The 144,179-nt window shown below is 37.8% G+C and overlaps 1 pseudogene; it reads left to right on the forward strand.

The window, feature by feature from the left end:
* Positions 1–17,892: 17,892 nt before the first annotated feature.
* On the forward strand, positions 17,893–110,701 carry LOC113922297 (annotated as a pseudogene).
* Positions 110,702–144,179: the final 33,478 nt, after the last annotated feature.

Here is a 144,179-nt window from a genome sequence, read left to right on the forward strand (position 1 = left end):
CAGCCATTAGGTGTCCAGGCTACACTAAGTGCTTGGTACATCATCTCCCTTCCTCCTCACAAAAACCCTGCCAAGTGCAGAGTAGTCTCTTCATTTTATAGGAAAGGTAAAATTAGCTCAAAGACCCTAATTTTTCAAGGTCACATAGCAAATTGGTGATGGACCCAGGATTCAAACTCCAATCAGTTTTATTATGAAGTTTACGATGAGCATGGACATAACAGCCGCAAAAGTTAACACACCTGGCTAAAAATAATTTTAGTGGGAGTTGTCCATTTGACTTATTATTCATAACTAACTGCCTGGAACCCAGGTCCAAAGGGACAAGAAAAGCATGAATTTCATTTAACCATTTGTCCTGTGAATGTCAAACCCCCTCTGTCAACAACCCTTACCATCCTAAGTGACAACAACAGACAGCTGTGTAATCAGGAGCACTCTTAGAATAAAGGTATTCCTTGCTTTCCTGCAGGCTCTTGATCTAACTCAAAACCACTTTTGGTAAGCCAAAAAAAGGTGGAACAAAATATAAATGATACATATAGCAAGAACCCAGGAAAGCTTTCTCTCCCGGGAAAATTATAGCAGTCATCCCAATAAAAATTCAGTTCCATAATCCCAAAGACTCCTACTCTATTAGTCTTTACATCTTTCATATATGAACAGTTTACCAAAAAGGAAATAAACATGGCTTTTAAATATCTGAACACATGTTCCTCCTCACTCATAGAGAAAGGTAAATTAAAAACACACAACACAGTCAATTTCAACCATAGAATTTTGGCAAAGTTTTAGGGGGAAATCACTCTCATGTCTCAATGGGGGGAACATAAATTTGTATGTCTCTTAGGGAGGGCAATTTTGCAGCACCAAATTTACAATCCATGTACCATTTGACCATGCAATCCACTCCTAAGAATGTATCCTACAGATTTGCTTACACAAGTACAAAATGACCTATTTATAAAGTTATTTATTGCAGTATTGCTTTTAATAGCAAAAGACATGAATCAATAGGGAACCATCAGTAGAAGAGTGTTCCAAAATCAGGGTTCAGCCATGTAATGGAGCACCATACACCAAAGAAGGAATGACAAGCTTTCACATACAGAGATGGAACAGATGCTGAGATCTATTGTAAAGGGAAATATGCAAGGTGAAGGACAGTGAGTGTTGGATATTACTGTGTCTAAAAAGTTAGGAAGAAAAATTAAAAATATATATGTACTTATACATGAATAAAACAAATTTGTAAAGATATACAAGTAAGTACCAACATTCACTGCCCTTCAGGAAGGGCAGTGGGTGTCTAAGGAACAGAGAGGAAAAGGAGACTCATTTAATGCCCCTTGTACCTTTTGAATTTTTTACCATATGACTACATCTCCTATTCAAAACTTTTTTCTAAAAATAAAATAAAAATAAATTATTTATTTCCCACAGTAGATGAAGCGCAGAATAGACCAAGAGTAGGAGGAGATACATATTCTCTTTATATATCTCTGAATTGTTTGTTATAAACATGTATACTAATTAATTTTAACAACTCCAACAAAGATTAAAAAGATACATTTTCTTTCATCATTTTTAACAAAATATTTTTTGACGATGAACAGAATAACAACTATTGTGCTCCTAAGTGTTCCAAAAAGCTGTTATGGCTATATCTCCTTTTTCCTTAATAATCAGTTTCCCTTATTTTCCATTTAATAAAAGGTGTTTTGTTTTTGTTGTTTTTTTTTTTCCTAGAGCAACATACAATCCAGCTCAACATCTCCTTAGAGAGACAGTGATGCTTGAGTCCAAACTTGAGATGTTTCTAGAGGTTTCAATGTGCCTGACTGCAGCTCTTCTCTGCATAGCATAGCATTCTGAAATCTGGTCATCCCTGGCCATGCTCTGATCAGTCTCCTCCTTAGAAAATACATCATCGAAAAGTCTACATTTTCACTTTCATTTGTGAACATGGCCCTAGAAAGCTTTCTGATTCTTTAAATGTTTTCAAATGTTAATTGAAGAGCAGAGCAGCTGTACCAAGTCATAAGCAGCATATCTCCAAGACACTCACTCTGTTCTTTATGAAGTGACATTTCCTACAATCCTAGGAAAATATGAATAGATAGGAACTAAATGGCTACTCAATCAACAAGCAAATAACCCTTTTTTGATATGTGATTATAGTGTACATGAAACATAAGAAGTTTCCCACTAGACATGAACCTGGTAAAATAAAACTGTGAGTTAGTGGCCAGTAACATCACTAGCTAGGTTCCATGGAACAGTATACAAGATAGTCAAAGAAGCTTCAGTTTCTGTTAATGTATGAATACATAAAATAGAACCAAACCTACACATGATCATGTTTTGGCCCCATACATGGACTAACTATTCTTTAAATAAAATACTAGGGGCTAGTGAGTAGACAAGAGAACAGGACAGAAAGCCTATTAAAAAATGCCTCTTGATGGATGCCTAGGTGGCTCAGTCAGTTAAGCATCTGCCTTTGGCTCAGGTCATGATCCCAGGGTTCTGGAATGGAGTACCGCACAAGGCTCCTTGCTCAGCAGGGAGCCTGCTTCTCCCTCTGCCTGCCGCTCCCCCTGCTTGCGCTTGCTCTCTCTCTCTCTGATAAATAGATAAAATCTTAAAAAAGAAGAAGAAGAAGAAAATGCCTCCTGAGCATTAACTACTTGGAACTAGGAAGAGTAATAAAATGATAAAACCACTTCCCAGGGTTTGTAGTACAACTTCAACACCACTTCCCAGGGTTTGTAGTACAACTTCAACTGCAGCTAGTTGGTGCAACTGGAATCCTGGTTACCCCCAACACTGGTATTGCAACCCCATTCAACTATCCAAATGGCTAGTATGAAAACATTATTTAAAAAAAAATTTTTTTAAGTGTGTCCCATAGACCAGCAGTCTCAGCATGCTTGGGAGCATGTTAGAAATGTAGAGTCCCAGGACCCCCTCAGACTATGCAATTAGAATCTGCATTTTAACAAGGTCCCAAGGAAGTGACTCACATACACATAAAGTTTGAGAAGCACTGGTATAAGAGCATGACCACAAAAGGCACTACAGATCTACACTGAAATCATAGCTCTGGCACTTAGTTTTGTGAATGAGCAAATTAGGTAGCCCTTTGAAGTTCCAATTTCCTCATTTTAAAAATGGAAACGATAATAGCTGGCGTATATGTTTGTTGTGACAATTAAGTAAGAGCATATATGGAAAAGGCCAAGCAGAGTACTAGGCACCAAGTAAGAATTCCATGAAATATCAACACTCTTCCTCTACTCTGCTTCCCATTTTAAAAAGAAAGAAAAAAATTTAAATAATAAAAAAATAAAGAGACCATACAAAGACCACAACATTTAGAAATTCTTAAATCACCCTACAATAATACTGAGAACTAAGTTAGGACTTCAGTTCACATCTGAGCCAAGAGTCTTTGACTGATTCTATTAATAGACTGAAGTTCACGCTCTTACATAGTCATCACTGATATAATACAGGTTGCATTTTAATATATATGGAATCGATAATAATATGTCAACATTACTGTTATAAAAATATTAAAATTCCATGTCCTGCTGAGTCATTTTTATGTAAAAAAGAAGTCATATGTAAACATCCAGAAGCAAATTTTTACATGTATATTTGTTCCTTTTATCTCCCAAATCACACAGTCAATTGCAAATGTTGCAGTTACTCTAAGTATCTATAAGTTACTACCTTAGAGTGACTTTAAATAAATAATAACATTAACATGATAACAAACTAATTGTGTTTTATATGTACTCTTGTGCCAGGAACTGTGCTAAACTATTTACATATTTGCAGCAAAACTGTGTAAAGAGAAACACTACAGGAGATTGTTTCATTATAAGAAGCATCTTAAAAGAAATTTTCTTAAAAGAAAATGCCAAGCTATTAGAGCTGGAAAATGTCTTTCTTTATGGTGATACAAGGGAGAAAAATTATTTTCCCTCTACCCTTCTGGGTTCTTAGCTGAGACCTCTATAATAAAAGACAGATTAACAAGAGAAAAACAAACGGCAGTTGATTAACATGTATATCACGGGTATACATTGGAGATACCCCTGCAAAAATGAGTAACTCCCCGAGGTGGTGTAGAGTTCAGGGTTAAATACCATCTTAATAGAGAAAGGGGAGGGGCTGGTAGTCCTCTTAGAAGAGAGTAAATGATTTTTAGAAAGATAAGTGGGGCCCAGAGAAGAATAAATGGAAGGTATGGTAGTTTGTGACAGTTTGTTTGGCTGTAGTGTCGACTTCTAGCCTTCTCCCTTGTGATAGGAGTTGATCCTCCCTGGTTGACAAAACTCCAGAAGGAGATCTAAGACAACTGGGTTTCTTTTGGAGGACCTGCCTTTTGGCAGATAAGAGGAGCTCGGAGAAAGTCTCTCCCTGCATTTGCTGCTTTCAACCGCCTATTGCTCAAAATTATCAATGTATCAAAGTGGCATATTTTGAAGTGGCCTGTCCTAAACTGCTACAGTCATATTTTGGGGGTGGCATATTCTGCTTCCCTTCAGTGAAAACACTACCAGCACAAGTAACCAGCCAGCTCTCTTCCTATCTATCCCTTCCTCAATCCCATCCTGGAGACGGCACCGAAATAAGAGGGAGGGCAACGTCCTTGGTAAATTAATGCAATGACAAAGTGGCCAGGTTGAGGTTAGGGAAGAAACAACAAAGTCTCTTCCCCAACAAAAAAGAGAGTTTAGTACTGCTAGCCAGCAGATTGGAGGGTGGGAGGGAAACTTTTAGGAGTTGCCCATTGTTTTCCCTGCAAGAACAGAAGTGGGCCACTGCCTGCCCAGTCACTACTGAAAGGATTAACATAGCAACCAGACCAGCAGCAAGCAGTAGGCAGGGACTGTGAAGTAGCATTGATCATTCAAGCAACCAGGTAAGAGCAATGATCAATAAATTTGCCAGGCCAGGAGGCTTTCTCCTGCATGCCCCACCCCCTCAACCAGAGGCCCCCGGTAACTACAACTGACCAAGTTATTTCTTAAGAAAGATAAATGCCAGGGCACAGGCTCTTGATTTTGAGGTAATTCTGCCTCAACTTGCAGGCATATATACACAAACTAAAGTTAGTCTTGAGCCCTTGCCCCAATACTCACATCACCATAAGAGGTCAATACCTGTAAGGAATAGAAGCTCCAAATAAAATTATGGATCCATCTTAGAAGAATAACAGCTATGAGAAAAAAAACAACAAAGTAGACAACTCACGCCAGAGAAAGCACGATGAATAGACAAGACCAAAGAATAATTTTAAATGACCTCATTAAGGAGTCTTATCCTCTCAGAAACTGATAGATCAGACTCCAAAATAACCAACTGCATGGAAGAGCTAAATAACACATTGTTCATTCTGAATTTATTGACACATAAAAATTTACATCACCAAAATAATACACATCCTTTTAAAACACATGTGGATATTTACAAAATTAACTATGTACCTAATCACAAAGGAAGTTTCAAAAAATTCCACAGGATCAACATCATGGACACTGTTCTATAATCATGATATAATAAAATTTAAAATCAATCCAAAAGGATAGACTTTTAAATCTCATATGTCCAAAAACAAAATATCATACTTATTAAACAATCATTATATTTAAGAGGAAATTATAAGGAGAATTATAAAACATTTGAACTAAACAGTGATAAAACATCAAAAATTTGGTATGCAACTAAAGGAGTGCTTAAAAGGAAAGTTGTAGCCTTAAATACACTTGTCAGAAACCAAGAAAGCATGTGAGCAAATGAGCAAAGCACTCAATTCAAAATAAAATCAGAAAAAGAGCCGTAAGTAAACACAAAGAGTCAAGTAGAAAGGAACAAACAAAGATAAGGATAAAATCAATGAAACAGATCATAAAAAAAAGTAATGAAGTTTAATAAAATTCATTGAAAAGACTAATAAAATCAATAAAGTTCTGATAAAACTAGGAAAAAAGAAAATAAGCAAAATGCAGAATGAATGGGGGAAAATAACTCAGACACAATAGATTATTTTGAAAAATTCAACCTTAGAATTAATACAATAATGAATTGAGAAAACCCAGATGAAAGAGGTAATTGCTGGGAAATTATGAAATGCCAAAGTGGCACTAGAACTATAGAAACCTTGACTTAAAGTTCAAAGAAGCTTACTTTACACAACACTAAACAGAGATTGTGACAGATTAAGACATTTGCAATGTCAAAATCAATGTGGAAATGCTATTTAGAACACACCAGGAACTAGAACAAAACAGCAAGAAAAAGACAAGAAACCCAGTAGAAAAAATGGGCAGAGAAAATGAATTGTTGGTAATTCACAAAAGAAAAATCAAATGGCTCACAATGCTTGACCTTACTAGGAATAAGAAAAATACAAATGAAAACAATTTTTTACCCTCACAACACTTTATATTCCTCAGATTGTTAAAAAGAGAAAGTCATAATTGCCAAATATGGACACACATGTGGGGGAATGGGGACCCTCGTGTGCTGCTGCTGGGGTTGGAAGTTGGGAGGGGCGTAGATTGGTGAAGTTATTACAGGGAACAAAATTTGCAACCCCAAAATGTGTCTCTTTGGCATGTGGATTATTTTAAGCTGAGTATTTTTAAGAAACAGAAGGCTCAGAAGAAACTTCAATCTCCCCGCCAACTGCCTGAAAGAATTTAGGTAGAGGGCCTGCTCCAGGAAGGGAGCTATCATCATAGATAACAACAGTATATATGAACTAGCGGTGGTAAAAAGGGAGAAATTTAGCAGAGTCTGTTTGTAAAAATTCCTCTGTCCCATTGTTTTTATATGGTCTGGCAAACATTTGTTTATCAAACATTTACTCCTTTTCATCTTTTGTGAATTGTCTTCCTTCCCTACCCCCTTCTCCTTAGCTCTGGAAGGCATATGAGCCTCAATAACCTGACTGCCCATGAGCCTCAAATTCTTTTGGAGCCCCCAAACATACATAATCAAAATAGATTTTCTCCTGTTAATCTGTCTCACGTCAATTTAATTCTTAGACCAGCCAAAAGAACCTTGAAGTACAGAGAACATTTGCTTTTCTCTCCATCACTATTCTGGAAAAGAATTTGGTAAGGCTTTCTGAAATTAAACATGTATAACCAAATATCCAGCAATACATATACCCTCAAAGAAACCCAGACATAGTTCTACATGTGAAAGAGGTACATGTACAAGAATCCTCAAGGCAGCCTCTTTGTGGAAGTGGGTTGTTGGATATCACTGTCATGTCCATCTTTAGCAATATGGATAAGTAACACATGGTGGATGAATACCATGAAGTGACAAACAAATACATACGGTAACATGGCCTGATAACAAAAATATATTGTTGAAAGAAATATGTAAGAAATAAAACTGTCTCTATAGTATAACAGTATTTAAGTAAATTTTACAACACATATTCACAAAAATAAATACTATGTAGTTTTCAGTGTATATACATAGCTAAGTATAAATGCATATGTCATTTATGCACTTATATATCAAACACAGTACACTGGGTGCCTTTAGCAGGAAGGAAAGGAGATGAAGATGAGGAGCAATAAAGTGGAAGACATGTAAGAGTGTGGAGAAAGATGGCAACGTTATAAAAGGCAATCGGGTTTCCTGATCAAGAGTATTTTACTCTCTGCAGATGATCCCGGGGTTTCCAATTAGGCAAGACAAGAAGACTCTTTGTATGCTAATAAGATGACTCTTGGCTGAGCCTTTAGTTAGCTTCAGGGTGGCAGCTGGTCACCAAAAACACCAAACCATCACTAGAGAGTTGGAACTTTAAGCCCACTCATCCCTCCACCCACTGCTGCAGAGAAGGAAAGAGTTAGAGATTGAGTTCAATCACCAATGGTCAATGACTTAGTCAATTGTATCTACATAATGAAACCTCCATAAAAACCCCTAAATGATGGGGTTTGGAGAGCTTCCAGGTTGTTGAACTCACTGATGTGCTGGGAAGGTGGTTCACCCAAAGAGAGTATGGAAATGCCACCCACCTCACCCTCATACCTTGCCCTATGCATGTCTTCCATTTGGTCGTTCCTGAGTTGCATCCTTTATATTAAACCAGTAAACATAAGGAAACGTAAGGAAATTATTTTCATGAGTTCCATAAGTTGTTTTAGCAAATTATCAAGCAAAGCTCCAGTGTATAGCTGGTTGGTCAGGAGTATTGGTCGGCCCAGGACTTGCAGCTGGCATCTAAAGTGGGGGCAGTCTTATAGGACTGAGGGATCTGACACTAACTCCAAGTAAATAGTGTCAAAACTGACATCCAGTTGATGTCAGAGAATTGGAGAAGCGGTGTCAGAGGGAATCACAGAACCAGCCAGATCAGTAATGGTGGCTTAGGGAGGGAAGGATTTGCCAACTTCCTGTGATAATCACCAAATAAAAGTAGTTTGATGTTATTTTATGTCAATCAAATGTATTAATCAAACTTTGGGCTATAAAGCAATGGTATAAAGATCTCTACCAGTCCCAAATATGTAACACAAAAGCATAGCACACATTAACGTAAGGATAATCTTAAAATTCTAATTCCCTTCCTTTTGTGGCAGCAACAAGAGGCATGAAAGTTATTTATTAAGTAAAATATACTAACCAAATTAATTTGCACTGTCTGGGATAGGATTTTCTTCTGATCAGAAAGTTCACTGACACACTGTTCTACCTGCATACTTTTCTACTGGATATAGAAATAACAAATATTAGCAGGTCTAATGCTGATAGAGTAGTTTGTTTTTCCAGTCAAGCTTCTTTCATAATAGCAAAATGGCCTCTCCACATCTCAGTTCAGAAAACCTGGCCTTGGCCCAGATTTGTAGCATTTATTTAATGACCAGGAAGGCGGAAGCCTGCTTATCCAACAATGAACATTTTGTGGGCTGCCATTATAACTACAAAGAGGCTTTATCCACCTAGAAGTAATGTCCTCTTGGTAACTCCAAGGGAATTCAGTCATAAAGAAAAGAAAACAAATATTTTATGCAAGGTATGACATGCAAGCCATAAGTACAGGTGTGCAAAATGCAGCTTTCTTTATTATTCCATAATAATTTAATTCCTAGCTTGGGCTCCAATGCTCCAAAGTCAACTTGGGGTTGTGTCTGAATTCTGGGGGTCTCACAGTCTCTTCAATAAATGGTGCTGGGAAAATTGGACAGCTATATACAGAAGAATGAAACTTGACCATTCTCTAACACCATACACAAAGATAAACTCAAAATGGATGAAAGGTCTCAATGTGAGACAGGAATCCATCAAAATCTTAGAGGAGAACATAGGTGGTAATCTCTTTGACATCGGCCACAGCAACTTCTTTCAAGACACGTCTCCAAAGGCAAGGGAAACAAAAGGGAAAATGAACTTTTGGGACTTCATCAAGATAAAAAGCTTCTGCACAGCAAAGGAAACAGTCAACAAAACAAAGAGGCAACCCATGGAATGGGAGAAGATATTTGCAAATGCCACTACAGATAAAGGGCTGGTATCCAAGATCTAGAAAGAACTTCTCAAACTCAACACTCAAAAAACAAATAATCAAGGGGCGCCTGGGTGGCTCGATCATTAAGCATCTGCCTTTGGCTCAGGTCATGATCCCAGAGTCCTGGGATCGATCAGGCTCCCTGGTTCGCGGGAAGCCTGCTTCTCCTTCTCCCACTCCCCCTGCTTGTGTTCCCTCATTCGTTGTGTCTCTCTCTGTCAAATAAATAAATAAAATCTTTAAAAATAAGAATAATAATTAATTCAAAAAATGGGCAGAAGACATGATCAGACACTTTTCAAAAGAAGACATACAAATGGCTAACAGACACATGAAAAAATGTTCATCATCATTAGCCATCAGGGAAATTCAAATCAAAACCACATTGACATACCACCTTACACCAGTTAGAATGGCAAAGATTGACAAGGCAAGAAACAACAAATGTTGGAGAGGTTGTGGAGAAAGGGGAAACCCTCTTACACTGTTGGTGGGAATGCAAATTGGTACAGTCACTTTGGAAAACAGTGTGGAAGGTCCTCAAAAAATTAAAAATAGAGCTACCCTGTGACCCAGCAATTGCACTACTGGGTATTTGCCCCAAAGATACAGATGTAGTGAAAAGAAGGGCCATATGCACCCCAATGTTCATAACAACGATGTCCACAGTAGCCAAACTGTGGAAAGAGCCGAGATGCCCTTCAACGGACGAATGGATAAAGAAGATGTGGTCCAAGGGCTGCCAGATACACCTGCTGCATAAGATCATGAAGGAAATCTGGCCAGTGGCCTTCAGTTAAATGTACAAGTATCTTTCTCTCTACCTTTATGAAAGGTAGAATGAACATGAAATGAACTCTAGCAAGGCCACATATATTGACAACACTTGATTAACTTGTGTTCTTTCTTTTCCCACCAGATCATACAATACAGACTCCCTAGATTCTTTTGGTAATTTGTTTGTGACAGTTAAACATAGGAGTATATAAGTCACCCTCAGTTTGTTTCCTGAGATTAAGATAAACTGAGGGTTGCTGGAGTGATGGGGGGTGGGAGGGATGGAGTGGCTGGGTGATAGACATTGGGGAAGGTATATGTTATGGTGAGCGCTGTGAATTGTGTAAGACTGATGAATCACCGATCTGTACCCCTGAAACAAATAACACATTAAATGTTAAAAAAGAGAGAGAGAGAAAGAGAAGATAGTAGGAAGGGAAAAATGAAAGGGGGGAAATCGGAGGGGGAGACAAGCCATGAGAGACGATGGACTCTGGAAAACAAACTGAGGGTTCTAGAGGGGAGGGGGTGGGGGGATGGGTTAGCCTGGTGATGGGTATTAAAGAGGGCACATATTGAATGGAGCACTGGGTGTTATACGCAAACAATCATGGAACACTACATCAAAAACGAATGATGTAATGTATGGTGATTAACATAACATAATAAAATAGAAAAAAACAAACAAAAAAAAGAAGATGTGGTCCGTATATACAATGGACTATTACTCAGCCATCAGAAAGGATGAATATCCAACTTTTGCATCAACATGGATGGAACTGGAGGAGATTATACTAAGTGAAATAAGTCGAGCAGAAAAAGTCAATTATCATATGGTTTCACTTATTTGTGGAACATAAGGAATAGCGTGGAGGACATTAGGAGAAGGAAGGGGAAAATGAGGGGGGCGGAATCGGAGGGGGAGACAAACGATGAGAGACTGATGGACTCTGAGAAACAAACTGAGGGTTTTAGAGGGGTGGGAGGTGGGGGATGGGTTAGCCCTGGGATGGGTATTAAGGAGGGCATGTATTGCATGGAGCACTGGGTGTTATATGCAAACAATGAATCATGGAACACTACATCAAAAACTAATGATGTACTGTATGGTGACTAACATAACATAATAAAAAAATAAAATTTAAAAAAAATCAATTCTGGGGGTCTCAGACAAGAGTTAGGCATTAAGAGGTGGTATGTGACCCTCAGCATTACTTGTCCTCCAGTGCGTATTCTGAGACTCCAGAGTCCCAGCAGATTGATGGGATTACTGGTTTATCAGTGCATGCTGGTTGTGCTGAGGAATCTGTTATACTGGTCCACACAGCTCCTGCAGACCCAGCTGTGTGCATTACTGCTTCCATGCCACTCTGGAAGGCACAGAACCACTCTGCTGAAGCCCAGTGCCACTGACCAAAGACATGCTCTCTTCTCCAGAACCCTAATCCAGAAAATAGGCCGCAAAGCTATCATCTTTGGGACACTGTGTAACTGTTCTGCTGACTTCTCCTTCCCTCCTCTTTTCTCTTCTCCCCATCAGTCTAAGAGAATGTCTTCTACTTGAGGGTCAAAGAAGCTTGCACTCCTTCTCGGTGCTTCTTGTCAACATTCTATCCATGCCCAAAACCCAAATTTGTCTCCACTATCCTGAGAAAGGGAAGCCAGGAAGAGCACTTTTACTCTTCTTTCCAAACTGTCATGCTTTTCTTTCTAACCTGTCATGAACATGGAGGAAATAGGCCCAGAGGATCCTACCTGAAGGAAGCAGGGAGAGTATCAGCCAGGCAAAAGGGGGAAAGGAAAAAAGGTGATTTCCAGGAAAATAAATACAAACCCCCCCTCTCAAAAATGCTATTCCACAACATTATTACCATCTCTTCCTAGACAATTCACTACGTTCTATATCTAAAATACCACCATGCTCAAATAAGCCCTTAACAGACAATGACGACCAAGAAGAAGGGCAGGCATGTCACAGAACATTGAATTTAAGTCAACGATGAAACACTGATAAGGATTAGGTATAAAATTATTTGCATTCCAAGCCACATCACTGGGAGATGATTTACACTCTAAAGTGTATACTTGCTAGTACTAGATTCTGCTGTCAATACCCAGAGTGAAATTGCTGCTTTTCAAATTTGGAAGGTGCTGCAACCTACGAATGGGACCTTATTTGGAAAAGGGACCTTTGCAGATATAATTAAGTTAAGGATCTCAACATGAGATCATCCTGGACTTAGAGTGGGCCCTGAATCCAGAGAAGGACAGAGGGAGATTGGACACACAGAGATGGAAAGAAGAAGGCCACGTAGAGTCTGAGGCAGAGTTATGCTGCCATAAACCGCGGATTACTTGGGACTACCCAAAGCTGGAAGAGGTAAGGAAGGAATCTCCTCTAGAGAGTTTTGAGGGAACATGGCCCTGCCAACACCTTGATTACAGATTCCTGGAAGAGAAAAAAATGTTGCTGTTTTAAGCCACAAAATGTGTGGTAATTTGTTATGGCAGCCCTAGGAAACTAATACAGGAGCTATCATGGTATCCAGGCAAAAGATGCTAGTGGCCCAGACAAGGATGATAGTAGCGCAGATGATGAAACTGGTCTTCTGGGCTTACAATTTGAGGGTGGAGATAAAAATTAATAGTTTCCTAGAACTGATAGGACTTGCTACTCTACTATCAGCCAAAAGAGGAGAGAGGCCCTCTTCCCACATTCATCAGCCAAAATCAAGTGTCATTCTGACTAAGCCATTCTAGTCATAAGCCTTCCCTGGGTCAGACAGATGCCATGCACAAAAGGGCACAGGCCTGAGTTGTAAACCTAGAGTGGACACAGTGTCCTACAGCTTTTTCATCTTTCCTAAACAAACCCAAATTTATCTCAACCATCCGTCCCTCTTGAAGGGAGCCCACAATGTTGCATCAGGGAAAACTGACCCCATCTCCAGGTCTGGGATAGATCAAAGTCAGTCCCAGCTGAAGTTCTCATTAATGTGCTTTAGAAATGAACACTTGGACTGCTGAGTCACTGACCTCCTCAGCAGTCACAGTGGCTAGGTGACCTGACTCAGTCACAGCCCCCCAGGATCAGTCACTTCTAGCTCCAAGCCTTCTAGCCCCATTCTTGCCCTAGGATACCATCAAATATTTTCATTTCAAATGTGTGCCATGATATGAAAAAAAAAATGGGGCTGCTGATAATCCCCTACTCTGCCACTGATTTATTTAAGAGCCCAAATCTAAGCCAATGAATTTATAAACTCATGGCATTCCCTGGGGAACCTGGCCTGGGGTGAACTTGTCATCAAAGGAACATCTCTATCTCTCTGACTCTCTCTCGCTTTCTCTCTCTCTGAACATGAACATGGAAATGTGCTCCTACTTCTACTTACGGCCATCTTGTGACTCATGGCAGCCAACTAGAGATAAGCACAGACACATGGAGAATGATACAGAAATAGACCTGGAGGCTTGATCATACCATGCCTTCAGCCCATTCTTCCTCTCTGGACTTTCAACTACGGAAACTTACAAATTTCCTTATTTTAAACTTGTTTGAATTAGGGTTTTGGTTACCTGTATCTCTGTGCATCCTGACAAATCTAGTACCTTTCCCAAAAACCACAGAGGCAGGAGACAGAGTTCACTCTAACTGGCTTAGCTAATCAGGGGTCACTTCTGGAACAGGGAGGAAGTCAACCTCATCTAAGTCACATGGCTAAAATATCCAATCATAATGTGGATGAAATTGTATAATTTTTAAATGATACATTATTTTCCACATTTTTCAACCAGTGAAGGAAAACATGGGCCTAGAAGAAATACTTATTACGACATACTTGAAAAATATTTGGAGTAAGAGAGTTAACGCTATTTTATTCTTGAAATTTTATTCTCTAATGAACTGGTCTAGTTGGTCTCTTTAAAGATTACAGCATCAGATCCATCAAAAAATAATATACAGAGTGAGTGCCTTTATTTTTATAGGTATAACAATTGTTTCTCTGGCTATTAACCTGGGAAAGGACATTCAAGGCAGTAAAACAACTGTTTAATGGCAGAACAAACCAACCAACAAGTACTGAGCCACCAGCGGCATCTTTGATATAATCCAACTTGGCCTCCATCCTCAAGCCACTTGTCCCCACTCAGGCATAGAATGAGGGATAAGGGCCTACTACTCAAAAACAACATAGACACCATGCTGCTCTGGGAAGGAAGATGGAGCAGAAGCCACAGACTAGCTGTTCACAGACAAATTCAGCCCACAGACATGTCTTGTTTAACGTGTATAGTGTAGATCATTAAAATTTCATCCTTGTAAGGAGACCATTCTTAAACTGGCCAATTTAGTTTTTCCTCTTTCAGGGGTGCCAAACTACAGCTTTCATATTTACTTCTTTATTTGATTTTGACCTGAAATCCTGTAAACAATCTAAGGCAGTGCTCATCACCCTTCTGAAAACTGAGAACATGGGACAGAGTAGTCAAGTGGCTAATGCGTGGTCCTAGTTCTCAGGAGGAGAGGCCAAAACAGAAGTGAGCTCTGCAGAATCCTATTGCATTGCTCTGCTCACTGGATCATGCCATGAATATTCACTCCACCCCCCCACCCCCACACCCCCACTTAGGTAGAACCTACTGCACTGCCATTATTACTCTTACTTAAGTGGTGCTGCGTAAGGACAAAGGACATAAAATTGTGATTTTTTTAAAAGCAAAGACTAACGAAAGTTCATGCTATTTCTGAAATGCTCTTGATCCAATAATAAAACACTAAAGTACATGGATGAGCCATCCTTAATACGTGAAAATAATGTTCCAGAAACATTTGATGAGGACAAGTGCGTTAAGTTACATTTTTATTAGTGGTGTCAAATTTGCCTTGATTTAGCATTCTTTTCCACCTTATCAGAGGCAATGGCATGGAAGAATTTAGGGGCACAGTTTAAGGTGAAAACAGACAATATTACCCCTTTATCATAACGGTTTGAGAGACATGACCAATCACCAATGTGGCATGAAGCAAGTTTCTGAGCAAAGATGAGTTAGAAAGGGAATAAACATTAATAATATGTATTTAGGATTGGGGGAAAAGTAAAAGAAAATAAAAAACACAGTCATTCACATCAACATTTGTTCAGAATGCTGAGGCAATCACTAACTGACCACCGATGGTTGCATGGACCACAGAAAGAAGACAGGCTACTGAGAGAGGTCAGAATGTATTATATCTCAGTAACACTGTCATTTTGTACTGAGTGGAGGGCATTGGCTAAAAAAGACTACTAGGTTAAAGATTAATTCTAATACAAAAAAAAATTTCCACAGAATTAACAAACTATCCAGTTTTAGCTATGATTTCTAAGACAGTTTCCTTCTGTGACTCCACATTCAAAGATCCATAAAGCAGCCTTTTTTGGATTTATTTCACATTCCTCTAGCAGATCCCACAGTGTTCAAAGGAGCGACAGCCAGAATTGGCACAGTGGTTTCCGGTATTTTCCTTGTATCTGAGGAGAAACAGGTTGTAAAGGACTAATCAAATGCTGTCCTCGAAAGAGCAAGAGACAGAGATGCGGGGAAGGAAGGCACTTCCTGCCAGTCTCCACTCCCCCTCCACCGGCCCTCATGCACCTGCAGTGACCTCCAAACCCCAGAGGCTGGAATCAACATGGAGAGAATCCAATTAATATTTGTGAGTAGACAAAGTAAAATCTTCATAAAATATAAGAGCAACCTGAATTCATGCTTTTTAGTGGGGAAAAAATCATTAGGATAATTGACTAATATATGACAAGCTGCAGCTGGTTTGCCTCCTGCTGAATCCTGGGTTTACCCCGTGCAGAGAAAACCCCAAGAACTTGTTCAAATATGTCACTCATCCCTCTTGTGACAGCTTTCACTAAATAGTTGGGGTAGAGAGGCTCTGAATGGTGCTTTTATTTTTTCCATCAAGTCACTCTGCATTTGCAAAATAGAGTTACTTTCGAATGAGTGGATTTTAACTTTTTACTAAAAGTCATAGGGAACTATAGTCTGGGGAAAATGTGACATCCCTAGAATTAAGTCTAGCAACAGAAGGGGTATCATCCAACCCTTTCACACCTGTTTAGAGACACTGTGATCCCCTGAGAATAGAAAGACCAGGAATACGGAGGCAAGCTCAGGGTTCCCCCATAACCATGGCTGAAAACCAACAGGGCATGGAGGCCTGATGGAGAAGGCAAGGCTCTCATGGCTTTGAAAGGCATAGAGTTGACCATGTACATTAGGAGGATGAAGAAAAGGGAAGAGAGAAGAATAACTCCAGGGAATTGAGGGCGCCATTGTGAGGCCAGCTAAAATACCAAAGACTGTCCATGTTCCACTGAGACCTAAAATTTGGAGGTTAAATGTATTTGTGGAGGAAGAGTACAAAAATAATAACTCCACTGTGCATGACTAGTAATGAGAGACCTAAGTGTGGAAGTAAGCCCAGAGTGCCAACAATCCAGTGTGTCCCCACACACTGAACTGGAAGAACTAAGCTGGGAGCATCCTTACAGCAGGGAACACTTTTATTTTTTTAATTTGCAATCCATCACAGACGATACTTTGGTAAAATAAATTTAAAATGAATTATTAGAAAAACAATTATGTGCTTAGATGCTGTGGCAATAGCAGATTGCTGTAAGACTGTGAAATGCTTACTCTTGATTTCTCTACTGATCTCATCTCAGCCCAGGAACACGGAGTTCAAAGGTGGGCACTGGTCTGTGGACCACTTTGAATAGCACTGGCTTACTCCACAGAGACTGGTCACAAAGGATTACACGTGCAAGGCATCCTTCCACTTGGCAGACGTCAGCTTCCAAGCAATGGCTTTTCAAAGGCCGAAATTGTGGGTCCCCGTTCCTGATAAAAGCCTGGGTACTGGCAACAGAAATATAGCTCTAAAGTTGGGGAGGGTGGTGGCACAGAAGATAAAGGCAGGTAGGAATTTGTTTAAACAGAATGATACACAAAATCTAGTCAAGTGTCCCCAAAATAGTCAAGCTCCCACAAGGAGCTGAGGAGAGCAGGCACGAAGCATAAATCCTAGGTGAGTAAAGAGAAGAGTGCCCTTAATGGCAATTGCAGGGGCGGGAGGAAGGTGGCCACTGAACAGGCCTCGGTGGCCGTTGTGTCTAGTTCCCACCAGAAAGCCACGATGTGAGCCCTCCTGGCTCAGAGCAGGGTAGCACTGCTCGAGGCTCTGTAGAAATGAGGATGCCACCATCAATACCTGCCAGGAGGCTTAAAAGAAGGCTGCGCTCATCACGAGAAGTTACCCATCATTGCCCTGTATCTATTTTCCTGATATCTGGAGTCACATGCTGTCTCTTAATTTTACTTATGTGTTTTGGAAGCTTCGCAGCTTCTCTGTTTATTAAATCTTCTTTCTGCTTCTTCCCAGAAGCTCCTCTTTAAAAACACATAAACAGTTCAATGTGAAAATTAGCTGTGGTTGATTTATAATTCATTCTGGAAGAGCAGCTTTTAAAAAGACAGAGGGAATTAAGCAGAGAGTTAGGCTTGAGATGTACGTGCCTCCCTGGGCTTTTGAATTAGATGTGTTTAATGGGAATGCGGACACTAGGGCTGGGGTAGTGGATAAAATCTATTGGGCCTGCTGGTACTAAACATTCCAGCTGTGAGTGGAATTCATTTTGGAATACACAAAGCGAATGAGCCTGGACAGGCTTTGAAGCTCTGTTTAAAAAGACCTGGCCTCTCCCTACCTTCACCGGTCCACCAGGTTGTCTCTTCTGTGGAAACACTGATCTTTCTTAAAGAGAAGCTCAAATCCCGAAGCCCTTCATTATAGCCAGAGGTGAAAAGTAATTTTGAAATGTTCATTGCAGTCCCTACTGAGGACCCACACTTCTTCCAAACCTTGACAGTGGGGTTCTCCACCTGGTTAGCAGGGGAGGCTCCTGCAGCCCCACAGGAGGAAGCACTAGCCCCAGGTGGAGAGCTAAGACATCGAAAGACTCCCAGAATTCAAAGATTTTGAGCGACGGAGGAAGTCTGCATTGTTCCTTCATCTACATTGTTTTAAGTGGTGTTAGCAAAACTAAGAAAGCACACGGAGAGCAAGTTTGAGCAGAACTTTGTTAGGAAAAGAGGAATCAGGCTACAGACAAGAAGGTGAGAGGAATGTCACAAAAAGTGACTTTAAAGAATCTGTTTCAGCAATTCACCTTTGATTAGAGTAAAAACACTTCCAACTGCTATGCATGAGGCAGTTCCTGACAAATATATCTATTTTATTTTTTAAAGGTTCAAGATTATTTTAGAAGACAAATCAGTGTCTACAAGAAAAAGAAGGAAAAAAAAAACCCTGCTTCTATAATAAGGCCCTGCTTTCATATCTTTAGTTCAGAAGAATAACCCCAAAGGATGGTACTCATGGTTCATGCAGTCCAGGATTGTGAGTTTGATAATGACCCCCAGGGACATGCCTGAAAGAGCTTGGATGTGCTATTGAGGTCACCCTGAAAGGGCAGACTGGTCCCAGCTTCTCCAAGGAAACTGTCATTGGGAAAAGTACACACACCCTATTGGAGTCCATACCATCTCTTGGTGATTCACATATTTAAAAGACTGTTTTCTGCTCTGAGTAGTAATTTTGATTCTTACCTTTACTTTTTTAATGTTTTGAAAAACAAGTCTTTTTTTACCTTATACATACATCCCTTTCCAGAATTTATCAATTTAAACCATGTCTCTTTCAAACCTTCAACTCTCTAGGATTTAAAAAAAAAAAAGTGTTTTTAATTTCTCTACACATAGCATCTATCTTCTCATTTAGTTGCCCTTTTACAACACTTTTCTAGTTACGGTACTCAGAAATTAAATATACGGTTTAACACTGTGACCTCCCTCTATTAGCTGTATCATTTGACACAGTTCTCATTTTACAGAGTTGAGAACTCGCTCACACTGCACCAGGTCCTCACATCCTATAAGCAATCTACTGCCCCTCCTGAATGCTTCACACATACACACACACACACACCTGACTGCCCTGGAGTAGGCACTTTCCCACACAGTATCTCTGTTAATCCAGAAACATCATTGTCAGGCATATTTTACCATCCTCATTTTACCATAATCAGTTTATTTCTTTATAATTTTATCAACATTGAATGCATCCCTAAACAACATAATAAGTTTTGCCTGTTTTTGAAATTTGCATACATGGAACCATATGATATGATTTTATGTCTTGCTTTTCTTACTAAATGTGTGTATATGTTCCTCCCCATGGCTGTCGTTCATTCACTGACACTTTTATGTGATATTCTCCTCTATGCAGGCTGATATTCAGGAACTTGTCTTTCCATTGCAGGCATCTTCAGTCAATGTCATTCTGATTGACCAGCTTGATTCGTTAGTGCCAAAGTTAGAACAGTTTGAACATCACTCTGATTGTACGTCTAAATCGCAATGGATTTATTCCACTCTACTGTTGAAAAACATCTATCCCTCAATTTTATATGCACATTTACTATGATTTCTTTCTGTGATAAAAAGAGGCTTAAAAGGAAATACCTACTTCATCACAGAACTCCTTTTCCTACTTATATTTAACAACCCCCTTTTCTACCTATATAACATTTACATATGCTGAAGTTCACCAGTTTGAAGTATCTATAGAATTGTGCAGCCAACACCACTAATTCCAGAACATTTTTATCATTTCTAAGAGAAGTCTTATATGCATTAACATTCACTCCTCACTCTCTCTTTCCCACCCTAGGCAATCAGAAATCTAATTTCTGTCTCTATGGATTTGCCTATCTGAACATTTCATATAAATGGGATCATAAAACATGTAGCCTTTTGTGACTGGATTCTTTCATTTAGCATAATATTTCAATGTTCATCCATGTCGTAGCATGTGTTAGTACTTCATTCCTTTTTATGACTAAATACTATTCCATTGTGTGGGTGGATATACTACATTTTATTTATACATTCATCAATTGATAAACATTTGAGTTGTTTCTGCTTTTTGGATATTATAAATAATGCTGCAATGAACATTCACACACAAGTTTTTGTGTAGACATACATTTTCATTTCCCTTGGATAGATATCTAGCAGAATGGTTGGGTCATATAGTAACTCTATATTTAGCATTTTGAGGAATTTCCAATTGTTTATCAAAGTCAGTGTACCATTTTACATGACCAACAATAATATACAAGGGTTTCAATTTCTCCACATACTTGCCAACATTTGTTATTTTCTGTCTTTTTTATTATGAACATTTTAGTGGATGTGAAGCAGTATCTCACTGTGATTTTGAAATCTGCATTTCCCTAATGATTAATGATGTCAAGCATCATTTTGTGAGCCTATTAGCCACTTGCACATCTTTGGAGAAATGTCTATTCAAATCATTTACTCATTTTTAACTTGGTCTATTACTCTTTTTATTATTAAGTTATAAGAGTCCTTTACATATTCTGTATAAAAGTCCTATCAGATATATGATTTGCAAATATTTTCTTCCATTATGTGTATTTCTTAATGTCTTCTCATTTTCTCAATGACATTCTTTGAAGCACAAGGTTTTCGACTTTGATGAAGTCCAAATTAGCAATCTTCTCTTATATCACTTGTGTTTTTGGTGTTATTCTTTAATGAATTATTACCTAAATTAAGATTATGAAGATTTACTACTGTGTTTTGTCTAAGAGTTTTATCATTTTAGCTCTTACTTTTAGGTTTATGACTTATTTTGAATTAATTTTCAGTATGGTGTGAGGCAGAGGTCCAAATTCATTATCCTGCACGTAGATATCCAATTTCCCCAGCATCATTTGTTGAGAAGACTTTTCTTTCCCCATTGAATTGTATTGGCCTTTCTATAGTACTATGTAATGGTAAAGTTAAAGTCAATTAAAAAAATATTGTTTATGCACATGGTTTGTTGTATAGGCCAACTATAAAAATAGAAAAATTTTAACGAATACATGTGTGTATTAAATGTTTTAATAAAGAAAATACACACATAGATACATACTATGTAAACTAAGACAATGATGGAAGAGTATTGGCTAGAATTGTTATTTCCTGTGGTTGGAGTGAATAGAAAAGCTTTGAGAAATGGCCTGAAATCCTAAAAGAAAATTCTTTTGTCAAAGTGAGAGGACCAGATTACAGAGAAAATGGAAGACCCAAAAATAAATGGGGGAAGACAAGACTCCCATCTTTGGTGAGAGTTTGACAGTTAGAGTTGATAGACCAAGATCTATTATTTCCTAAGTCACACTGCACTCAATTGAGGGGGACAAACTTTAAGTATGCCAACCCAAATGGATCAGGCTCACTGATAATGCTCCACTGGTGCTCCTGAAGCATGTGCCTACTGATCCACTCACTTACCACTGAACCCAGAAAGACTCTACAGGTTTGTAATATTAACTATCAAAATCTGAATCCTTCAAGCTACAAATCAGCTAAAACAGGCATAAGCTCCCACCCTTTCACAACTTCCTTTTCTCCTATTAATTCTCTGAATGAACAGAAGTGGGAAGAGGAATTGGTGATCTTTTAAAGACTTTTTTTGTCTTTGTTCATTAAGTAGCCTTGATACAAAACTCTCAGTTAAAAATAAAAATAAGAACTTTAGAATTTTTGAAACCAAAATGCAAAATAACTTCTAAGATCATTATCTCACACTTGTCTGCATTAAAATTCATCTGTCTCTTGTAGACCCATTTGAACAACCCTGTAAGATCTCTCTGTCACCTGTCTCCACCTGCTTGGCTCTTCTAGTTCTACAATTTTTGTAAACATGAAGACTTCATGACTTTAGAATCCCAGGAAAGATTTTCACTAACAATTGCCCTACCAATAATAATAAGACAAACTGATTGGAGCCTGGATAGAGGAGGAGAAAACTATAAAATTACTTTGGGGAACAGTTGGTAACATTTTTAATATAGATTGTCTACTAGATAATTTTATTGTATCAATCTTAAATTTCTTGATGGGATAATTATGTTGTACTAATGTAGGAAAATATCTTTGTTCTTAGGAGATAAATACTAAAGTATTTAAGAGTGAAGTGTCAGGATGCCTATAAACTTGAAAATAGTTCTAAAAAAATAAATCACACACACACAAAGTATGGCAAATGTGCAAAATCTTTTATTTGAAATTGACATTGTTGTAGATATAAATGGCTGAACATCAATAATGGTTCAACCATTATTGTATATATGGTTCAACCTCATAGACTAAAAGCATATGACTGAATCTAAATCAGGGTTTCTCAACATTAGGACTGTTGACATTTTTTTTAATTCTTTATTGTAGAAGGCTATCTATGAATTGTAGGATAGTTAGCAGCTATCTGGCCTCTTCCTACCAGATGCCAATAACATCCTCAACTGTGCAACCATAAATGTCTCAAGACATTGCCAAATTTCCCCTGGGGGCAAAATCTCTCCCAGTTGAGAACCCCTAATCTAGAGAAATACATGAAAGGGTGTGTAATAAAGTTACCTTTCTTTCAACTTCTCTGTAAAGTTTTTCAAAATAAAAAGTTAGACAAATAATAATATGATAATATAGTATGTGATTTATATTAATAATATTACTGAGTGATGATAGAGTCTCTAAGGACAGAAATGAGAGCTGAACTGGCAGAACTTAAAAATGCTATCAATGAGATCCAATCTAATCTAGATACTCTAAAAGCTAGGGTAAATGAGGCAGAAAAACGAATTAGTGATCTAGAAGACAAACTCATAGAAAAGAAGGAAAAGAAGGAAAATGAGGAGGCCTGGGAGAAACAGTTTAAAGTCCATGAAAACAGAATGAGAGAAATAAGTGATGCCATGAAACATTCCAATGTCAGAATTACTGGGATCCCTGAGGGAGTGGAGAGACAGAGAGGACTAGAAGAGAATTTGAGGAAATTGTAGCTGAGAACTTCACTAATCTGGGGAATGAAACAAAAATTCGTGTCCTAGAGGCAGAGAGGACCCCTCCCAAGATCAAGGAGAACAGATCAACACCCCAGCATGTAATAGTAAAACTCGCAAATCTTAGAGAAACCATCTTAAGGGCAGTTAAGGGGAAGAGATTCCTTATGTACAGAGGGAGGAAAATCAAAATAATGTCAGACCTGTCCACAGAGACCTGGCAAGCCAGAAAGGGCTGGCAAGACATATTCAGAGTACTAAATGAAAAGAATATGCAGCCAAGAATACTTTATCTGGCAAGGTTGTCATTTAGAATGGATGGAGAGATGCAGAGCTTCCAGGACTAGCAGAAATTAAAAGGATATGTGACCATTAAGCCCGCCCTGCAAGAAATATTAAAGGGGGCTCTATAAAAGAAGAAAGACCCCAAGACTGATATAAAACAGAAATTTACAGAGAGAATCTATAGAAACAAGGACTTCACAGGCAATATGATGACAATAAATTCATAACTTTCAATAATCACTCTCAACATGAACAGGCTAAATGTTCCGATAAAACGGCACAGGGTAGCAGATTGGATAAAAAGACAGGACCCATCCATATGCTGTCTACAAGAGACTCATTTTGAACCTAAATATACATCCAGACTGAAAGTGAAGGGATGGAGATCCATCTTCCATGAGAATGGATCTCAGAGGAAAGCTGGAGTAGCAATTCTCATATCAGACAAATTAGATTTTAAGCTAAAGACTGTAGTTAGAGACACAGAAGGACACTATATCATTCTTAAAGGGTATATCCAACAAAAAGTTCTAAAAATTGTAAATATCTATGCCCCCAACATGGGAGCAGCCAACTACATAAGCCAACTGTTAACCAAAATAAAGAGTCATACTGATAATAATACGTTAATTGTAGGAGACCTCAATACTCCACTCAGCAATAGACAGATCATCTAAGCAGAAAATCAACAAAGAATTTGAATGACACACTGGACCAGATGGACTTCATAGATATATACAGAACATTCCATCCTGTAACAACAGAATATTCATTCTTCTCCCATGCACAGGGAACTTTCTCCAGAACAGACCATGTTCTGGGTCACAAATCAGGTCTCAACTAATACCAAAAGATTGAGATTATTCCCTGCATATTATCAGACCATAATGCTTTAAAACTGGAACTCAATCACAAGAAAAAAATTTGGCAGAAATTCAAACACTTGGAAGCTGAAGACCATCCTGCTCAAGAATATTTGGGTCAACCAGGAAATCAAAGAAGAACTTAAACAATTCATGGAAACCAATGAAAACGAAAACACATCGGTCCAAAACCTATGGGATACTGCAAAGGCGGTCCTAAGAGGAAAATACATAGCCATTCGAGCCTCACTCAAAAAAAATAGAAAAATCCCGAATTCACCAACTAACTTTACACCTTAAATAACTGGAGAAAAAGCAACAAATGATGCCTAAGCCATGCATTAGAAGAGAAATAATTAAGATTAGAGCAGAGATCAATGAATTAGAAACCAGAAATACAGTAGAGCAGATCAACGAAACTAGAAGCTGGTTCTTTGAAATACTTAATAAGATTGATAAACCACTGGCCAGATTTATCCAAAGGAAAAGAAAAAGGACCCAAATTTATAAAATTATGAATGTAAGGGGAGAAATCATGACTAACACCAAGGAAATAGAAACAATTATTAGAAATTATTATCAACAACTATATGCCAATAAATTAAGCAACCTGTAAGAAATGGATGCCTACCAAGACTGAAACAGGAAGAAATTGACAACCTGAATAGACCAATAACCAGGAACAAGACTGAAGCAGGGATCAAAAACCTCCCAAAAAACAAGAGTCCAGGGCCTGACGGATTCCCTGGGGAATTCTACCAAACATTCAAAGAAGAAATAATACCTATTCTCCTGAAGCTGTTTCAAAAAATAGAAACAGAAGGAAAGCTTCCACACTCATTCTATGAGGCCAGCATTACCTTGATCCCCAAACCAGGCAAAGACCCCATTAAAAAGGAGAATTTCAGACCGATATCCTGATGAATAAGGATGCCAAAATTCTCAACAAGATCCTAGCTAACAGGATCCAACAGTACATTAAAGAATCATCCACCACGACCAAGTGGGATTTATCCCCATGACGCAAGGGTGGTTCAACATTCACAAATCAATCAACCTGATAGAACACATTAATAAAGGAGAGAGAAGGACCATATGGTCCTCACAATTGATGCAGAAAAAGCATTTGACAAAATACAGCATTCTTTCCTGATTAAAACTCTTCAGAGTATAGGGCTAGAGGAAATATCCCTCAATTTCATAAAATCCATTTATGAAAAACCCACAGCGAATATCATTCTTAATGGGGAAAAGCTGAGAGCCTTTCCCTTAAGATCAGGAACACAACAAGGATGCCCACTCTCGCCACTATTGTTCAACATAGTACTAGAAGTCCTAGCAACAGCAATCAGAAAACAAAAAGAAATAAAATGTATTCAAATTGGCAAAGAAGAAGTCAAATTCTGTCTCTTTGCAGATGATATGATACTTTATGTGGAAAACCCAAAAGACTCCACCCCCAAATTACTAGAACTCATACAGCAAGTCAGTAAGGTGGCAGGATAAAAAAATCAAAGCACAGAAATCAGTTGCTTTTTTATACGCTATCAATGTAACTGTAGAAAGAGAAATTAGAGAATCAATTCCATTTACAATAGCACCAAAAACCATAAGATACCTGGGAATAAACTTAACCAAAGAGGTAAAGGATCTAGGAACTATAGAACACTCATGAAAGAAATTGAAGAAGACACAAAAAAATGGAAAAACATTCCATACTCGTGTATAGGAAGAATAAACATTGTTAAAATGTCTATGCTGTCCAGAGCAATCTATACTTTCAACGTCGTCCCAATCAAAATACCAATGGCATTTTTCAAAATGCTGGAACAAAGAATCCTAAAATTTGTATGGAATCAGAAAAGACCCCAAATGGCCAAGGAAATGTTGAAAAAGAAAAACAAAGCTGGGGACATCACGTTGCCTGATTTCAAGCTATATTACAAATCTGTGATCACCAAGACAGCATGGTACTGACACAAAAACAGACACATAGACCAATGGAACAGAATAGAGAGCCCAGGTATGGACCCCCAACTCTATGGTCAACTAATCTTTGACAAAGCAGGAAAAAAAATATGCAATGGAAAAAAGACAGTCTCTTCAATAAATGGTGCTGGGAAAATTGGACAGCTATATACAGAAAAATGAAACTCAAACATTCTCTTACACCATACACAAAGATAAACTCAAAATGGATGAAAGACCTCAATGTGAGACAGGAATCCATCAAAATCCTAGAGGAGAACATAGGCAGTAACCTCTTCGACATTGGCCACAGCAACTTCTTTCAAGACACGTCTCCAAAGGCAAGGGAATCAAAAGTGAAAATGAACTTTTGGACTTCATCAAGATAAAAAGCTTCTGCACAGCAAAGGAAACAGTCAACAAAACAAAGAGGCAACCCATGGAATGGGAGAAGATTTTTTGCAAATGACACTACAGACAAACGGCTGAATTCCAAGATCTAGAAAGAATTTCTCAAACTCAACTCTCAAAAAAAACAAATAAGTCAAAAAAATGGGCAGAACAGATGAACAGATAATTCTTCAAAGAAGACATACAAATGGCTAACAGACACATGAAAAAATGTTCATCATCATTAGCCATCAGGGAAATTCAAATCAAAACCACATTTACATACCACCTTACACCAGTTAGAATGGCATGGCAAGAAACAACAAATGTTGGAGAGGTTGTGGAGAAAGGGGCACCCTCTTACACTGTTGGTGGGAATGCAAGTTGGTACAGCCACTTTGGAAAACAGTGTGGAGGTGCCTCAAAAATTTAAAAATAGAGCTACCCTATGACCCAGCAATTGCACTACTGGGTATTTACCCCAAAGATACAGATGTAGTGAAAATAAGGGCCACATGCACCCCAATGTTCATAACAGCAATATCCATAATAGCCAAACTGTGGAAAGAGCTAAGATGTCCTTCAATAAAAGAATGGATAAAGAAGAGGGAGCAAGATGGCGGAGGAGTAGGAGACCTGGATTTCGTCTGGTCTCAGGAATTCAGCTGAATAGGGACCAAACCATTCTGAACACTTACGAACTCAACAGGAGACTGAAGAGGAGAGTAGCAACAACTCTCTGAACAGAGAAGCGACCACTTTCTGGAAGGTAGGACGTGTGGAGAAGTGAATCCAAGGCGATATTCGGGAGGATAGACGGCGGGGGAAGGGGCCTCCGTCGGCCACTTCTGGCAAGTGATAGAGCCGCAGAGCACAAAATCAGACCTTTTAGAAGTTGGCTCCGCTGAGGGACGTCGCTCTAGTGGCTAAATGGGGGGGGTGGAATCCTCCCGGGACAGTGTGGTCTCAGGACCCTTGGGGACACAGAAAGACCGGGGGTGCCTGAGTGCAGCAGAGCTCCCAGGTATCAGAGCGGGGAAGCCGGCTGCAGAGACAGAGCCGAGGCGTGGGCTCTCAGCTCGGGGTTGCCATAAACTGTGATCCGCGGCCCAATCGGGCCACTGCTCCTCCAGCAGGGACCCAACAAGTGGCAGAGCCGGGGAGACTCCCCTTCCTCCCCTGGGAGGAGTGGCGCGGGAGCGCACCGCAGGGATCTGCTGGGTTTGGAGACTCCACACAGGGTCGGGTGCCAGAGATAGAAACGCTCGGTCACAGGCCAGGTGAGCACGGAGTGCGGCCGGAGACCAGGGAGACAGGAGTGACTGCTTTTCTCTGGGGCGCACTGAGGAGTGGGGCCCCGACATCTCAGCTCCGCCAGGTGGAGATTGGGAGGCCACCACTTTCGCCCTGGTCCTCCAAAGCTGTACCAAGAGCTTGCAGGGAAAAAAATCTCCTGAGAGCAAACCCCAGCAGCTTGCTTAGCCCGGATTGACAAGGGCGGGGCAATTCAGCCTCCGGCAAAGACATTTGGGAACCATGGCAACAGGCCCCTCCCACAGGATATCAGCACGAACAGCCAGCAAGCCAAAACCAAGTTTATCGATCAAGGAGAACGGGAGAACTACAGTGCTAGGGGAATACTGCACATAGAATTCATGGCTTTTTTTTTACCATGATTCATTAGTTCATCAAAGTTAATTTTTTTAACTGTTTTTTTAATTTTTCTTTTTCCCTTTTTCAACCAACATCTTATCAATCCCTTTTTTAAAAAAAAAACATTTTTTACTTTTCATTTTTAGAGTCATATTTTATCCCTTCATAATAGTTACCCTTATTTTTGGCATATATATATAAGTTGTTCTCTCTTTAAAATTTTGAGATACAGTTTCTTCTAACAGATCAAAATATACCCTAAATCACTAGTGTATGGCTTTGGTCTAGTCTCCTGCCTGATCAAATTCTCTCCCTTTTTTTTCTTTCTTTCTTTTTTCAAACAACTTCTTATCAATTCCTTTTATAAAATCTTTTATAATTTTCATCTTTACAGTCATCTTCCATCCCTTCATTGTATCAACGCTTATTTTGTACATATATGTCTTTCTTCCTTTAAAATTTTAGGATGCACTTTTTTCTAACAGACCAAAATATGCCCAAAATCTAGTGTGTGGCACTGATCTATGCACTAGCCTGATCATATTTGATCATATTCTGCTTTTTTTGTATTGATGTGTTTTTGTTTTTATCTTTTTTTTCCCTTTTTTTTCTCTTTCTTTTTTCTTTCTTTCCCTTTCTTTTCCCCGGGTTTCAGGACTTTTCTGATTTGTATACGTATATTTGCTGGGGACGTTGTTAACCTGTTAGCATTTTGTTCTCTCATTCATCTATTCTCCTCTGGACAAAATGACAAGACGAAAAAAATCACCTCAGCAAAAAAAACAAGAGGTAGTACCGTCAACCAGGGACCTACTCAATACGGACATTAGTATGATGTCGGACCTAGAGTTCAGAAGCATGACTTTAAAGACACTAGCTGGGCTTGAAAAAAGCGTGGAACTTATTAGGGAAACCCTTTCTGGAGAAATAAAAGAACTAAAATCTAATCAAGTCGAATGCAAAAAGGCTATTAATGAGGTGCACTCAAAAAGGGGGGCACTAACTGCTAAGATAAATGAGGCAGAAGAGAGAATCAACGATGTAGAAGACCAAATGATGGAAAATAAAGAGGCTGAGAAAAAGAGAGATAAACTACAGGATCACGACGGCAGAATTCGAGAGGTAAGCGATACGATAAGACGAAACAACATTAGAATAATTGGGATCCCAGAAGAAGAAGAAAGAGAGAGAGGGGCAGAAGGTATATTGGAGCAAATAATAGCAGAGAACTTCCCTAATGTGGGGAAGGAAACAGGCATTAAAATCCAGGAGACACAGAGAACCCCTCTCAAAATCAATAATAATAGATCAACACCCCGACATCTAATAGTAAAACTTACGAGTCTCAGAGAGAAAGAGAAAATCCTGAAAGCAGCTCGGGAAAAGAGATATGTAACCTACAATGGTAGAAATATTAGATTGGCAACAGACCTATCCACAGAGACCTGGCAGGCCAGAAAGGACTGGCAAGATATCTTCAGAGCAATAAACGAGAAAAATATGCAGCCAAGAATACTATATCCAGCTAGGCTGTCATTGAAAATAGAAGGAGAGATAAAAAGCTTCCAGGACAAACAAAAACTAAAGGAATTTGCAAACACGAAACCAGCCCTACAAGAAATATTGAAAGGGGTCCTCTAAGCAAAGAGAGAGCCTAAAAGCAGCATAGATCAGGAATGAACACAGACAATATACAGTAACAGTCACCTTACAGGCAATACAATGGCACTAAATTCATATCTTTCAATAGTCACCCTGAATGTAAATGGGCTAAATGACCCAATCAAAAGACACAGGCTATCAGATTGGATTAAAAAACAAGACCCATCAATATGCTGTCTGCAAGAGACTCCTTTTAGACCCAAAGACACCCCCATATTGAAAGTGAGGGGCTGGAAAACCATTTACCATGCTAATGGACACCAAAAGAAAGCTGGGGTGGCAATCCTTATATCAGACAAATTAGATTTTAAACCAAAGACTGTCATAAGAGATGAGGAAGGACACTATATCCTACTTAAAGGGTCTATCCAACAAGAAGATCTAACAATTCTAAATATTTATGCCCCTAACATGGGAGCAGCCAATTATATAAGCCCATTAATAACAAAAGCAAAGAAACACATTGACAACAATACAATAATAGTGGGGGACTTTAACACCCCCATGACTGAAATGGACAGATCATCTAAGGAAAAGATCAACAAGGAAATAAAGACTTTAAATGACACCCTGGAACAAATGGACTTCACAGACATATTCAGAACATTCCATCCCAAAGCAACAGAATATACATTCTTCTCTAGTGCCCATGGAACATTCTCCAGAACTGATCACATCCTAGGTCACAAATCAGGTCTCAACCAGTACCAAAAGATTGGGATCATTGCCTGCATATTTTCAGACCACAATGCTTTGAAACTAGAACTCAATCACAAGAGGAAAGTCAGAAAGAACTCAAATACATGGAGGCTAAAGAGCATCCTACTAAAGAATGAATGGGTCAACCAGGAAATTAAAGAAAAATTAAAAAAATCCATGGAAACCAATGAAAATGAAAACACAACTGTTCAAAATCTTTGGGATACAGCAAAGGCAGTCCTGAGAGGAAAGTATATAGCAATACAAGCCTTTCTCAAGAAACAAGAAAGGTCTCAAATATACAACCTAACCCTACACCTAAAGGAGCTGGAGAAAGAACAGCAAATAAAGCCTAAACCCAGCAGGAGAAGAGAAATAATAAAGATCAGAGCAGAAATCAATGAAATAGAAACCAAAAGAACAGTAGAACAGATCAACGAAACTAGGAGTTGGTTCTTTGAAAGAATTAACAAGATTGATAAACCCCTGGCCAGACTTATCAAAAAGAAAAGAGAAATGACCCAAATCAACAAAATCACGAATGAAAGAGGAGAGATCACAACCAACACCAAAGAAATACAAACAATTATAAGAACATATTATGAGCAACTCTATGCCAGCAAATTAGATAACCTGGAAGAAATGGGTGCATTCCTAGAGATATATCAACTACCAAAATTGAACCAGGAAGAAATAGAAAACCTGAACAGACCTATAACCACTAAGGAAATTGAAGCAGTCATCAAAAATCTCCCAACAAACAAGAGCCCAGGGCCAGATGGCTTTCCAGGGGAATTCTATCAGACATTTAAAGAAGAATTAATACCTATTCTCATGAAACTGTTCCAAAAAATAGAAATGGAAGGAAAATTTCCAAACTCATTTTATGAGGCCATTACCTTGATCCCCAAACCAGACAAAGACCCCATCAAAAAGGAGAATTACAGACCAATATCCTTGATGAACATGGATGCAAAAATTCTCACCAAAATACTAGCCAATAGGATCCAACAGTACATTAAAAGGATTATTCACCATGACCAACTGGGATTTATCCCTGGGCTGCAAGGTTGGTTCAACATCCGCAAATCAATCAACGTGATACAATACATTAACAAAAGAAAGAACAAGAATCATATGATCCTCTCAATAGATGCAGAAAAAGCATTTGACAAAGTACAGCATCCTTTCTTGATTAAAACTCTTCAGAGTATAGGGATAGAGGCTACATACCTCAATATCATAAAAGCCATCTATGAAAAACCCAGAGCGAATATCATTCTCAATGGGGAAAAGCCAGCTTTTCCCCTAAGGTCAGGAATGCGGCAAGGATGTGCACTATCACCACTGCTATTCAACATAGTATTAGAAGTCCTAGCCACAGCAATCAGACAACAAAAAGAAATCAAAGGCATCCAAATCGGCAAAGAGGAAGTCAAACTCTCACTCTTTGCAGATGATATGATACTGTATGTGGAAAACCCAAAAGACTCCACCCCAAAACTGCTAGAACTCATACAGGAATTCAGCAAAGTAGCAGGATATAAAATCAATGCACAGAAATCAGTGGTATTCCTATACACCAACGACAAGACAGAAGAGAGACAAATCAAGGAGTCGATCCCATTTACAATTGCACCCAAAACTGTAAGATACCTTTGAATAAATTTAACCAAAGAGGCAAAGGATCTGTACTCAGAAAACTATAATACTCATGAAAGAAATTGAAGAAGACACAAAGAAATGGAAAAACGTTCCATGCTCATGGATTGGAAGAACAAACATTGTGAAGATGTCAATGCTACCTAGAGCAATCTACACATTCAGTGCAATCCCCATCAAAATACCATCCACTTTTTTCAAAGAAATGGAACAAATAATCCTAAAATTTGTATGGAACCAGAAGAGACCCCAAATAGCCCCAGAGGAATATTGAAAAAGAAAAGCAAAGCTGGCAGCATCACAATTCCAGACTTCCAGCTCTATTACAAAGCTGTCATCATCAAGACAGTATGGTACTGGCACAAAAACAGACACATAGATCAATGGAATAGAATAGAGAGCCCAGAAATGGACCCTCAACTCTATGGTCAACTCATCTTCGACAAAGCAGGAAAGAATGTCCAGTGGAAAAAAGACAGTCTCTTCAACAAATGGAGTTGGGAAAACTGGACAGCCACATGCAGAAGAATGAAACTGGACCATTTCCTTACACCACACACAAAAATAGACTCCAAATGGTTGAAAGACCTAAACGTGAGACAGGAGTCCATCAAAATCCTAAAGGAGAACACAGGTAGCAACCTCTTCGACCTCAGCCACAGCAACTTCTTCCTAGAAACGTCGCCAAAGGCAAGGGAAGCCAGGGCAAAAACGAACTATTGGGATTTCATCAAGATAAAAACTTTTGCACGGCAAAAGAAACAGTCCGCAAAACCAAAAGACAACCGACAGAATGGGAGAAGATATTTGCAAATGACGTATCAGATAAAGGGCCAGTATCCAAATCTATAAAGAACTTATCAAACTCAACACCCAAAGAACAAATGATCCAATCAAGAAACGGGCAGAAGACATGAACAGACATTTTTCCAAAGAAGACATCCAAATGGCCAACAGACACATGAAAAAGTGCTCAACATCGCTCAGCATCAGGGAAATCCAAATCAAAACCTCAATGAGATACCACCTCACACCAGTCAGAATGGCTAAAATTAACAAGTCAGGAAATGACAGATATTGGCGGGGATGCGGAGAAAGGGGAACCCTCCTACACTGTTGGTGGGAATGCAAGCTGGTGCAGCCACTCTGGAAAACAGTATGGAGGTTCCTCAAAAAGTTGGATATAGAGCTACCATACGATCCAGCAATTGCACTACTGGGTATTTACCCCAAAGATACAAATGTAGGGATCCGAAGGGGTACATGCACCCCAATGTTTATAGCAGCAATGTCCACAATAGCCAAACTGTGGAAAGAGCCAAGATGTCCATTGAAAGATGAATGGATAAAGAAGATGTGGCATATATATACAATGGAATATTATGCAGCCATCAAAAGGAATGAGATCTTGCCATTTGCAACGATGTGGATGGAACTGGAGGGTGTTATGCTGAGTGAAATAAGTCAATCAGAGAAAGACATGTATCATATGACCTCACTGATATGAGGAATTCTTAATCTCAGGAAACAAACTGAGGGTTGCTGGAGTGATGGGGGGTGGGAGGGATGCGGTGGCTGGGTGATAGACATTGGGAAGTGTATGTGCTATGGTGAGCACTGTGAATTGTGCAAGACTGTTGAATCACAGATCTGTACTTCTGAAACAAATAATGCAACATATGTTAAGAAAAAAGAAGAAGAGAATGGTGGGAGGGAAAGAATGAAGGGGAGTAAGTCGGAGGGGGAGACGAACCATGAGAGACAATGGACTCTGAGAAACAAACTGAGGGTTCTAGAGGGGAGGAGCGTAGGGGGATGGGTTAGCCTGGTGATGGGTATTAAAGAGGGCACATTCTGCATGGAGCACTGGGTGTTATGCACAAACAATGAATCATGGAACACTACACCAAAAACTAATGGTGTAATATATGGTGATTAACATAACAATAAAAAATTTAAAAAAAAGAATGGATAAAGAAGATGTGGTCCATATATACAATGGAATATTACTCAGTCATCAGAAAGGATGAATATCCAACTTTTGCATCAACGTGGATGGGACTGGACGAGATTATGCAAAGTGAAATAAGTCAAGCAGAGAAAGTCAATTATCATATGGTTTCACTTATTTGTGGAACATAAGGAATAGCGTGGAGGACATTAGGAGAAGGAAGGGCAAAATGAAGGGGGGGAAATCGGAGGGGGAGATGAACCATGAGAGACTATGGACTCTGAGAAGCAAACTGAGGGTTCTAGAGGGGAGGGGGTGGAGGAATGGTTTAGCCCAGTGATGGGTATTAAGGAGGGCATGCATTGCATGGAGCACTGGGTGTTATACGCAAACAATGAATCATGGAACACTACATGAAAAACTAATGATGTACTGTATGGTGAATAACATAACATAAATTAAAATAATAAAATAATAAAATTTTTTTTTATGTGACCAAAGTCACATCTTTGGGTGAAAGAAATACCTTCAATCTTGGACCTCAACTTTCTTTTCCAGGCAGGCTAAAAACTGTATAAAAATCTTCTCATGATCTCAGGATACACTAAAATTGCCAAAGGGGTATTTCTTTCTAATGGTATGTACACACAGATTAATTTATCAGAGTAGAAAGGCAGAAGAGGGACTTAAAGGAAACAGTAGTATTGCAGCTTGGGAGGAGTAGGAAAGAGAGGAGGGAGCATAGGAAGAGAAGGAAGAACATCAAGAGAATTGCCATGTATGAGAAACCAAGGATTAGGGAGAGAAGGGTGTGCAATGGAGTAAATATCCAAAACCATGATGAAAACAAACCCGTTAAAGAGACCTCAAATAGGCAAAATGTTTTTACTTCATACTATGGTGTCCCAATGTGTTAGTGAGTACTCTTTGCCCATCACACAATTGTACATCCAAACTATTCTCCCAGACTCTGGTGATTCAGAGCAAGGACAAACAGTTGGAATTCCTGTCAAATTGGTAGGCTAGAAGTTGAAGTCATGGAGACATCTTACTTCCCTGGAAATCATTCACAGTTTAATGGAAAGAACACAGTAGAACAGCATTCCGGTCCCATCTTTGCCATGTTTTCATTGGGTGCTGCCAGAGCATTCACTGAACCTCAGATTACTCATCAAGATTACAGTTTATATACATCAAGATTTATTGTGAAGTACAAATAAGAGAAAGGTATAAAAGTGATTTGCAAGCTTCAAAATGTTATAAATACCAGATTATCACTACATATACATCACCCGCTAGTATTTAGCATGAGGCAGTTGTTGCTGCGTTTCTGCTCAGGCAGAATTTCTCTACGTTCCTGCCTGAGTGAAGTTTTCATACTTCATAGTTGTTCTGAACATCACCATGAAAAAAATGAAGAAAAAAGAGGAAGAAAATAAATAGCTGAATGCCAAAAAATCCCCAAAGTAAACAGTCATTCTCTTGAAATAGGGAGAAAACAGCATTTTACTATTTAAAGCTCTAGGTAGTTTCACTCTTTAGGGAAAGATAAGCGATCTGTAAAGTATCTGCCCTGGCAACAGATTCATGAATCACAACAATTACCTGTTTCTTTTGGATATTGGATCTGTTAATTATCCACCAAAGTTTAGATTGGACAGCTGCTACCTGACTTCATTTAGTATCCAATGTGGAATGCTTTTGGCAGAGCACTGGTTTCTCTTTTCCCACCAGGAAACTGGGAAATGAATTGGAAGACTTTACTAAGAATTAGTAAAACATAAAAACAACAACAACAACAAAAACCCCTCTAGCTGTAAGTGTTTAAATCTTGGATTAACTATTGAGGGTTCAATCACTGGATCAAGAAAAAGTGCCATTATATAAGTGTATGATTAGTTAAAAGTGGATTAAAAAGTGGGAGAACTGACCAGTGAGAACTAGAAATGCTAGTAAGTTAAAAGAATGACTTATGTGTTTTAACAAAATCTGTGTTTAATTTTGTCTTGCAGATGAGAGGACATGTGGAACTTTGGGTGTTGGTATTGAAATTTCCAGTAGCATCTGTTCATCCTAAATTTTGCCCCTTAAATCAGAGGAAAAGTATATCATATTATAGATATCTGGTAAAATAATGGATGAAAATATGACATGCTTCATTTAATATGCAAGTGTAAAATAATGCTATAATAATTATCTAATTTTAGTTTTACATTTTATTCCTAGTCATTAATTAAAATATTATTAATAAATGCTTTCATTTTCTATAAAATTTATTATGGTGATTTATGGAAGTATCAAATATAAAAACCAAGTTTTCTATTTCTGTTTTTACTCAAGTAATTAACAACTAGGAAAAGCTAAGTAACTTGAAGATTTGAGTCAGCAAATGCCCAATAGGCTGTGCAGAAATTAGACCACCTAAATTTTTTAAATCCTGAAAATATTTAGCATAATTAAACCAGACAAACCACCTAAAGAAAAATGGGGAGAAGTTTACAAAAACAATTGTGAGAGAATACTCAAGGTGCATGTCAGTTATGAAATTTCACTTATCATTAGTGAAAAATGTTGATTTCCCTTAACAGTAAAAAGAAGTCTTGCCCATGGATGCCTATACAACCAGTTGATTTGTATCCTAATGAAACCTAGTGAGTATTCTGCATGAAAAAAGAAACTTTCTTGGCAATAGGCCTTGCGCCATGCAGAGAACTGAACAGATAAAGTAGAAGATGCTCCAGCTACTGGGTACAAACTGGCAAAACAACAGAAACATCAGATCAAGATTTTCTAAGTGATTCTTCCTTTCTTTCTTCATCCTTCCCTCCCTCCTTCCCTTCTCCATTTCTTCTTTCTTACTTCATTTCACTATTGTTTTCCTCTATGTTTTGACATTTTTAAGGTTAATTTTATAGTTTTTTTTTTAATTTCAATGAATAGTTTTTAACCAATTAAGGAATTTTAGTGCTTTAGTTGTTGGGCTTTTTTTCTTATTTATTTATTTATTTTTAAGTAATCTTCACACCCCACGTGGGACTTGAACTCACAATCCCAAGATCAAGCTGCAGGCTCTACCAACTGGGCGACCCTGGCACTCCTTAGTGCTTTAGTTTTTAAATAGTCCCTCTCCATCATTTTGTAATTGAAGAATCAGAGAGGGCTAAGTTGTTTCTATTTTATTTTTAGAAAATTTATATATATATATATAAACTTTTGTTGATGTTTAAACTTTTGTTGATGTTTTCCAACTAGTTTACACCTTTTTAAAAGGATTAACAATAAAAATGTGTTTAAAGACTCTATCTCCTCCCCACTTCCCTCTCCTCTCCATCCCATCCCCTTTGGGTATCTAATGTCAATAAACTTTTATGGACTCCTGAAATATATACTTATTACACATGCACAGAAATATACACATGCAAAATATTTGTATCTTCTCTGTTTTTCCCCAATATTGAATAATATATAAACTTTGTACTCTTCTCTGCTGCTTTTTTCATTTGACAGTATACATAGGCAGTCCTACAAATATGTGTTTACATATCCATATATTTTTAAAATTTATGTACATACATAAATATATAATTTTATATTAAAGCATAAAATCATATATGTTAGCAAGTCTTCAAAATAGTTTTGCTTTTTTGTTGCTTTTTTGCTTTCTTTTTTTGATTGTTTTTTGTTGTCTCCTACCATGCTCTCCCTCTCTTCTCTGAGGACATCCATTTCAACACACACAAACACACACACTCCTGTTTTGTGGATTTCTACTTCTCATAATCATATAACATAAACATACATATACAAAATAACAGACATCCTTTTCTTTCTTCCCACCACATACACACACACATACACACACACACACACACACACACACACACTCAGTTTACCAGAAAATCTTTGATCTTGATACCCCAGTGTTATGTATAATTTTCAAAAAATTAAAAACATGACTTTCATATAAATTTAGAACATATCAAAGATTTATTTAATCCATTAATGAGAGAACCAGCAAGATAGTAAAGCTGCTTTAAAAATAGAATTAAAGGAGTGGCTGGGTGGCTCAGTTGATTGAGCATCTGACTCTTGGTTCTGACTCAGGTCATGATCTCAGGGTCATGAACTCGAGCCCCACGTCAGGCTCCCCATTCAGCAGGGAGTCTGCTTAAGATTCTCTCTCTCCCTGTCCCTTTAACCCTTCCCCCACTTGCTCTCTAAATAAATAAATAGGGTGCCTGGGTGGCTCAGTTGGTTAAGCGACTGCCTTCGGCTCAGGTCATGATCCTGGAGTCCCAGGATCGAGTCCCGCATCGGGCTCCCTGCTCAGCAGGGAGTCTGCCTCTCCTTCTGACCTTCTTCCCTCTCATGCTCTCTCTCTACCATTCTCTCTCAAATAAATAAAAATCTTTAAAAAAAAAATAAAAATAAATAAATAAATAAATAAATAAATAAATAAATAAAACCTTTTTAAAATAAAAATTAAAAATAATTAAGTTAAAAATTAAAAATAAATAAAAATAAAAATAGAACTAAAAAGCGGTGTTAAAATGAATTTGCTGAGTTAAAGGCAAGTATCTTGCCAAGCATTAAAACATAACCTTTGGTGTATCCTTTCCCTGGCAGAAATCATTTGTTTTTAATGGAACCAAAATTTGTAAAGTTAGCCAGTAACTTCACAGTGCCTGTGTCCTAATCAATAGTAAATAGTAAGTAAAACAAAGTACATCTCCTGTCTGAGCCTATGAGGCAATGCTTCAGTGTGACATTGAAAGGACACATAATCATCCTTTCACATTATTTCCTGGTTTTGAATAATTTTTAACATCAGGCTGACATCAGTGGACTATGGAGCTATGCCAAGCTTGAGTCACACCCTAAGAAAATTGAGATTCCTCTGGATGACCACCACATGATGTTCCTCTTCCTTTTCGTCATGATGACACCCCTAGACCTGTCTTTTGGACCACTTAATTATATTAAAGCAAAACCCTTGCTGGTTCCCATTAAGACCATGAGCTCTTCTGTCACCCTTAGTAGACATGAAAACTAATTGCTCTAAATCTTTCACATAAAAAGGTCTTCATATAACAGATGAGTTTATTATTACTGCAAATAAATTTAATCATTGTAATGATCTAAAAAATCAGTGCTAATTAGCACTTCTCACTGACCAACATAAAAGAACTTTCTGGTATGTGGTTTATATTTCAAAGTTGCACTAACAGACTTCATTTTACAGCAAGGAATGCATGTTCAGACCATTTTAATGTATAATTTTAATGGTTTTGCTTGTTTTCACTTTCTTAGCTACACTAAAGAATAAATAAAATATTCCTTCTCACTTCCCTGCCCTTGAAAAGAGGTTGTTTTGGGGTTGCTAATGATTTGGACGTATGTTTAATGGTCATTAACAATTGATTGTGAAAGATCAGAAGAGATGACAGTTTAAGGTAAGGGAGGTAGGAAAGAGAAATACCTCAGCTGGAAGGGAATTAAGAATCACAGTGCCCCTTGCAAGCAGCCAGCCCTCAGAGTGGGTAATAGCATAATTTACCTAGAGAAATAAGACATATATACCAAGTTTCCAGCTTTGGCAAAATTTCACCCACCTGCAAAGCTGCAGAAGCAGACTGTAAGAGACACTGCCCGTTTGAACAATGAGAATTCTGCAGCTACTTTGAGAGACTGGAAATCAGAGACCCTTCTGGGTTCTAGGTACAACATAAGCCTTCTGAATTCTGGGCACCTGGGTGGCTGTTCGTTGATCGACTGCCTTCAGCTCAGGTCATGATCCTGGAGACCCAGAATCGAGTCCCTTGTCGGGCTCCCTGCTTGGCAGGGAGTCTGCTTCTCCCTCTGACCCTCCCCCCTCTCATGCTCTCTCTCTCATTCTCTCTCTCTCAAATAAATAAATAAAATCTTTAAAAAAAAAAGCCTTCTGAATTCTGATGCAATTCTAGAAGAAAGAAGGAGAAGAGATGGGAATAAAAGAGGAGAGGGAAGGGGGTGCCTAGGTGGTTCAGTGAGTTAAGCAGCTGCCTTTGGCTCAGGTCATGATCCCAGAGTCCTGGGAGCACACCGTGAAGGGAAACTGCTTCTGCTCCTCTCCACCACTTGTGATTGCTCTCTCTCTCTCTCTCTCACAAATAAATAAATAAAATAAAATCTTAAAAAAAAAAAGGAGAGCTAAGGAAAGGTAGAAGGCTCAAGAAATAGCTAAGACAAAATATCCTGTCTGCCCTATAAGATAGTGTATCAAATTCCTCAATTAAGTTATGTTAGATTAAGAGGCAATATTTTTTGCATACATGAGTTTACTGAGATTCAAATCTGTCCTTTTTTATCCAGATGAGGATGCTGGGTCCCAATACTGAACCCCCATAGTCATCTATAACTAATCAGAGCCAACCTCATCATTTCATTGTTTGGGCCCAAATCATATCTTCCAAAAATATTTCCGTAGTGGAAGAGATAAATGAGGCTTATTCTTGTGAGATTCATTATAAGTGGGGGGGGGGGGGGGAGGAAGGATGATTGAGTGGAATAGCACCAGATTATAAGTCAGGGGGCTAGGACATTTATACTGCAACTAATCCCATGTGCAAATTTGGACAAATGACAACCTACTTGTTATTGTTATTAAATATCTCTTCTGGCTTTAGATTTACATGTGTCTCTTCCTCTCTCACTAATAACTGAACCATCTATTGGGCATAGCTTCCAGGCTTTTCTCAAGGTACTGGATATGACTATTAGTTGGGAAACCCCACTGCAGCAACTTTGCTGCTACCCTCAAAGGAGTCATGAAGTTTTAAATTTCTCACCAGATTGAGGAGGGGTGGTTAGATGGGCTTCCATAAGACTTTAATTGAGTCCCTACTCTCCCACCATTCCTAGATGCTCCAATTTTAGAAAAGGGGAATTCTGGGGGCACCTGGGTGGTTCAGTCAATTAAGCGACTACCTTCGGCTCAGGTCATGATCCCAGGGTTCTGGGATCGAGCCCCATGTCAGGTTCCCTGTTCAACTCTATGTTTCTCCCTCTTCCTCTTCCTCTGCCTCTCTACGTGCTTGTGCTTGCTCTCTTTCTCAAGTAAATAAAATCTTTTTTACAAAATACCTTTAAAAAAGAAAAAGAAGGGGCGCCTGTGTAGCTCAGTCATTAAGCATCTGCCTCAGCTCGGGTCATGGTCCCAGGGTCCTGGGATTGAGCCCTGCATCGGGCTCCCTGCTCAGTGGGAAGCCTACTTCTCCTTCTCCCACTCCCCCTGCTTGTATTCCCTCTCTTGTTGTGTCTCTCTCTGTCAGATAAATAAATAAAAGCTTTTAAAAAAAGAAAAGATGAATTCTGTGTACATTTTTCACAGCCTCTTTACTTAGAATTATAAGTGACTCTAGTTGTTAGATGACACTCTGCTACCTAGAACAGAAAAAGAGGTCAGAATATATCTGAAGATGATAAGTAATAGTAATATAATCAATAAAAATTGTTGAGGATTTATCAAATACCACAAATATATTGAGAGTTTTATAAGCATTATTTAATTCCCAAAAGAACTCCATAAAGCATGTTCTTTTATCAACCTTACTTTATAAAAGAGAAAACTGAGAGGATGCAAGGATATGAAGCTGGTCTCATGGCTCATAACTAGCAACTGGCAGAGTCAGGCCACAAACATGATTTATTTTACACCACAGTCTATAGCATTTCCTATTAAATTATATAGCCCAATGGAGTAAGTATGATTAGGCTTAGACAGAAGGGAATGTAAAGGAGGTTCTGAAAAAAGAAAGCTCATTCAACAGTTGGCAGCATAAATCACAAGTGGGCAAGATAAAAACTCTATTTATTATTTATAGGATTCTCACCCTTCTAATGAAATTGGATCCTTTAGGGGGTTTATGGTTTGTTCAAATCTAAGTCATTCTTCATAAAATGGTCATTCTCAATAGTGAAGATAGAGTTCAGTGACATGTATAGGAAACTCATTGTAGGATAAGCTAAGACAACAACATTGCTCTAAGAAGCAAGAACTTGTATATATAGAGAGATTATGTTGAAGGAGAAAGAGAGCAATCAGCCAAGGGCAGAAAAGAAAATTGAGCTGAACAGAAATGTCCAATAGGCAATGTTAATAAATTTCTGAATAATAACATGTGGATTTTGTCTCTGCCCATCTATGAAACATGTAAATCTGATAATACTAGTCAATATTTTTGTAGTTGGAATTGATTTTTTTATATGTGACAACAAATAACTGAGTTTTTCCTCAAAAGGGAAGGGGGTGAGATCAAAGATGGTCCAATGATATCTATCCTGCTACATTCAAATTAAAACATAATATGACAAATTAAGATGGGAGATCAAAGACATCACAGCACACAACAAACTGGCCTAAAGAGAAAAATTTGTCAAATACTTCTACACAAAGAGCTACTAAATTTCACAAATGCCTTAAATAAATAAAGAGATATACCATGTTCATGGATTAAATGACTTAATGCCATAAAATTTTCAATTCTCCTGAAGGAAATCTATCTACAATCATCCTTATAGAATGCTTTTTTTTTTTTTAATAGAAATTCTGTTGCTTAAGAATTCAACAAACTTAGCAAGATGGCAGAGGAGTAGGAGACCTGGATTTCGTCTGGTCCCAGGAATTCAGCTGGATAGGGATCAAACCATTCTGAACACCTACAAACTCAACAGGAGATTGAAGAAAAGAATAGCAACAACTCTCTGAACAGAAAAGCGACCACTTTCTGGAAGGTAGGACATGCGGAGAAGTGAATCCGAGGCGATATTCGGGAGGATAGACGGCGGGGGAGGGGGCCTCCGTCGGCCACTTCTGGCAAGTAATAGAGCCGCGGAGCACAAAATCGGAACTTTTAGAAGTCAGCTCCGCTGAGGGACGTCACTCCAATGGCTAAGCAGTGGGTGGAACCCTCACTGGGACAGTGTGGTCTCAGGACCCTCCGGGTCACAGAAAAACCCAGGGTGCCTGAGTGCGGCAGAGCTGCCAGGTATCGGAGCGGGTAAGCTGGCTGCAGAGACAGAGCCAAGGAGTGGGCGCTCAGCTCAGGGTTGCTATAAACCATGATCCGCAGCACAGTCGGGCCCCTGCTCTTCCAGCAGGGACCCAACAAGCAGCAGATCTGGGGAGACTCCCCTTCCTCCCCTGGGAGGAGCAGCATGGGAGCACACCGCAGGAATCTGCTGGGTTTGGAGACTCCACACAGGGTCGGGTGCCAGAGATAGAAACGCTCGTCACTGGCCAGGTGAGCACAGAGTGCGGCCAGAGACTGGGGAGACGGGAGTGACTGATTGCTTTTCTCTGGGGGCTCACTGAGGAGAGGGGTCTCTGAGTTCTCGGCTCCTCCGGGGTGGAGACTGGGAGGCCACCATTTTCACTCTTCTCCTCCAAAGCTGAACGGAAAGCTTGCAGGGAACAAAAGCCCCGAGGGCAAACCCTAGCAGATTACTTAGCCTGGACCCGGCAGGAGCAGGGCAATTCCACCTCTGGCAGACATTTGGGAACCACGGCAACAGACCCCTCTCCCATAAGATCAGCAAGAACAGCCAGCCAAGACCAAGTTTACCAGTCAATGAGAACGGCAGAACTCCAGCACTAGGGGAATACTGCACATAGAATTCATGGCTTTTTTCCCATGATTCTTTAGTCTTTCAAAGTTAATTTTTTTAACTGTCTTTTTTTTTTTTAATTTTTCCTTTTCCCTTTTTCAACCAAATTCTTATCAATCCCTTTTTAAAAAAAAATCTTTTTTATTTTTCATTTTTAGAGTCATATTCTATCACTTCATAGTAGTTACCCTTATTTCTGCTATGTATATATAAGTTGTTCTCTCTTTAAAATTTTGGGATACAGTTTCTTCTAACAGATCAAAATATACCCTAAATCTCTAGTGTATGGCTTTGTTCTAGTCTCCTGCCTGATCACATTTTCTCCCTTTTTTTTAATCCTCTTCTTTCTTTTTTCAACTTCTTATCTTATCAATTCCTTTTATAAAATCTTTTATAATTTTCATCTTTACAGTCATATTCCATCCAGTCATCATATTAACCCTTATTTTTGTACATATATAAGTTTCTCTTTCTTTAAAATTTTGGGAGGCACTTTCTTCTAACAGACCAAAATACGCCCAAAATCTATGGTGTGGCACTGATCTATGCACCAGCCTAGATCATATTTGATCATATTTGATCATATTCTGTTTTCTTTCTTTTGTTTTGTTTTTGTTTGTTTTTACCTTTATCTTTTTCTTTTTTCTTTTTTTTCTTTTTTCTTTCTCCCTTTCTTTTCCCCCAGTTTCAGGTCTTTTCTGATTTGTTTAGTGGATATTTTCTGGGGATGTTCTTACCCTGTTAGCATTTTGTTCTCTCATTCATCTATTCTCCTCTGGACAAAATGACAAGACAGAAAAAAATCACCTCAACAAAAAGAACAAGAGGCAGTACCGACTGCCAGGGACCTAATCAATACAGACATTAGTACGATGTTGGAACTAGAGTTCAGAATGATGATTTTAAAGATACTAGCTGGGCTTGAAAAAAGCATGGAAGTTATTAGAGAAATACTTTCTGGAGAAATAAAAGAACTAAAATCTAACCAAGTTGTAATCAAAAAGGCTATTCAAGAGGTGCAATAAAATATGGAGGCTCTAACTGCTAAGATATATGAGGCAGAAGAAAGAATTAGTGATGTAGAAGACCAAATGATGAAAAATAAAGAGGCTGAGAAAAAGAGAAATAAACAACTACAGGATCACGAGGGCAGAATTCGAGAGATAAGAAATACGAAAAGATGAAACAACATTAGAATAATTGGGATCCCAGAAGAAGAAGAAAGAGAGAGAGGGGCAGAAGGTATATTGGAGCAAATAGCAGAGAACTTCCCTAATGTGAGGAAGGAAACAGGCATTAAAATCCAGGAGACACAGAGAACCCCTCTCAAAATCAATAATAATAGATCAACACCCCGACATCTAATACTAAAACTTACAAGTCTCAGAGACAAAGAGAAAATCCTGAAAGGAGCTCGGGAGAAGAGATATGTAACCTACAATGGTAGAAATATTAGATTGGCAACAGACCTATCCACAGAGACCTGGCAGGCCAGAAAGGACTGGCAAGATATCTTCAGAGCAATAAATGAGAAAAATATGCAGCCAAGAATACTATATCCAGCTAGGCTGTCATTGAAAATAGAAGGAGAGATAAAAAGCTTCCAGGACAAACAAAAACTAAAGGAATTTGCAAACACGAAACCAGCCCTACAAGAAATATTGAAAGGGGTCCTCTAAGCAAAAAGGAGCCTAAAAACAGCATAGATCAGAAACGAACACAGACAATATACAGTAACAGTCACCTTACAGGCAATACAATGGCACTAAATTCATATCTTTCAATAGTTACCCTGAATGTAAATGGGCTAAATGACCCAATCAAAAGACACAGGCTATCAGATTGGATTAAAAAACAAGACCCATCAATATGCTGTCTGCAAGAGACTCATTTTAGACCCAAAGACACCCCCAGATTGAAAGTGAAGGGGTGGAAAACCATTTACCATGCTAACGGACACCAAAAGAAAGCTGGGGTGGCAATCCTTATATCAGACAAATTAGATTTTAAACCAAAGACTGTCATAAGAGATGAGGAAGGACACTATAAGGGTCTATCCAACAAGAAGATCTAACAATTGTAAATATCTATGCCCCTAACATGGGAGCAGCCAATTATATAAGCCCATTAATAACAAAAGCAAAGAAACACATTGACAACAATACAGTAATAGTGGGGGACTTTAACACCCCCCTGACTGAAATGGACAGATCATCTAAGGAAAAGATCAACAAGGAAATAAAGACTTTAAATGACACACTGGACCAAATGGACTTCACAGATATATTCAGAACATTCCATCCCAAAACAATGGAATACACATTCTTCTCTAGTGCCCATAGAACATTCTCCAGAACTGATCACATCCTAGGTCCCAAATCAGGTCTCAATCAGTACCAAAAGATTGGGATCATTACCTGCATATTTTCAGACCACAGTGCTTTGAAACTAGAACTCAATCACAAAAGGAAAATCGGAAAGAACTCAAATACATGGAGGCTAAAGAGCATCCTATGAAAGAATGGATGTGTCAACCAGGAAATTAAAGAAGAATTTAAAAAATTCATGGAAACCAATGAAAATGAAAACACAACTGTTTAAAATTTTGGGGATGCAGCAAAGGAAGTCTAAGAGGAAAGTATATAGCAATACAAGCCTTTCTCAAGAAACAACAAAGGTCTCAAACACACAACCAAACCCTACACTTATGGGAGCTGGAGAAAGAACAGCAAATAAAGCCTAAACCCAGTAGGAGAAGAGATATAATAAAGATCAGAGCAGAAATCAATGAAATAGAAACCAAAAGAACAGTAGAACAGATCAACGAGACTAGGAGCTGGTTCTTTGAAAGAATTAATAAGATTGATGAACCCCTGGCCAGACTTATCAAAAAATAGAAATGACCCAAATAAATAAAATCATGAATGAAAGAGGAGAGATCACAACCAACACCAAAGAAATACAAACAATTATTAAGAACATATTATGAGCAACTATATGCCAGCAAATTAGATAACCTGGAAGTAATGGATGCATCCCTAAGAAGTATCAACTACCAAAACTGAACCAGGAAGAAATAGAAAACCTGACCAGACCTATAACCACTAAGGAAATTGAAACAGTAATCAAAAATCTCCCAACAAACAAGAGCCCAGGGCCAGATGGCTTCCCAGGGGAATTCTATCAGACATTTAAAGAAGAATTAATACCTATTCTCATGAAACTGTTCCAAAAAATAGAAATGGACGGAAAACTTCCAAACTCATTTTATGAAACCACCATTACCTTGATCCCCAAACCAGACAAAGACCCCATCAAAAAGGAGAATTACAGACCAATATCCTTGATGAACATGGATGCAAAAATTCTCGCCAAAATACTAGCCAATAGGATCCAACAGTACATTAAAAGGATTATTCACCATGACCAAGTGGGATTTATCCCTGGGCTGCAAAGTTCGTTCAACATCCACAAATCAATCAACATGATACAATATATTAATAAAAGAAAGAACAAGAACCAGATGATCCTCTCAATAGATGCAGAAAAAGCATTTGACAAAGTACAGCATCCTTTCTTGATCAAAACTCTTCAGAGTATAGGGATAGAGGGTGCATACCTCAATATCATAAAAGCCATCTATGAAAAACCCAGAGCGAATATCATTCTCAATGGGGAAAAGCTGAGAGCTTTCCCCCTAAGGTCAGGAACGCGGCAGGGATGTCCACTATCACCACTGCTATTCAACATAGTATTAGAAGTCCTAGCCACAGCAATCAGACAACAAAAAGAAATCAAAGGCATCCAAATCGGCAAGGAGGAAGTCAAACTCTCACTCTTTGCAGGTGATATGATTCTGTATGTGGAAAACCCAAAAGACTCCACCCCAAAACTGCTAGAACTCATACAGGAATTCAGTAAAGTGGCAGGATATAAAATCAATGCACAGAAATCAGTGGCATTCCTATACACCAATAACAAGACAGAAGAAAGAGAAATTAAGGAGTCAATCCCGTTTACAATTGCACCCAAAACCATAAGATACCTAGGAATAAATCTAACCAGAGGCAAAGAATCAATACTCATAAAAGAAATTGAGGAAGACACAAAGAAATGGAAAAACGTTCCATGCTCATGGATTGGAAGAACAAATATTGTGAAGATGTCAATGCTACCTAGAGCAATCTACATATTTAATGCAATCCCTAACAAAATACCATCCACTTTTTTCAAAGAAATGGAACAAATAATCCTAAAATTTGTATGGAACCAGAAAAGACCCCGAATAGCCAGAGGAATGTTGAAAAAGAAAAGCAAAGCCGGCGGCATCACAATTCCAGACTTCAAGCTCTATTACAAAGCTGTCATCATCAAGACAGTATGGTACTGGCACAAAAACAGACACATAGATCAATGGAACAGAATAGAGAGCCCAGAAATGGACCCTCAACTCTATGGTCAACTCATCTTCGACAAAGCAGGAAAGAATGTCCAATGGAAAAAAGATAGTCTCTTCAGCAAATGGTGTTGGGAAAATTGGACAGCCACCTGCAGAAAAATGAAACTGGACCATTTCCTTACACCACACACAAAAATAGACTCAAAATGGTTGAAAGATCTAAATGTGAGACAGGAGTCCATCAAAATCCTAAAGGAGAACACAGGTAGCAACCTCTTCGACCTCAGCCACAGCAACTTCTTCCTAGAAACATCACCGAAGGCAAGGGAAGCAAGGGCAAAAATGAACTGTTGTGACTTCATCAAGATAAAAAGCTTTTGCACAGCAAAAGAAACAGTCAACAAAACCAAAAGACAACTGACAGAATGGGAGAAGATATTTACAAATGACATATCAGATAAACGGCCAGTATCCAAAATATGGATTTTGGATCAACTCAACACCCAAAGAACAAATGATCCAATCAATAAATGGGCAGAAGACATGAACAGACATTTTTCCAAAGAAGACATCCAGATGGCCAACAGACACATGAAGAAGTGCTCAACATCACTTGGCATCAGGGAAATCCAAATCAAAACCTCAATGAGATACCACCTCACACCAGTCAGAATGGCTAAAATTAACAATTCAGGAAACGACAGGTGTTGGCGGGGATGTGGAGAAATGGGAACCCTCCTACACTGTTGGTGGGAATGCAAGCTGGTGCAGCCACTCTGGAAAACAGTATGGAGGTTCCTCAAAAAGTAGACAATAGAGCTACCATACAACCCAGCAATTGCACTACTGGGTATTTACCACAAAGATACAAATGTAGGGATCCGAAGGGGTACGTGCACCCCAATGTTTATAGCAGCAATGTCCACAATAGCCAAACTGTGGAAAGAGCCAAGATATCCATCAATAGATGAATGGATAAAGAAGAGGTGGTATATATACAGTGGAATATTATGCAGCCATCAAAAGGAATGAGATCTTGCCATTTGCAATGATGTGGATGGAACTGGAAGGTATTATGCTGTGAAATAAGTCAATTAGAGAAAGACATATATCATATGACCTTACTGATATGAGGAATTCTTAATCTGAGGAAACAAACTGAGGACTGCTGGAGTGGTGGGGGGTGGGAGGGATGGGGTGGCTGGGTGATAGACATTGGGGAGGGTATGTGCTATGGTGAGCGCTGTGAATTGTGTAAGACTGTTGAATCACAGATGTGTACCTCTGAAACAAATAATACATTATATTTAAAAAAGAAGAAGAAGAAGAAGATAGCAGGAGGGGAAGAATGAAGGGGGGGAAATCAGAGGAGGAGACGAACCATGAAAGACTATGGACTCTGAAAAACAAACTGAGGGTTCTAGAGGGGAGCACATGGGGGAATAGGTTAGCCTGGTGATGGCTATTAAAGAGGGCACGTTCTGCATGGAGCACTGGGTGTTATATGCAAACAATGAATCATGGAACACAACATCAAAAACTAATGATGTAATGTATGGTGATTAACATAACATATTTAAAAACAAGAATTCAACAAACTCGGGGCACCTGGGTGGCTCAGTCATTAAGCGTCTGCCTTCAGCTCAGGTCATGATCCCAGGGTCCTGGGATCAAGCCCCGCATTGGACTCCCTGCTCAGCAGGAAGCTTGCTTCTCCTTCTCCCACTCCCCTGCTTGTGTTCTTGCCCACACTATCTCTCTCTCTGTCAAATAAATAAATAAAATCTTTAAAAAAAAGAATTCAACAAACTCTATATTTAAAAATATGGATTAAAATTTTAGGAATAGCTGATTCAACTTTTTAAAAAATAGAATAAGATGTTAAAAATGTCCCCATCAGATATTAAAATAGATATGCCCACAAACCCTTAATAACAAAAATAATGTAATTTACAGCAGACATAGAACAATAAAAGCAAACACAAAACATAGAAATAGACACAGGAATATATGGGAATTTGAAATATGAATAATTAAGGTGATAATACCAATTGATGAGAAAAGTTAGTTTGTAGATGATATTAGAAAAACAGGTTTACCATACAGAGAAAAATACAACTAAACTCCTACATTGCATCACATGAAAACAGAACTCCAAGTGAATTAAATATCTAAATGAGCAGGTAAAAGTAAGAAGCCAACAGAATAAAGTGTAGGATAATATCTCTATGATGTATTAGTTTCCTATTCCTGCTGTAACAAATAACTACAAACTTAATGATTTAAACAATATGTATTTATATTCTTATGGCTCTATGGGTCAGATGTCCATCATAGGTCTTACCTTATGTTAATGTTTTGGCAGGGTTGCATTCCTTTCTGGAAACTCCAAGGAAGAATCATTTTTGTTGCCTTTCCCAGCTTCTAGAGGCAACCCAGCTTCCTTGATTTGTGGCACCTGTCCTCTATTTTCAAAGTCAGCAATGCAGCATCTCCCTAACCCTGCTTCTGTTTTCACATCTCTTTCTCTCTAACAAACTACAGTCAAGAAAAGCTCTCCACTATGAAGTATTCACATGAATAGATTAGGCCCATCTGAGTAAATCAGAATAATCTCCCCCATTTCAAGGTCCTTAGTCTTAATTATATATGCAAAGTCCTTTCATCACATGGTAACATATTCACATGATCCGGGGATTAGGACATGGACATCTTTGGAGGGTCATTATTTTACCTGTCATAATGACCTAGGAGAATATTATTATAAATTAGGCAGAGAAAAAAATTTTCAAAAGCCTAAAAAGCACAAATCATAAGGTTAAAATTCAATGGATTTGACTATGTGAACATTAAAGATTTCTGTTCAGTGAAGAACATCATAAACAAAGTTAGCAGACAAATGACAGACTGGAAGTAAATATTTGCAAAGTCAAAAGCTGGCAAAAGGCTAGTATCTAGAGTATACAAAGGATCCTACCTTATTAATAATTACTTTCATTGTAAATGGACTAAACACTCCAAAAAAATTCAGAGATTGGCAGAATGAATTTTTTTGTTAAACGATAATAATAGAGAGAGAGAGATGATAGATAAATGGTAGGTAGATGATAGATGATAGATAGATAGATAGATAGATAGATAGATAGATAGATAGATAGATGATAGAACTTTACCATGAGCCAGACATTGCTAAGAACAAAATGATGAGTCCTCTATCTCATAAATAACAACAATCCTTCGGGCTCCTGGGTGGCTCAGTCGTTGGGCATCTGCCTTCGGCTCGGGTCATGGTCCCGGGGTCCTGGGATCGAGCCCCGCATCGGGCTCCCTGCTCTGCGGGAGGTCTGCTTCTCCCTCTCCCACTCCCCCTGCTTGTGTTCCCTCTCTCCTGCCTCTCCCTCTGTCAAATAAATAAATAATCTTTAAAAAAAAACATTCCTTTTTACATGAATAAGTTATTTTGTACTAATATAAATGAAACAAAAGTTGTTTTCTCAGAAAGATGAAAAGCAATCCAAGAACTTTTATTTTTTTCAAACCCTATTGTCCCTTGAATTTTTTAAGCTTACCTAGGATCTAAACATCACAGTAGGTTTAATGGTCTCACGTGGCTATACGTAGGTACTTATCTTATGCCCAATTAGACACAAAACAACCTATCAGATTAACGGGGAATGGATTTTACAATTTTAAGTGTGAAATATGTATGAATTGGATTAATTTCATAAATTGTGATAACCAACAGAGATAATTCAAGTAGAGAGTAGTTCTGAAGTTTCTGTTGTACGGCAATAGTACATAGAAATTTATATAAATGTAGATTACCCAGCCCCATCCTGAGAGCTTCCAATTCAGAAATTTTGAGTCTTTACTGGGATTCCGCATTTTTCACAGGGTCCAAAGATTATTATGGCTTGGCACATGACCACTTTTGAAATATTCTCTTTGGTTATCAACTTTTGCATTAAAATTGGTGCAGAGTCAGTGTAAACTTTATTAACATTATTGACAATGACGGTTGGTTTATTCATATATACAGATTGTTATTTCTCATTTAATGAATTAAATAAGGTTCCAGTTTACCTCTGAAGTTCTCAGAAGGCAGATAACTTTTTTTGGTGACTTTCCTAAGCATTTTTCTGTTTTGTTTTCTATAGGCAAGCCTCAAACATACACTATCTCCATGGGACAAAGGTGCTACTTAATATCAGAAAACATTAACTTGAAAACCAAAAGCAACATTTTGTGGTTTACAGTTGTTGCAAATCTTGATCCTTATGAATTTATTTATTTATTCTTTGAATTTATAATAAAACATAATATCTTAGGTATACTTATAGGAACATCATAAGTTTAAATTTATTTTTATTATTTTTGTTTTTTAACCAAAATTGTTGATATAATTGTAAATTCACATTCATTTTTAAGAAATTACACATCAAGATCCTGAATATGCTTTATCCAGTTTCCTTTAATGGTAATATCTTACAAAATTATAGAACACATTGCAATCAGGAATTTAATATTAGTACAATCCACTGGTCTTTAGATTTCCCTAATTTTACTTGTATTCATCTGTGTCTGTGTCATTGTGTTTTTTATTTTTATTTTTCCTTTTTCTTCTAAGTTTTTACTTAAGATCCAGTTGTTAACACACAGTGTAATATTAGTTTCAGGTGTAGGACTTAGTGATTCATCATTTACATTAAACACCCACTGCTCATCACAAGTGCACTCTTGATGGGTATTACATCACCCATTTAACTCATCCCCCTGCCTACCTCCCTTCCAGTAACCTTCAGTTTGTTCTCTATAGTTAAGAGGCTGTTTTATGGTTTGTCTCTCTCTTTATTTTTTCCCTATGTTCATCTGTTTTATTTCTTAAATTCCAATATGGGTGAAATCATGTGGGATTTGTCTTTCTCTGACTAACTTATTTTGATTAGAATAATACACTCCAGCTCCATCCATGTCATTTCAAATGGCAAGATTTCATTCTTTTTTATGGCTGAGTAATATTCCACTGTGTGTGTGTGAGTGTGTGTGTGTGTGTGTGATATATTATATATATATATATATATATATATATATATATATATATATATATATATAATCACTTCTTTATCCATTCATCAATTGATGGACATTTGGGCTCTTTCCATAAATTGGCTATTGTTGGTAAATGCTGCTATAAACATCAGGGGTTTCCTTTTGAATCAGTATTTTTTTAACCTTTGGGTAAATACCTAGTTGTGCAATTGCTGGACCATAGGGTAGCTCTATTTTTAACTATTTGAGGAACCACCATACTGTTTTCCAGAGTGGGACAGAATGAATTTTAAAAGGTCCAACTGCAACTATCTACAAGAGACATGCAAAGCAAAAGGGTGCAAAAAGTTATATCATAAAAATAATTACCAAAGACAGCTGGAATGGCTATAATAATATAAAAAAATCAATTTTAAGGCAAAAGTTGTACTAGAAACAAAGAAGGACATTGTTTAATGATAAAGTGGTCTGTCCTTCAAGAAGATAAAAAAGTACTCATAGGTATAAATTAACAACAAAGCCCCAAAACCACATGAAGCAAAACTGAAAAAAAACTGGAGTATGAAATGGACAATTTGGCAATAAAAGTTAGAGAATTCGATACTCATCATGCAATATCAGATAGAACAAGTAGGAAGAAGACAAACAAGGAAATATATGACTTAAAAACACCATCAACCAACTAGACCTAAAAAAATCCATAGAACACTCCACTTACTGTTAGCAAATTACACACACTTCCAAGTGCATTTGGAACAGTTTCCAAAATTGATCATAGTAGGCCATAAAAGAAGTCTCAGTAAATTTAAAGGATTGAAAGCATACAAAGTATGTTCTAACCATAATGGAATTAAATTAGAAATCAACAGAAGGAAATTTTAGGGATTCATAAATATGTGAAATTAACACACTTGTAAATAAAAATATGGATGAAAACAGAAATCACAAGGGAACTTAGGAAATACAATAAGGAGAACACATGTACCAAAGACAACATATCAATATTTAGAGGATGCAGCTAAAACAGTACCTAAAGGGAAATTTATAGCTATAAGCACCTATATTAAAAAGTAAAAATAAAAAAATACTGGGGCACCTGGGTGGTTCAGTCAGTTAAGCATCTGATCTCAGTGTCCTGGGATTAAGCCCTTCACACTCAGAGGGGAGTCTGCTTGTACCTCTGCCCCTCCCCCCCTTGTGCTCACTCTCTCAAATAAATGAATAAAATCTTTAAAAAATATAAAAAATAAAAGAATGTAAATCAATAGCTTAACCAACCACCTTAAAAAAAACTAAAACAAAACAGCAAACTAAATCCAAAACAAACAGAAGAAAGGAAATAATAAAATCTAGAGTGGAAATGGAGAATAGAAAAATAATAGAAAAAAATCAACAAAATCAAGTTGGTTCTTTGAGAAAATAAAAGCATTCACAAACCTTTAGTTAAACTGGGCAGGATAAAAATAGAGATTTCACTTACTAAAATCAGGAAAGAAAAGGGTGCATCACTAACCCTGACAGAAATTAAAATAATTATAAGAGAATACTATGAACAATTAAGTGCCAACAAATTAGACACCTTAGATGAAATGGACAATATTCTATAAAGGCACAAACTGCCAAAACTGACTCAAATAGAAACAGAAAATCTGGATAGACCTATGAGAAGTTAAGATAATAAATTCATAACCAAAAATTTCCTTCAAAGTAGAGCACACAGATGGCTTCACTGGCAAATATTACCAAATGTTTAAAGAAAAATTAATACCAATTCTTCAGAAACTCTTCCAAAATATATAAAAATGTGGAAACACTTCCCAATTTATTCTATGAAGATAGTGTTACCTTGATACTAAAACCACAAAAAACACATTACAAGAAAACTAGATCAATAACCCTTATGAACGAATACACATACAAAAATCCTCTACAAAATGCTAGCAAACAAAATCCAGAAACATATAAAAAAGATTATCTACCATGACCAACTTGGACTAATCCAAAGAATGCCAGGTTCACTTAACATACAATAATAAAGTATATGATTTATCATCTTAAGAGAAAAAAAGGGGGAAAAACATATGATCATGGCAAAAGATACAGAAAAAGCATGACAAAATCCAACATCCTTTCATGATAAAACACTCAACAAAACAGAAACAGGCAGAAACTTTGACAAAGGCCATTTATGAAAAACCCATAATCAACATCAGATTTAATGGTGAATGATTGAATGTTTTCCCCTTAAGATCACAAACAGGAAGAGGCTGTCTCCTCTTCACACTTCTACTTAACATTATATTGTAGGTTCTAGAAAGGGAAATTTGGCAATAAAAAGAAATACAGTGTACCCAGATTGGAAAAGAAATAAACTCTACTTGCAGATGACATGATCTTGTACATAAATAATCCTAAAGAATACTCACACAGCTATTTGACCCAATAAAAATTGAATTCAAGGTTACAGGATACATGATAAATACCCAAAACTCAACTGTGTTTTTAAACAGTAGCAATGAACAATTCAAAAATGAAGTTAAGAAAATGGTTCATTGATGATAGCATCAAAAAGAATAAAATCCTTAGAAATAAATCTAACAAAATGCAAGTCCTGTACCTGAAAACTACAAAACATTGTTGAAAGAAATTGAAGACTTAAATAAGTGGGTAAATATACCATGTTTGTAGATTTGAAGACTTAGTACTGTTAAGATAGCAATACTCTTCAAATAGGCAAAACATCCTGACAACAATAAAAATGGAAGACTCTGCACTTTGCAAAACTTAATGTAAAGCCACAGTAATCAAGATGGTGTGATACTTGACACAAGGATAGATATACAGTTCAATGGTAGAGAACTGAGAATCTAGAAATCAACCCTCATCTTTATGGTCAATTGATTTTTTTTAATATTTTATTTATTTATTTGACAGAGAGAGAGAGCACAAGCCGGGAAAGTGGCAGGCAGAGGGAGAAGCAGGCTTCCCGCTGAGCAGGGAGCCCAATGCGGGGCTCAATCCCAGGACCCTGGGATCACGACCAGAGCCAAAGGCAGCCACCTAACTGACTGAGCCACCCAGGCACCCCATGGTCAATTGATTTTTGACAAGGGTATCAAGACAACTCAATGGTGAAAGAACAATCTTTTCAACAAATGGTACTGAGACAAGTGGAATCTGCATGCAAAAGAATGAAGTTGGATCCCTATCTCAAACCATACACAAAAATTAACTACAAATAGATCACAGACCTAAATATAACACCTAAAACTATAAAATTCTTAAAGAAAACATAATAAATCTTTCTGAACTTTTAATTTAAAAGATTTGTAAAAAAAACTTTCTGACCTGAATTAGGCAATAGTTTCTTAGATATTAATACCAAAGTAAAGAGAAAATAAGTTGGACTTCACCAAATTAAAAACATATCTTCTTCAAATAACACCATCAAGAAAGTGAAAAGACAGTGCACAGAATGGAATAAAATATTTGCAAGTCATATTTCTGTAAAGGGACTTGCATCCACAATATATAAAGACCCCTAAAAACAACTCTAAATTATAAAAAATAATAAAAAATAAAAACAATTTAAACATGGGGGATTGAATAATCATATCTCCAAATAAGATATAGAAGTGACTATAAAGCACATAAAAATATGCTCAACCTCATTACTCATTAAAGAAATGAAAAACTAAGCCACACCCACTAGGATGGCTAAAATTAAAACATGTTGATGAATATGAGGAGAAACTGACACCCTTATACACTGCTCATAGGGACATACAGTGGTGCAGCTGATTTGGAAAACAGTTTGTCAGTCCTTGAACAGATAACTTAAGAGTTATATGACCTAGCAATTCCACTTCAAGTATATACCCAATTGAAAATATACGTCTTCACAAACTTGTACACAAATGCCCATAGCAGCATTATTCATAATATCCAAAACATGGACACAGCCTAAATGTCCATCAACTAATGAATGGATAAACAAAATGTGGTGCATCCATACACTGGAATATTATTCAGCAATAACAAAATAAATTACCGATTCATGATACAACATGGTCGAGACTCTAAAACATTATGGTAAGTAAAACAAGTCAGAAACAAAAGGCCATATATTTATGGCTCTATTTATATGAAATGTACAGAATAGGCAAATCCACAGAGAGAGAAAAAAGATTAGTCACTGCTAGAGTCTGCAAGAGGGAAAAAATGGAAAGTGAGTGCTTATAGGTACAGGGTTTCTTTCTGGGGCAATAAAAGTGTTTTAAATTAGATAACAGTTGCATAATTCTATTAGTATAATAAAAAACCAAACTGTACACTTTAAGTGTAAATCTATGGTATGTGAATTGTACCTCCATAAAGTTGCTATTTGTAAAAAACCTATTAGACAAGGAGTTATGGAAACTGAATTCTAATCTCGATGCTCTCATATTTTTATAATGAGACTTCATGGGGCACCTGGGTGGCTCAGTCGTTAAGTGTCTGCCTTTGGCTCAGGTCATGATCTCACAGTCCTGGGCTTTGAGGCCTGCATCAGGCTCCCTGCTCAGCAGAAAGCCTGCTTCTCCCTCTCCCACTCCCCCTGCTTGTGTTCTCTCTCTGTCAAATAAATAAATAAAATCTTAAAAAAAAAAAAAAAAAAGACTTCAGACAAAACTTTACTCTTCCTGGCCTGAGTCTCCTCATCTGTGAAATGAAAACTGATGCATAAGTGTCCTTCTATTTCTGACAATTTATGGTTCTGTACTTCTCACCTCCTTTATAAAATAGTTCTTTGCCCAATTACCTAAAGGCAAGCTTTTCCCACTTTGAGCTCTCATTATCTGCCTTGGATTGCTGCTATTTTGCTTCATCTGATCTCCTTCACTAGAAATATGAGCAATCTTAAAGGCTCAGGACTACCTTGTGCATGACAGGGACTCAATAATCTTTTTGGATGACTAGAGACATACAATTATTTATAGTTAGAAGACATTGTTTGAAATGAAATAATCAGTCAAAAAAATTAATGGCTTACATGTCACCAAAATAAAGGATTGAAAATTTTCCCTAAATTTGACACATATTTAATGTTAAATTAATGTTAACTTGATAGAGAGTTTGATACACCATATGAATTCCCTTGTAATCCCATACAGATAGCTTGTTCCCTATTTTTAAATAGATTGCCTGTACCATGGCAGCTTCACTGATGTTGATATTAAGCATAATGAAAATAATTCAAAATCTAAGAGAAATAAAATGCTTGAACCAGTGTTATTTAACTGTAATTAATCAAATCTTTAGTATTCCAGTAGGTGTCCTGAACCACACTTGTTTTTAAGCAATGAAATCTTACCAATAGGAGACCTCAGTAGAGTACACTATTATTAAATCCTCATTGAGAGGTTAGGCCACTGTTTTCACTGCAATCATTTTTGAGTTTGCAAATTTTTAAAAAATAGAAAATTATACAGGCTTTGCTGCTTTATATAACTTTGTCTGACAAGCTGAAATTTTCAGACTAATAAGAAAGTTGAATAAAAATGTAACCAACTGCTTTCATACTTTTTTCCTTTAAATACAAAAGACAATTATCTAAAAACTAATCTTTAATTTTGCATTGTTTCCTCCACTGATGAACTACAGAATTTATCCTTCATATAATAAAAATACAAAAAGAAAAATCATGAAAAACTAGTCCTAGCCTGTTAAGATTTAACTATAGCCTCCTAATCCTACCACGTTCCCTTTTTATTCTGCATAATTTCCAGTTCAGAATATCTGAGTCTATTTCTAAATGCAGAGTTTAGGAAAATTCTTTGTAATTGATAAGAACAAACTAAAGCAGCATCCAAACTCTTTAAGAACTTATGCAAAATTAAATTTGGGGTAGATTCCTAGTAACACTTGGGAACATTTTTTATTTTACAGTTCATTTTGCATATGAGATGTACCTGAAAATCATGTTTTGTAATACTGAAGGTAGTTTCTCTAAGTACCCACATCTCTTAAGTGTGGGTTAAAACTTCTATATACTGTTATTAATTTTCATCTTGGGCATAACTTCTATCTGTGCTGTCATTTTAAATTTGGGTTTAACTAAAAAAATAAATAAATTTGTGCTTAATGAATATTCCTGGAGTACTAACTATTCTGCTGGTACAGATAATAATAACACAAAAAATAAGATTTATTGAGTGCTTGTTATAATATTAAGCACTATACTAAATTCTTTGTAGTCTTATCTCAATCAACCCTAACAGAAATTCTATGAAGTAGTAGTTTACTTTCCACATTTTACAAATGAGAAAATTGAAGGTTAATGACATGAAGTGATTTGCCCAAAGTTACACAGTTAATAAGTGGTTCAACTCAACATTAGACAGTTTAAGAGTGCACAAAGGCAAAAACACCCAGGTGTCCTCAAGCAACTTACAGTCCAGTGAGGCTATCAGAGAAGGAAACAAATGACAAACGTGAAGTATGTTATAAATGAGATTCATGGTTGAATATGAAACTAATCAACTTAAAGTTTAAAATGTAAAACATTAGTGTGATGGTATAGGGTGTGTATTAGTCAGGGCTCTCCAGAGAAACAGAACCATACGTATACATAGACATATCTGTGTACACATAGAGAAAGAAATTTATTTTAAGGAATTAGTTCCTGTGACTATGAGAACCCAGGGAAAGCTAACGTTACAGTTCAAGTCCAAAGGCCATCTACTAACAGAATTCCTTCTTGTTTGGGGGAGTTTAGTCTTTGTTTTAAGGCCTTTAACTGATTGGATGAGCCCCGACACACACACACACACACACACACACACACACACATTATGGAGGGCAATCTACTTTATTCTAAGTTCACTGATTTAGTGGCGCCTAAGTGGCTCAGTCAGTTAAGTGACTGACTCTTGGTTTTGGCTCAGGTCATGATCTCAGGGTCAAGAGATCAAGCCCCAAGTTGGCTCTACGTTCAACTTAGAGTCTGCTTGAGATTCTTTCCCCCTCCTTCTCCCTCCCCCTCTGCTCCTCCCCGACCACTCACACTCACGCACGTGCTCTCTCTCTCTCTCTCTAAAATAAATAAATAAAATCTTTTTTTAAAAAAAGTTCACTGATTTAAGTATTAATCTTGTCAAGAAAAAAATTTCACAGAAACATCCAGAATAATGTTTGACCAAATATCTGGGCACTGTGGCCCAACCAACACATAAAATTAACCATCACACAGTGCTTTAAATATATATAAAAACTCAGTCTAAATACCATGCCCCCAAGCGGAGTCCTACAAAGCTGTCTTCCCCAACAGAGCTATACCCCTTAAATTGAGAACTACGTTATATTTAATTTTTATTCCCTGTGCCTATGACAATGAAATAACATTTTTAAGAGCACTTATTAAATTATGTTTAGTAGACTTTGCCTGAACTAAATTGAATTAAATTCAGTTTCTGTCCTTTTAAAATGTCTGAAAAAGGAAGTGTGTTCAGAATAAATAAGTGTCATTGATCAAACACAGCAGTTTGGGCTCTCCTAACTCTATCAGCTTCCTTGGTTGCCCAGTTTGTGACAAAAGTTATGTATTAGTCATATATTGCTACATAACAAATTACTACAAATCTAGCAACATAAATAAACACATACTTATTATCCCACAATTTCTATGGGTCAGGAATTCAGTCACAGCACAGCTGAATGTCCTGCTTCAGGATCTCTCAAGGCTGCAATGAGGGGTCAGCCAGAGCTGGCATCTCATCTCAGGCTGGCGAAAGAGAAGAATCTCCTTCCAAACTCACATGGCTGTTTGTACAATCCAGTTCCTTAGCTCCTTGCAAGCTGTTGGCCAGATACTGCCCTCAGCCTCTTGCCATGTGGGCCTCTCCATCTGGTGGCTTACCTTATCAAAGCCAGCAAGAGAGAATCAATATGGAAAATCTACCTGTATATGGGTGTTGCAATCTCATATATCCAAGGGAATGGCATCCTATTACCTTTGCCATATTTTATTGGTTAGCAGCAAGTCACAAGTCCCAGTCATATTCAAGGGGAGGAGATTACACCACAGCATGAATACTAGGAGGCAGAAATAACTGGGGACATCTTAGAGTTTGTTCCTCACACATTGGATTGGGTTTTCAGCAATAGCAGTCCTGTGGCTACAGGAAATAAGGGTTTCTTTCAGAGCAATCATAAAAACTTTTAGGTACTTCAGGGGTGCCTAAGTGAATGATATCAGGGGATGTCAGTCCAGAGAAATCAGTCAAGCCACCCTGCCTCAAAGAGAAAGATGGCACATGAGCCAGCCACCTCACTCTCATTGTCAGGATTCCTGAGCTTTCCCCTACACCCAGACACCACTTTGGGAATAAGGGCTAGTCTCTAGGGAATTGAACATTCAATTTCCCAAAAGATTTCATTGAAAGAAACTGTTTAAACTGGAATAAAATAATTTTTGATTATTTAACAAGCTAAAGGTTTGGTTGATGGATCAATTAAGGGGGGGTGTGTGTGTGTTTCTCTTACTCTGCTGGAGAGTGAAGTGCCAAGAGGAAGATTATCTTGATTATAGGAAATAAAGAATTAGTGCAGTGTGAGTGAACTTTCAACTCTTAAAATTAGAACTGGCTGTACTTGTGAATAATTAAGTGACCACCCTCATACCCCAGGAATACCAGCGCAATCTATACCAGTAGACTGCAACAATACAAAAGCCCCAATCCATTTTTATAAAGAAAGACAGGCAAGGAGGATCATGGCTTTATCTCTAAAAGGCCATGGCTAAATATTTGCAATACCTAGGTGTGGGCTGGGGAGACATCTCCCACTGATATAACATCAGGATTAATAAAAATAGCTAGCATTTATTGAGCACTTACTATGTACCAGGGAATGATCTTTCGATTTCTTCCCAACTTTTAGTTTGAAATTTTTCATGCTTCTAGGGGCACCTGGGTGGCTCAGTCTGTTAAGCATCCAACTCTTGATTTCAGCTCAGGTTGTGATCTCAGGGTGGTGAGATCGAGTCCCGCGTGGGGCTCCATGCTCAGCAGGGAGTCTGCTTCTCACCCTCTCCCTCTGCCCCACTCTCCCGCTCGCATGGGCATGCACACGTGCTCTCTCTTTCTGTCTCTCAAATAAATAAATCTTTTTTTAAAGCAAAGAAATTTATTCGTGTTTCCAGAACACTTGAAAATATAGCACAATGAACATGTATAAACTGCTTGCACTGACCTGTTATTAACATTCTGCTACATTTTGCTCATAAATAGATGATGATAGATACAATGCATATATTTATATAGATAGAAACAAAATTTGCTATTGAACTTGTACAAAATTAACTATTCCCAGTGTCTATCACAATGAGGGGCATACAGAATGTTTTCAGGAATTCTTGTTGAATTGGACTGAATTAAATTCTGTTTCTGGTCTTTTAAAAATTTCTAGAAAGGAAAGTGTGTCAAAAATGAATTAAGTGCCACAGTTAAATCCAGAGGTTTAAATATAAATGTAAAACATATTTGTAAATATAAACACATATATGCACATACACACTAATATACTACAGTACAGAGTATATACTATACTATATTCTTTATACTATATAGAATATATACTACATAACATAAAGTATAAACTTTATAAGGTATATAAACTTTACAGTATATACATGTGTATATAGTATACTGTATATATATGTGTGCCGTATGTCTTATATATACATATACCCTTTTTTGGTCGAACTATTTGAAAGTAGATTTCAGACATCATGACACTTTTTACATTTCTTGCAATAAGGTGTCCAAGTTTGCACAGCTGGCCGGTAAAAGGGCTGGGCTTGGAACCCTGGCAGTCTAACTCAGAGCCCATGGTCTCCATCAAGGTGCCATTCTGGTACAGTTAGGGAAAGGTGAGAGAAGTGTAATAGGTGCGATGGAAGAGGTTCTGTCAACCACAGTCACACTGAAAGCAGCATAAGAGCTTGTGGGGAGGATGTGGGAGGAGCAAAAGCAGATGAATTAAAGGTCAGAGAGATGGGAAGAAAGAGGAGATAGAATTTTTATATAAAGAGAAGTGACTATCAAATGGAAAACGCCACTAAGACAAAATCTCCCACTTTTTCCTTTTACCTGGGGTTAAACAATATTATTTTAGCCCTGATATGTCAGAGTACAAACCCCAGCAGGCCGAGTGTCTGCTCGTCAGTATGCAAGGCCAGCACGGTATCACGCGTAGTCAGGTAGGTCCCAGATCAGGCACAGGGTCATTGCTTCTGACTGCGGTGGGCACACATTTCAGGGTCACTGAGATACCCAGTCATTAGACTTATATGAACAATATGCCAATCCTTGTGAAAGCTTTTTAAATTTATCTCCTTAACTGTCATGAGTATAGCCTTGGGGATTGGTAATACAGGAACAATTATAGAGGATCCATTTTCTGAAATGTTGATTAAACTCTCCACATCAAATCTATGACCCTTTGCGGGGTTATCCGTCAGACTGAAAAATATTTCATTAATTGAGAGAGGAAAGGGCTTTTAAAAGTTATATATATATATATATATATATATATATATATGTATATATATATGTATATATGTATATATACATATATATACACACACACATATACAAATACTCAAAATATAAGTGTTTCTATAAATATATTTGTATGTATATTCAAAATGTACTTCTCACCATAAGCTGCTATGAAAAAAGTTTGCAAGCCACTGCTTTAAAGAATAAGAGAATTGAAACTTAGATTCAGAGGCAAGTGGGAAAACACAGTGGGAAGCCTTGAGAGGGGAGGCAGAGCGTAATGTAAGCAAGATTTATTTTTATTCATTTAGTTTTTAATTATTAGGTAAACCTATAAGATTGTTTTGTTTCCTTCCTCAACTGTTTTTTCCCCCAAGAGTTATATATCAAATTACACAGAGATACAAAACTATGTTGAGTATTGATGACTGTTTTTCTTTTTAAGATTTTATTTATTCCTTTGAGAGAGAGAGAGCATGAGAAGGGGGAGGGTCAGAGGGAGAAGCACACTCTCCGCTGAGCAGGGAGCGTGATGCGGGACCCAGTATTGTTTCATGAAAATTTTATTTCAGTTCTGCATGTACATAGTTGTATGTGTCCTGCACATGAAGTAAAATCTATTTCTCATGATAGATCTTAGTCAAAAATGCCTGATACTTGTTTTGTGGCATTGCAGTTTGAAAAACTTTGCAGTCTAAGGGACCACAAGTAACTGCCTTTACCTTCAAAAATGTTCTTTTGTAGTAATCATAATGTTGAAAGTTTGCATTCTGCCACATCTCAGTGTCTTACCCTCTGGCCCAGGGAAAAGGAGTTTCAGAAATGTGACTCAGCAAGTACACAAAGGGCCATTTAGAAGGATGGAACAAAGAAACTCTTTGTGTCATTGTGATAAATTGTGGTGGTCTGCTCATTCTTAGACCCTTGACACACACAAAGGTAGACAAAAGTAAAAAATGTCCAAAAAGCAGCAAATGGTTTAAATATTTGAAAAAAAGGCACTTTTAAGGAACTACTTATAGGGACTGAAATTGATATGCTAGTAAGAAAACATTAGTTATTTTTATGTTTGACTAAGATACCATGATTAAGCAACAAGAATTCTCTCAAATTTGATATCAGAAATGTACGATTCTGGTACACAAGAGGATTCCCTTTTGGATTACAGTTTAGCCTATTTTCACCAACAGCAAGTTTTTATAGTGAGAACCACTGTATGCATCTAGAGGCAAAGATCAGCAAATAAATATGAACTGAGTATATGGTCCAAGAGATGATAGTGTGACAGTTGGAAAAACTAAATAACCAAAAATAAATAAAACTTTTATCTTGGTATAAAAAAGCATTTGTAATAGTGGGAAGAAGTTTTTAATAAGAGGAAAGTTTGAGTTGACTCCTATTGTGGTTTTATGTTTTGGCAGTAAGAATTATTGTAGAAAAAAAAAAATGAAACAATCCAATAAAGAAATATCAGCAATTCAAACCAAAATAGTTCACTGCAGCCAAACCAAGGGATGATATAAGCAGTGCATTGAACCAAGGAGTTGGATAAGATTACCTAACAACTCTGTCCTTTTCTAATATGAAGGGTTTAAAAATAATCCTTAATAACTGACATGTTACTTCAGTCAGCTGTTGTCAATAAACAAGACAGACCTGAAAATAATCCCTGGCTTTTTGTTTCCAAAGAAGCTACAGATGAATCCTGGCACTAGGAGGCAAACCCGCCTTTGGGTAGTTCTATAAGGCAGCTTTCTGGACAGCTTTTTCGCTAGCTGAATCATAGAGCAGAATATGCATAAACTCTTGAAAGGCATTTTCATTAGTATTCCTACCCAACCTCTCTTAACTTTGGGCTATAACTACACAAGAGGAAGGGTGTGTAGAAGGAATAGGTGGGAGCTGGGGAGAGATAGTGCCCTGAGACAGGCGTTTTTAGTTCATGGTAAAATAAAACACCCAACTTCATTGATGAGCTACTGAGAGAGAATAATAAGGAGATCCACTGTCCAAAATTTACTGCATCAAGACCAGACTGTTCCTTAGGCCCTTACATCCCAGCACCCCTTCAGAGTTTATCTCCAAGTGGGACATGAGGTGACCAGGAATCTACAGTCATTTACTAGTATAAGCAGCCACAGACTCCTTCAGAGTCTTCCACAGAACCATAAGAGTCTGTTCAGCTCATTTTGGGGGCTTCCAGAAGTTCAAAGAAGGTAACAGCTCCATGGGAAAACCTCAGTAATGGGGGTTGGGAGCCTCAGCCTCCCATCCTTCCTTGTGACAATTCTGGGAGGCATTCTGTTTGCCTCTCTGAAGTCCCAGCAAGATTAAGCCACAAATGCCTATAGCAGCAACCATTATAACATACCCTGATATCTGTTATTCCTCCTCTGGCTCACTCTAACTATTCTCTCACTCTTGCTTCCTACAAGCACCTCCCAAATAAACTATCTGGTCTCACACTCTGCTTTGAGAGAAACCCAAACCAAACACACACATAATTTATTTAATCATCACAACAATCTAGTGGGGTGGGTATTGTTTTTCCCAGTTAAAGATAAGAAAAAATCTAGGAGAGATTAATAAATTGGTTTATTCAATTAGTAGAATAAATAGGCCTGAACTGTAACCTTTCTGATTCTAAAACCCATGTTTTTAACCATTATGCTAAACTATCCAAATGCTGTCAGAGAAATAACTACAAAAAATGAACTAATTAAAGGTTAAAAGACAAAGTATTAAAAATAATTGTAACTATAATACTTTGGTAATGGATACACAATATTAAATAGTGTAAAGTGTGATATCAAAAACATAAAACATGGGCGAGGGAGTATAAAAATGTAAAGGATTTATACGGATTTGAAGTTATCAGTTTAGACTGTCATAACTATAATACGTTTTGTGTAAGTCTCATGGTAACCACAAAGCAAAAACTTATATAGATATACAACAGAGAAAGAGAAAGAAATCAAAGCATACCACTGTAGAAAATCTTCAAATCACAAAGGAGGAGAGCAAGACAGGGACAAAGGAACTAAAAAACAGCCAGAAAACAACAAAATGGCAAGATAATAATGTGTGGTAAGTCCACACCTATCAATAATTGCTTTATGTGTAATGGACTAAATTCTCCAATCAAAAGATATAGAGTGAAAGTTCAACATCTGTTCATGATAAAAATTTTCAACAACGTGGGTTTAGAGAGCACACACCTCAACATAATAAAGGCCATATATGAAAAACCCACAGCTAACATCATACTCAATCATGAAAACCTGAGAGATTTTCTTCTAAGATCAGGAATAAGACAGGATGTCCACTCTCACCACTTTTATTCAACATAGTGTTGGAAGTCCTAGCCACAGGAATCGGACAAGAAAAAAAAATAAAGGGCATCCACATCGATAAAGAAGTTAAACTGTCATTATTTGCAGATGACATGATACTATATATAGAAAACCCCAAGGATTCCTTCAAAAAAAAAAAAAAAAAAAAACTAGAGCTGAAAAATGAATTCAGTAAAGTTGCAGGATACAAAATCAATATATACAAATCTGTTGCATTTCTATATAGCAATAACAAATATCAGAAAGAGAGATTAAGAAAACAATTTCATTTACAATTGCACCAAAAAGAATAAAATACCTAGGAATAAACAAGGAGGTAAAAGACCTGTACTCTGAAAACTCTAAAACACCAATGAAAGAAACTAGAGACAATACAAACAAATGGAAAGATGTTACATGCTCATGGATTACAAAAATTAATATTGTTAAAATGTCCATACTACCCAAAGCAATCTACAGATTCAATGGAATTGCTATCAAAATACCAACAGCATTTTTCACAGAACTAGATGAAATAATACTCAAATTTGTAGGGAACCACAAAAGACCCCAAATAGCCAAAAATAATCTTGAGAAAGAAAAACAAAGCTGGAGGAATCACAATTCCAGATTTCAAGATATACTACAAAGTTGTAGTAATCAAAACAATATGGTATTGGTACAAAAATAGATACATAAATCAATAAAACAGAATAGAGAACCCAGGAATAAATCCATGCTTATATAGTCAATCTATGACAAATGAGGCAAGAATATACAATGGAGAAAAGACAGTCTCTTCAAAAACTGGTGCTGGGAAAACTGGATAGCTACATGCAAAAGAGTGAAAAGGGACCACTTTCTAAGACCATACACAAAAATAAACTCAAAGTGGATTAAGTACTAGATGTGAGAGCTGAAACCATAATTATCCTAGAAAAGAACACAGGCAGTAATTTCTCCAACACTGGCTATAGCAACATTTTTCTAGATATGTCTCCTAAGGCAAAGGAAACAAAAAACAAAAATAAACTATTGGGACTAGATCCAAATAAAAAAGTTTTGTACAGAAAGGAAGTCATCAACAAAATGAGAAGTCAACCAACTAAATGGGAGAATATATCTGGTAAGGGGTTAATATCCAAAATATATAAAGAATTTATGCAACTCAACACCAAAAAAAAAAAGTTAAAAATCCGATTTTAAAAAGGACAGAGGACCTGAATAGACATTTTTCTGAAGAACACATACAGATGGTCAACAGACACATTTGAAAAGATACTCAAATTCACTAATCATCAGGGAAATGCAAATCAAAACCACAACGAGATATCACCTGACACCTGTCAAAAGACAAGAAATAACAAGTGTTGGTGAGGATGTGGAGAAAAGAGAACCCTCGTACACTGCTGGTGGGCATGTAAATTAGTATAGCCACTGTGGAAAACAGTATGGAGTTTCCTCAAAAAATTAAAAATAGAAATACCATATGATCCAATAATTCCTCCAGTGGATATTTACCCAAAGAAAATGAAAACACAAATTCAAAAAGATATATTCACCCCTATGTTTATTGAAGCATTATTTACAATAGCCAAGATATGTAAGCAACAGGTCTATTGACAGATGAATGGATAAGAAGATGTGCTGTGTGTCTATGTATATTTATCTACCAATAAAAGCAGTTCTATATGTAATAATGGAATATTAAAAAGGATGAGATCAAGTCATTTATGACAACATAATTGGATCTAGAGGGTATTATGCTAAGTGAAATAAATCAGACAGAAAAAGACAAATACCATATGATTTCACTCATATGTAGAATCTAAAAAACAAAACAAATGACTAAAAAACAAATGAAAAGAAGAATCAGACCTGTAAATATAGAGAACAAACTGATGGTTGCCAGAGAGAAAAGGAGTGGGGAGGGGGTATGAGAGAAATAGGTGAATGAGAGTGAGAGATACAGGCTTCTAGTTATGGAATGAATAAGTTATGGGAATAAAAGTCACAGTACAGGGAATATAGTCAATGATACCATAATAGTGTTGTATAGTGACAGGTGGTAGCTACATTGGGGTAGGCTTTGCCTAACATATACAGAAGTTGAATCACTATGTTGTACACCTGAAACTCATGTAACACTGTGTGTCAACTATACTCAAAAAAAAAATTTTTTTAAAGACATGGAGTGGCTGAGTGGATTAAAAAAAAAACAAGACCCAACTATACGCTGCCTACCAGAGACTCAGCTCAGCTTTAAGGACACACATAGACTGAGAGTGAAGAGATGGAAAAAGATATTCTATGCAAATTGAAACCAAGATAAGGCAGGGTAGCTATACTTATATCAGACAAAATAGACTTTAAGCCAAAAGCTGTAACACAAGACAAGGAAGGTCATTATATAATGATAAAGGGATCAATCCAACAAGAGGATTTAACATGTATAAATATTTATGCACCCACCATAGGAGCACCTAAAAAATATATTTTAAAAAATAGATCTGAAAGGAGAAATAGACAGCAATACTAGAATAGTAGGGACTTCAAAAACCCCACTTTCAATAATAAATAGATCATCCAGACAGAACATCAATAAGGAAATATTGGACTTACAACTCCAGGTTAGACCAGATGAACCTAGACATATACAGAACATTACATCAAACAGGAGGAAAATATACATTCTTCTCAAGCACATGTGGAACACCTCTGGGATAGATCACATGTAAGACCACAAAACAAGTCTTAATGAATTTAAGAAGGTTGAAATTGTGTGAAGCATCCTTTCCTACCACAATAGTATGAAACTAGAAATCAATTACAAGAGAAAAACTAGAAAATTCACAAATATGTGGAGATAAACAACAAAATCCTAAAAACCAATGGCCCAAAGAAGAAATCATAAGGGAAATCAAAAAATATCTTGAGATAAATAAAAATGGAAACACAAAATGCCAAAATGTATGGGATGCAGCAAAAGCAATTCTAAGAGAGAAGTTTATAGTGCTACATGCCTACATGAAGAAAAAAGAATGATCTCAAACAACCTAACTTTATACCTTATGGAAATTTTTTTAAAAAGAGCTAATTCGGCCCCCAGTTAGTAGAAGAAAGAAAATAACAAAGATAAGAATGGAAATAAATAAAATAGACACTAGAAAGACAAGAGAAAAAAAAGTAACGAAACTCTTAGAGTTGGTTTTTTGAAAAATAAAGAAAATTGATAAAAACTTTAGCTAGACTCACCAAGAAAGAAAAAAGATTCAAATAAATAAAATCATTAATGAGAGAGGAGACATTACAACTGGTAACAAAAAAATTCTATGGATCATAAGAAACTACTATGAACAATTATATAGATAGATAAACAAATAGATAACCTACAAACAATGGATACATTCCTAGGAACATAAAACCTACCAAGACTGAATCAAGAAGAAATACAAAATCTAAACAGACTAATTACTAGCAAGGAGATTGAAACAATGATAAAAAACCTCCCAACAAACAAAAGCCCAGGACCAGATAGCTTCTCTAATGAATTCTACTAAACATTTAAAGAAGAATTAATATCAATCTATCTCAAAGTCCTCCAAAAAATGGAAGAGGAGGGAATATGTCCAAACTCAATTTATGAGATCAGCATTACCCTGATACCAAAGCCAGGCAAGGACACTATAAGAAAATTACAGGTCAATATCCCTGATGAACATAGATGCAAAAATCCTCAATAAAATAATAGCAAAAACTGATGATGTACTACATTTTGGCTAACTGAACATAATAATAATATAAAAGATTATTCAACCAACAAGACAAAACAAAACAAAAATATTAGCAAGCCAAATTCAACAGTACATTAAGAGGAATATACGTCATGATCAAATGGGATTTATTTCTGGGATACAAGGATGGTTCAACATATGTAAATAAACCAATGTGATACACCACATTAACAAATGAAAGCTAATAATTATATGATCACTTTAATGGATGCAGAAAAAGCATTTGACAAATTCAACATCTGTTCATGGTTTAAAAAAAAAAACTCTCAACAAACTGGGTATAGAAGGAATGTAACTGAGCATAGAGGCCATATATTTCAAGCCCAGAGGTGACAAACATACTAAACAGTGAAAAGCTGAAAGTTCATTCTCTTAAGATCAGGAACAAGACACTACTTTTATTCAGCATAGTGCTGGAAGTTCCAGGCAGAACAATTAGGCAAGAAAAAGAAATCAGGGGCATTTATTTCAGAAAGAAAGAAGTAAAATTGTCTCTGTTTGCAGATGACATAGTAATATAATATAGGAAACCCTGAAGACTCCACCAAGACACTGTTAGAACTAATCATCAAACTCACTAAAGTTGCAAGATACAAAATCAGTATACAAAAATCAGTTGTACTTCTACATACTAACAATAAACTATCAGAAAGAGAAATTAAGAAAATAATCCCATTTACAATAACATCTAAAAGAATATTACTTAGGAATAAATCTAACCATGGAGATGAAAGACCTGTACACTGAAAACTACAAAACATTAATGAAAGAAATTGAAAAAGACACAAATAAATGGAAATATATTCCATATTCATAGACTGGAATAATCAATATTGTTAAAATGTCTGTACTACACAAAGCTATCTACAGATTCAACACAACCCCTATCAAAATTCCAATGAAATCAAAATTCCATCTTTCATAGAAATAGAAAAAAAAATCCTAAAATTGTTATGGAATCACAAAAGACCCTGAATAGCCAAAGCAATCTTGAGAAAGAAGAACAAAGCTAGAGGCATCACACTTCCTGATTTCAAAATATAATACAAAGCTAACGTAATCAAAATAGTATGGTATTGGCACAAAAACAGACACATAGATCAATAGAATATAGTACAGAGCCCAAAAATAAATCCATCCACATATAGTCAGTTAATTTACAACAAAGGAGCCAAGAATATAAGATGGGGAAAAGACAGTCTCTTCAATAAATGGTGTTAGGAAAATTGGACAGCTACATACAAAAGAAAACAATAGACCACTATCTTAACACCATTCACAAAAATCAACTAACGATGTACTACATGTTGGCTAATTGAACATAATAATAATAAAAAAAGATTATTCAACCAACAAAACAAAACAAAAATATTAGCAAGCCAAATTCAACAGTACATTAAGAGGAATATACATCATGATCAAATGGGATTTATTTCTGGGATACAAGGATGGACTTGAATATAAGATCTGAAACCATAAAATTCCTAAAAGAAAACACAGAGGGTGGGCTCCCTGACATTTGTCTTGGCGATGATTTTTTTGGATCTGATACCAAAAGCAAAAGCAACAAAAGCAAAAATAAACAAGTAGGACTATATCAAACTAAAATGATTCTGTACAGCAAAGGAGACAAAAGATAAATGTGCTAGTGAGGATGTGGAGAAAAGGGAACCCTTGAACAGTGTTGGAGGGAATGTAAACTGATTCAGTCACTATGGAAACCAGCATGGAGGTTCCCCAAGAAATTAAAAATAAAACTACAGTATGATCCAGCAATCCCAATTCTGGCTATATATCTAAAGGAAATAAAACCATTATCTCGAAGAGGTATCTGTACTACCATGTTCATTGCAGCACTATTCACAATAGTCAGGGTATGAAAACAACCTAAATGTCCATCAACAAATGAATGGATAAATAAGATGTGGTATGTATGTACCTATGTGTGTGTGTGTGTGTGTAGAGTATTATTCAGCCTTTAATAAGAAGGACATTTTGCCATTTGCAACAACATGGATGAACCTGGAAAGCATTATGCTAAGTGAGATAAGCCAGACAGAGAAAGACAAATACTGCATAGTATCACTAATACGTGGAATCAAAAAAAAAAAAAAAAAACACACACTCACTGAAACATAAAGGAGAATGGTGGTTGTCAGGGTCAGGGTTTTAGGAAAAATAGGGAGAGGTTGATAAAAGGGTACAAATTTTCAGTTATAAGATGAATAAGATCTGAGGATCTAATGTATAATACGGTGACTATAGTTGACATAATACTGTATTGTATAACTGAAATTTGCTAAGAGAGTAGAACCTAAATATATTCTCACCAAAAAAAAAAAAGTAAATATGCAAGGGGATGCATATGTTAATTAACTTCATGATGGGAATCCTTTTACACTGTGCACGTAGATCATCCCACTGTATAACTTATATATATTGCAATTTTATTTGTAAGTTATTTACTTCAATCAAATGAAAAAAGAAATGACTAATAAATTAGTATATAAATGATATTTGATGGACTTAGTTTAATACTTACACATGTTTCTTTGGGCGATGCCACAAAATAAAATTATATTCATTTGGCTAACAGTCTTAAAAATGAGAGGACAAAAATTTTTCTGCAGCACTGTAAACACATAGATATGATATTTAAAACCATGAGATGAATAAGATCACCAAGAGAAAAACTGTGGATAAAAAAGAAAGGCGGTCCAAGGACTGAAACCTGAGGCTTTCTAGTATTAAAAGATGAAGAAGAAGAGAAACCGAAAAGGAAACAGAAAGAACTTTCAGTAAGGTAGGAGGAAATCCAAGAAAGTGTTGTGCCCTGGAATATAAGTGAAGAATATATATCAAGAATGATGTGTGATTCAAATGCTATTCATAGGCTAACATTAAAGCAGAGATATGACTATGGAACATGGCGCCTGGGCAAGCTGCAGGGGAGCAGTTTTGGTGACGTAGTGAGGACAAAAACCTGATGGCAGTGGGTAAGAGAGAGCTGGAAGACATAAATTGGAGAGATGACTATAGGTCACTTTTTCAAATAGTTTTGCTAGAAATAGGAACCACAAATGGGGCAATACACAGGTGGGAAGTAGGGATCAAGAGAAAGTTTTTAGCTCGGGAGAAGTACATTACTTTTGTATGATAATACAGTGTGGAAGATGGATGATATATTAGAAGGGGAATTTCTCAAGCAATGCAGTGAGAAGAGATGAGTTCTAGGGCACAGTGCAAGAACAGACTTGAGGTAAGAGCATGGATATTCCACCTGTGGTAACAGGCAAGTTGTCAGAGAACACAAGGGTGGCAGATGGATTGAAGTAGTGGTGATAATCTCTGTAAGTTCTCTTGTGAATGCTCCAGTTTTCTCAGTGGGGAAGAAGGTATTGAATTTTGGAAAATAAGAAAAATATTTTCAATCCTCATCAAGAGTGAGAGAATGAATTTTTTAAAAACATTTAATATGGGGCGCCTGGGTGGCTCAGTCAGTTAAGCGACTGCCTTCGGCTCAGGTCATGATCCTGGAGTTCCGGGATCGAGTCCCGCATCGGGCTCCCTGCTCGGCAGGGAGTCTGCTTCTCCCTCTGACCTTCTTCCCTCTCATGCTTTCTCTCTACCATTCTCTCTCTCTCTCCATAAAAAAAAAAAAAAAAAAAAAATCTTTAAAAAAAAATAAATAAAAACATCTAATATGATTGCCTTGCTGGATTAAGAGCCTACTTCTATTTAATGTCTGTGTGGCTGTGGGTTTTTCTCCAGACAGTTTTAGCTTTAGAGTTTTAGCCACGGAGTAGGGAGAGAGTTGGATTTAACCAGGTTATGGATCTGCTCTTACTGAGTAAGAACATGAGAGAGGAGCAAGGGAGTGGAGGTTGTTTATAGAGGATTTATCATAGTGATTAAAAAGAATTATAAAATTTAATCTGGAAGGATGTCAATTAAAAGAAGGTAGGATCAAAAGGTCATTGGTCCCATTAGGATCAAAGAACAGCTGGGGTTCTAATAATATAGAGAGTGGGCTGGAAAGATAGGACATGGCAACCAGAGAGTAGAATGTTTGAAACTGAGGTTATCAAGAAGTCCAGGTATGACCACATGAGAGTGGCTAACATAAGGCAGAAGACAAGACCATTGGAACAGAGGTGGTTAAGGAACTGATAGACCAAGGTGTTAGAACAATTATCTATATATTTATTGAAATCTACCATAATTGAGACAGAAGTGTTACTAAAGAGAGTAAAACATCAAGGAATCAGGGGAAATAACACAGGAATCCATAAATGAGAACAAAGAGAGACAGGGTTGATATCATCTGATGGCATAAGATTCGTGACTGGTTGTTTTTAGGGAAGAGATGGGGAGAAACATCTGAAAGCAGCAATGAGAAACCAGGAGGACATCTACCCCCACCACCAGATCAGTGGTCCCAGGGCTTTGGGAGAAAAAGCAGCCACCACTTGACAGGCTACTAGAAAAAATGGGACCTTAGAGCTAAGAGTCAAGTGCCTTAAGCACAAAGAAGATAGGCTGAAAATACAGGGGATTTTGCTATCAACAGACTCTGAACTCAGAGAGCAAAATCAGTGAGTTTCAGGACTCGGGGAGAGAAAGGAATAAAGTAGTGGTTTTCCACTGGACCACAAGCATCCGCATCACCCCAGAATTTAGAAATTCCCATTCTCAGGCCTAGGCCCATGACTACAGAATCAAAAACTAATTAAGGCCCATCGGTCTGTGTTTTAGCAAACCTTCCAGGTGATTCTGACATGCAATAAAATTTGAGGATCATTGAAATAAAAGCAGATTCACATAGGCTTAAAGTGTAGGTGAAAAGAGTGACTTGGAAGTCTGGGCATTTTGTGGTAGCTGACGTAGTCATGGATAGAGGACATAAATCTTGTCTGGATTCAAAGCAGATAGTGGAGACAAGTCTTGAGTGTTGAAGCAAAGGGGAAGAATAGGGAGGGATAGGTTTCTGGGACTCCCCACCGTAGGAGTCCTGGAGGATCATAAATATAAAATTTCCCCATCTCTTTGATATAAGTGGATGTGGCATGTGGTCACCACATGAGAGCTTACAGCTACCAGTAGCTCTCTCTTCATTTCAAAAAATGTCTACCATTGACACTGTTCTAAATTCAGGATTTAGCATAATTTAGGTGGATGACTGGGAATTTTCTTTCAAATGGCAAATTGTGGTAGCACCATGCTTAAGTATTTCTTTTCTGATCATTTTGAACATGGACCCCAATAATTTGAAAAACTTTTTTGTGAGGGGCACCTGGGTGACTCAGTCAGTTAAGCGTCTGCCTTCGGCTCGGGTCATGATCCCAGGGTCCTGGGATCAAGCCCCACATCAGGCTCTCTGCTCTGCAGGAAGCCTGCTTCTCCTTCTCCCACTCGACCTGCTTGTGTTCCCTCTCTCTCTGTCTCTCTGTCAAAATAAATAAATAAAATCTAAAGAAAAAGAAAGAAAGAAAGAAAACCTTTTTTGTGAGATAGAAGGTAGCAAATACCCTGAAATTGCAACATACATACTTACATAGCATTTAATAAATTGAAATATTGCCTTTCATTGACTTAAATAAAATAGATCTATTATTCTGGATATTTATAACCCTGGTGTGTGTGTGTGTATGCGCGCGCGCACACACGCGCGCGCGCGTGTGTGTGTGTGTGTGTATTTTGTGTCAAATGTGTTTTGCCAACTATATCTGTACCACATATGACTTCTGCAAATTGGGTTAGAAGTTATTTCAAACTTCTGGCATATCACACACCTTTCCTGAGTAAGCCCTTCCAAAATGGATTTTAACTGAGTAGGCCTTTCTACTTCTAAGGTTCCCAAAATACTTTATGAAATTTAATTTTCCAAATTTTAGTAATACTTTTCATTCTCTATAAGTTATTTCTTTTTTTTCTAAAAGATTTTATTTATTTATCTATTTAGAGAGAGAGAGCACAAACAGGGGAGGAGCCGAGGCGGAGAGGGGGGCCAAATCTCCAGCAGACTGGCGCCAAGCACAGAGCCCAAAGTGGGGCTCCATCTCAAGACCCTGAGATCATGACCTGAGCAGAAAACAAGAGCCAGATGCTTAACTGACTGAGTCACCCAGGCGCCCCTATATTTCTAAACATCTGTAAGACAAAAGCAGGAACAGAGGCCCCCGATATAGCTAGAGTGAAATAACAAAACAGATTCAAACCATAATATGAAAACCAAGCTCAGAAGAGACTCTCTATGTGATCACTCACCCAGGCCTGTGTTTAAGATGTCTTTCCCCTCTTTGCCTCCCCCTCCTTCCCTCCCCCTCCCTGTTCTCACTTGGTCTGTCCAAATGCCATACTCCTGTGTTTTTTTTTCTTATTCATTTTCATTACTTGTGATGATACTTTCTCTTTTATGTCTCTGGAAAATATTTGACAGCATTTGTAATGCTAGGCAAGCTCCTGTTTTTCTGGGTAAAGGCTCAGAGACAACAGCCCAACATGCTTATGCAGAACAGATATTGAACATTCCAGAGATTTTAAAAAATACAAGTGTACGACCCTCATGTTTTAACTCAATGTATCCTTTTCATGAGATACTGAAAGGAAATAAAAGCAGAAATAAAGGGCTTCAAAAAGTATCTGTCCAGTTGTGTGGTGGGCTTTTTTTTTTTTTTTTTAGCAAACTGATCTTGTGTCATGGCCTTGTTGATGCTAGACAGAATGGAGGTGTTTCTATATTTTTATAATGTTCTGGATTTGGACAATATTTCTCTGTCCCATTTGTTAGAAAAATTACTTGGCCTCAGGCTATTTACATTATTTTTGTATTAATATTAATAAGTGTGGGAAAAATGCCACAGAGATTTTCTTAAGTCATAGTCAGTTTTGTTTTCAGTACTTTTGCCATTTTGCTCATTGTTCTCTTGTAGAAGGGTGGTAAGGTATGGTGGGACGTACTCAGACTTGGAAAGAACTGAATTTTTCCATCATTTCTTCAAATAGGTGAGGTTGAAGGTAAGCCCCTCCGACCAAGCATTCTTTATAAATACAAACGCTGAAATCCAAAGCTAAAACAAAGTCTTGTGTTTAAATTTTAAATGAATGTATTTCTTGGTGAGCCCCTCGTGAAGAGGCATATAGCCCCTCGTGAAGACACATAGACACAAACTAACACAGTAAGTTTCTTTTAAATCCCTGACTTTATTACCGTTAGATCAGTTGTCGAGTCTGCCCATTCGGGGGGACACTACAGATCCAATACTACATGGGGTCAAAATCAATTAAGATTTATTGTGCTGTCAGTGGATTATTTTCTTTATGCCACATTTGTTTAAAACCACAATGCCAGGAATAATGTGGAACTAAATGTGTATGTTTTGCATAACCACACTATTTGCCACTGACACATGCTCCTCACACAGAAGGAATTCACAGGATCTGAGTCTTCCATCCATTAAGTGTATCTAAATGAAGAGGAGTAAACAGAGAAAGAGAAAGAGAAGAGAAAGTAAAAGGAGAAGAAATAGGTGCCAAGTTCTGAGTGTACATGATACAGCACTTTATAGAGGATAAAAACATTATGAATATAAGTGGTGTCATTGCAGCCGAAGTAAAAACAAAAAAGCAGAAACAGGCAGAGTTAGACAGAAGTCCAATAGATGCGAGGGTTCTGCGCCCTTGGGGACTTCACCAGGGTTATGAGGAAGAGGGAGGGCAGAGGGTAGTGCGGGGGGGAAGGATGTGAAAAGGGAATGAGAAAAAATAGAGTCTCCATTCCATGAATGTGATGGTGAGAGCCTTTGCTGACTTTCCCTCATTCTTCTGGAAATTGACAAAAAGAGGGAAACCAGATGGATCTCCTTTCCCTCACCATCCACTGCCAGCACCAAATCCCACAAAGTCCACCAAGGGAAGGCTCTTCCCGCTGCCCCTCCACACCACCTTCACCGCCACAGTCCGGTTCTCTGTAGCACGGGGTAGTTCTGCCCCCAGCTCACCACTGCAGCCCTGGATTACTGCAGTCAGCTCCCACCCAGGCTGTCGGCTCTAGGATGCCCCTACCACCCCACGCCTTTCTTCACCTAGAAGTGATTTTCCAAAAATCGACCCTGATCTCATCGTCTCCATCCATTGCCTTAGAGATAAAATCCAAACTCCTTATTCTAGCTTATAAAACTCGTCCCAGGCTCTTCCATCCCTACCTCTCCAGCCTCATTGCTTGCATTGGGGTGGGAGGGGGCAGGGACATTGTACTAGTCCTGACGCTAGCTGTACCGACTGGGCGAGGCCTTACCTCCTCTGTACCCACCCGCTCCATTCATTGCTCCTATAGCTCTCCTCCCTTTCCCTCCACTCCTACCCCTGCCCTTCACTTGGCTTAGGCAACGCCTAAAGACCAGGTCCCCAAACGCAATGTAACATTTCCAAAGAAGAGGCTCCACTGAGAAATCTCTCATGGGCAGAATCAAAATGGAAGTGTTTGAGGTCCACCCATTTATGCAGGCATTCTCTCTGGGATACTCTTTTCCTCCCCGTATGAATCACTTTCTCCTTGGAAGGCATTTGATTAGACCTCAGTGCTTGGGGGTACAAGCATCCAGATGGCGCCCTACTGTTCCCCTGACCAGACATCAGCCCAGAGCCCAGGGTCCGGCTGGCTTCTCCTGACGAGCTGGAACAGTTTACATCATGGAAGCTCTGTAAGGGCTAAATGCTCAGACCTCCACCCTCAGCCTGACAACCTGTCTCAGTGTTGAAAAACAGTTCAAGGTAGCACCTGAGACCAAACGTGTCATTTTCCTTGTCAAAATGAAAGCTGTAAATTTTAAACCTACTGCTTAATGTATCCAGATATTGAACACAGGGACTTTTATCCCCAGCTTAATGGTCTGTCTAAAAACATCAAAAAAGATTACTTAAAAACTCTGGGCCTCGGAGGTCCTATAAAATTACATGAAGCAACCCCTCCAAATCTCCTCCAAGTTTTAAAAAATTTATTGGAAAACACTTATGCAATATATGAACTCCTTTTTCCTCAGCCTTAGATACTAAGACTATGTGCTTGATTGCTGGGGGGTGGTTAAGAAAGGCAATAGGATAAGATGAAATTTTATTAGATTACAATCTAAAATTTTAATAGAGTTTCTGCTTCTGGGAATGGATGGCAAATCTTATTCAGCATCTTCTTGAACGGGGAAAATGTAAAAGCATGACTTTCTTCCTTTAATATAATGTGACAATAAAGAATGGCAGACCTTTTTTTTTTGTAGAGACCTGGTCAGAACAGAAACACAGGAGAAGGTAAATGAAAGCAGTGCAAAGAGAGTAAGAATATCATTATTTTCTCCAATAAAAGGAGTGTTGGAGTAATTGCTAAAATTTTAGGGGTGAAGAAATTATAACACTGGACCTTAGCAGCTTTATTAAAAGCTCACCCACAAGTACACAGTCATCTCAGCCTTAAAAATCCACTCCGTAGCCAGAGTGTCTGTGATGCCGTGACATGGCAAAGTTTGCTTCAAAGGTCTTACTGTCGTAGCTCTAAAAATTCTTTGTTGACGCAAACAGAATCTTTATTGCCTCTGGGCTATAAAGAGATAGGGGTGTTTTGCATACAATCATTATCTTTCTGCCCAGAGAAAATTATGAACCATGAAGTTTAGAGGGATCAAGCCTGCTTTCAACTGTTGCATTAAATCTAAAGGTTCATACTGTACACCGTTGCCTACTCTAGAGAACAGAGTTGCTAATTAGGGGGACAAGATGTTTGGGAAAATGGAAAGCTTCCAAGTTCCTCCTGAATTCAAAATTTCCAATATTTTTAAAGCACTGTAGATTCACAGATGGTAATAGCATCATTTGCTTTACCCGCCTTAAGAGTGCTCTCTGATGTATCTGCTTCTGATATAATAACAACTCCATTATAGGCCCCACATTTAAGGTCCTTACTTTAATGCCCCAACATTTTGGTGCATGTCTGGCTTCCCTACAACACAGCAGCCTCATTAAGGATTACTCCCGGGCAAAGGCAGTATCTAATGGGTTAATGAGGCTGGGCAGTCTCAGCCTGTTAGCAGCTGCTTAAGCAGCAGGCTGGGGAAAGCTCTGTTGATGTTCATTCTTCACTGCTGAGTGATGAAGGGCAACCTATATACTAGAAGTCTAGTCAGGCCACAACCTGTACTCATGTACAAAAAAATTCAATTCTATCCATGCCACAGGTCAACAATTACTCCATGATATAAGATATAAAGGTAAAGTCAATGCATTTACAGTGTATAAGGGGCTAAAACCAGAGGGATTTTGCTGGAGGTTAGTCACTTTTTTTATTATTCTCTATTGGGGAAAATAAGACTCTATCAGATCTGATCTAGATTCTGAACAGTTCTTTGATTGATGATTACATGCATCTTGATTAATACTATTGATGCTTTCAGCAATGATGTATTTTTTAGCTGGTCACTTTGGATCACTGGACTCATTTTGGGATACACAGTCCAAAATTCTACTACTGAACATAGTACACTGTTTTCTCACAAAAACATTATATTTTCAAAAGTTCGATAATTTTAATATGAAAAGAGAGTCTGTCACATAATGTTCTTTTCATACACCTGAAACACCTCCTTTGTTTGGCATCCCAGTGTAAAAGAGCTTCTGGAACGATTCCTGAGGCCCCTCTCCAGAGATTCTTATTCAATGGGTCTGGGGTGGAGTCTGAGAATTTACATTTCTAAAAAGCTCCCAAGTGATACTGAGGTTGCAGGTCTGCCAAGCACGCTCAGAACAGCACTGCTATTGATACCTCTTTCTTAATAATCTTTCGCAGTCTCCTTTGCTGGATTTTCCTCTTCTCCTTGACCTCTAACTTGGCCTGCCCTGTGGCTTGTCTAACACATCTTCTGCCTTCCCTCATTCAGTCTCGAGGGCGTACATCATATCTATAAGTTGATAAAACCTGATTTTGCCCCTAAATTCACACTTGCTATCCAGAATCTCCTGCTTCGCCTTTCAACCCTGAAACTGGTCCTCACCAGGCCTCTCCAACTCAGCCAAAGGCACCAACCCTGGCAAAACTGTTCAAGCCGAATCTCTTACCATCCCTAACTCGATCCTTCTTCACACATCCGACTCCAATCCGTCAGCACCTACTGTTGGCTCTTCTTTCAAAGTATAACCAGAATTGGGCCATTTCTTACTACCTACCTGGCCAACCCACCATCATCTCTAGCCTAGATTATTGCTATTATTTCCCAGCTGATCGATCTTCCCACTTATTCCCTTGTCCCCTACCCCGACTACTTTCCATGTAGCAAACAGAGGGCTCCTTTGAAATACAAGTCAGTTCTCCTCATGATTCTGCTCTAAACCTTCCACAGAACTCAGAATAAAAAGCTGGAAGTCTGACAGCATCCCCTAAGGTTCTACATGACCCAACCACCGTTCCCCATACTTCTACCCCCTCCGCCTGCAGTTTTCCCCTCACTCCTGTGCCCTGGCCATACCAGCCTCCTCGTTCTTCCTTTCACACACAAAGCCTGTTCCTGCCTCAGTGCTATTTCCTCTGCCTGGAATACTTTCCCCTGGTTATCTACAGGGCTCCCTCCTTCTCCCTGTTCAGCTCTCTGCTCAGAGGTCTCCAAAAGGGCTTCCCCGGCTCCCTCCCTGAAAGAGCACACAGCCCTCAACTGCATCACTCTCCAGTCTCCTTACCCTGTTTTGCCCTCTTTGTCCTGGCACTTATCACCCCATGACTTTTTATGTATTTGTTCATTGCTTACCTCCCTCTACCAGAATGCAAGCTCCATGCGGGAAGAAATTATTTTCCATCCCCTGCTATATTCGTACTAACAGAAATAGCATCTGGCCTGTTGTATTCACTAACTACATGAATACACTGATAGAAAAGTGAACATCTTAGGCTTTCCAAAAGCAACTGATTTTTTTTTCCTCTCTAGAATTGACTATTCTTCTCAGCCTTAATCACTCTAGGAGGCAACATTTTTGCAATATTTACTTCAAGGGAATTATATAGACGATTTACTGAAGTAAAAATTATCCAAAAGACAAATTGCGCCAGTTTTCATTTCAAGCTCCCAATAAAATTCAGCAAGCTCCCCCTACACTCTGCCGCTGTTCCCCCACACCCATTTTTCCCTCGAGCCAAGGTCCCCAAGAACATTAGCCTGAGAAACAGTCTCTTTGAGTGACCCTGGGCACGGAGAGAGCTGCTGAGTCTATATATCAAACTGATTGGTCACAGGTGGTCACAATGTGGGACAGAGAATGTAAATTTTTAAACACTGTGGTAACTGCATAGAGTAATACTGCCTGTTTGAAATGCTACCACGGCTAATTAATGCAGCGCAAGGGTTCTCACACTTGATAAATACGAGAGATGGCAAAAGTCTGAGAGTTAGGTAAAGGAACCAGTATGAAAATAGCTTTGGAAAAATATACTGCAGTACACAGCCACCATTCATCCCTTACACTGAAAAACTGTATTAGTGCTTAAAATGACTCCTCTCACTAACTTTCCACCCAACTCAATTTAATTTAACTCAATTTAGGCTTAAATGCTCATACTCTGAACTCGACTGTCTTTGAGCTTTTTAAAGAGTAATGACATTGATAGTTGAACCTGTGGACCATGTTGCATGTTTTCTAATGTTATTTACTGGACTGAAGCTTGCAATGAAAAGCAACTATTAAAAAAATAAATGCGTGTGGAGATTAGAGTCCACATTTTGAAATGTCAGTAAATACAGTATTTATGTGACAGATCATAATGACTTGTAAAAGGCAGCCATATGTGTATCAAGCTCTCCGTCTTCCTAATGTTTTTTTTCTTTAAAAATCTTTTTTTAAATTTTTAAATCTGAAGAAAATAGCAGTGAACGAGAACTATCATTCAGAGTTGTTGAGGAATTCAAACTAAAATCTGACCTCCTCAGCCCGCGGATTTTTCTCTTTCAAAGAGAAACTAGGGGAGCATTTCCAACTTGCACGCTACTGTCATATCACAACATTTAGGGCAATAGAAAGATTTAAGAAAAAGAAATCAAGGATTGAACATTAGAGTCAGTTCCTCAGTCTTTAATGTACTGATTCACTACTTAGCAGTGCCTAGAGGTAGTTTGCCGTGTACTTTCACAAATAGCACCATTAACAGAATTTTACATGCCTAGGTCATTTTCCTTTGATCCCAAAGAAGTCTTAAAACATTGAACAAACAACAGACTGGAGGCTACATCCCTGAAAGACAGACAGTTCTGGGGAGGAGAGGTGGTCTCTAACATAGCAACAGAACATGCAGGACAATTTCAAACAAAGAACAAAAGCAACGGATGGTCCTTCTGAAAACCGCCAAGGATGTTAAGTGTTTTCAGAGAGTGAAATCAAACACAACAGCATAAGGCCTGTGGAGAATTTTCCTAAGAGATGAAACCTCCTCTTAAAAGTGATTAAGTCCTTAGTGGTCATCACAGACCTCCAAATTTCATGGTCCTATATACATAAACCGCATTTCTCCAAATGCATAGAAATTATATCTCAGGCATAAGCTTTCTTTTGTTCTGATGCCAGTTTGTAAGAGATCTTCACATGAACAAAAGCTTCTGTCTTTACAATAACCATCTTTCTTTAGAAAAGGCAAGCGATATACTTTTGGGATGCCAAATCACACAATAGAGGAAACCAAATAATTCCAGGGAGGTTTGATGAGCCCACAGCAAATCCCACAACAATTCTAGTCATCTGTCACTCAGGAAGTATCTCAAAAAGAATTGCGTGGCATTGCTACTGTCTATTACCTGTAATATTCCGTTTGGTTCACTTGAGATTTTTTTAAAAAATATATAATGAATGCACTCAATAATTGTTTGAATTGCTGCTATGCATTCTGTCATAAATGGTTTATGGATAACCATCAATTGGTTCTGCTCATCAGTCTAACAAGTTCAATGTACTACTCAGAGCAAAGGATGACTATTTATTTAACAGCTCTTGGCAGGAAAATTTGTTGCATGCCACAACTTTACAAAGAACATTAAAATCAATGACAATTTATAAACCAAAGGCTGGGAATTATGCTTTGGATTCCCATAATTCATCAGAATAAAGCTGTCAGATACCTTTTATTATAAATTAATAGCATGTTGTCTTGAGAGCCCGGTGGAACAGATGTTTTGTCAGTTCAGTACTGACATCTAGTGGACAATGAAAAAGATTCCTCTCTTTTCTCCCAACTGGATTTTCCCTTTTCCACAAAAGATGTTTGTAGCCGCTGCAGCAGTCAGAAGATTTTTAGCATGCAAGAAGTTGTACACGAGCTCCAGTTTTGTGCATCTGTGTTTGAGCTAACCAAATGTCACAAGTTTTGAGCTTGTCGTGATAAACATTGGCAATATGTACTTAACTTAATTTAAAACATACTCAATAAACTTTTAAAAAAAAAATCTCTTTCTATAATATATCTTAAACCTTTTGGTATTCTTTCATACTTGGGGACTTAATTACTTCTTATTCTCTACTATTAAGTTAACTCTGCTATAGTAAAGCATCAACTTCCAACTCCAATGCACTCATAAATAGAAATATAGTTCTAAATATAGCTCTAAACTAAACATTTACTTAGCTCATGTAGGATTAAAAGTTAGGGTTTAACTTAATTATTAGGAAGTTCTCTCTCTCCAGTTTATGTGATTTATGAATGCCCAATATATTGCAAAAAGAAAAAAAGAGAGAGATTTAGACTGCTAATATGCACCTTTGTGGATTTTGCTTCTTTAAACAGTATTTTCAGGTTGGTCCACACAATAACATTACCATAGTCCTTAACATATTTCAAACCTGAAAAATATCCTTGTACCCTGGCAACCTCTCAGGTACAGTCTTGCCGAACGCACCCCCCGGAGCAGGGCTAGGATTTTTTTATGTCCCATGTAAGGGACAAATCAGAGGCTTTCCATATGTTCCGGGTTACCTGATCTGGACCCACGCTGGACTTGACTTTCCAGAAGTTTAAGGAGATTAAGAAGGGCATTCTCTTCAGAGCCTTTTGGAATGCAGAGTACCTGAAAGCAAAGAAAAGAGAAATGGAACTAGTGTTCACTGTGTACCTGCTTTTGTGTCTGGCACTGGAATAAGCACCTCACATAAGAGATTAATGGAGGATGGATCAGGGATGAAAACTATTGGTCCAATTTAGTATCTCTTAAATATTGTGCCCTAAGACCAGCATCAAGCTGAAATTTCTAGGAGAGAAGGAATAATACCTCTTTCTAACTCGATTGTTATTGGGAGACAACTGGTAAAACCCAACCAAATTCATAATATTCTCCCATTCCACTTTACTGAACCATAAAAAGGGTGAGAACGGTATATGAAACCACCTTATAAATTTTGTGAAGTTTATAAAATCTATTTTAGGTTACTTTGAAAGCAGTGCGTTAGAATAATTTTGGAAGGCCTATGTGATTATTATGGTGAATAAATAGAACAGAACACAATATCCTCCCACAATAAAGAGAAATCAACTTCAGGAGCTCTTTATGTGAAAGTGAGGGGTAAACCTGCTTAAAGCATAAGTCCACAATTTTTTATAGAGTAATGTAAAAGGAGCTATTTCAGGATTTTCATGGATTCCTTACCTAGGAAATCCGACGATCCAATCCCAACCTTCAGACTGCTGTTTGAACATCTTTCTAAACAAGCTTTTTGCAAGTCATTAATATAAAGACTTTGCATGAGTAAGGACAACCGAGTAGCATTTTATCACTAACATGCCCTCTCAATGGGCAGCATTTTTCTATCACTAAAAGAAAAATAGGTTACCTTCTGCTGTCCTGCATTACTAACTTCAGGTCTTTTCATGAAAAGAACCCTTATCACATGCACATGAGTCTTTAATTAACATTCACTTATTTTTAAAATAATTTTTGACTCTCTTAACTATTCTAAACCCCATATTCTCATCTAAGCTGTGGGCCTGCACTAACTCCCTCTATATATATACATTTCCAAGATCCCCGTTGATGGAGAAATCCACAAATGCTGACGTACGTACAACCGTCACATTCAGATCTGGAAGCAGTGAGGAAAGCAGATTACAGGAGGCAAGGCCTGGGAGCCAGATAGATTGGACGTTCAAGAGCTTGAGAGTGTAGCAAATGCAGGTCTAGAAGCTTGCAGTGGGTGTTTTAACACAAGGAGGAAATTAGGTGGAGTACAATAAAAAATCCTCTTGATGTGGACAGGATGACCAGCAAACGTGACCCGTAGGTCTGGAGAGAAGGATCATGTGTAAGAGACTCAAAGCTGAACTTTAATCCTAGAAGTCACTTCCCTTCATCTACTCCCCACTGTGCAGACAAGTCAGGGCCCAAAAGTGCACCAGGAGAACCAGAGACCCACAAGGGCAACTTCCTCCTGATTAACATAGAGTCAAGTTGTTACAGTTACAATATTTTTTATTAAAGCCTTCCTCCCACCCTTATTATTTTAGGTTGTAACTGAAATAGAATCATTACACATTAGGTCTGGACAGGGGCCTCAAAGAACATTTAGTCCAAACCCTCGACCTCAGACCAAGAAAAGAGCCTCAGAGAGGTTAGGGGTGTCAGATGTCAATTATACAATAATTGAGTGCCATCACGAAATGAGATAGGAGGTCATCATGCCTGAGATTGCAGGTAGCCATCAGGCCCAGGAAAGACTCAGGGCCAGGGGGATGAGGTAAGGCTCGGACTAAGGACTAGAGGATGGCCACAGGAACAGAGAAGACCTGTCTCAGAAATGCCTAGTCAAGCAGAGTTGAAAATTCCCAAATAAGGGGAGCAGCCAGGAGCAAGGACACATCCAGGTGCCCAAGACCAGTACCAGGCTTTGTATCAGAACTCAAGTAGGCAAGTGAGAAATCAAGACGAGCAGTAGAAGAAAGGAAAGCAGAGCAATGTAGAGGAATAATAACCCAGAGATCCACAAAAGGAAAAAAGACAGTCAGGCTCATAATCAACACTGAGATTTCAGCCCCACTTCAACATCACTCCGAAACGAAGGTAACTCTAACTTGGCTTAGAGATTCTACATGGTTCTCTGAAGACCGGATTCAGTTCCGGCCCAGCTAACTTGGCAGATGAGAGCTGGTTCTTGGAGCACCTGAATACGGACGGTGATGAGTATGCAGGCATTAGGGAACCAGAGTGTCCAGAGGGCAGACCCTTACAGAGCCTATGTTAGCTGGATGTACTATAGATACCTGAAGCCATGAATCAACAAGATGTGTGACTTACACCTGTGCACAAGGTATTTGTACTCCCGTGCAGAGACCACAGCTTTGTAATCAGGAGACATTCCATGTTTATTTCATCCCCTTATTTCCTCTCCCTTCGACTCTCAGTCATTTTACTGTTTGTCAATAGTCTTTCTACCACAGATTCCCCAATGCATTTTAAAATTATTTTCCTGAGTAAATTCACATCTTCTATTTATTTTTCAACTTTGTTTATAAAAATGTCTACTTTAAAATGTCACTTCCTAAAGAGCCAGGGTACATATTTATTTAATAAATGTTTATGCTTCTTTTGAATCTGCTTTGCATTCTGTGTCCAACCAGGGGCTCAAGAAAAAGACATGCAGTGAATTCAAATCAGTCTGTTTTCCAGCTGAGAATTTTGAATCTAAAGATTTTGAATCTTACCTAAACACACCAGAAACCTTCTTTTTACTGTGTATTTTAAAAACTGAGTAAAATGTAATTAAATAGGTTAAATTATGAAAAATAAAATTACATCTATAGGAATCTTTAACTGAATAATTTCAGGTCAGTGAATAGCAGAAAGAAGGAAGCTGGGTGGTTTTTAATTAATATATTTAATCAATGATTTATAGTTAATTTACTTTACTTAAGTCCCTCCTTCAATCTATCACTAAGACTTTTATCTTTCAATTTCAGAGTAAAAAAGCTAAACTATTATTTGAAGAAATGGGTGAACATGGGGAGCCAATTGAAAATTCCAACAGTTTTCTATGTATTCCTTTTGATATTTTATCAGTAAGGTTTTAATAGCTACATGAGAACCACATGTTGATGTTATGTGATAGTCCCAAACAGGGATATCAATGACTGTGACTGATGAAATAACTAAATATCAACAGTAAAAGGACCTCCAGGATGGTAAAAAAAAAAAAAAAAGAACATCACAGAGTAGGGAGAGTGAGCTGCTGGCCAACGAGTAAACAAGAATTTGGCTCTGTTTATTTCTTCTTCCTTCAGATATATTGGAGAATTGCTTTGTGCCTTCTACCTCTCATGGTCCAATTTAATATCTTCCTGTTTTTTTAGAAGGTGGTTTATGCAATTTATTGGAATATTTCCAGGAAAAGAATAAGAGAGACAGAGAAAGAGAAAAAGAGAAGGAAGGAAGGAGTGAAAGGGAAGAAACCCACAGGAATATAAGGCTCAACACATAATAATAATGTCCTTGGCAGAAGCTTTCCAAGGCCCCCACTCCTGTCTTAAATTTCATTATTTTGTTATAATAGTGATTTTGTCAAAATAGTGATCCTTGAGAATAAAGAGTTTTTTTGCCCCAAAATCAGAATATCAGAGAATGAGCGGGTCAAATTTCCCTGAACTCCTGTGTTTTTTTTTTTTTCAAATTTTTACTCATTTATTTATTTACTTATTTATTTAAGAGAATATGCGCAAGCAGGGGGAGGGAGGGAAAGAGAGAATCTTAAGCGGGATCCATACCCAGCATGGAGCCATACTTGGGGCTCAGTCTCTCAACCCTGAGACCATGACCTGAACCAAAATCAAGTGTGGACTCAACCGACTGAGCCACCCAGGTGCCCCTCAAGTTTTTATTTAAATTCTAGCTAGTTAACATACAGTGCAATATTGGTTTCAGGGTCAGAATTTGGTGACTCATTACTTACATACTTACATACCTGTGTTTATTTTCAATCCTGACTTGATCTCCTTCAGAGACTACAAAGCCAATCAGGAGAATTTCTGAAGCACAACAACAAAAGACCCATCACTTGGCAGGTTGTTGAGACCTCTCCTGTGACATACCATAGCAGTGGCATTGCTCTGGCATATTCTCGCTAATTGTGAAGTAAAGGAAAATGACTGGGAAGATGGGGTTTGAGACCCATGTATAGTTGTTATGTGTGGCATCAAGCCAAAGAATCTGCTAAGACCCCTTCAGCTTTGAAGACAGAGATGTCATCTGCTTCAGTCTGCACTCAAAAACCACCGCAGGCTCTCAGACAATTAGCAGGGTGGGTTGTAACCATCTCCTCCCCAGACTCTCTCGGGCTGCTTAGAAAAGAGTTGGAAGTTTCATCCTTATTCTGTGAAATCTAAATGTGGGAATCCCCCAAGCTGCCCTTGCTTCCCATGCTTCAGCAGCGTGTTGTATAAATACTACTCAGTGTATGGGTGAGTTTTTGTGATTTGCTATGTATAAGACCTATAGAAAGCTGTCTGCATCAGCATTGCCCAAGGTGGTCTCATGGAGCAGAAACTGAGTTTCTATACAGACATATCTAACTTTTAAAAAATCCAACAAGTAAAAATGCTAACAAAGATACATTTTTGCACCAGAAGACGTCGCAGAGATCATTTTGTCTAAATTCCTCATTTTATAGGTTCATTTATTCATTCATCTGACACATTGATCAATTAATTAATTAATCTCAGAATTTCCCAAAGACTTTAAAGGACTAGCTCAGAGAAATGAAATATGTGTTCAGTGTTGCACAGAAATTTAAAGAGAGTTTAAAATACTGTATGGTACCATTTGTATGTGGAATTTAAAAAAATAAAATAAAAACTGATCTCATAGAGGTAGAATGGTGGTTGCCAGGGTTGGTAGAAGGGAGAAATGATATGTCAAAGGGTACAGTTATAAGATGAATAAATTCTGAGGATCTAATGTATAGCACGGTGACTATAGTTAGTTATATGAAACTGTATACTTGAAATTGGCTAGAATAGATCTTAAATATTCTCACCACACACACATACAAAGTGATAACTATGTGATGTAATGGATGTATCAATTAAACTGATCTTGGTAATTATTTCACTATATATGTGTATACACACATATACACACACACACACACATTAGAGAAATAGATAGCAAATCATCATGTTGTATACTTTAAATATATACAAGTCTATCTGTCAATTATTCCTCAATGAAACTGGAAAAAAAATTTTAATAAAGAGAGTTTGAAGTTCCCTGAATTATCATCCATGTTGTTTCAACTCTTCCAATGTTGAGAAGTGATTATTGGTATTTCCATACAATCAAAGTAAAGCAAAATGTTAGAAATGTCTGTATTTTGTTCCCCAATACCACTCGTTAAGGAAACTCTCTACATTCTTTCTCCTTCTTCTAAACTCATCATAGTTCCTATTTCCAGTTTCTTCTTTTTTTCCCAGTGGTGAAATGAGTGTGGAATTTATCACAAAGACCAAGGGCAGCAAACTTTTTCTGTAAAGGGCTAGATTTTTTAGGTTTGCAGGCCATATAGTCTCCATCTCAACTACTTGATTCTGCCATCATACACAAAAAAAGCTGTAAACTGTAAGAAAATTAACAGCCTATGGCTGTGTTTCAATAAAACTTTATTTACAAAAACAGGTTAAGGGCCAGATTTGGCTCATAGGCTACAGTTTGCTGACCCTTATTATAGACTATTACCTGGGAGGGTAGCAGCTAACTTGTCATCTTCCTCAGAAGATAAATTGCCTTTTCCTCCAATTATAATTCTCATCTCTTAATGAAATCCTTAAGATGGTGCTCTCCAATAGAACCTACTGACATAATGGAAATGTTCTATATCTGTGCTATGCAATATGATCACCACTAGCCACATGTGACTGATGGGCACTTGAAATATGGCTAGGCAACTGAGGAGCAGAATTTTAAATTTTATTTAATTTTTATTAATTTGAATTTAAATAGTCATATGTGGCTAATGGCTACTCTGTTGGACAATGCAGCCTTAAAGAGTAATAAAGACCATCAGGCACTATGTTAGATAGAGCCAAATACTGAAAAGTTGATTGTTCCCTCGAATCACGATGTGTGGATAGATACTTAAGCCATTATGCCTATGACCCAGCTGTAGGCATTTCAATTTTTTGAAACTGAATGGGCATTCTATTTTTTTTTACACAAAATAATGCTTTTAGAGAACTTTCCCAGAATAAAAAATGTAATTAATTATAAAGTTCATATTTTTAAACACCTTTTTCAGAGTCCATCAAATGAATTAAATGTGTAACACCTCTATCCCTCTTTATATAGCAATGTGTTAAACTTGAGTTAATAAACAGATTGCACCTACAATTGCAGCACTGGAGGATTTATTGCTGCCTTCAATGTGCTTGCTACCTTCTGAAAATACAGACACAAAAATGAATTAGTATCCTACCATGTCGTTAATTCCCTAATAAAGGTATATATGTCACTAATAGAGACACCGAACAGCTCAAGTGCCCAGGAATGGATGAATCAGAGAAGTATAAAAGCAGCAGGAGACACTTGGGTTGGACAGGGAACAGGAATAGGGAAGAGAAGTGTTTCAGAAGAAGACAAAAGCTTTAGCATAGACATGTAAATGGGGAGTGCCTACTGGTTTGCGGGAATGCTGAGTAAGCTGGTATGATTAGAACGGAGGATGGAGGATGGAAACAACTAGAGATAAACTCAGAAAGGTAGGCAAGAACCAAATTGAAAAAGCCGTTGTATGTTTGGAAAATATCTTGCAGGCTCTGAGAAGTTATCACAGGGTTTAGAATTGAAGAGGTGACACAGTTAAGATCTTTGTTATAATTCTGGCAACAGCGTGAAGACACTTTACAAAGACTGAAGGTGGGAAGAGTGTGCAAATATAAGCTTTGTATTCATTTTTTTTAAGTAAGCTATGCACCCAACATGGGGTTCAAAGTCACAACACCAAGATCAAGGGTCATATGCTTTACCAACTGAGCCAACCAGCTCCCCCAAAAGCTTTGTAGTCATTTTTAATGCTGAAGATAAAGAAGATTAAGATCATATATCACTGGATTAATGATCATGAATGTTACCCCACAACTTAGTAAACTTAGCCCACAGATGTGTTTTGTTTGTCTTACAATGTTCTTTTAATATTTTTATTTGGTTGCCAATATTTATAAGTCAGGGGATTTCACATGAAAATCCAGATTTTTCTCTAGAATGTCCATTTACTTTTAAAAATCTTAAGACTGAACAGCACTGGGCCTGCGTTCTCTCCTAGCAACAATCACCTGTCACCAGGTTGTAATCACTCATCTTCCCACAGAGCAGCCATGCTTAGTTTTCCATGGTGCCCACCCATTCCTAGTACTTGACTCTGACTTGATCTCACTCTTTTATAATACCCACCTGGCCTTGAAGGCATTTGAGTTTCTTACCCCACCTTAAGATGTGCTTGAAAGTTTATTTCATTTGGTTTCAGGAACTTTCTCTATAAACATTATCTTCTATAATACCTACGATATTATATATATATACATATATATATATATACACAATAGAATATTACTCAGCCATTAAAGAATGGAATCTTGCTATTTGCAACAATGTGGACGGAGCTAGAGAGTATTATGCTAAGCGAAATAAGTCAGAGAAAGACAAATACCATATGCTTTCACTCATATGTGGAATTGAAGAAACAAAACAAGTGAGCAAAGCGGGGGGGAGAGAGAGACAAACCAAGAAATAGACTCTTAACTCTAGAGAACAAACTTATGGTTACCAGAGGGGAGGTGGGTGGGGGGATGGGTTAGCTAGGTGATGGGGATGAAAGAGTGCACTTGTTGTGATGGGCACCAGGTGTTGTATGGAAATGTTGAGTCAAGTCTTAGACCCAACTGGCTTTCTCAAGATGACTCGTACTGTACATCTTTGTGTGCCATCTTCCGTGTTACCTCCCGGCAAGTACAGAAAAGCAATTGTCAGGATTTGGCCAATCCTGAAGCTTGGGCTTGGAACTAGCTGGGGAAAGCCCCCAGTTGTTTTAAATGTCTGGTGAACCCATCCATGTTGAGATAATCTTTCTAGTTGGAGCTTAGAGGTATTTATCTGCTTAGTATCAATTAAGATGCAAATAATGTGCAATATTAGTGTAGGTCAAGTCAGAATTCATTTTAAACTTGGAGAAGGTGTGGTATACCAAGTCCTTGACTGAGTAGATGCTGTAGCTTTGATAACACTGCTTGCCAGATAACCAGATGCCCATATATGACAGTCAATGATAGGTGACATAACATATTTTCTTCTTGATTTGTAAATCTGTGAGCATACACGTTCATGTCTTTCTTTAGAACTATTTCTATTGTACAAAATATCGGGTGAGAGTGAAACATGTTTCTTACATGTTGGTATAAAGCCTCTATGATCTTACATAGAACAGTGTAAAACCACACTTACTTTATAAGAAATCTGTATTCATTTGAAGACTCATTAACACGGCAAGGGGATGAAGCTGTGAACCCATGAATAATTCTCATTGCGATCATATGACTATAGGGACAGGAGGGCAAGGAAGGCTTATGAGGAATCATTTTCTTAGTCTTTTAATGAGATTTAGAATGTCCCACTCTGCTAAGGTTTTTAAATGGGGGCTCACCCAGAGGAGGGCAGAAATTATTTCACTGTGTGGATTCCTATCCTGGAACCACAGTAATCATGATATTCAAATCCTAGATCCTACCGTTAAACCAAATTTTGAGAGAGATGGTTCTGTCAAGTCCTCAGTTCTATAAATACCCTCACAAAGCACTTAGGGAAACCCCACAGAGCTGCTGAGCCCTAGGAGGTGCAGCACAGAGGCAGCTGTCTCCACTGGAGGCTCAGAACTTTGATCCCATATGGCTCTCTGCAAGCTTCTAATACCGGGCAGAGAGTCGGGGGAAGAAGGTCATTTTGCTAGCTGGTGCTAAAAATTACTCCTTCATCATCTTGACTAAGCTAATGCAGACAATCAAATGCTTGAGTAAAAATTCTTGCCAAAGCTAAATGGCAGGTAGCCAAAGAGGAAAAACAATCAAGAGGTTGGAGGTCCAGGACTGTATCTCTGAGGCACAAGCCTAATTGCATAACCCGATCTCTACCGAAGAGCCTTGAAAGTCTCTTGGGGAACACACAGAATTATAGCATCTACGTTGTCAAAGGCAAGTGCTTTCTATGCTTGATAAGTTCTTTTTCAGAACTTTCAGGGGGCGGGGGAACACCTAAATCTGCCCTCTATCCATACTTCTCTTACGAACCTGTCTTGCCTAAGCATATTCATTTTACCTGTTCACAGGGAGCCCACACTAGACTTTGCCTGGGGACTATCTTCTAAGTCAGGACAATTTAATGTATCACTTTGACTTATGGGGTGTTTGGGTATAGGAATATTCCATCAGCCATTCTGAAGCAAACCATCAAAAAGTCCTCCAGTGTAGGGGTGCTTGTGTGGCTCAGTCACTTAAGCATCCGACTCCTGATTTCAGCTCAGGTCATGATCTTGGGGTAGTGGGATCGAGCTCTATGTTGGGCTCCACGCTCAGCGGGGAGTCTGCTTAAGATTCTCTCTCTCCCTTTCCCTTTGCCCCTCCCCCCCACTCATGCACGCACATGCACACACTCTCTCTCTCTCAAATGAATAAAAAATCTTTAAAGAAAAAAAGTTCTCAGGTGTAGTTCTTACTGCTAAATGATGTGCATCCCTTACTCTGTCCTTAACCCATCTATTATATTCTAACCACATTCTAGAATCCATTATAGAGGACTTTCTACTTTGTTCATTTCAGTGTTGTATGGATTTTAGGAGGACATACGTGACAAACTCTCGTAACCAACCTCCACTCAGCAAACTGGCCGAAAGAATGGACCTTCTCCATTCCCTCTTTCCACCTTCCCAGTTGATGCCCACAGCACACTGAATGCTCAGCCCAGTGGGCTTGATGGGTGCTCACCAGGCTGCACTTGTTTCCCAACCTCTGTCAGTTGTATTTATTCTAATTATGTAAACTAATACAAATAAACCATCTTAAACATGAGTGTGAAAAGAAAGAGAGTTATCTCTATGAAAACTAAGTTGAATGTTTGGAAAGACTTCATAGAAGCAAGTTACAAAAAGAAAGAGTGAAATTAGGTGAGAAGAGACAACTGCAAAAGACTGAGGGATGGTGGCATGTTGTTCATAGCAATTTAGATGTTTCCCACGTTGCCTCATGAAAATCTTTAATTTTCTCTCTATTTTCAATAAACCAAAAGTGCATTTTGGAATTATGGATGTGCTTTAGAGAATACCAAGCAGAACTCTCACACTCAATGAAGAGCCATGCCTCTGTATCAAAATGTCGGTAAATTAATGTACATTTATATGTTTTAAGCTAAAATAAAATGTTTAAGATACACATGTCTCACTTTTATGAACCTGGTTTACGCCACCTTTTTCAATTCATCAACCACTACCAGTCTCAGTTACATCAGATAAGAGGACTAATGTATTCTATTCATAATAATTTTATTTAAATAAAGGCTTTTAAAGTTTTTTATACTAAATTAGCTTTTCAGAGGAAAGCAATCCCCATATCCATAATCATCCTTATAAAAGTATTTTATTATATTAAATACAACATATATATTACTAGGAATGCTAAAAAAAAAACAAGTGTTGGAAACTTAAAAAAAGACTTTCCTGTATAGTCAGGAACTGAGGAAAAGTAATCACACTATGGCTCCAACATTCTATCTTCGGCATCTGCTGTAGATACAGCAACACAATACTGTTACAACACTGTTGTAGACACAGCAGACTGTTGCAGTACTGCTGTAGACACACAATACTGCTGTAGATACAGCAACACAATACAACACAATGCTGTATTGTATATTTCTGAGGATTTGTCTGAGATTTTGAAATACAGACCACTTCAGACACAAGTGAATTCTCTGAAACTGTAAGCCACTTGCTTCATAGGGACTGCTGGCCCTTCCTGAAATGTTCATACATTATGTGCACTCTGAATGCTTTATGATGCTGAAGCCCTGACCTGCTCCTCACCACATTCCTTGTTCCATTTCTGGGACTCATCTTCATTCTATTCCCATTCTCCACCTCATAGAAAGACTCGAAATGAACTTATCTCTTTACATGCTACTTGGCAACTTTTTTTTAACCATTTTAGCCATTTTTATGCGGGCATAACTCAGTGACATTAAGTACATTCACAATATTGTGTGACTATCACCATTGTCTATTTCCAGAATTTTTCATCATTTCAAACAGAAACTCTCTACACTTGCAGGATTATTCACAATAACCAAGATATAGAAGGAATCCAACCGTCCATCGATGGATGAATGGATAAAGAAGATGTTGTATATACACAATGAAATATTATTCAGCCATAAAAAATAAGGAAGTCCTGCCATTGGTAACAACATGGGTAAACCTGGAAGACATTACGCTAAGTGTAATAAGCCAGGCAGAGAAAAACAAATACCATATGATATTTGAAATCTAAAAAAGTTAAACTCAGAGAAACAGATAATAGGACAGTGGTTATCAAGAGCTAGAGTATAGAAGAAATGGGGAGATGTCAGTCAGAAAGTGCAAACTTTCAGTTTTAAGATGAACAAGTTCTGGGGATCTAAAGTACAGCATGGTGATTATAATAATAGTACTATATTGTGTACTTAATATTTGTGGAGAGAGTAGATCTTACATGTGATCACCACACACACAGAAAAAAATGGTAATTATATGAGGTGATGAATGCATGTTAATTAACTCAATTGTGATAATCATTTCACAATGCATATGCATATAAATCACCACCATGTTGTATATGTGATGTACACAATTAAATATATACAATTTCTATTTGTCAATTATATCTCAAAAAAGCTATAAAAGTGTTTAAAAATTTTTTTAATTTAAAAGAAACTCTAGGGGCGCCTGGGTGGCTCAGTCCCTAAGCGTCTGCCTTTGGCTTACTCAGGTCATGATCCCAGGGTCCTGGGATCGAGCCCTACATCGGGCTCCCTGCTCAGCGGGACGCCTGCTTCTCCCTCTCCCACTCCCCCCTGCTTGTGTTCCCTCTCTCGCTGTGTCTCTCTCTGTCAAATAAATAAATAAAATCTTTAAAAAATAAAAGAAACTCTATATTCATTAAAACAATAATTCCCTATACCCCCTCCCCCAGCTCCTAGCAACCATCATTCTACTTTCTGTCTCTATAAATTTACCTAGTCCATGTCTCTGAATTTACCTATTCCTCATATAAGTGAAATTATATATTTGTCCTTTTGTATCTGGCCTATTGTGCTTAGCATAATGTTTTCAAGGTTTATCCATGGTATAACGATGTATCAGAATCTCATCCCTTTTTATGACTGCATAATATTGTTTTGTATTTATATGCCACATTTTGTTCATCCACTCATCTGGTGATGGACATTTGGGTTGTTGCTTGATAACATTTTAAAAGTTCAAAGTTTTACATTTGTTTTCTTTTGTTGTGTTTTAGGGAAAGTCAAGTTGTCGTATCGAAGTATTCACATAAGAAAAAAAATCCCTGAGTAAGAAGAGTAGCTGAGTCAGAACAGATAGAGCCATAGCAACAGTGACATACTATGTGTTATGGGCTGAATTGTGTCCCTACCCCCCAAATTCATATGTTGATATGTATGATACCTCAGAATGTGACTATATTTGGAGAGAGGGCCTTCAAAGAGATAATTAAGTTGAAAAGAGGCAAGGAATCGGCCTCAACCCAATATGACTGATGTCCCTATAAGAAAAGAAGACTAGGACACAGACACATAGAGGGAAGTCTATGCAATGACGCAGAGAGAAGAAGGGTATCTACAAGAAAGGAGAGATGCCTTAGAACCAACCCTACAAACACCTTGATCTCAGACCTCTGCCCTCCAGAATTGTGAGAAAAAAAATTCCTGTTGTTTCTGGTAATTGGTTATGGCAGCCCTAGCAGACTGATCAACCACATATCCCAAATTTGACTAGTTATGACCTTGTCCCACCATGATCTTCAAGGTTAGTGGTAATGAAATTCTGAGGCCTTTCCAGATCACTACAGTCAGGGAGATTGTCTCTTCATGCCTACTTTCTTTAGTGCCTGGCACTGATATTGGCACCTGAAGAAATAAGAGAAAAATAAACATATTCATAAGGACCCATGACCTCAGAGAGTTTACATTCCAGTTGGGGGTAACATATAAGGTGGAGGAGATAGATGAAAAACAGTTAGCATGATAACCAAGTAAATTATATGTTGAAGATGATACATGTGATGGAAAGATTAGAAGGGAATAAGGGAGATTAATAGTGAGGAAAACAGAACAGTTATACGTTAGATAGGGAGGTCAGGGTAAGGTTCTTTGAGAAAATGGCACTGGGACAGACCTCAAGGAGATGAGGAAGGGAGCAATGGAGATATTTGGAGGATGAGAGATCCAGGTAGAAGGAAGAGCCAGTAGAAAGACCCTAAAGACAGAGCATATTCCTTCTTCAGGGACCTGGAAGAAGATTGGTGACCTGAGCAGCACAAGCCACTGGAAGAGTAGGAAGAGATGAGAATAGAGGTAACAGGACCAGGTAGGCACCTTAACAACATTGGCTTTCATTCTGAGTAAAGTTGGGGGCTATTGCAAGATTTTGAGCAAGAGAATGACAGGATCCAATTTATAGTTTCCAAAGGATCACTCTGGGTGCTATGTTATACAGTGTCAGGGGATAAGAGAAGAAATGGGTAGAGGTAGACAAGCTAGGAGGCTATGGAAATGATCCAGGCAAGAGATGATGGTATTAAGATGGCTTGGACAAAGGCAGTAGCAGTAGTGTAGAGAGGTCCAGTTTGACTTTAAGGAAGACCCAACATAATGGAGTAATTTGATATGAGAAAAATAAGAGTACTCAAGAATGACTCCAAGGTTTTTGGATTGAGTAGCTCAAGGGACTGAGGTAGCCACTGCCTGAGATAGGCAAAAGTGCAGGTGGTACAGGTCTGTAGGTTGGGGGTGGTAGGGAGGGTGGGGAGTTCAATTTTGAACATACCAAGTTTGACACATCTATTAAATGTCCAAGTGGATATGTTAAGTTAGCCATTGGATACAGTGGTTTAGATTTCAGTGAAGGGACTATAGATATATCAGTATTTAGCCTATGATGATATTTAAAGGCATGGGACTGGAGGAGACTACCAAGGAAGTGAGTACAGATAATGAAAAAGACCCAAGGTCTAACCCTTAGGACACATCAACATTAAGACACCGTCTTTGCCCTATTCCCTTGCTGGATCCTATTTATATTTATCTCTAATAAATTATGCATTTACCACAATCTGCCTTATATGAAAAACTGTCAATATTATACCTCCCCTACTAGATTATTAATTTCCAGAATGCAGGGATATCTATCTTCTTCTCCATCAAATAATAACATTACATGTGTATCTCCTACTGGTTCTGTTTCTCTGGTGTACCCTGACTGAGAGAGAGAAATGATAGAGTTAAAGATAGAGACAGAGATGAGAGATAGACATGAGAAAGAAAGAGAGAGGTTTCTATGCTTATATACTAAGAAATTAATTGCAAGAAATTGGCTCACATGACTGTGGGGGCTGGAAAGGCAAGTCTGAAATCTGTAAGGCAGGAAGGGCAGGCTGGAAATTTTCAGACAGTCCACAGCAGAATTTCTTCTTCCTCAGGGAAACCTCAGTTCTGTTCTTAAGACCATTTATGATTGGATGAGACCCACCCAAATTATATAGCACAATCTCCTTTATAATTTAATCACACCTACAAAATACTTAGATTAATATTTGATTGAATAACTGGGTACTATAACCTAGTCAAGTTAACACATAAAACTGGCCATCACAGGGCTAAATGAATAATCCACTGGTTGTAAAAACTGTAAATGAAGTAATCTGCTTCAGATCCAAAGTTATGTAACATTTACTGAGCCCTACCTAATCAGACACTCTGGCAGGTGCTGGCTGCAGAAATGAAAAACCCAAAGTCCCTGCCTGGGGTGAGCAAACAGTCTAGCAGGAGAGATAAACACATAAATTCTCACAATAAATTATAGCAGGTTAGTGGTCATTCATATAATGCATGCATAGAGAAAAGAGAAAAGTCTAGAGACACAATGAACTTCATCCAAGTATTTGAAATACATTGAGTGTTCAAGGAAAGAGCCAGTAGAGATTATCAGGAAGATAAAATGCAAAAAGGCCCCCCAGGTAAAGAAATGGTTGGGTCAGTGTTGCTACTGGGAGGATGTGATGGAGGAGGGGAATGCATTACATCAGTTAATACATATTTATTTCTATTTTTGTCTTTCTCATTTATAGATTGAAGGAAAAAGATTCCAGAATATTTGAGAAGAGGAGACAGATTAAATCTATGATTTGGACAAATCCATTTTGGATAACTGACAAGAGGCTTTAATTATAACATTTTATAGGTGTGCCTGGGTGGCTCAGTGGGCTAAGCATCTGCCTTCAGCTCAGGTCATGATCCCAGAGTCCCAGAATCAAGCCCCATGTTAGGCTCCCTGCTTAGCGGGGAGTCTGCTTCTGTCTGCTTCTCCCTCTGCCCCTCACTCCACTCATGCTCACTCTCTCTCTCTCTCTCAAATAAAAAAAATAAAATCTTAAAATTTATAACATTTTATATTTATAGAACACGTGTCCCCAAAAGCACTGGATTATTATCATTTTAGTGTATTTAATTAAATCAAACTGTCAGGGCCTTAAGAGGTACTTACCTTCCATAGGAAAAAAAAAGTAATTGTGCTTAATAATTTGTTGTAAGGAAGTATTTAACATATTTAGTTTTAAATTTCAGTAACACATATTGCTTTTTTTCTTATTGCAAACTCCATATATATTCATTGAAGAAAATTTAGAAATACTGATAAGTAAAAAGAATAAAACAAAATTGCCCATAACATCAACTTTGAGGTAGTTACTGTTAACATTTTTGGTGTTTGTCCTTCCTGTATTTTCTGTAAGCATATACATTCATAAGAATGCTATTGATTATTAAACATAGAAACACAGTAAGTATATTTTATAACCTACTCTCTTCTTTTGGCAATATACCATTTACATCCTTCAATGTTGCTTATATAGTCTTCATAAAATCATTTTTAGCAGGAAAGAATGTTCAATGGGAAAAAAACAGTCTCTTCAACAAATGATGTTGGGAAAATTGGACAGCCACATGCAGAAGAATGAAACTGGACCATTTCCTTACACCACACACAAAAATAGACTCCAAATGGATGAAAGACCTAAATGTGAGACAGGAATCCATCAAAATCCTAGAGGAGAACACAGGCAGCAACCTCTTTGACCTCAGCCACAGTAACTTCTTCCTAGAAACATCACCCAAGGCAAGGGAAGCAAGGGCAAAAATGAACTATTGGGATTTCATCAAGATAAAAAGCTTTTGCACAGCAAAGGGAAACAGTCAACAAAACCAAAAGACAACCGACAGAATGGGAGAAGATATTTCCAAATGACATATCAGATAAAGGGCTAATATCCAAAATCAATAAAGAACTTATCAAACTCAACACCCAAAGAACAAATAACCCAGTAATCTCCCTAAAGCGGAATGGGAGATAACCTCCCATTCTGTCTGCAAAAAGACATCCAAATGGCCAACAGACACATGAAAAAGTGCTCAACATCACTCAGCATTAGGGAAATCCAAATGAAAACCTCAGTGAGATACCACCTCACACCAGTGAGAATGGCTAAAATTAAAAAGTCAGGAAACGACAGATGTTGGAGAGGATGCGGAGAAAGGGAAACTCTCCTACACTGTTGGTGGGAATGCTAGCTGGTGCAGCCACTCTGGAAAACAGTACGGAGGTTCCTCAAAAAGTTGAAAATAAAGCTACCATACGATCCAGCAATTGCACTACTGGGTATTTACCCCAAAGATACAAATGTAGTGATCCGAGGGGGTACATGCACCCCAATGTTTATAGCAGCAATGTCCACAATAGCCAAACTATGGAAAGAGCCAAGATGTCCATCAACAGATGAATGGATAAAGAAGATGTGGCATATATATACAATGGAATATTATGCAGCCATCAAAAAAACAAAATCTTGCCATTTGCAACGACGTGGATGGAACTAGAGGGTATTACGCTAAGCGAAATAAGTCAATCAGAGAAAGACATGTATCATATGATCTCACTGATATGAGGAATTCTTAATCTCAGGAAACAAAGTGAGGGTTGCTAGAGTGGTGGGGGGTGGGAGGGATGGGGTGGTTGGGTTATGGACATTGGGGAGGGTATGTGCTATGGTGAGCGCTGTGAATTGTGTAAGACTGATGAATCACAGACCTGTACCTCTGAAACAAATAATACATTATATGTTTAAAAAAAAAAAGGGAAGAAGATAGTAGGAAGGGAAAATGAAGAGGGGGAAATTGGAGGGGGAGACGAACTATGAGAGACTATGGACTCTGAGAAACAAACTGAGGGTTTTGGGGGGGAAGGGGGATGGGTTAGCCCAGTGATGAGTATTAAGGAGGGCACATATTGAATGGAGCACTGGGTGTTATACACAAACAATGAATCATGGAACGCTATATCAAAAATTAATGATGTAATGTATGGTGACTAACAGAACATAAAATTTTTAAAAATCATTTTTAATGGTTGCATAGTATGCCATTTTAGAATTTTTTTTTTTTTAACTAATTTCCTATTTTGGTTACATTTTTGGTAGGCTCCAGTTTTTTACTACTAAAACAAGGTTCTTATTATCACTTTTATAGCCAGATTTTTTCAGCCAAAAAATTATTTCCCTAAAATACATTTCTAGAAGCAGATTTGCAGATCAGAGACTATGTAAAAGAATTAAGATTTTAACAACTATTGCTAAACTACTCCAGAAACATTGTGTACATTTATCAAAGAATGAGCCCTTTCTTTATGCCTTCTTTATTTTAAGCTTTGATATTTACATAGACAAAAAATACACTTTTATTTTAATTTTCACTCCTTGGATAATTAGTAGACAATAAAACAGTTATCAACCCTCAAAGAGCTCATTTTCAGATTAAAGACCTAAATGTGAGATCTGAAACCATAAAAATCCTAGAAGAGAACACAGGCAGTAATTTCTCATTGCCCATAGCAACATTTTTCTAGATGTGTCTCCTAAGGCAAGGGAAAGAAAAGCAAAAATAAACCATTATGACTATATCAAAATAAAAATTTTTGCACAGCAAAGAAAACCATCAACTAAACAAAAAGGCATTGACAACCTACTAAATGGGAGAAGATGTTTGCAAATGATATATCCAACAAGGGATTAATATCCAAAATATATAAAGCACTTATACAACTCAACACCAAAAAACAAACAATCTCATTTAAAAATGGGCAGAGGGCCTGAATACATATTTTTCCCAAAGAAGACATACAAATGGCCAACAGACACATAAAAAGATGCTCAACATCACTAATCATCAAGAAAATGCAAATCAATACCACAGAGATATCACCTGACACCAGACAGAATGGCTAAAATCAAATGGATAAGAAATAACAAGTGTCAAGGAGGATGTGGAGAAAAAAAGAACCCTCATACACTGTTGATGGGAATGTAACTTGTACAGACGCTATGGAAAACAGTATGGAGGCTTCTCAAAAAAATAAAAATAGAAATGCCATATGATCAAATAATTCTACTACTGGGTATTTACCCAAATAAAATGAAAACACTAATTTGAAAAGATACATGCATCCTTATGTTTATTGCAGCATTATTTACAATAGCCAAGATACGGAAGCAAGCTAAATATCCATCAATAGACAAATGGATAAGGAAGACGTGGTACACACACACACACACACACACACACACACACACACACACACACACACAGTGGAATATTATGCAGTCATAAAAAAGGCTGAGATCGTGCAATTTGTGACAATATGGATGGACCTAGAGGGTATCATGCAAAGTAAAATAATTTAATTGAGAAAGATAAGTACCATATGTTTTCACTCATATGTAGAATCTTAAAAAGAAGAAGAAGAGTAAACAAAAAGCAAAATCAGATCTATAAATACAGAGAACAAAATGATGGTTGCCAAAGGGGAAAAGGGTGAGAGGATGGGCAAAATATGTGAAGGGGAATGGAAAATACAGTCTTTCCAGTTAAGAAATGAGTAACAAAAGGCACAGCATAAGGAAAATAGTTAATAATATTTTAATAGCATTATATAGTGACAGATGATAGCTACATTTGTGGTGGGTATGCATAATGTGTATATTTGTTGAATCACTATGTTATATACCTGAAACTAATGTAACATTGTGTGTTAACTACACTCAAATAAAAAAATTAATTTTTAAAAAAAGAGTTCATTTTCAAGCAGGAGTGATATTTTACATGTTTTAAGATGTTTATATGCCTTAATAAGGTCATAATTGTGTAAATATATTTAAATGTGTATTGTATTTAAATCAAATTCTCATCTCCTAATATTTCACATCACTTTGCTCAGCCACACCAGTCTTGGCTATTTGTCCCACAAGCCAAACATCTTCCTCCAATGCCTACACCAGAGCCTTTAGGCCTTCAGATTTCCCCTACCTGGGAACTTCCTCCACTAAATTGCACATCCTGATTCCATCACTTTGTTTTTTCATAAATGCCCCGCATACACTACATCCTTTACCCTGCTTTATTTCCTTTCATAGCACTTATTATCAGCCACAAGATTCAGTGTCTATTTTCTTGTTGTTTTTATCAACTATCTCCCAACTAGCATATAAGTTTAACAAGGACTTTTGGTTTTATTTGCTACCATATTCCCAGCACCTTAAACAGTAGGTGCTCAACAAATAAACAAACACATGTGTCTAGCACTAGATGGAAACAGGGATCTCAAGCCAGTTATTCATCTACTGATTGGCTGAATTTACTATTTCCAAGGTGCATATACTGTAATTCTGATATCTTTTCCCAAAACCAGTTAGTAGTACAATATTCATTAAATACCAGCAGGCCCAAAGACTAATAAGGCAGAAGAATTTTAGTGAACTAATATTTGACAGACAGGTCTTTAATGGGTTTCCAGAGGTGATCACTTTAACAATTCTGTGAATCAGTGTGTACTGGGAGAACAGAGATAAATATTTACTTCACCCTATCCATCTTAAGCAATCTTTCAGTCTTTTAACAGTGATATTCATTTATTTTTGTATTATGTTAGTCACCATACAGTACATCATTAGTTTTTGATGTAGTGTTCCATGGTTCATTGTTTGCCTATAACACCCAGTGCTCCATGCAATCCGTGCCCTCTTTAATACCCATCACCGGGCTAACCCATCCCCCTACCCCCCTCCCCTCTAAAACCCTCAGTTTGTTTCCCAGAGTCCATAATCTCTCATGGTTCATCTCCCCCTCTGATTTCCCCCCTTCAGTTTTCCCTTCCTTCTCCTAATATCCTCCATACTATTCCTTATGTTCCATAAATAAGTGAAACCATATAATTGATATTCATTTAAAATTCAATTAATAAAACATGGGTCTGTTTAAATGAGCCCCTTGAAAAGGACTGATCCCCAAATATGACTTATTTAATATATCTATCTTGGTTCTCAAGATGACTTCCATTTTCAAGTTAAAATTACCAGACACTGGGCGCCTGGGTGGCTCAGTTGGTTAAGCGACTGCCTTTGGCTCAGGTCATGATCCTGGAGTCCCGGGATCGAGTCCCACATCGGGCTCCCTGCTCAGCAGGGAGTCTGCTTCTCCCTCTGACCCTCTTCCCTCTCGTGCTCTCTATCTCTCATTCTCTCTCTCTCAAATAAATAAATAAAATCTTAAAAAATAATAAAATAAAATAAAATAAAATAAAATTACCAGACATTGGCAAGAAAAAGACTAATGAATTTATTTTTTTAAAAGATTTTATTTATTTATTTGACAGAGAGAGAGAAATTGAGAGAAGGAACACAAGCAGGGGGAGTGGGAGAGGGAGAAGCAGGCTTCCCGCGGAGGAGGGAGCCTGACGCAGGGCTCAATCCCAGGACCCTGGGACCATGACCTGAGTTGAAGGCAAATGCTTAATGACTGAGCCACCCAGGCGCCCCAGAGTAATGAATTTTAAATCAAAATAACTGGGTCCTGTCCTTCTTGATTCCCCAATATAATAGTTGTTTAACTTTGGGCAAGTCATCTAATCTCTCATTTTCAGCTTCCTGGTTCACTGACATGAATAGCAATACATACCACCAGGATTGTGTAGAAAATAAATGATGTATTCTTTTTAAAAACCTCTTAAATGTAGAGTGCTAATAAATGTTGGAATATCAGTATAATAACAATAATAGCAATAATAATTATTTCCATTATTTCCAATCTTAATTACTGATTAAGAATCCAAACTATAGTGGTTTGCTTTCTAACAAGGGAGAACACACTTCAATTAAAAAAAAGAAAGAAAGAAAATATTTTGAAGTGTATACTCAAAATGGATTTTTTAAAATTCCATAAAATTAAGTAGAAAAACTCTTCTGTGATGTCTCCAAACCACAAAGCAACTACTGAAGGGACTAATCTGGATTAAAATATTGATTTAAAATAAAGAAATGCTAATCCTTGAAATCTCAGAAAGAGAAAACCCCATTCATACAAATATAATAGAAGATTGTACCTCAAAAGGAAAAAAGACTGTCCAATTCTTATCCTAAAACTATCTAAAGTTAGGTCCTTAGGTACCTGGATAACATCTAGTCCCTCAAACCAAACCATCAATCCCTACTTCATCTTTAATCTCAGTGCTACATAGGGAAAAAGAATTTTAAAAATATATTGCTAAAAGCAGCACATTTACATCCATCACAAAATGATCATACCACTTCCCTTGTAGCCCAGAATGTATTTAATGTAATTGAAGAGAGAGAAAAAAACTGTTTAAAAAGAATAGTGTTCTTTTTTCTTTTCAAAACAACTGAGGAAACTTTCCATTTCAGTCCAAGGTGGAGGAACAGAAACCAGCTTTACCTTCTTGCTAGAAACAACTTTAAAAATTGGACAAAATATATGAAGCAATGGTTTTAATAAATTGGATGTTATTGACAAAGGACAGAGATCCCTGAAAGATAATAAACAAATGAAGTGAGCCCTATAGTGTTTCAGTATATTTTCTTTTTTTATTTATTTTTTAAAATTTCATTTATTTATCTATCTAGAGAGAGAGCAATGCATGGGGGTGAGGAGAGGCAGAGGGAGAGGGAGAGAGAGAATTTCAGGCAGACTCCCCACTGAGCACAGAGCTGATGGAGGGCTCGGTCTCACGACCCTGAGATCATGACCCGAGCTAAAATCAAGAGTCAGACGCTTAACCAACTGAGCCACCCAGGCACCCCTCAGGATATTCTTAAGAGAGTTTCCAGGGCATGACACAAAGAAAAGGAATTCAAGGAAAGCTTGGTATTTGACTGAGTTGAGATCTTGCTGAGAGTTAAGAGAGGCCAAGACAGCTAGCATTCTCTGGGCAGAGCGCTGGAGAGAAGGAGAGAACTTAGCATATCTGCAGGGGATTCTCCTTATGACTTTAGCTGAGTCACAATCAGAATGTGCATGGGAGTAACAACCTGAGTTTGGGGAAAGAACTCCCAGAAAGAATTGGAGGGGACAATCTTAGGACCTGAGAACTGAAACTAGTCCCTGTTCCTACCAGCCAGAGTGGAGAATCTTATAATTCAACAGCATCAGATAGAGGTCTCAGAAATATTTTGCTGCAATAATAGGTCAAAATTAGATCTAGACTAAATGCATCTTGGTTCCCACCTAAAAAAAACTCAGAACAGCAATACCAAAGAGGATCAAACTGTTTTCAATAATTTAACAGCATCCCAGAACAAAGTGTAAGAATATTGTAGAAACACAAAAATAATACCAAAATCATGAAGATGAAATCCTCAACGTCTAACATCCAAACAAAAATTACCATGCATGTAAAGAAGCAAATGTAGATACGTACTGTGAGTGTGTGTGTGTGTGTGTGTGTGTGTGTGTATCTATATATCCCTCGAGAAGGTTAAAATCAATGAATTAAAACAAATCTAGAAATGACACAATGATAAAATTGTAAGCAAAGCTATTAAAATAGTTAAGATACCTGTATTCCACATGTTTAGGAAGCTAGAAGAAAGACTGAACGTGTTAAGCAAAGACATAGAAGACATATATATAAAAAAAAAGACCAAATCAAGCTTATGAAAATGAAAACTACAAGGTATGAAATGAAAAAGACACTGGCTGGGATGAGGTGTTATTTAGGCATTGCAGAAAAAAAGGTAGTGAACTTGAAGGCCTGGGAATAAAAACTATCTAAAATGAAACTCTGAAATATTTTTTTAAATGAACAAATCATTCATCAGTTGTGGAACAATTTCAAGCAGCCTAATATATATGTAATTGGAGTCCTCAAAGGGAATAATAAAAACCATTTGAAGGAATAATGGCTGAATGTTTTCCAAATTTTATGAAAAATTTAACCAGATCCAGATCCAAAGTGTTAAATGAACTCCAAGGACAAGGAAAATGAAGGAAGATGCATAAAGACACAGTGTAATCAAGTTACTTACAAAGTGGTAAAAAGAAAATATAAAAAGAAGCCAATGCAAAAAAGCCACATTATGTACAGAAAAATAATGATAGTAGTTTAGTTGTTGAAAATAATAAAGCAAGAAGAGAGAGGAGCAACATCTTTAAAGCACAGAAGAAAGGAAAAAAAAAAAAAACCTGTCATACTGGAAAACTTGACCCAGTAAAAGTATCTTTCAAAAAGAAGGCAAAATAAAGACTTTTTGACAAAGAAAAAATGAAAGAATTCATCAGCAGCAGACCTGCATCAAAATAAATGTCAAAATGTTAAAATAATTTCTTGCCTTTCCTTTTCTGGTCCTAGCTGCTTTGGGAGCTGCAGGCTCCAGTGCAGATGTGGCCAATTCCAAGAAGCACACCACATACAACCAGTCCAGAAAACAGCACAAAAACGGCATCAAGAAACTCTGATCACGAAGATACAAAGATACAAGTTTCTTAAGGGGGTGGATCCCAAGTTCCTGGGGTGCTTTGCCAAGAAGCACAGCAAGAAGGGCCTAAAGAAGATGCAGCCCAGCGACGCCAAGACCATGAGCACATGTGCGGAGGCTATCAAGGCTCTGATATAGCCCAAGGAGATCAAGCTCAAGATCCCAAAGAACTGCAAGTGCGATTGACTTTCAACATTGCTCACCCCAAGCTTCAGAAGCGTGTTCGTGCCCACATCACCAAGGATCTTGGGCTCTGTCAGCCAAAGACCAAAATCAAGTTTCAAACCAAAGCTGAGGCTAGGGTTCCAGCTCCAGCTCAGATTCCCAAAGATGCCACCATGTAGCTTCCAGAACAGAGGCCTCTCTCTACCTATGGGAGGAAGAAGGAAAGGTGTGACCCCCTGGTCTGTGGTCTGCATGAGGCTGGTGTTCTCCTGTGCAATTTGTATAAATAAACCTGAGGCAGAAAAAAAAATAATTTCTTCAGACAAAAAATGATACCAGATGGAAATCTGGATCTAGACAAAGGAACTAAGGGCATCAGAAATAGTAAATATCTGGATAAACAGAAAATAATTTTCTATTCAAAGTTCTTTGAAAAATCATTGACTATTGGGGCACCTGGGTGGCTCAGTCATTAAGTGTCTGTCTTCAGCTCAGGTCATGATCCCAGGGTCCTGGGATTGAGCCCTGCGTCGGGTTCTCTGCTCAGCGGGGAGACTGCTTCTCCCTCTCCCTTTGAAAAGTCCATTCCACTATTCTATCAAGTAAGCTGCTTCAGGATGGTGAATATGCTAAGACCAGTGAATTTTATGAACGTAGACCTACTGTCACACTCTGTTTACTATGAAAATGAGTTTTTGATCAGAAGTGATGTTGGATTCAATATCATGACAGTGGATAAGACATTCTGTGAGTCCATGAATGGTAGAGCATTGTGGGCAGAGAAGAAAAATCAACATCCAGAATAAATCTCTATTCCAGTAAGAGCAAAGCACTGCCCCTTTCATGACAGAAGTGGTCCAGTTTAATCAATATGCCACCAAGTAACTGGCTAATCATCCCACAGAATGGCGCCTATCACTGGCTCAGTGTCGATCTCTGCACTGGCAGATTGGGCACTTAGCAGTGGCTTCACCAGGTCAACCTCAATGAGTGAAAATGTGTCACTGAATGCACACATAGCTCCCTTCTTGCCACCATGGCCACTTTGTTCATGGAGAAATGGACAAAAATGGCTGGAGAAAAAGGCTGACAGGAATCCACAGAACTGACCATCCTATATATATATTAAAATGTTTCTCTGCTAAGGTTACCCATTAATAAGCATTTATAGAGGACATAAATACCTTCACATTCTGTGCCCATTCAGAGAGATCTATCCACATACCTCATCCCAGACCTCCCTGTAATCACTTTTCTAATCATATTCCTTCCAAGACCCTGGCCATCCAACCAAACGAGTGGTTACAGTTCATGAGTTGGTATCCAATCACCATCTGGCCATTTCTCCTTCCAAGTAAAATGAGCAACAAAGTATACTGCTCAAAGTTCTGTCCACTGGGAGGACTTTCCTTCACCACTGAGGAGCAGCACTGCCCCATAGTGGGGTGGTCATGCTGCATTCGTCCACTTTCAGTTGATGCCTGCATGTTATACATAACTATCTATAAAACAGGCCTGAGTTTTTTCTTCCTCAGTCAATTGGATATAGGAAACCCTTCATGAAGCCACAGTATGGGACCAAAAAATGTAGCAAAAAAGAAGAAAATAGAATTTGAGCACTTACTAGGCCTCGTTCAAGTACAACTGTACATACCACTTCCATTTGATAATGGAGTTCTAGTGTGCACATGAAACCTGATGGCTTGGTGGATCATGAATACCCAACTCAAGATGCTTGGTAACTGGTGGCTCATGATATGTGGTCATATGACAATATCCCAACTACAAAGAAGACTTAGAAAGTAAGCTTAAATCTTGGAAAGACAGAACTTGCAAGATAAAAAATTTCTCAAATATTAGAAGGGTTTTCTGAAAGTGGCTTGCCAGCCAGAAAGTCCTGACAAATTTCTACCATCACCTATTCTTTGAATTTCCAACATCAATTACATCCTTCTTCCATGCTTAAATTTAACAGCACCATGGTGAGCACTGTGAATTGTGTAAGACTGATGAATCACAAACCTGTACCTCTGAAACAAATAATACATTATATGTTAAAAAGAAGAGGGGTCGCCTGGGTGGCTCAGTTGTTAATCGTCTGCCTTCGGCTCAGGTCATGATCACAGGGTCCTGGGATCGAGCCCCGCATAGGGCTCCCTGCTCCTCGGGAAGCCTGCTTCTCCCTCTCCCACTCCCCCTGCTTGTGTTCCCTCTCTCGCTGTGTCTCTCTCTCTGTCAAATAAATAAATAAAATCTTTTAAAAATAAAAAATTTTAAAAATTAAAAAAACATAGTAGGAAGGGAAAAATGAAGGGGGGTAAATCGGAGGGGGAGGTGAACCATGAGAGACTGTGGACTCTGAGAAACAAACTGAGGGTTCTAGAGTGGAGGGGGGTTGGGGGTATGGGTTAGCCCAGTGATGGGTATTAAGGAGGGCACTATTGAATGGAGCACTGGGTGTAATGTGCAAACAATGAATCATGGAACACTACAACAAAAACTAATGATGTAATGTATGGTGATTAACATAATAAAATAAAATTTTTTAAAAAAAGAAGTTTAATAAAAAAATTTAACAGCACCTACTACAACAGAAAAATGCTATCAACTACTGTTAAACAACTACCCTCCTATAAGAAAATCCCCTCACTCTTTATCCCAAAATAGGGCCAACTGAATTATTAGTTTCTGTACCTACCTCCAAATTCAGGTTCTTTGAATGATATTTTATCTTCCTTTAGTTTCATCTCAATTCCAACTTGATATTTTGTAAATTATGGGCTAAATTACATTAATTTGCTACATTAATTTGCCACCACCAAAATATACTATATAAATACATGGGAATCAGCATGAGAAAATGATTCAAAATATACATATGAGCTAGCAAAGAAAATATGGACAGACACTACTTCTAATTTCTCTTCACAAGTCCATGTTGATATTTATGAAATCGGTATCAGTTGACTATGTTCACAATAATCCTGTATAATAAGCAATCACAAAATCTCAGCAGCACATATTTGTTTCATGAGTCTCCCGGTCACTAAGGTCAGCTGGTCTAGGCTGATCTCAACTGGACAGTTTTGCTGCTCTCAATTGGGATCATTCACATGTTTGTGGCTAATTTTGGCTGGGGGTGGCAATGTTCCATGTGGCTAGCAGACAAACCCAAACATGTTCTTTTCATGTCTATGATCAAGGTCCAAGAACATAAGTGGAAACTCATGAAATATCTCAAGGCGTAGTCCTAGAGGTAGCACATCACCACCTTTACCTCATTTTATTGGCAAAAGCAAGTCACATAGCTGAATTCAAAATCAGGGAGCAAAGGGTAGAAGGGAGGAAGCGGTGAAGAATACGTGCTACCACAGCTTTCTTCCATTCTACTCATTCCATGCTTCCCAAGGCTCTTAGCCAGCACCTGAGCAAGCTGGGGGTTTTGCCTGAGGGGGTAAGGCAAACATCATCTCTGAGGGATCTGAGCCCTTAGTTGTCCTACATATATGAGATATTCCTAAGTTTCTATTCACTTTTTCCAGTGGCCTTGGCTTCTCTTTTATGGAGTTTTAATTAAATATCTCATATTTAATATCAAGGATGATACTAAGACACAAAGGACCCCAAGAAAGACTGGTCACAGAGGCAGAAAATTTGAAAGTGTGGTTTCATAATACAAGAAAAAAGAATATTTCAAGAAGATAATCAAAAGGTAAATAAGATGAGAACTGAAAAAGTATCTTTGGGTTTAGCTATGTGAAAGCCCTTAATGACTTAATGAAAGCTGTTTCCGTGGAGTAATGGAGGGGATGGCCAGAGAAATTTTATGTAATGATATATATCTCATGGCTTATAAACTATACAGAAAAACATAGAGACAAGCCAGTGCTCAGTTTACCCACCCACCCACCTGAACAAGTGCCCTTACTCTTCCTTATCTCACCAACCTCATAGAGTTAGGAATTCTGATGGGATTCAGCAACATTTCTGCCACTCATTCCCAAAGCCTGCTATTCCTTCACATGCAGTGGGTTACAACTCACCTTCCCTCTTGCTTCTTTACCCCAGTTCCATCCCTCTCTTGCAAACTTTCCTCAAAGTCATGGCATATGGTTTTCACCTTTCCAGTATTTCCAGCATTAATACAATGTGTTTGATATTTGTCTTTTCTTTTGGACATTACAGTAGAAATCTAGGAAGATTTCTATTTATGCATAATATATATTATATATATTGAACATATGATTACTGAATATACATTTATCAATTTTATACACACACACACACACACACACACACACACACACATATATAAGCTACCTTATACCTAGAACTCTTTAGAAGTTTAAAATTTTTCAAAAGACAAAACTATCAGGGTGCTTGAGTGGCTCAGTCATTAAGTGTCTGCCTTCGGCTCAGGTCATGGTCCCAGGGTCCTGGGATCAAGCCCCACATTGGGCTCCCTGCTCAGCGGGAAGCCTGCTTCTCCCTCTCCCACTCCCCCTGCTTGTGTTCCCTCTCTCGCTGTGTCTCTCTCTGTCAAAAAAAATAAAATCTTAAAAAAAAAAAAACTATCATGTATTCTCTTTGTGATTACTGCTACTTTTTTTTTTAAGATTTTATTTATTTATTTGAGAGAGAGAGAGAGAGCACGAGCCGGGAGAGGGACAGAGGGAGAAGCAGGCTTCCCACTGAGCAGGGAGCCTGATGCAGGGTTCATCCCAGGACCCTGGGATCATGACCTGAGCCAAAGGCAGACACTTAACCGACAGAGCCACCTGGTGCCCTTGCCATTTCTTTTAGACACTTCTCCATCAAGAGATAAGAAATGTATTTCCTTCCAGCTTTTTCTATTGATATGATGATATTGTTTTTTTTAAACCATTTAACAATCATGTGAAAAGGAAGGACTGAATTTATAAATTTGTATGGAAGTTTATATCTAGGGAAGAGTCAGGTAATGTGAAAAAATGTTATTCCAAAACCTAACTATGGATGATCTGTTGTTACATAAATCTGAGCATTTATGTTCCTTGAGGTCAAAGCACATTCATGTAATTTCTTCAGAAATAATTAAATATAGAAAAATAAATAGGCATTATCCATCTTTGGCTTCTCTGATTATCTAGCCATCAAAGCTACTGCTTAATGTACAGACTTTGTAGAAAAGACGATCATTAGTTTGCAAACACACAGCTGGCAACACGGAGTCAATCATCATGGTGTGGCTTCATCATCATTATTATTTCTGAATAAATACTAACACTTTGAAAAAAAAAATACTAACACTTTGAGCCATCTTTTTAATGTCAGCAGAAATCATTTTCTTTGAAGAAAGACCGCATTGATTTACAGGTATGAAAATGACAGTCAAACCTGATACAACTGTAACCTAACTAAACCAAAATTTGTATACACCTATTTTCTACTTTAATGAGAATAAAGCAAGAATACGAGTGGCTGGCATCCACCGGAGCTTTCTACAAGCCAGGTCCTATAATAAGTGCTTTTTATTTTTAACTTATGTATTGTTTCTATGCTACAATGAGGCAGGGGCTAGTGGTCACTCCATTTTATAGGTTAGGAAAGCAAGGTTTAGTTAGCTTGCCTAAGACACACTTGTCTTAAATATCCCTGAATCAAATAGAACATTGAATTTGCATGACACGGGAAGAATGCTGCATAACTGTGAACAGTGTCTCTCGACCATAAACCCCCAGGAACATTTCTCCCACAATGCTGTCCCGTACATATTTTTTTTGTAAGGCTCTCCCATCACCTTAACATTAAAGAAGACAACTCGCTTCAGTGAAACTTATGTAACTATTTTCATCACAAATGATATATTTCACTGTGTATATGACAGTGAAATTTTTATAATATATATCATGGAAGAAGCTCTAAGTAATTTTACATTTTATAATAGGAATTTCTTGACACGACTTTATACCTCAATGTTGGATTTAAAGAACATTTTTAATCTCAGTATTCTGCAATAAGATATCTTTTGCCATGAATATCAATATACTTGTTTCATATACATCCTTTTTTTTTTAAATAAAAAAGCAGTCTCAAGGATCCCAAGACATATGTTTTAAATGAAATGCATGCTGGTGTTCTTGATATTTTATTTTAACATGCTCCCTAAACCTTCCTATCACTACCATCACCTAATCAGATATTCTTCATTTTTAGTGTCCTCCCATATTACCACCACTTCCTGGAAGTTTGCCAGATTCTCACAGACTTTCAGAATTGACAAAACACACTGTGAAAAATGTCTTAACAATGTGCAAAGTTTTTCATGTGTTTTATTGAAATATGTGCATTTACTTACAATATTGCTTAATAAGACATAAAACTGGAAAGTGTTCAAAAGTTAAAGCCCAGGCTGCTGTCACCACCTTCATTCTTGTGAACTTAAATTACTTTTGTTAAAGAGAAAGGAAAAAATGAAATAAATTTGGGGTTCACAAACTATCCCTCCTAGAGACTTAAAAAAAAAAAAAAAGACTTTAAAATCAACCCAAACTACAGATTCTCTCATCCAGCAGTGAGGACTTGCCAAGACTACCCCTCCCTCCTCTGTCTCACTCAGGTGAGGTGCACAGGGTAAGGAAGCACCTCAGTTCCACTGCACAGTCGGGGATTTCCAGTGAGCATGAATTGTGGAGGATATTAAGTCTAACCCCTTTATTTTATAAATGTGGAAAAATAAAAGCCATCCATTTGCAGAGGAAGCCAGTGGAAGAATCAAGAGAAAAGCGTATCCTGATCCCATCCCAGTGCTTTTTCTTTTATGGTGCATGACTTCATTCAGATAGATGTAGTTCTAGGAATAGGTCATTGCTTTCATTACTGACTGAATTATCTGTATTATCCCCACTTTGATAAGCTAACAAAGAACTTTAAATTAAGCTAATAATTGCCAATTTCAGTGCTAAAGAAAATTAAGCCTGTACCCCTCAAGGTCTTCCCTAATGTCATAAAGAATATAAGATAGTTTATTTTTTAAATATGTAATAGAAAATGATAATTCATAAATAAAAATAGAGGATCAACAAAAATAAATATAGCAAAGGGTCAAGATGTGTTGGGCTGGTGTGGATTGGATAGGATAAGATATAGTTTCTATAGTTTCAATAACGGAGGCTCAGATTTGGCTCTGAGCTCTGGGTGGCCACAGTAAAAAGGGAAATCTTTTTTTTTTCTTCAAATTTTTATTGTTATGTTAATCACCATACATTACATCATTAGTTTTTGATGTAGTGTTCCATGATTCATCGTTTGTGTATAACACCCAGTGCGCCACGTAGAACGTGCCCTCTTTAATACCCATCACCAGGCTAACCCATCCCCCCACCCCCTCCCCTCTAGAACCCTCAGTTTGTTTTTCAGAGTCCATAGTCTCTCATGGTTTGCCTCCCCCTCCAATTTAGTCCCCTTCTTTCTTCCCCTCCTGCTATCTTCTTCTTCTTTTTTTTTTTTTTTTTTTTGCTTAACATATATTGCATTATTTGTTTCAGAGGTACAGATCTGTGTGATTCAACAGTCTTGCACAATTCACAGCACTCACCATAGCACATACCCTCCCCAATGTCTATCACTCAGCCACCCCATCCCTCCCACCCCCTAGCAATCCTCAGTTTGTTTCCTGAGATTAAGAATTCCTCATATCAGTGAGGTCATATGATACATGTCTTTCTCTGATTGACTTATTTCGCTCAGCATAACACCCTCCAGTTCCATCCACGTCGTTGTAAATGGCAAGATCCCATTCCTTTTGATGGCTGCATAATATTCCATTATATATATCACATCTTCTTTATCCATTCATCTGTCGATGGACATCTTGGCTCTTTCCACAGTTTGTCTATTGTGGACATTGCTGCTACAAACATTGGGGTGCACGTACCCCTTCAGATCCCTACATTTGTATCTTTGTGGTAAATACCCAGTAGTGCAATTGCTGGATCGTATGGTAGCTCTATTTTCAACTTTTTGAGGAACCTCCATACTGTTTTCCAGAGTGGCTGCACCAGCTTGCATTCCCACCAACAGTGTAGGAGGGTTCCCCTAAAAAGGGAAATCTAACAGTCTGAGTTTCATTCTCCTTGAGGAAAACAAAGCTTCTTATAAAACTAGATTAAAAATTAATATTCTTTTTTGTAGATTTAACTAGTAAAAATTATAAGTATCCTTAGAAAATAAGTAAAACTATTTGCAGTAAATTTTGATTGTTCACAACTTCGTCCATTTAACCACCTGAGCCAACTAAACTACATAGGGAACCCAATAGGATGGCTCTCCACTAACCAGCTCTTAAAAATCTGACTTATTTCTCATTCTACTTCTCTATTTTGCTTTCCTATTGTTAATACTGAAATTCTCTATCATGTAAACAAAATGCATTGCAATCTCAGTTATAAGCATGCTTTAGATGAGGGATTTTTTGAAAAGATCCTGAGTAGCTCACAGAATTTCCATGAAGGGGAAATTTTGGAAGAGGGAAAGAAACAAGATTTCCAGGAATATAGCCAGAGTGACATCACAAAACCAGTCTGGTGAGGACATAGATGCACAACTGACACTTTGCTACAGTGCCCCTGGACCTTGGCATCACTGGCATTCTGCCACCCCCATCAAAATGAATTCTCTGTGGTCCCTGCTTCATTGCATCAGCTGCTCCAAATTCAATCTTCAAAGCAAGTGCATCCAAATGTCAAGTATCCCATACCTTAGCAGCAAAGGAAACTGAGAAAGCAGTAAGTGGCAATTTTGACTCCATAGTAGGAGGTGAGATACACCTTCCACCAAGATTCTTAAAGTGGGAAATCCCCCCAAATAAAGGAATGGGGTTCTGATGCATATGACTCATGATAATCAAAGAATCAGATCTTATCCAAAATCCCATAATCAAATCTTTTCATTCGTTGTTCTAATTTTACTAACAGCAACACTATTTTTTTATTTATTTTACTTTTTTTTTTTTAGAGAGAGAGAGGGAGAGAAGTTGGAGAGGGGAGGGTCAGAGAGAGAGAGATTGGGAGAGAGAATCCCAAGCAGGTTCCATGCCCGGTACAGAGCCCCCACCCAGGGCTCTATCCCACGACCCTGAGATCATGACCTGAGTCAAAATCAAGAGTCTGGTGCTGAACCGATTGAACCACACAGGTGTCCCAACAGCCATATTATTAATAGCACTGACAACAATATTGTTAATGGATAGTAGTCAGTCTTGAAAAAAAAAGTAGGTTAATAAATCAGCTTGTCAGTCACTCTTCAATCTGAAAGTAAACTATATATTCATTCCCTTTACCCAGATCATGACTTTTTCCATGAAGACAAATTTTCCTCCATGAATAAAAAGAAAAATACAATTTCAAGTCTGAAATTTCCAACCAGTATCTTCTAGTTGCCAAGTTGACATACATCTGTGTGGTAGAGACAACTTCAAAGATTTTTTCCCCATTTCATTAAAATTTGTCATTAAAATGAAATTCAGATAAATATCAAGGTTTATTTTTTTACTGAACACAACTGAGTAATATCTTTTTCTGAAGAAGACTATCCTGTCTGAGCAAGCCAATTACTCCTGACACATCAAGGGTCCACAAGTCTAGGACGGGCTGCCCCAGCCAGAGGCTTGCCTATCGAACGATAAAATGTTTGGTAAAGGGGCACCTGGGTGGCTCGGTCAGTTGAGCATCTGACTCGATCTCAGCTCAGGTCTTGAACTCTGAACCCAGAGTTCAAGCCCCACACTGGGCTCTATCCACACTGGGTGTGGAGACTACTTAAAGAAAAAAAAAAGTTTGCTAAAAACTAGCATTTTCTGTCCATCGACAGACGAATGGTAAAGAAGATGTGGTATATATACACAATGGAATATTGTGCAGCCATCAAAAGGAAGGAGATCTTGCCATTTGCAATGACGTGGACGGAACTGGAGGGTGTTATGCTGAGTGAAATAAGTCAATCAGAGAAAGACATGTATCATATGACCTCACTGATATGAGAAATTCTTAATCTCAGGAAACAAACTGAGGGTTGCTGGAGTGGTGGGGGGTGGGAGGGATGGGGTGGCTGGGTGATAGACATTGGGGAGGGTATGTGCTATGGTGAGCACTGTGAATTGTGCAAGCCTGTTGAATCACAGATCTGTACCTCTGAAACTAATAACGCAACATATGTTAAGAAAAAAGAAAAAGAAGAAGATAGCAGGAGGGGAAGAATGAAGGGGAGTACGTCGGAGAGGGAGATGAACCATGAGAGACGATGGACTCTGAAAAGCAAACTGAGGGTTCTAGAGGGGAGGGGGGTGGGGGGATGGGTTAGCCTGGTGATGGGTATTAAAGAGGGCACAGTCTGCGTGGAGCACTGGGTGTTATGCACAAACAATGAATCATGGAACACTACATCAAGAACTAATGATGTAATATATGGTGATTAACATAACAATAAAAATTTAAAAAAAAAACTAGCATCTTCTTAAAAATTTCCTGAACAGCTATCTAAATATGACAATGTCATAATATGATGAAGTAGACAAGACCCTTCACAATATAGAGAACCATCTACATAGTGTGAGGTGTACCAAAATAAACTCACCCCTTGGTCTTTTACCAATGTCTTCAATTCATTGTATACCCAAGAAATTATGGACTTCTCTGTTAGACTTACATATGAAATAATATTCAGAATTATTATTTGTGGTTCCATTGATAATTTATTTAAATTTGGTGACCTCTAGTTCCTCATTTGTACAATGAGGTCAGTACAGCTGAGTAGAGGTGCCTGGCTGGCTCAGCTGGTAGAGCTGATGGGACTGTAGATCTTGGGGTCCTAAGTTTGAGCCCCCACACTGGGTGTAGAGATTACTTTAAAAAAATCAAATAAATAAATAAATAAACAAACAAGAGCTGAGTATTTAAACACAATGCCCCTCACAGCCTCGGCACTCAATCCATGTTAGTACCCTTGCCCATCTTAACATGAGATACTGAAGATCCCGAAGGCCCCTATTCAAATGCAAGTGTTGCCGGGCAAGTGTTTAAGTGGGCATGGAGTAGAAGCAGAGGGAAAGGTAGAGACTGAAACATGAAAAGGCAGAGAGCATGGGGTGTAGGCAGGCCTGTTTGAGGACTTGAAGACACTGGTTAACAGGAGGGACGTGAGAGTTGTACAGATCTAGCAGCAAGTTCTAGCAGCTGTTAGCAGAATGAGTTAAGAAGAAAAGAAAAAAGGCACTCAAAATAAGATCAGGCCCTAAAATAGATAATAGGTAAGGCCTCACTAAGTTTACCAGATCCCTACCCAGACTAGAGCTAGAGAACAAGAATTTAGTCTCACAGGTACAATATATTCCTCAAGATTTAATTCAAATAAAAGCATTTCCCCAACCCACACCCAGCTATAAAGATGTAAAAGTTTGGAAATCCAATCAAAATTTGGTAATTATGCAGATAACAAACTTTGCTAGCAATCCCTGGAACATAATTTCACTCTCCCTTCTTGAATAATTTTCGAGAAGGCGTATTATATGCTTTGCTACGAAACAAGTATCATTTCTCCATTCAAAAAAATTTTCTTTAAAGTGTCCAAGTAACAAGACGGTCAAGTAGCTTAATCTTTGTGATACAAAACTTACTGAAATGAACAAAAGAATGAAAGTAACAATTGAGAGGAACAACTTAATTACCAAACTTCACTTTGACAAGGTGGTCTCTTTTTTTCTAATAAATGTAATCAGCATTCAGAGACATTGCTGTGACGGCAAATTATGTGACTGGAGTTTTTCAGGCACTTTTTCAATTTGAAAATATGGAACTATAAAAGAATTTAAATATCCTAAATATATTATTGAGCTTTCATTTAGATATACTTTCTAAGCCACAAAAGGGGGAGACAAGGGCTTGATCAGAATCAGAGACTGAGAACATTTATTTTAACTTTCATCATTACCTCACTTTCGGCTTTTTTGTGTGTAGCATTGTCCAATTTATTCAGTTCATTTGGTAATTTTATAATATCTTATGAAATCACCAAATTTCTCTTTGTTACTGGAGATACCTTATCTTTACTGACTCAGAGAAATTTTACTAGAGTAATAGTTATAAAGTGATTTGAGGGCTTTCATTATTTGAATGCTAAATTTTATTAGAAACTTTATTTATGCATTTAGATTCTCTGATGGAACAAACTCAAATATATTTACCTAAAACAATGCAGAACTCTAAGGCCTTTTGAGTTAATGCAAAGCAATTTTTTCCAATAATATTTAATAGTCTCCATTTCTTTTCAAGGAATAATACTGCCATGAGCATTTTTTGTGATATTTCATCCACTAAAGTAAAAACTTATGGCAGCTTAATTCCCCAAATAAAAAGGGGCTGCTGTAAACATAACTGAGCTACCAGGAAGCAGATGGTTTTAATTATCTACATAAAAAGCTATTTATATTGGGAATTTGAAAAAACAATCTAGAAACAATACTCATTGTAGAAACATACATTTTAATTAATTTGGGTTTTAAAAAAGAATAAGGAGTGATTATTTAGTATTACCTAAAGTCAAATTGACATTAAAGGCTAGATATGGAAACCCTGAGTGCCTCTGTGGCAAGCTCTAAAGAAGTGCAGTTGCATATGTAATTATATATTTGATCTCTTATGAATAAATTGAAGGGAAGAGGATTACTTGAAATCAGCACAAGCCCACTTGCATGATAATATACAATAATAGCCTTGTTTGAGCCAAAAGGTAAACATGCATATTATATACTGGACAAACTATCCCAAATTTCGCATTCAGGAACTTTCACTGGGACCTCAGAATCAAGGGCTAATCATGCTGGATGATATTTCTTCCTCCTTCCCCAAAGATTTTTTTTTCTTCTGATTAGGATATAGCATAGGGTAGTAATTAACAGCAAACCATCCCTGGGTGTAGGGTTGCCAGATGTAGCAATAAAAATATAAAACATCCAGCCAAATCTGAATTTCAGATAAAGGACAAATACATTTTTAGTTTAAATATGTCCCATGCAACACTGGGACATACCTATCCTTAAAACATATTTGTCCTCTATCCGAACTTCAAACTTAATTGGGTGTCCTGTACCTAATCTGGCAATCCTACCTTTTCCGTCTCAGTCACGTGTTAGTTATGTGAATTTGGGCAAGTTATTTAATGCCTCTATGCTTCAGTCTCCTATCAGTACAATGAAGATGATCATAGGACCTAATTTACAGGGTTTTTTTGACAATTAAATGAGTTAATTTCTATAGAACACTTAGAATTGTGCTTAGCGTATAGTGAGTGCTATATGTTTTGTTAAATAAATACTCCTGCCTCGAAGGAAAAATTAAGTCAAAAAGACCGCTTTAGAGTCTGAGTGGTCTTTTGCCTTACTATTCTTTCTTGTTTATTTTTAAGATTTTATTTACTTATTTGAGAGAGAGGGCATGAGCAGAGGGGCAGAGGGAAAGGGAGAAGCAGACTCCCTGCTGAGTGGGGAACCCAGCTGGATTCCGGGGGCACCATCGCAGGACACTGGGATCATGACCTGAGCAGAAGGCAGATGCTTAACCGACTGAGCCACCCAGGTGCCCCTTGCCTTATTATTCTTGAAAATATTTGTGTTAATTATAAGTACATGTTCCTCAAATCTTCCTCCATCACCAATCACCACCCTCCATTTATTCTCCTATCACCACCCAAATTTATTCACCCTCCTCTGCTCTCCTGCCATTCACTGGCTCCCTCCCTAAGTCATCGCTGATATTCTGGCCCTAGGGAAGTTACCCCCAGGCCCCTTGGGGTTACATAGCCCTTGACTACTCAAGTCTTTCCCTCTGCAGAACAGCCACATTTAACCAGAATTGGATGAATACAGAGCAAGCATAACTCAAAAGAAGGTGGGCAAAAAACCCATTTGAAATTGAGATCCTTAGCTGTGAGATCCAAGATGGATGTTTCACCATGTTATGTGAGCATTCTCTGGGAACCTATATTTCTCTCTGGGGCTGATTCTTTTCTGCTCCATCTCCCAATAGGAAGCTATATTCTCTTCCCCTTGCAAAAAAAAAAAAAAAAAACTGGGATTTGGCCAAGTGCTGCAGTTGAAGCACAAAGGAACACATAAGCAGAAGAGCAGGTACTGGAGGGAATGGGGGCAAACTCAGGATTTAATAAGGAGCAGAGCGGTCGATCAGGACAATATGCAAAAAGTATTAGGAGACTACCTGGGAGGGAGAAAAACCCATTCAAAAGTCTAAGAACAAGACTTCATTCTTAAAGTCAATTTCAGCAATGTTTTCTAAAATTCTAAATCACATTCAGGACTCCATATTAGTTTCCTCAGGCTACCATGACAAATTACCACAAACCATGTGGCTTCACAGGAGACACAGTTGTTTTCTCACAGTTTGGGAGGCCAGAAGTCCAAAATCAAGATGTGAACAGGTTCGGATCCTTTTGGAGACCCTAAGGGAGACTCCATTCCAAGCCTCTCTCCTCGTCTCTGGTGATTGTGATGTTCCTTGGCTTACAGGTGCATCCCCCAATCTCTACCTCCATCTTCACATACCCTTCTCCCTTGCGTCTCTCTGTGTCTTCTTGTCTGTCTCTTATTAAAGCCCACCCTAATCCAGAATGATCCCCTCGCAAGATCCTTACTTCAATTACATGGCAAAAGCCCTTTTTCCAAATAAGGTCACACTGTGAGGCTCCCGATAGACGCTTCTTTTTGAGGGGATGGGGGGGGACTCCATTCAACTCACTAGAGACTGACAAAAGAAGTAATTGACATTTCAGGGTAGACCAGCTCAGAAGGAGAGCAAAATAGAGTGTTCAGAAGAAAATTAGTAAAACGTGGACAGTATAGGATGAGAGGAATTTAGCTCAGCCCTGAATGGAGACCTGCTTCTTAGGAATATTAGACTAAAGGTTTTCAGAATTTATTTAGTAAAGAGGAATTAGAGATTGATAATAAAAACTCACTATAACAGGTAATTTGCTAAATACAATTTCTAATAAGCCTTAGAGAGTTCATTTTTAGTCATTCTCAAGAAATCATTTTTAGGGGCACCTGGGTGGCTCAGTCATTAAGCGACTGCCTTCGGCTCAGGTCATGATCCTGGAGTCCCGGGATCGAGTCCCGCATCGGGCTTCCTGCTCGGCGGGGAGTCTGCTTCTCCCTCTGACCATCCTCCCTCTCATGCTGTCTCTCGTTCTCTCTCTCTCAAATAAATAAATAAAATCTTAAAAAAAAGAAATCATTTTTATTATCTTCAAAATTCTTCCAATTATCCAGCTTCCCCTAATTCCAGCACAAAAATTGTTATAAAATAATGACGAGAATGTGGTGCCCAGAGTCAGAATTGGGTAAGCAGAATAATTCAGAGAAGTTGTCTTACCCAAATTTTTTCTGTCTAAGTGTGGTACAGGCTACCCAGGGATATTCTGGAAACAGCCCGAGGTCTCCCTAGTCTAATAATTTTAACTTTCACCTTTAAGAATTGATTAATTGCCAGGCACTAAACCAGAAGCGGTGTTTCTTTATATTAAGACTTTATGTTTTTAGAGCAGTTTTAGGTTCACAGCAAAATTGAGGGGAAGGTACAGAGATTTCCCACAGACCTTCTGTCCTCACACATGTACTCCTTCTCCATTATCAGCCTCCTACAGCAGAGTGGTATGTTTGTTACAATTGAGGAACCATGACTGACACATCATACTCACCCAAAGTCCACAGTTTACACTGTTGTCCACTCTTGGTGTACACTCCATTGGTTTGGACAAATATATAATGACATATATCCATCATTACGGTATCATACAGGATATTTTCACTGTCTTAAATATCCTCCCTGTTCCACCTATTCATCCCTCCTGGCCCCCAAACCCCAGCAACCACTGATTTTTTTTTACTGTCTCCATAATAGTTCTGCTTTGAGAATTTGTTTTTAACATTTTATGTAATTCTTACAGCCACACTATAATGTAGGTATTACCTACACTTTATAAATGACAAAGTCAGGATATGAAACTAGATCTTTCTCACAAATAAATCCATGTTGTTCCCTTAATCCATTGCCTCCCAGTGCCTCCTATAAGGTTGAAGAATACGTTTCGGATAAGGAAACCCCTCCAGTTTTGAGGATCCAGCATTCATTTGCCAGCCGCATTATCTTCCTCTTTATCCTTACAATATGTAGTCGAGTGCTACATGCTTAGTGTGCTTTGTATAAATAGATGATGACTTGAGTGCAAAATGAAAGGTCCTGCAGCAAACCTGGACTAACTAATTAGGCTGAACCCAATTCATTATGTAATACTAAGAAACTAGTTACAAACTGCTGCAAATGTCTGAGAAGTTCAATTAGATAGAATGATGAAATTTTCACAGTAAATACCTAAATTCTGGTCAGACAACCTTCAAGGGCTAAAACTTCTGACTCAGAAAAGTATCTTTTCCTAAAAATGCAAAGGAAGCAACAAGAAGACAGCTGTGTTGATTCAGTTTAAGTAACAAGGCCGTGCTGTTTCGAATACCATTTAAAGGTAGACCATATGAAACTCAGTATTTATACATTGCAATGCAGATTTTGTGGTTATTAAAGAAAAGTACCATGATTCTTTAAATTTCACAGATTATTCTCCATCCATCCATCAAAATAATGTTTTAAACTAACTCTTGGGTTGAATCACTATATTGTACACCTGAAACTAACATAACATTGCATATCAACTATAATCAAATAAAAAAACTTAAATTAAAAAAACTGATATAAAAAAATAAACTAACTCTTGATCATTCAAATGTAGTTTATCCCATTTACCTAGACCCTTGGCTTCTCCTCCTTATTAGTCATGACAATCACTATGAGTTTTGTATTAAAGAGCAAAAGGGACATGGAAATAGACATAAACATCAAACCAAACAATTTGGATAGTAATTGGTAGTTCATAGGAAAAATTTGGTAGAGAAAATGACAACCACCACCACAAAGTAAAACATTGATCAAAAGTTGGTTTTGGAAATTCCCAGATGTTCTCTATCTGCGGTCTCTCTCTGCCCCTCAGTACTCTACCACATCAGGAAATGGAAGAACATTTCATTTTTGTTCTTACTAACCACAGTGAAGAGTAACATCAGGGATTTCCATTATTACATATATCACAAAATTTTGAAAGTCTGTAATAAAACCTAAAGAATATGTTCTGCCCTGTTTTAGCTGCAAAAGTACAATCATGATATAATAACATTATTCTATAGAAGAGTAATGAAGAGTTTTGCCTCCTATAACTCTCCATGAACCCAATCAGCTATATTTCTAAGCCAGGAATTGCTAGAATTTAGAAAGATTTCATGCAGATTTTGATTCTATTCATTTTAATATGTTTGCAGGGAATTGAAAGTGATTCACCATAAACAGCAGGGAGTTGTGAAGCTGTGTCACCTATCAGTATAACTAAGGGGTCTTTGTTTCCCAAGAGCAATAGTAGAGATGGGAAAGGTGAGGAACCACCACTGACACATTATAATCACCCACAGACCACAGGAGGTGGGAGACGGAGCCTAGTGACAAGAACTAGCCCATGTGACTATGAAAATTAGTTCTTTGGTCGTCTTGAGTTGCCAGCAACCCCTGACCTATGTTCATTCGTCCATTCATTCAGCAAGTATATACTGGCCCCAGATTCTAGTTGTATTTGGACACGTTGCCCAGGTTGCTAAGGCCTCTTGAAGTCACTAAAACATAGTAATCAAGACAATTAGAGGGGTACTGGATAACAAATACCTCGCAACATAATAAATAGCTATCAATAGCAAATTACTTATCAATGTATACAATGGAATACTATAAATTTGCCCTTAAAATGTTGCTATACAAGATATGTAATATGAGAAAAAAATATGACATAGTATTAAGTAAAATTTAAAACTATGTTAAAATATAATCTCATTTTTTCTTTAAATTTTTTATTGTTATGTTAATCACCATACATTACATCATTAGTTTTTGATGTAGTGTTCCATGATTCATTGTTTGTGCATAACACCCAGTGCTCCACGCAGAACGTGCCCTCTTTAATACCCATCACCAGGCTAACCCATCCCCCCACCCCCCTTAATCTCATTTTTTAAAAAGATATATGATATATAAATAGATATTTTTAAAATACTGAAAAGATATACCCAAAATTCTAAAAATGTTTTTCCTTGGAGTGGTAGAAATAGAGAAATTTATACATTCTAAATATTTCTGATAGACAGAATAATGCCCTCTCCGACCCCACACACCCAAGAGATGTTCATGCTCTAATCCCCGAAACTTTTGAATATGTTACTTTACAGATGTGATTAAGTTTAAGTATCTTGAAATTATCCTGGATCGTCTGGGTGGGCCCAGGGTAATCAGCAAAATCCTTTTAAGAGGGAGGCAGAAGGGGAAGAGTCAGAAAAGGAGATGTGATGATGGAAGCAAACATCCAAGTGAGGAAGGCATGAGCCAAGGAAAGCAAGCAGCCTCTAGAAGCTGGAAATGACAAGGAACAAATTCTCCCTAGAGAATCCAGAAGGAACACAGTCCTTGATTTAAACTGTAACCTCTCAGCTCCCTAAGCAACAGCTAGAACTATGGTATGTGTTAGGTCCCATGATATAAGCCTCTACACATATTCTCCTGTGGCATACTGAACTTGTTCAAAATAGTATTAGATGAAAGGATACCAAGAGAAACAGAAGTCTTGGCATGAATACTAAGGCAATAAACAAGAGCCTTGTATGTTATTTCGTGCTATGCCTACTTCCTCTCTGCCCACCCCCCACCCCATTCCTACTACCCCCAGTCCCATTTAATTCTGGTAAGTACTTTAACAGCATTTTTCTGCCATGGTGGGGGACTTTCATGTGTTTGCTGTTGTAGTTTCTGTTCTGTTTTGTTTTGTGTGGGGAAATAGTTGGTTTTTCTTTTTTTCAAGATTTTATTTATTTATTTGAGAGCGAGACAGAGAGAGCATGAGTGGGGGAGGGCCAGAGGGAGAAGGACAAGCAGACTCCCTGAGTACGGGAGCCAGACCCAGGTCTCAATACCAGGACGCTGAGACCATGACTTGAGTGGAAGTCATCCACTTCCCTGACTGAGCCACCCAGGCGCCCCTGTGGGGGACTAGTTTTTATAAGTCCAAGTGTCTTTGCTTTGCATTTGGACATCTTTCTCCCTAATCCATTTGGCCGGCCTCTTTATACTTCTATCTAATACAAATTACTATCCCACAGATCAATAGCACACACAAATTCCACGCATTTATAAAAGGTAAGACTTTATCCTTAAGGAACTGACAACTATTAGAGAACCCAAAAAAGACGCACAGTAGGGCAGAGATGGGGATAGATCCCAACTCCTAACCTAATCCTAGGAGATCTGAGAAGGTACATCAGAGAAAATGATAACTGAGATCTACAGAGCCTGAGAAATGTTGATAAATCTCAATATGGTGAAATACAGTTGAAACAATTCTTGAATTTTTGCTGTCACCTATAGTAACACAAATAACATTGGCTCAGAACCTCATAGCTCACAAAGCACTCTCCTCCATCATTCTCTCAAATGCCTTGTAAGTTAAGTGAAACCACATCTCTTACTGTTATCCTTATTGAATACTTATGAAAAGAGAGCAGATCAGTTAGATGAGCTGACCAGGGAAACATAATTGTCACTAAGATCTTCCCTTACCATCATACTACTTCCTAAGAAGAGGAAGACAATTTAAATGAATCTTTAGAGACTACATCATGACTCAAGAAGAAATATATCATATCTCTAGAAAAATACTTCAAAATGGTATTCAGCTACTTGCTGACGAACATCACAGCCATCTGACAAAACTGTCGAAAAGTAAGCAGTAGAAAAGTAGATTCAGTCAAATTAAATGTAATTAACTAATGCCAAATCACAGGTTTTTCCAGTGAAAGCTAAAACTGAAATGACAAAAAAATTAAAGCTAAATTATTTTTTAAAGCTAAATTATTTTCAATAATTATTTTGAATCAGATACTCTTACTGCCACCTCTAATCTCCACCAATTGCCAAGAAAAAAGGAAAATGTTTTTTAAAGTTATCAGAATTTTTACCTTAACAAAACACAAAATCATGACCCCCAAAACCAGGTAAGTTATTTAGAACAATATTTTAACACACTGTCTGTATGGAACTATTTCAATATCAATTTTGGCTGAGGACTATTCCCAAATTCCAAAATGAGGGGCAAAACCAGCACACAATAAAGATGGCCAAAACCCTGCTTGGCAATATTTAGTCGTTCACCCATATCAAGTTTACATTAAGAAAAATTATCCAAAATTTGGAATTAGAGCAAAAAGATGACTGTGTGCCCTTTCAAAGTCATAGAAAGGCATGGTCTACCAATCCTGTCCAGGGGTTATTTTTTTCTGTAAAAGGCCACAGAGCAAATATTTGGGGCTTTGTGAGCCATATGTGGTCTCTATTTCACCTACTCAATTCTGCCATTGCAGGGTGAACACAACCATAGGCAATACATGAAAGAATGGAAGTGACTATAGTCTAATAAAATTTAAGTACACAAATAGGTCTGGGGGTGCCTGGGTGGCACAGTCAGTTGAGTGTCCGACCCTTGGTTTCAGCTCAGGTTGTGATCTCAGGGTCATGAGATCGAGCCCCGCATTGGGCTCCACACTCAGCGGAAAGTCTGTTTGAGATTCTCCCCCTCCCTCTGCCCCTCCCACTCATGCTCTCTCTCTCTCTCTCTCTCTCTCTCTCTCTCTCCCCCCCTCAAATAAATAAATAAATACATAAAACTTTAAAAAAAAAAAAGGCCTGGCTTTATTGGACCTGCAGACTATAGTTTGCCTCCCTCTGCTCTAGGGAAAGGTAACTTTCCTCTTTACTATAACTTGTGAAAGTTATAGTAAACTATATACTAAACTATATACTAAACTATAACCAGAACCTGTGAAATGAGACTTTAATTTGCAGAAGAGTGATAAGCTACAAATTATTCTTGTCTAGAGAAATGAAATGATCTGCCTGGTAGAAAAAAGTAACCCCAGAGTGTCCTGTTTCGTTGGACTGCAGGACATTAGCCAGTTTTGCAACTAACTTTTGTTTCTTATTTCAGCCTTCTTTCTTTCACCACTGTATGAGACTTACATACTTCAGGATCTCTTACCTTCAAATGACCCATCCCTCATCTTCATCATCATTTATGAGTAATGTAAATCGTTGGCATGTGTTCACTGCATATTTGTATAAGCATTATGCTTAATTTTTTGAAAAGTATACTTTAACAGGTATGAAAGGGTAAAGTAGGAATATGGAGAACATGCCTTTGAGGAAAGTTAGCTTGTGAGAACACCATGCACCTCCTTGGATGAAGTTACATAAGCCTGCTCCTCCCCTCAAGTCTAGGGAATGGGCTTCCTTAGGGTCCCTGAGAGTGCTTGATGTGTATCTCCTGCCCCGCGGGGAATACAGGGAGCTGATGTTTGACTCATCCCTGTAAAGTCTAAAGGGAAAGCGACCGTGGCTTGCTGGCTGCTCTGCTGTTGGATGGAAGAGACATGGCAGCACTGGAGTGCCATATCCAGCCAAGATTGGTCAGGGCAAAGAAGGCGGAAGCATTTTGTACATTTCAGATGTGGGCTATGCAAGAAGGAGCAAGGAATTGCCTTAGATTCAGTTTAAGAGAACCCTTGGCCCCACCATATACCTAGGAGCTAAGAAAAGAGTTAACAATGAACGAGCCAGAGTCAAGGGCTTGCGGGGGCGGGGGGGGGGGGGGGGGGGGGGGGGGGGGGGGAGGGGAGGGTTGGAATGGATCTCCAAAGAACTTGTAAAAAGCACCCTAAGAAAAAGAAGCCCAGAGAGGACTGATATGATACAACAGTACCAGTCAGATAAAACCTCTTCTTCTCCCTTTGGCTCCTCATTTTCCTGCTGCAAATCTAAGAGGGTCCAAAAAATGCACCTAGTGGGTGAGGAGTAGAAGGAGGAATAAAAACTCTAGGCAGAGAAACAGAAAAAAAGCTGACCATGCTTTTCTAACTACAGGCAGCCAGCGCTCAGACAAGCTGGGGGAGAGCGGAAACTTTCAGTGAAATGGCAAACATTCTGATTATTTCCCTGGGCTGAGCATATTAATTACTAAACTAAACATACAGTGATCAGAGCGACCATTATTACCAAGAGTGACCAGAAAGAAAGTCTTCAGACTCTCCCAAAAGAAGAGGTTTGCCAGGCAATAAGGAAAAGGAATAGGGTTGGTTTTCTGATGACATCCCCCTTCCCCCAGGACTGTCAACATATATCAATCACCGTTAGAGGGAAGTGAGAGGGGAAGGTGAAAATCTAGCTTCCCTGTGGGGAAAAATAATAACCCTCAAAGACTTTCTCACTTGGAAGTCACTTTGCTATGCTTGGAGATCAAGAAGAGAGAATTTAGCCTGTATAAATCAATAGGGAAAGGGAACAACTGAAAATCAAGATAGGTTCTGAGTGACTGCATTTATTTTTTTTAAAGATTTTATTTATTTATTTGAGAGAGAGAGAATGAGAGAGAGGGCACGAGAGGGAAGAGGGTCAGAGGGAGAAGCAGACTCCCTGCCGAGCAGGGAGCCCCATGTGGGACTCGATCCTGGGACTCCAGGATCATGACCTGAGCCGAAGGCAGTCGCTTAACCAACTGAGCCACCCAGGCGCCCCGAGTGACTGCATTTAGCATGGGAGATTCCATGGGAGTTTTTTTGGTTTGGGTCTTGTGTTGTGTGGTTTGTTTTTGTTTTTTTGTTTTTTGTTTTTTGCTATAGAAAATTTTCTCAACCATATTTTAATTGGTTTTATCATGGCACAGTTCTTACAAATTCATTTTAGACCTAAATTAGTGATATATTTTTTTTAAGTTAAGTACATATGCCATCTGAGAGGCCATTTTATAACTTTTAGATTTGCTTTATTTTCTAGTAAGAGGTGTAGATGAATGATTCTCAAGGGTGATTTTGCTACTCAAAGGACATTTGGCAATATCTGGAGACAGTACTGGCTGTCACAACTGAGGTGATCCTGCTGGCATCTAGTGGGTAGAGGCCAGGATGCTGCCGAACATCCAACAATGGACAGGTCAGCCTTCCACAGCAAAGCATTATGGGCTATGAAATGTCAACAGTGCCGAGGTTAGAAAAAACCCCGATATAAACTGATCTTCATAGACAGGGCGTGTTCAATTGTTCTAAAGCATGGAGACAAAACAGTCATATCCTCCTACGAGTTGTAGATTACAGTATGAGCTAATATAAAATTTTAGAGTCTTAAAACTTTTAGTCTAAATCTCATTTTTTTTTTTAATTTTCTTTTCAGGCTGAGTTTCATTTAAGGTGAATGCTTATATTCCCATTTTTTGTTAAATAAATATGTTACAAACATCCAACTGTTTATGTGGATCTAATCCTTAGTTTTCTTTATCTAACCCATTTTTATCCCCTACTGTTCTGAGAATTTATATGCTGCCAACTGTGTAAATGCTTCTCACATGTTCATCACATGCTTAATTTTCAAGCAACTTCTCAGAGAAGATGTTCCCGAACAGATACTCTCCTTTCCACTGTTTACTGCCTTTCTACATAAATAACAGATTGCAGTAGTGATATCACTGAATCTGGTAGGGGGGAAAAAACACCAATAATAATGTTTTTCTTTTCAGTCAGTCTATTAGCAGTATGTGTGCCTTTCCCATGAGCCATTTTTGCTACCCATTACCAGAGCCACCATCGAAATTATCTTTGATTTTAAAAATAACTCTTTTTCCTTCAGAATTCTGGCTGTCATTTATTAGGTTGGAAAAATTATTTTTGTTTTTGATATATGGATTTAGATTTATGCCTTCTAATGTTTGTGATAAGAGACAAACTCCTGATGATCTCTGGTATATCATTACATTCTCAATTTCATAAAATTGAGAACAAACAATAGTACTGAGATGTGTATCTTTTTGTATGTAATATAAAGATAGATGATAGATGGATGATAGTTGATAGATGGATGATAGATAGGTAGATAGATAGAGTTTGGAAAAGCTCTCAAATTTTAATTCCCAAATTTCAAATATTCTTTATTTTATAACTTAAATGTATATAAGGGGAAATAATTTCATTTTTTTCTAACTTATCTACAAGTAATTCAAGACATAAAATCATCGATACCCAGAAGCTTGTGGAGCATTTTTATCAATCTAAGCCTATTTCTTGAAATCCAAATGTTTAAGTGGACCATTTATTTAAAAAGATTAAAAAGAGTCAAGTTCTCTTCTAAAAAGAAGGACATAGTTCAATTCTGCTGAGCAGCATAAATAATTTCCTGAGGCAACACTGGCCTTAAAGGTCAACTAGCCAAGGTCCAGAGTTAATTTCCTCTTTTTTGTGGCTGGCCAACAAGCATCCATGTATACCTTTCTCCCCACCTCACACTTGTAATTACCAACCTTCTGCCTCTTTCCTTCCTTACCTTCTCTCTGGCCCCTCTAACATTTATTTAATTTATTGGATGTATTGTTTTAACTTTTGATTGAATTTATTCAATATTCATTGAAATTAGTTTTGTATTCCGTTTAATGATTTTTACCCCAAATTCCAAGTTTGTAGAGGCTGCTATTGTTCGTAGTGGAAAGAATTTGGTCCTTTACTAAGAGCCGTAAAGCTGAGATGAATAGCAAGAAACAGATACAGATAATGAAACACTTCCACTCACCCAGGATTCATCAACTGCTTCTATTTCTGCTGTTGGCATATGCCTTGCTACTCATCCGCTATAGATTGCAAAGCAAGACGTTGCATTTCTATACTCCAGTTTTTCTTAACATTTAGAGATTTTTGAGTCTTGTGTAAAAGGAATGCAGTTTAATTAAATCATTTGTATCTAGTCTCATATGTTGTATGTGAAATCTCTCTCACCCTTCCAACTCCTATTTTCTGTTCAGAGTTACTTATGATTGATTAGTGCTCACTTGCCTTTTTATTTATAGGCATTGGCTTTCCATTTAATATTTCTTAGTGCACTTATTTTTTTTAGCTGCTGCTCTGATTTTTTGGCATACACGCTAGTGCCTTCTGGACTGTGCTAAGCTTTGACAAGACTGAAGAGGAGGCCCGACTGAATTTGTCTAGTACAGCTAGCACTCCACTCAAAATAACTTTTCCTTTAAAAAAATCTATTTTTACTGGTTCAAGCCTCGTCTAATCTTTCAATCATAAGGTTGAACCTTGCATTTTATTTTAAAGCACAAGGGGTAACATTGAAGGCATTAATAAACAGGAAAAAAATCAATTTTAACTCTGTACATTGAACACTGGTTAATTTGATAAAATTAAATCTGTTGTTTGGCTCTTCAGAGCTAATCAGCTTTGTAGGCCAAAAATATCAAACACTTGGCCTTTTCCAGTAAAATATCTTATAGTGAAAATCTTTTTTGCCTTTGCCAGTTCTTGAACTTCATACATGACATGGAGCACTATTTCCAATCATAAATGAATAATCATGTAAGAAATTATCTAGCTTGTCATAAGATGGCTTATAATAGAACTTGTTCTAACACAACTGCCCATCCAGTGTGCGTATCTACAACTGATGCTAGATTAGCACCATCTGAGTTATTTGCTTTTTAGGGAAATAGAATTAACAAAAGAAATGAAAACTATTAAGAGATCAGGAGGAAAATGTCTTAATTGGTCTAAGTTTGCTTGTGGTGACATCTGAGGTGATCCTGCTGGCAGGATCATAGGTTCATTATGTTCTTTGAGGCTTTATGGCAAATTAATAAGATAAAATGGGAAATGGAAAGACAAAAATTTTTTCAAGAAAAATAACATTATCTGTAGATTCCCATGATCCTGGAAGGATTGTAACTATTGAATCAAGAGACAGAAGAATTTTATTTTATTTTATCTTATTTCATTTTTGAGCAGGTAATAAATGTACCCGGTTATAAATAAAAACAATATTAAAAAACAATGCAGTAAAAGGTCTCACTCCCACTCCTGTTTCTCTCTGCCCTGTTTGTCACCTGCCACCCCCAAAGGTAACCAATTTTAGTAGTTTCTTATGTATCTCTTCAGAGTTTCTTTATGCAATTATAATGAATTACAAATTTATATTCATTTTCTTCCCACTGTTTTATACAAAATAGAGAATATTATATACATTGTTCCAGATCTTTTGTTTTTACAAATGAATTCATCTGGGAGAATTTTCTATTACAGAATATAGAAAACCTATTTATCTTTTTTAGAGCTGATTTGTATTGTGTTCTAGAGAATGGACCAAAAATTTTTTAAATCAGTCCCCTATTGGTGGACACATAGGTTATTTGCAACCATTCACTATTAAAAACAATGTTACAACAAATAAACTTGTATATATGTCATTCTCTTTGTGTGCAATTTTATCTGAAGGATAAATTCCAGAAGTGAGATTTCTGGATCCAAGGAAAATGCATTTATAATTTTGATAGATAATGCCAAATTGCACTTTATAGGGAAGGTACCATTTCAAACTGATTGGTGAAAAAAATGCTTTTTTGGTAAAGGTTTAATTAGCATTTATCTATCTTAATATGGATGACTTTGAATATATTTCACATTTTTTAAAGGCCCAGCTGTATTTCTTTTCCTATGAAGTGTCTATTTATATTATTTGTCCACTTTATTTTTTTAACTTTTTTTTAATATTTTATTTATTTATTTGACAGAGAGAGATAGCGAAAGCAGGAACACAAGCAGGGGGAGTGGGAGAGAGAGAAGCAGGCTTCCCGCGGAGCAGGGAGCCCGATGCGGGGCTTGATCCCAGGACCCTGGGACCATGACCTGAGCTGAAGGCAGACGTTTAATGACTGAGCCACCCAGGTGTCCCTATTTGTCCACTTTAAAAACACATCTAGTCTTTTTCTGACCAACCTCTAGAAGTTCCTTATATATTAAGGATATTATTTATTTATGCATAAGAATTGCAGATCACTTTTCCCAATTCATCTTTTGATTTGCTTATGCTAGTTTTGCTGTGTTAATATATATTTGTTTATTGTGGTCAAATGTATCAGTCTCTTCTTTTATGACTTCTGAATTCTTAGTCACAGTTCAAAACCTTTCCCCATTCCAAAGTTAGAAGATAATACATCCGTGTTTTCTTCCTCTATTACTTTTATGATTTCATATTTTATATGTAATACATTTGGACCTCATACTGAATATAGTTGAGATATGGATCAACTTTATTTTTCCCAATAGACTATCTTATTATCCCAATACCAATATCATTTAATGAAATTTATCTCATCTTTTCCCTACTGATTAGAGATGCCACATAAATTTTTAAAGAAACATAAATATATTTGTAAGATTTAGTCAATACATTGCTAGTTTTTAGCTAAGTACTCTAACCATATTGCCACATATCATATTTTCAGTTCTCTCTTCCTTGAAACAGAGCTAGAAATGAACAGCTTCATTCTCAAAAAGACGATTTTTTGCCCAGTCTATGATGTATAAAGGAAATTACTAAATTCATAAGAATACTTTTTTTAACCTTGCCACATCCATTTTATTTTCTTCATAGTACTTCACAAATTAAATTGCCTTATTAGATTATTTGCATATTGTTTTATGAATTTACATATTTATTAGGGATACAATACAAAATACATTTTAAACTTTCTTTTTTGTAATTCCACATATCCCCTTATTCTTTAGAGCAAAGGACAAAGTCTGTATAATATAGAGGGGACAGAGTAGAGAAAGAGAAACAAGTGGTAAAGTAGCTGCTTCTATGATTCATGTAAACATTCTTTTAAAAATAATATTTTCGTTTATATAAGAGTGAGTACATATGTTTAAATATATGCATATGCCAAATATACCAGAATAATGGATAGAGTATGATTTAGAAAAGAAAGAAGGCAGAGGATAAGGAATTAAAGCATGAAGTTCCATGATAAACATAAAAAGCAAACACTTTAAAATCTACTTCTATAATACTAAAAGGTACACATCACACAAACATTGTCTAATCATAGGAATACTTTTTCAATCCTCCTTGGTAATAGCTTGTTAAAAGTCACTCTAAAAGAACTATGATCAGGGCGCCTGGGTGGCTCAGTTGGTTAAGCGACTGCCTTCGGCTCAGGTCATGATCCTGGAGTCCCGGGATCGAGTCCCGCGTTGGGCTCCCTGCTCAGCAGGGAGTCTGCTTCTCCCTCTGACCCTCTTCCCTCTCATGCTCTCTATCTCTCATTCTCTCTCTCTCAAATAAATAAATAAAATCTTTAAAAAAAATAAATAAAAGAACTATGATCAGAGATGACCATTAAAAATTAAATAATAATAATAAACAAGAGCCATTAAGTGGCCTATGAATAATCAGATAATTGATTAGGCAATATTACATATCTTATGTCATTTAATTCTCATAGTGACCATACAAAGCTTACTACAACCATTGTGTGATTAAAAAACAACTGAGGCCAATAAGTACATAGCAGAGCCAGGATTGAAATTTAGATCTCCCCTTCTTCCAGACTCATGTTCTATGTTAAACTAATATTCATTCTCTCTCCTAAGTGCCAGGCATTGTTAAGCACATTGCATATTTAACTCAACTGGTCCTCATTTAAAAATCTTCTATTAATTCCACTTTCCAGGTGAGGAAACCAAAGTAAAGAAAGGTTAATTTGCCCAAAAATCATGCAAGTAATAAAGAGTAGGACCAGAATGTGAAGGATGGCTCAGTGCCCTTGCTCTTACCTATTTCATTATATACTATCTTATTGTACACATGTTTAGCAATAAACATCACTAAGGGGTTAAAGTTTATCCCATATCAAGAAATTTTCAATTAACCAAATGCTCAGAGACTGGGGGCCAACAGACTTTTTTGGTTCCCCAAGTGTTGCGTGGCTATTCTACTCTTCTTATAAGCTATTTTTCTTTTTCTTAGCATCTTTCCATAGCAAACACAGAATACAGAAAATAATGTGATCTTCCTTTACAACTAAATGTCCTATGGGAATATCCAGGTATCATCAAAACATAAGAGAGCTCTTCACTGGTCTCCTCCTCTTTAGGGCTTTCCTAATGGACTCCCTCCTCCAGCCACTCTCTCAGAGGTTGCCCCTGTCCAACTTTGAGCACTTTTGTGACAGTTGTTAGCACTTCACATCACTCCCTTGTTTCCCATCCATGTCCCTGCTCCTCCCTCAAGCCATTTCTCATCTCCACTCCCATCCCTACTCCCATTTAAAGGTACTAACTTATTCATACTTATGTCCAGACCCAAGGCCCACACATAAGAGTGCTCATTTGTATTTGTCTTATTAGATAACACTATAAATAATCTCCTACTTGCCCTTTCTGAACTTCACTTTGTTTCCTGGAGTGAGTCACTTTCTTCCTCCCGCCAGCCCCAGACCTGCCTTTAGCCCTTACGCCTTCATGTTGCCCATGACCAAAACTCTAACCAGGCAGTTTCCTGTGATGCGACTATTCCATGTTTCACAATCATTCTTAACTCATTTAATAAGATTCTTAGCTTCATAGTGCTCTGATCTCAGCAAAAATGGCTCTAAGGGGAAAGGAAATCAACTGAAACTGGTAAGGACACTAAACAGCTCAAAGTGATGGTTCTCCGAATAAAATCTAATTTTAAAAGAGGCAACACTAAACCAAAGAAATGAACTACTAATGAAACAGTGCAGCTGCTTTTGCAAAGGAGGAAGACACCTTCCTGAAATTCCTTAATATCATCTATACAAACTACCCATTCTTCATACCTTCATTGTGGATAGAGATGTATGGACAAAATTAACCAAAAGGAGACCAAACCCCAGACTATATTTTAAATACTTGGGTTTTGTCGTTGCTACATTCTCCATTTTCCTAACATCCTCTCTCTATTTTAAAGCCAACCGTAGAAGTTTTTTTTTAGTTAATTCAAGATTCAGATTACAATCAATTTTAGGTATTACTATTTATTAACCAATATCACTGCTTCTTTTTTAGTTTATGAAACCCCACAGAGAATTTTACCAACCTGCATAGCCTGATTTGTAGCTAATTACATTTTTGTTTCATTGATACCACAGAAAGAGCTGGAGAATATCATTAATTTCTACACATACAAATTTTTATGGCATATTAAATCACTACTGCAATCCATTTGAGTCACCCTATTAACAAACTAAAAATAAAGCCGTATGATCTTCTCAAAAGATTCAGAAAAGCTTTGACAAATCTTATATTCCTGATAAAAACTCTCAGCAAACTTAGAATTTCCAGAACCTGGTAGAAGATATCTACAAAAAACCTACAGCTCACATCATACCTAATGGTTGTATTGGTTTGGTAATTCTGCCATAACAAAATACTACAGACCGGGTAGCTTCAACAACAGAAATTTATTTTCTCACGGTTCTGGAAGCTAGGCTAGAGGCTTAAACATCAAAATAACGGCAGAATTGGTTTCATTCAGAGGCCTCCCTCCTTGACTCCTAGATGGTAATCTGTCTTCACTTGATCTTTCCTTCCTACTACTTGTGCATATCTATGTCCTGATCTCCTCTTCTTCTAAGACAATAGTCATATTGGATTAAGGCCAACCCACATAAACTCATTTTAACTTAATTGCCTCTTTGAAGGCCCTATTTCCAAATACAGTCACGGTCTGAAGTACCACAGGTTAGGACCTCAATACATGACTTTTGGGACAATACAACGCAGCCCAATAACAATAGTGAAAGACAATGCTCTCCTAAGATCAGGACAAGGCAAGGATGTCTGCTCTCCCTACTATATTTGATATTGTACTGGAGGTTCTAGTCATTTCAGTAAGGCAAGAAAAAAATAATAATAAAAGGTATCTAGATTTTTTAAAAAAGGAAGAAATAAAACTTTTCTCACAGACAACATAGTCATCTATATAGAAAATACAATATCTACAAAATTAGCTATTAGAACTAATAAGAATTAGCTAAATTTTAGGTTAAAGGGTCAAGATATAAAACTCATATGAGGGGCGCCTGGGTGGCTCAGTCGTTTAGCGGCTGCCTTCGGCTCAGGTCCTGATCCCAGGGTCCTGGGATCGAGCCCCGCATCGGGCTCCCTGCTCAGCAGGGAGTCTGCTTCTCCCTCTGACCCTCCCTCTCTCATGCTTTCTCTCATTCTCTCTCTCAAATAAATAAATAAAATCTTTAAAAAAAAACTCAGATGAATTTTCTATGTTCTGCCAATAAGCAATCAAAAAATGAAACTGAAAAAAATACCATCTATGGGGCACCTGGGTGGCTCAGTCGGTTATCTGTCTTCAGCTCAGATCCTGGGATCTGAGAGTCCTGGTCTCAGAGTCCCGGGATCGAGCCCCGCGTCGCACTCCCGGCTCAGCGGGGCATCTGCTTCTCCCTCTCAGTCTGCCCCTCCCTCAGCTCATGTTCCCTCTCCCTTTCTCTCCCTCAAATATTAAATAAAAAATATTTTAAAAATACCATTTACAATAGCATCAAAAAACATTAAATAGGGATAAAGAAAGAAGACAAGAAAGAGGAGTTAACTGTACAGTTCCATTTATATAATGACAGAAAGCAGATCATTGGTTGCCTAAAGGGACCAGAGGGAGGAATTATCAAGGGGCATGAGGAAACTTTGGGGGTGATGGATAATGTTCACTACATAGACTATGGTAATTATTTCACAGGCTTATACATATAACAAACTTATCAATTCACACGCTTTAAATATGTGCAGTTTATTGTATGTCAGTTATGCCTCAATAAAGCAATTGAAAACAATTCATTGGAAACACCTCACTCTCCAGATATTTCCAAGTTCTAATTTTCATCAAAATTTACTCTGCCTTTGCTTATGCTGTTCTCTCAGAGGGAAAGCTCTCTCCTTTCCTATTCTTACGCCCCCATCATTCCACCTCTGGTTATTGAAATCCTCCTCACTCTTCAAAGCCTAATTCAAGTTCAGATGAAATGCCATCTCCTCCACAAAGCTGGTCCCAAAGTTCCATGCCAACATGAGCTGCTCCTGGCCTTATAATCTAATCTGTTTATTTCATTTTGCCTGTGTAATCTAGTTAACTTTTATATTCTCATCAGCTCCACTACACTAACATTCCTTGAGAGGGGTGGTTCCTTTTCCTCTACCTATGGCCTCACGGAAGTTTTGACCTTAGAAGTATTGTTTCATGGATGGATGATGCAAGGAAGGAAGGAACAGAAAATAACATATTCCATTCCCTTAGCTCAAGTTTTCTTCTGGAAGGCAACTTCTATTCTAATAATCCAATCAGTGCAGATGTGCTAAATGGTGCTCATGTGGTGTCTACACAAGGAGCTCATTTTAAACATGTCTCCCTAGAGATAACCTCTTAACCCAAAGGAGCTATTCTTGTGGTAGACACTTCAGACATTCTGGAAGGCTGGTGGGGAAAATAACATTAAGAAAAGTAAGACCTTACAATACCTTTGCATGATCCGAGGTTGGCAGTCCATCCTCAGAACAGGGGGTACAGTAAATGACTCTCACCAGCTGAGCCAATAGATTTTTTTCAAGGCTACTCCATGATCTCTAGGGAGTAGCCATGAGACTGGAAGAATCTTCTTGCCTCTATGGAACCTGAAAATGAGATATTTCTATTACATTATTCAGTCTTTACAGGTCAGGAGACTAAGAGCCAAAGTTGCTCAGAGGTCATAGAATAGTTTAGAGGCAAAACGGATCAGAATCCCTTACAGGATCTTTTAGCTCATTTTGCTTTAATATTTCATTAACACTGGAAAAATATTTGACATCCTACCAAAATTGTTACACACTAAAAAATATAGTAGCCGCAATACTAACAGTTTGGGAACACAGATTATTTGTCTGAGTCCAATAATATTTTCATCAGTGTCTTAGTTTAAGAGCTATTTCTTTTCTGTAGGCTGATCTAACATACTCAGAAAAAAATGGAATGTGTGTTTGATGTGGCAGCAACTAAACAGAAGCTGCAAAGACTGTGGGAAAGAACTTTGAGATTGAATTTAAGAAATATTAACTCCTTGACCACTCATAAACCCTACAAGTATAACAAATTATGCACTTTGTGAGATTATAAAATCCATGAGTATAAGAACTATCTTGCTTCTTGATATATCCCCATTCATTCATTTATCTATCAAATATTTCCTGAGTAACTAATATATGAAAGATTATTTTGCACTAGGGACATGGTACCAAGATAAATAAAGCTTCTTCTCTCATAGAGTTTATATTCTAGGAGAAGACAACCAATCAACAAGCAATTCACATAGCAGAGGATGATAAATTCTCTTCAGAGAACTGAAATGAGGCAAAGTACTTGAGAGTGACCAGGAGGCTACTAGATTGAGTAGTTAAGAGAGATCTGTCTAAAGAGGTAACATCTAGGCTGGAAGCTGAATGAGGAAGAGAAACCACGCATTCAAAGACCCAAGAAAGCATTTTCTAGTCAGAAGAAACAGTTTGCTAAGGTACTAAGGAGGTTGGCATGTTCAAAAAAAAAAAAAACCAACAACAACAACAAACAAACATACTGTAACTAAGAGCCCAAG

This window comes from Zalophus californianus, chromosome 9 (genome assembly GCF_009762305.2).
Source record: "Zalophus californianus isolate mZalCal1 chromosome 9, mZalCal1.pri.v2, whole genome shotgun sequence".
Taxonomy (NCBI): Eukaryota; Metazoa; Chordata; class Mammalia; order Carnivora; family Otariidae; genus Zalophus; species Zalophus californianus.